The following is a 144,179-nucleotide window of genomic DNA, read 5'->3' as shown; positions in this document are numbered from 1 at the left end:
AGGCAGCCATTCCATTCGCCTGATATCTTCTGTTTCAAGGTACTCCTCCACGACGGCACTTCGGTGGGTCCGTGTGTTACCATCTATCAGGAAGAGGGTGGGACCCACTGCACCCCTGAAAAGGCGGACATACTGGTGCAAAATGACGTCACAGTGCACCTGACCTCTTACAGTTCCTCTGCCAAAGACATGCAGGGATGTACGTGCACCTATCATAATCCCACCCCACACCATCAAACCACGACCTCCATATAGGTCCCTTTCAAGGACATTAAGGCGTCGGTATCTGGTTCCTGGTTCACGCCAGATGAAAACCCGGCGAGAATCACTGTTCAGAATATACCTGGACTCGTCCGTGAACATAACCTGGGACCACTGTTCCAATGACCATTTAGTATGTTCTTGACACCAGGCTTTACGGGCTCTCCTGTGATCAGGGGTCAGTAGAATGCACCTTGCATGTCTCCGGGCGAATAAACCATGTCTGTTCAGTCGTCTGTAGACCGTGTGTCTGGAGACAACTGTTCCACAGGCTGCGGTAAGGTCCCGAGTAAGGCTACCTGCACTACTCCGTGGCCGTCTGCGGGCACTGATGGTGAGGTATCGGTCTTCTTGTGGTGTTGTACACTGTGGACGTCCCGTACTATAGCGCCTGGACACGTTTCCTGTCTGCTGGAATCGTTGCCATGATCTTGAGATCACACTTCGTGGCACACGGAGGGCCCGTGCTACGAGCTGCTGTGTTTGACAAGCCTCCAGTCGCCCTAGTATTCTACCCCTCATAACGTCATCAACACACAGTCACCATTAGCACGTCTGAAAACGTCTGCACACTTACTCGCTGCACCGCACTCTGACATGCACCAACACACCTCTGCATATGTGGACTGCTGCCAGCACCACCGTGCGACGACCGCAGGTCAACTGCACCGCATGGTCATACCCCGAGGTGAATTAAATCAGCAAACCGCCCACAAGAGCGTTGTTTCACCATGTATCAGCATTATCCTTAATTTATGAGCATGAGTGTAGTTTATAACAAATTCCTCGGTCCAATGACTGACACACGTTTCATTCTTGAATATTCCACATGGTACCAGTTACTTCAATGTATAATATAAAAGCTTCGCATGAAATAATGTTTCTCATTCACACCTTCATTCAGTCTCATAACTAAGCACAATTGTAGTAGTAGCAATAAACAATTTCAAAATGAAACAAACAGAACTGCAAATAAAAATGACAGTATTTTGACTGTAGCTCGAACAGTGTCTTTCAGCTAGTGACCTCTACCAAATCGCATAGAAAGTACATCGTCTCGGGCATCTGACACCACCTGTCCTGCCCGTGTCTCACACTGTACGTCTGTTCCCTGCTGTTGCGAACTCAATAGGCAAGATGTAAGGCGCTGCGGTTCGAATGAAATGGTTCAAATGGCTCTGAGCACTATGCGACTTAACTTCTGAGGTCGTCAGTCGCCTAGAACTTAGAACTACTTAAACCTAACTAACCTAAGGACATCACACACGTCCATGCCCGAGGCAGGATTCGAACCTGCGACCGTAGCGGTCGTTCGTCTCCAGACTGCAGCGCCCACAACCGCACGGCCACTTAAGGCGCTGCGGTTCAGACAGTTTCGCATTCTGTTGCATTATACCAATACGATTCTATACGTATTATTTAAGACTGGACACCTAGCTGAACGTCCTGCACGGTTTGTAACTCCCAAGTAGTTCGTCTTTGACGTTGATCGTGTGAACCTTTGTGATCAGTGTGGCGCGTTATTTTTCATTCGGTGTTGATGGTGCGGGTTAATGGTTTGTTTTGAACATTTATAGAATGTCGACGATTTCCATTTTGTGAAGCATGATGCGTATATCCTATAGAAGGTTGATCCCCGCTCCTCAGGGGCACTCATTTTCTGTCGCCCTCCTGATGCAAAATATTAACAGCTAATATTTTTCGTGTCATAACTGTTACCACAACACTTTCAAAGACTGAACTTGCATCTTCGCACTCAAGGTGTAAGGTGTAAGATAGCAAGCTTGTACCGGCTAATGTTACAAAGCCAGCTCACTGTCAGTCAATCACATAGACAGGTGTACCACCTACTTCATTAACCGTCTGTTATATTCCAAACGTAATTGTTCAGTGTGGTTGCACCTACGCTACAACTGTTTACGCGAACCACCCCACTGCTTCAATGTCCATGTAGGACAGGGGAGAGGCTGCTATTTACACGCAATGCTCTGTGCCAGACAGACAAAAACTGTTGCTATCGATGCTTCAATTTAAGTAATAACACATTTATAGCCGCATTCATTACCATCTTGAAATTGTGTTTCGCATTATGAAACGGAATGAGCTTTTTAATAAAGGAAACAAATCTCCGGTACGAGTACGCGATCATTATTAATATGTTATGGACAAAACCGCCTATCGCAGAATAAAATTTCTTTATTTGTTGCGACATTTCGGTTACTACCATCATCTGATACCTGCAGTTGAGATGAAAGCTCCGCAAAGTGTGACATGCGTTTGTTGTACACCATCAAGCTCCAAAAAATATTTTTAAATAGATCACTCACCAAGAAATTTGAACTTGCTCCACTAGGTTCAGCACCAATGTTAAAACCTATACCTAATCGGGGCGTCAACTAAGAACTGGCTCAAAACTTACACAGAGATGTAAGTTCTAGCCGACACGTGCCGACAGTGTGGGCGATGTTGCCTTCAAATTTAAACTTCATTTGATTATTATTCTATTTTCCCCTTCCATTTTTTAAAAAGATGGACATTATTTAAATTTCAAATAAACACAGACAAATTATAAAACACAGATTTAAATTAGTATCGTTGCATATTCATGACATCAACTGTTCGGACGACGATTTTTTAAAAATTATTTTTCAGGTTTTTAATTTTTCAGTTTGATGAAATAAAGCGGAGGATGTCTCCCGCAGTCGGAGACGAAACGTCAGGGGAGAGTTCTAGACATCGACCACGGCCTATCAGCCCGGAAGTTTTAATTAAAGACAACAGTGGCCATGAAAGCCTACATTGTATGATCAAACGCCTGTTACTGTTTATGATGTTTTGATCTTAACTGCAGATAGATGATGATGGCAGTAGCTGAAACATCGTAACAAATAAAAAAAAATTGATGTAGCTATCTAGACAGTTTTATTCACAAAGTAGAAGAGAGATTTCTTTTTCCAGATCGATAACTGTTGAGTTTTTTCCTTCTGGGTATTTGCATCACCTGTGCACTGCGCAAATGATGAACCGGTGTTAAAGGAAGGGAGTGTGACGCGCAACGATATTTTACACCGTGGGCCGTCGACTCCTTGTAATATCAATGTGAAAAACAGCTGAAACTACTTTATTGGGAGCAGACTCTAATATCTGCGCCATATTTATCGGATACTGACGGACTGACATAATTACCATCTCTCAAAAGCAAACGAAATGTGATAGAACCGTTAGTAGACAACAAGCCTTGTGACATTCTGCAACACGACCGTGAAAATGCACGTGGGAGCTTTGTCCCGCCTGTAAAGACAATAAGCTTTTATCTGTGTTACAACCCGACAACGGAGGACAACGACGGTCGACATACAGCTGTTTCGAAGCACCGTCTTACAAATGAGACCACGCAGCAGAAACTCCGAACAAGACCTTGCCAAGGAACAATAGAAATACGCCGCCTGATAAGATGACTCAAGCTTGTTGTTACCACCACCATGATAGCGGTGTCAGGATATACCGTCCTAAGGAAGATAGTCGGCTCAAGAAGTAATTGCTGCAAGCCGACCTCCGTGCCAGTATTGTGGTATGAGCTCACTATGAAATGTGTGTAGTTTCGTCAGATAATTGATTTTCGTAGCAGTTGGTGTCTTACCGCACAGTATGTCATTTTATAAGACGACAGCTCTTCTTTCAACAAGACAGCATTGCCAACGGTGTTTCGGGGAGCATGGTGATGAAATGAAACATTATTTTTCCTTTGGTGTCAACTTACAGTTGTCCACTATTCTCTTCTAGTGAATGATTGGTGAATAGATATACACGGATAACTTGGGTGCAGAACTTGCTGATTAATGATTTCTGTGTTATCTAGGAACCACACTTCACAGAAATGTCTACAGTCTGACTTCACGCAAAGTGAACTCTTTGGGGTTTATCGATAGCCCGTCCACCTTGGTAGCTGCGGGGTCAGCGTGGCTGCATGCCAACCCAAGAGGCTCGGGTTTGATTCCCGGCAGGTTAGGAGACACAAAAACTGGGAATTGTGTTGTACTCATCATCATTTCATCGTCACTGACATACACGTCGCATAAATAGCGTCAGCTATAAAGAGTTACACCTTGCGGAGATCCGCCGCACGAAAAAAGGAGAGATCGATACCCGAGTTCAGCACGTCCCTCTCACTTACATTGGCGACACACGAATCCCTTACGTGAGAGCTATCTCACTATTGCTACATTCTCACAATACGGCAATGAGCCATCTAATGGCTGAGTCGTCGACCGTATGTTAAATCCTTATTGTCCCTTCGTTTACACCGGTAGGCATTTTCTGTTTCATTTAAACTATACAAGCTATGTTAAATACATATACACAGAAATAAGCACAATGGGTATAACGACAGAAACTGCACCACATATAACATAGTTCTTTTATTAACTGCTATTCTATTAGACAATTAATTATGAGTTCTCAATTAACACACTGTTTTCTAAAGTAACATAAATTCTTTTAAAAATAACAATAGACTGGCACATATTATGTTCTGAAAAGAGTGTTCTTTGCCTTTTTTTAGATGGACTCAGAACTTAGGTTGTCATATTGTTTACCTGTTTTTAAGAGAATTAGAATCATAAGACATTTAATAATATCTAAAGGTGTTATAATATTACTATATACTAATTTTACAAAATGTTATGTATGTGGGTTATCAATCCTTATTTGCTTTAGAAATAATTATTCAGGTTCATTAGATGTGTACTGGGTTTGACAGCCAATGGAGATAGTGTACTGCATGCCTTAGTACAACTCGATAGCGGTTGAGAAGCATTATGCATCAAGCTATAGTTGGTTAGTGTATCAACTTTTACTTTTGCAATTATTAATGTTCCAGTATATTACCTAAATAGAGTATCACGTAAAGCTATCATCAGCCTTAAGACTGATTTGAGGACAGCTCCTCTAATTGTAGTCCTACTGGAGTTTGTGTGCCTTTGCCTTCTGACCTTGCAACTGATCTACCCGGGCAGTTGTAGGGGTACTTAAAATTAAACGTTACAACTTCCCGTTTTTCACTTTAGTATATGAGTACCAAGAAACCCAACAGCATTCTCACGTCGGATACACCTGCTCTTATCTAATCAGCGGAGTTAAACAACGTCGGGCCTGGTTGGAACACCGAGTGCAGTTGGCTCAGGGTCACTCAAGTCGCTGAAGTGATGTCCAATTGTAAAATTGGCATCACTCCGTTGCTCCATATGGCATTATTACTGCCTAAAACAAGAATAATCGGATCACTTAGCCCTTTACATAAGAAATTCCTATTTTATGTTTCTTTTCCAATTGTGTGCTTCTATTTATTATATCTCAATTAGAACTCGAAGTGTTTATTCATACAAACTCGAGATTCCCTGCCCAAATGTAGTTAGTAAGCTTCGCTTGCAATTCGCCTCGAGAATTGTCATATTCAACCACGTGACCGCCGTTGTCTTTTACTTATCTCCCATGGTTAGTTACCTGGTCCCTTCAGCTCCTAGGTGTCCTTTTTTTTTTTTTTTTTGAAGTAATTTAATAGACACCCATAGAGTTCAGCTACCATTATAATGAATAAAGTAATGTCATGTGTTGTGGTCCTAAGAAATAGTGATAGTTGCTTCCTTTCTGCTCATTATGGCACCTCTGGCTGTTAGTTTAATGTAAGTCCGCTAGAACCAGATCATGAATAAAATTTAAAAAGAAAATATTGCTCGGCGACAGGAGAAGTGACAGTGGCAATCAATTCAATACACTAATGGTAATCTTCAGGAACGTCAGCCGTGTTTGAAGAGCGATGTATTACAGTTGTAAATACCTAGTAAGACAAATGGTTCAAATGGCTCTGAGCACTATGGGACTCAACATCTGTGGACATAAGTCCCCTAGAACTTAGAACTACTTAAACCTAACTAACCTAAGGACATCACACACATCCATGCCCGAGGCAGGATTCGAACCTGCGACCGTAGCAGTCGCGCGGTTCCTGACTGAGCGCCTAGAACCGCTAGACCACCACGGCCGGCCCTAGTAAGACAGGCTCAAATGGGATTCTAGAGCTGATGCTTGAAATGAGTGCAACGCAACACACTTTCAGGTAAGTAAAGAATGCGCTTGTCGGACCACGAGTACTATGGAGCGTCCGCCGTCATCCACTTCCTTATTTTCATTGGTGTAGCTGCTTCAGAGGTTTGCCACAAACGTTCAGTCACATAAGAAAATTTGGTTAGTAGTACTAATATGTGATCCATGTACATTTGCTATACAACTGTAGAACAATTAAGTTACGGCAGAGGCGCCGCGTGTGGTTTGTACTCAAAATATTTTATATAATATATATTGTATATATGATTTCTACGGCTGTCACCGCCTCTCGCACCCCAATCCCCATCGTTCACGGTCATTCCAGTCTCCTTCATTAAGACCTCTCGCCGCCATTGCTTCGTTGACATCGCCTTTCCAGCACCTCGCGGGTCTACTGCGCTTTCTTCTTCGTTGTGGAGTCCATTGCCGTACACGTTTTGGCCATGTTGTGTCTGGCATACGCTGAAAGTGACCCCACCAGAGTAGGCGCTTCCTTTCTATGTAGTCTAGGATTTTGCTTTCGACATTCATATCCTCTGTGATCCTATCATTTCTAATATGATCAGTTCTGGAATATCCCCAACTCCGTCTCCAGAAATCCATCTCGACAGCCAGCAGGCGATCTTCCTGCCTCTGAGTTAGTTTCCACAACTCTGCACCATATGTTGTGGTAGATGGTATATTTTGCTCTGTGCGTTATGTTTTTGTTCCAGAGAATACCATTTAGTTGTTTTATGGTTCGCTTGCCCTGGCCAATTTTATTGTTTATATCGTCCATACTTCTATCTTTGTACGACAGTGACACTCCCAGGTACTAAAAATTATGACACCTTTAGCAGCATCAGCACCGAGTTGTAAGTCGTTAACAACATTTTCTCCCATTTTCAGGTATTCTGTTTCAGATACGATTATGACAAGACGCCATTTTTCATATTCTTCTTTTAGTTTTCGGAGCATGTAATTTGCATCTTCCTCATCTCCAGCTCCTAACAATTGGTCATCAGCAAAAAATAAAGTGGACAAGATCTCATCGTCTGTAGGGATACCTATTCCTCCGCATTTCCTTTTCCAGGATTTTATTGCCTACTCTAGGTAGATCTTAAAGAGTGTAAGGGCGAGTGTGCATCCCTGGTGTAGTCCCTTTGCCACCTCAAACTCTCGAGATAGTCGATTTCTCACTTTTACCATTGTCATACAACCTTGGTAGAGGAGTTTGACAGCTTTTACATAGGTCGGTGACATGCCATTATCAATTAGACTTGTCCATAGCTTGTTCTGTGGAACTGTGTCATAAGATTTCTGCAGATTACAAACATAAGGTGGGTCGTTAGGCACCTTGCTGTCCTATTTTCCACTAGGTTTTTGAGGGTAAATACTCCATCAGTACAGAAGGGACCAGATCCGAATCCATTTTGTTCTTCAGATTCGGTTATTTCTTCTTCCATTTTCTGTTTTAGGATACGACAATCGACTCTCGCCATGGATGGCATCGCACTAATACGTCGACAGTTTGCACAATTTCTCCTGTTGCCCTTCTTAAATATTGATGTAATTTTTGCCTTTTTCCACTCCTTTGGGGCTTCGTCACCTCTAAGGCGTTTGTCAAATATCACTGCCAATATCTCAAAGCTTTTTCACCGCGCTACTTTAACCAGTTCTATAAAAATTAATCCTTGACCTGGCGACTTTCAGTTTTTCATGGCATTAAAGGCATTTTGGACCTCCTTCTGGGTTTTCGGTGGTATATTATCGTTACTGATTTCAATGTCTGGTGGGTTCTCAGTGAATGCCGCTGTGTTTTCAGTTAGTGGTCCTTGGTAGTGTTGTACCCATTCCTGCACGCTAATGAGGTTTTAAATGTACTTTATTCTGTGTTATCATTTTCTTTCATGACTTCCAGGCTTTATTTGCTCTTGTAGTCCCTATTCTTTTTTCTATCTCTTCACCGGTTTTCTGCCAGGCTTCGTTTTTTTTTGCCTTAATTATTGTTAACTGTGCATCATTCCTCCACTCTCTGTATTCTCGCCAAACATTATCTGATCCTGAGTTCAACCATTTATTATAAACTTTCTTCTTCCCTGTGCTTCATAAGCTGCGTTATGGATGGCTTCTTTAACCATGTCATACATCTTATCTACAGAAGTTTCTTCAATGGCAGCAAGTTTTTCTGCTAGCTTTTGCTGGTACAAGAAACTGGTAGAACTATGGTCAAGGATTTGTAAATTATACTGCATATTATTGGCTTTCTCTGGCCTAGTTTCACTTAAATTTCTGTGTCTTTGATAAACTTGAATAATATCTTAGACATTAGCAAAAAATGGTCCGACCCGCACTCTGCACTTCTCATAGCTCTCACGTCTTGTACTAATAGCTTTGTTGTTTGCTTTATTATGACATAGTCTATAATGGACTTGAGGTTAAGACTTGATTTCGTCTATGTGTATTTGTGGATGTCCTTATGCTCGAACCATCCATCCAGAATTCTTAAGTCATTTTGCATGCAGAATTCTATCAAACTTTCACTATTATTATTTATGGTTTCTTCACCGTGTTGTCCCACTATGTTGTCATTAGTTTCCCATCCTGTTCTGACATTTAGGTATTCTAGTAAAATGACTTCTTTGTGATTCCCTATATTTTCAAGAGATCTTGTCAATTTAGTGTAGAATAAGTCTTTCCTCGCTACATCAGCGTCGTCGTTTGGTGAATAGACCACAATAATCACCAAAGAATGGCCCTTTATTTTCGTCTGTACTTGCAGGATTCTATCACTAACATATTCCCAGCTGGTTAGGTTTTTCTTGAGTTGCTTCTTTATGGTAATGGAAACTCCACTTTGGGATCGTTGTTCCTTTGGTACGACACTATAAATGTATATGTAATCGTTTGTCTCTTCTGTACCACGCCCTTTCACTTTTGTTTCTGTTAGGCTCACTATGTCGACGTCAAGGCGCTTTCTTTCTTCAAAGACTGCACTTGTCTTTACAGAAATTCGTTGTATATTCCATGTTGTAATTCTCACTGTCCTTTTCGTGCTTGTTGTTGTCTTCGTTTTGATCCATTCCGTTCCGAGGCTAAATTGGGAGGTTTTGCATAACCCCCCGAGTTCGTGGGTTTTTTTTTCCCACTAGACGATTGCCTTTCTGGGCTCAGGGACTTTGTCTATTCCTCCCTTCGTTTCCCCTGGGAATGAGGTGCCACTTACGCCAAGTCTGCTGTACCGAAGTATATCTTCTTCGCCTTCCTTGCCGATGTGGTCCTCGCCCATAATCCTGGGCATGGGTAATGCGTTACACCCCGCGATACTGGGTCCCCAGCAGAACTTCGCCACCAGCTCGAAAGCCGGGCCCATTCCTGCGACGTGGACGTTCCTGCTCAGAATTACCCAAGTAGTCCCAAGGGGGCTCTAAGCACCCTGGGCCGGGTTAATGTGCGTGTATGGTTCCACGCACAAAAGCAAAATATTATCTCTTTCGTAAATAATAATTTAGAACATTTTATTTCGACACTAGACTACACTTATCACTTGCGATTAGAGATCTGTAGTCACATTTGTGTACTATGGCAAGCAACCTGCTTGTGTTTTGTACACATAGTGTTACTCTCCACCAAAAAAACACCTACTTAGGGAGGACATTTGGTAGCGTATATTTAGAAAAATGGGAAGTCAACTCCCCCCCCCCCCCCCAACTCCTATATTGGAGCCAGACAGCTACCTTGCATTCTTGTGCAGTAAAGCGATACCTTTTGCAAAGATGTAAATGTTTATGAGATGTTTGGTGATTTGGATTTGCTTGTTATGTGGTATGCCCATGTGCCACTTCATACAGTATCAGCTATAAAATAACTTACCTGCATTATGTGGTTTGTGGCAGTAGCTCGACAGCTGCATTGTATCCTTGTGCGGTAAAGCAATATATACAGCTTAGTTCCAATATATATGTGACGTTCTTGGTGACTGAGATCCAAGATCAGAAATCTGTAATCATACACGTGTGTTATGACACGCAACGTGCATGTCTTTTTCCATGGGTAGTATTGCTCTACACACCAAAACACTTATACCGAGAAGGGAGTTTGTAATGTATATTTGTTAAAGTATCAGACATTAATGTAGTATGTCATTCGCAAGCAACTATTACACTCCACCCGAGCAACTGTACAGAAGACTCAAAGAAACTGAAAAATGCAACCCAGCGGTTACCATTGGAAGATGCCAATACGTGAGGGGGTCACTTTTTATTTATTTATACGTGTCCAGAACAGATTATACATAATATCTACAACTATTACAAAGTATAGGTGCATATTTATATTCCATCTGCTGACCAGAAATCTGCTGCACGGATCGTCCATAGAAACAGGTTATGACAGTTTCCTGCAGTTGAGTAGGTGCTGGTGGTCTTAAGGTTCAGCGCACTCACACAGTTCGTCCCCTGAGGTGTATCCCCATTTCTTCATGTTCACCTTACACCGAGATACTTCAGTTCTCAGTCTACTGAGAATCTCCCATGTCTCGTATGGGAGGTGATGACCTGCAGGAAGTTCTTCTTTGGGGCTGTCCCAATATTTCTCTGATAATGAGCTATTACAGAGTCGTGTCCTACGGTTTGCAGGTGTTGTCTGAATTGGTTGCGTTGTCTGGAGGAAACTTTTTCTCGATTTGAGTCTTGGTGGTTGATATTCTTTTCCAAACAGGGGGTGTCTTTGGTCCATCGTCTGCTTCTTTCTTTCTGTTTCAGCTGCTGCTCCCCTTCGGATGTCTGGACGTGCTACCCCGATGAGGTAGTTGACTTTGTTAACAGGGTTGCCTGCAAGCAGCCGGTTACAATTCGTCCCGTTTCATTTAGGGCAATATTTACCTGTTTGGCTTGGCTGGAGTTCTGCCACACAGGTGCTACATATTCAGCAGCGGAGAAGCACAAAGAAAGGGATGATGTGCGGAGGACATGTGGATGTGCTCCCCAGCTGTTGTGGGACAATTTCTTAATAAAGTTATTCCTAGCTCAGACTCTCATTTTTGTAGCTGTGCAGTGGTCTTTGAAGATGAGGGAACAGTTCAACTTTACTCTGGGGTATTTTGGGGTGTCACAATGGGTTAGCTGTTGACCTCTCTAGGTTATTCTCAGTTTCCTCTGAACCCCTCTATTTCGTAAGTGAAATGCACACACTAGTGTTTTTGATGGGTTTGGCTTCAGGTAGTTGTTAACATAATAGTCAGATAGTGCCTTAAGACCTGTTGTAAGTATTCCTTCAACCTCCACAAAAGTTCTACATTGCGCAGCAAGTGCTATGTCATCTGCGTAAATGAACGACCTTGTGACAGGACTAACTGGCTGGTCAATAGTGTAAATATTATAAAACATTGGGGCTAGCACACTTCCTTGGGGGATACCATTTCTCTGTGTCCTCCATCGCCGCTCTTGTTTTGTAGAGTAAAAAGAAATGTCTGTTTTGTAGCAGACATCTCATCAACTGTGTTAGGTGGAAGTCTTTCGTGGTGGCTTGGTTCTTTAGTTAACTTTTTCCTGCGACTGATGGTGTCGCATGCGGCAGTAAGATCAAAAAAGCGACACCGGTGATCTGACCACGTTCATAATCCATCTTCTATGTATTGTGTCAGGTTCAAGATCTGTCCACAAAACGACCTCCCGGGGCGGAAGCCCCGATTGTTCTCTGATCAGTCTTTGGTCAACTTGGCCCGAGATTCGATTGAGAAACGTAGGAGGTCACTATAATGTACCGATAGCGTTCCTGTAGGTTTTAGAAGAACTAAGACGAGTTTTTTTTTTTCAAGCATAAGAGAAGGACAGTTCTGTAGTGTTAAACGGGGACGTTTGTGGTACATTTAACAATTATCTGTATGACAAATTCTCCAAGTTTTTCTATGCAAGACGTGGTGTGAAGGCATATGTTCTACATGGGAACAATAACGGGTCAGCAAGAGGCCCATAGGAAAAAAATAGGCAGGAAGCACTGGACACCATTTCGAAGAATAATTCCACAGCTATATCTCATTCAGCCAAGGTATTTTCTCTTCGAAAAGAGGAGGAGCGTACAGAGCCTCAGGAAAGTCTCTTGCACTTGGGTTGAGAAGCTGCCCTGAGAATCAACAATCATCAACGGCATGAGGATGCAGAACGCAATGGAAACCATAATGTCTATCCACAGGACATGTGGCCTGCAATTGAAAAAGTGGATGATGATCTCTCCATTGGGAAAAGATACCGGAATAGCACCCACTGGGATCTCCGAGAAGGGCTGCCAAGGGGGGAAGCGACCATAAGAAAAAGATTGAAAAACTACCGGTAACGAAAAGATAACATTCCATGAGTCGGAGAGTGGAATGTCAGAAGCTCGAATGTGGTGGGGATGCCAGAAAATCTGGAAAGGGAAATGCAAAGACTCAGTCTAGATATAGTGGGGGTCAGTGAAGTGAAACGGAAAGAAGACAAGGATTTCTAATCAGGCGAGTACAGGGAAATATCAACAGCAGCAGAAAACGGCAGTAGGAGTTGTTCTGAATGAATGGGAAGGTAGGGCAGTGAATTTGCTACTGTGAACAGTTCAGTGATAGGATTGTTCTCGTCAAAATCGACAGCAACCCAACTTCAAAACAATAGTGCACGTATACACGCCGACGTCGCAAGCTGCAGACAGAGAAAATGTATGAAGATACTGAACGGGTGAAGCAGTTTGTAAAGGAAATCTAATAGTCATGGGGGACTGGAATACACTTGTAGGGCAAGGAGTAGAAGAAAAGGTTACAGGAGATAATGGGTTTGGTATTAGGGATAAGAGAGGAGAAAAACAATTGTAGTTTGTAACACATTTCTACTAGTAATAGCGAATAATCTGTTCAAGAATGGCAAGAGGAGGAGGTGTACTTGGAAAAGACTGGCAGATATGTAAAGATCTTAGTTAGATTATATCATAGTAAGGCAGAGATTCCGAAATCAGATAATGGATTGTAAGGCGTACCCAGGAGCCGATACTGACTCAGATCACAATGTAGTAGTGATGAAGAGTAAGCTGAGATTAAAGAAATCAGTCAAGAAGGATCAATACGCAAAGAAGTGGCATACGGAAGCACTAAGGAATGAGGAAATAGCTTTGAATTTCTCTAAAGCGTTAGACACTACAATAAAGAATAGCTCAGTAGTCAGCCCATTTGAAGGGGAATGGACATCTGTAAAGAGGGCAATCACAGAATTTGAGAGAAAATGTAGGTACAGAGAAGGTAACTGCGAAGAAACGATAGGTAACAGAAGAAATGCCTCAGTTGGTCGGTGAAAGAAGGAAATAACAAAATTTTCAGGGAAATTCGGGAATAAAGTAGTACATATCGCTGAGGAATGAAATAAATAAGAAGTGTGGGAAAGCTAAGGTGGAATGACTACATGAAAAATATGAAGAAATCGAAAAAGAAATGATTGTCGGTAGAATTGACTCAACGTACAGCAAAGTCAAAACAGCATTCGATGAAATTAAAAGCAAGGATGGTAACTTTAAAAGTTCAATGGGAATGGCGATGTTAAATGCGGAGGAGAGAGCAGATAGGTCGAAAGAGTACATTGAAGGCCTTTATGACGGTGAAGATTTGTTTGCTGTAATAGAAAAAGAAACAGGAGTCGATTTAGAAGAGAAAGAGGATCCAGTATTAGAATCAGACAGAAGTGGTAGATAACATTCCGTCAGTATTTCTAAAATATTTGGGGGAAGTGGCAACAAAACGACTGTTCACTTTGGTGTCTAGAATGTATGAGTCTGGTGACGTTCCATCGACTTTCGGAAAAACAACATTCACACAATTCTGAAGACTGCAAGAGCTGACAAGTGGGAGAATTATTGCACGGTCAGTTGAACAGCTCATGCATCCAAGTTTCTGATAAACATAATAGATAGAATAATTGAAAAGAATATTGAGGATGTATTAGATAACATTCAGTTTGGCTTTAGGAAAGATAAAGGCGCTAGACAAGCAGTTCTCACGTTACTGTTTGGAAGCAAGACTAAAGACAAATCAAGACACGCTCGTAGGATTTGTTGACCTGAGAAAAGCTATCAACAATGTCAAATGGTGCAAGATGTTCGAAATTCTGAGGAAAATAGGGGCAAGTTATAGGGAGGGACTGGTAATATACAACATGTACAAGAGCAAAAAGAGAATAATAAGAGTGGAAAACAATGAACGAAAAGGTTAGATTAAAAAGGGTGTAAGACAGGAATGTAGCCTCTTGTCCCTATTGTTCAGTCTATAGATCGAAAAACAATGATGGAAATAAACAAAGCTTCAGGAGTGGAATTAAAATTCGAGGTGAAAGGATATCACAAATACGATTCGCTAATGATATTGCTATCCTGAATGAAAGTGAGGAAGAATTACATGATCTACTGAATGAAATGACCGGTCTAATGAGCAAAGAATATGGACTGAGAGTAAATCGAAGAATGGCGAAAATAATGAGAAGTAGCAGAAATGAGAACAGTGAGAAACTTAACATAAGGATTGTTAATCAATGTAGGGCGGAGCAAGATGACAAAAAGAACAGACTGACACTGGTAAAAAGTGCATTCCTGGCCAAGAGAAATTTTATAGTATTTGACATAGGCCTTAATTTGAGGAAGAAATTTATGAGAATGAACGTTTTGAGCACAGCATTATAGGCTAATGAAAAATGGACTGTGTGAAAACCGGAACAGAAGAGAATCGAAGGATTTGTGTTGTGGTGTTACAGAAGAATGTTGAAAACTAGGTGGACTGATAAGCTAAGGAATGGGAAGATTCTGTGGACAGTCGGAGAGGAAAGGAATATGTCGAAAACACCGGCAGAAAACCGGACAGGACGATCGGACGTCTGTTAAGACGTCAGGAATGACTTCCATGATACTAGAGGGAGCCGTAGAGGGTAGAAAGTGTAGAAGACAGTCCGCAGCTCGTGGTCTTGCGGTAGCGTTCTCGCTTCCCGCGCACGAGGTCCCGGGTTCGATTCCCGGCGGGGTCAGGGATTTTCTCTGCCTCGTGATGACTGGGTGTTGAGTGTTCTTCATCATCATTTCATCATCATTGACTCGCAAGTCGCCGAAGTGGCGTCAACTAAAAAGGACTTGCAATACGGCGGCCGAACTTCCCCTCATGGGGCCTCCCGGCCAACAATGCCATACGATCATTTCATTTCATTTCAGTGTCGAAGACAGACACCGGAACACGTCCAGCAAATAATAGAGGACATAGGTTGCAGGTGCTACTCTGTGATGAAGAGTTTGGTATAGCAGAGGAATTCATGGCGGGCCGGCCTATGTGGCCGACCGGTTCTAGGCGCTTCAGTCTGGAATCGCGTGACCGCTACGGTCGCAGGTTCGAATCCTGCCTCGGGCATGGATGTGTGTGATGTCCTTAGGTTAGTTAGGTCTAAGTAGCTCTAAGTTCTAGGGGACTGATGACATCAGATGTTAAGTCCCATAGTGCTCAGAGCCATAATTCATGGCGGGCCGCATCAAATCAGTCAGAACACTCATGAAAAAAATAAAAAGAACGCATGAAGTAAAATTGGTAGACATAAAAATGGGTATTCTAACGGACCAACTGCTTCTAATATCGCAACAGCTTCGTTTAGTTGACTATTACCTTGAATATCTGCATATAGTGCAAGACTTTTGCGCGATTTTTAATAAAATGAAGATGTGTGACTATCTAACGCCAAACAATGCAAGAAGAATGAAATTCTGAACAACAATAAAATGTGGTTATAAACGATAGACGAACTGGAGTAGACTTTTTAATGTGGATCAGCTCGATTAGTAGTATTAATCTATAGGGTGTTACAAAATGATTCGACAAACTTCTAGGGATTTTAGAGGGTGTGTTTAGGAACAAAATGAGGTAGGAACATGTGTTCGGAAACGTCATCCAACAACACTGCAGGGAGCTACAGCTGTAGGGATCGGCGTGTGCCGCTAGGCCATCGCTTCGACAGCAAATGTGACATTGTATGTTGATGGGCCGTAGGCAGAACGTCTTGCAATAGACCTGTCTTAATCAAAATATCCACGGCTGTACTGCCGGTCTACAGTGTCCAACGGGCACAATATTTCGGCGATCATACATGTCGCCTTCATCAGGTGAACTGCCGGACTGAGCTCCTGTGAACGTGCCGGCACGGAGATCCGTACACTATGGCTGCTCAAGGGGAACTGGGTTCGTTCGCGGCGGCGGCCGATTTAAATACCCTCCGCCCGCGGCGCACTCACTCCGCCGTCCGCGCCCCGCGCCACGGTCGCGCGGTGGAACATATTGCGACGGCGTCTGAGATGACGTCAGTGTGATGGCTCTGTCCGCCGTGGTCGTCACAACTATACATTTGCTCGATTTACTCTTGAGTAACCCAATCGCTGGTTCCCAAGCCTCGCTAAGATTATAGCCACAGTCACGGTTTATGAGGTCGTCATTGGTGCGAATTTCGATGGCCTCTGTAACAACGCTGTCCCAGTATCTCGACGTCTGTACCAGAATCCTCGTGCGTTCATACTCCATAGCGTGATTTTCCGACAAACAATGTTCAGCGACCGCCGACTTGCTCGGATACATCAGTCGAGTGTGCCTCTGGTGTTCACGGCATCGATCCTCGACGGTACGCGTCGTCTGACCAATATACGACTTGCCACATTGACACGGAATCTGGTACACGCCGGCCTTCCTCAAACCGAGGTCATCTTTGGCGCTCCCCACCAGTGCACGAGTTTTATTCGGAGGACAAAACACAGTTCCGACCCGGTGTTTCTTCAAAATGCGGGCGATTTTCCCCGAGAGTGCGCCTGTATATGGGATAAACACAGTGCCTACCTCCTCCCTCGTGATTTCATCCATCTCCACAGGTTGTGCTGTAGTGGTTGGGCGGAGAGCACGTTGAATCTGCCACTCCGAGTACCCATTTTTTCGAAATACAGTCCTCAGATGTTCCAATTCCTGGGGTAGACTCTCTGCGTCAGAGATAGTGCGCGCCCTACGTACTAGAGTTTTAAGTACCCCATTCCTCTGTGAAGGGTGGTGGCAGCTGTCTGCGTGCAAATACAGATCAGTGTGCGTTATCTTCCGATACACCCCATGACCTAGGGTGCCGTCAGACCTTCTCTTGACCAAGACGTCAAGGAAAGGTAGTTTACCCTCCGTTTCAGTCTCCATAGTGAATTTGATGTTGGGGTGTATGGAGTTAAGATGTGTAAGGAAGTCAAGGAGTTTATCCATACCATGTGGCCAGATGTCGAACGTGTCGTCCACGTAACGGAAAAATCAAGTAGGTTTCCATTCGGATGACGACAGGGCTTCCTCCTCGAAGTTCTCCATGTACAAATTCGCTACCACCGGTGAGAGTGGGCTACCCATGGCGACTCCCTCCGTTTGTTCGTAGTATTCTCCATTAAAAAGAAAATACGTGGAAGTCAAGACATGCCTAAAAAGTTCAGTGGTCTTCTCGTCAAACTTCTGACTAATCAATTCTAGTGACTCTCGCAGGGGTACCCTCGTGAACAAGGAAACGACGTCAAAACTCACCATGATATCTGACTCACCCAACGTGAAGCTATCAAGGCGTTTAACAAAATCCACGGAATTACGGATGTGATGAGGCATTTACCCCCATAAGGACTTAATATTCCCGTCAGATATTTGGCCAACAAATATGTAGGTGCCCAGATGTTGCTGACAATGGGGCGTATTGGTACCCCCTCTTTGTGAACCTTTGGGAGTCCATATAGTCTAGGCGGTACCGGACCTTGGGGTAACAATTTCTTAGCGTCACCCTCCGGCAAATCTGCATCCTTGAGAAGCGACCTCGTCTTGTTGTCCACCTTCTTTGTAGGGTCAACGCTGATCGTCCGGTAGGAATCGTCATTTAGCAGGCTCTGCATCTTATCAGTGTAGTCCTTATGGGAGACAACTGTAGCATTGCCTTTGTCAGCCGGTAAGACAACAATTTCAGAGCGCTCCCACAGATCACCACCCTTCACAGAGGAATGGGGTACTTAAAACTCTAGTACGTAGGGCGCGCACTATCTCTGACGCAGAGAGTCTACCCCAGGAATTGGAACATCTGAGGACTGTATTTCGAAAAAATGGGTACTCAGAGTGGCAGTTTCAACGTGCTCTCCGCCCAACCACTACAGCACAACCTGTGGAGATGGATGAAATCACGAGGGAGGAGGTAGGCACTGTGTTTATCCCATATACAGGCGCACTCTCGGGGAAAATCGCCCGCATTTTGAAGAAACACCGGGTCGGAACTGTGTTTTGTCCTCCGAATAAAACTCGTGCACTGGTGGGGAGCGCCAAAGATGACCTCGGTTTGAGGAAGGCCGGCGTGTACCAGATTCCGTGTCAATGTGGCAAGTCGTATATTGGTCAGACGACGCGTACCGTCGAGGATCGATGCCGTGAACACCAGAGGCACACTCGACTGATGTATCCGAGCAAGTCGGCGGCCGCTGAACATTGTTTGTCGGAAAATCACGCTATGGAGTATGAACGCACGAGGATTCTGGTACAGACGTCGAGATACTGGGACAGCGTTGTTACAGAGGCCATCGAAATTCGCACCAATGACGACCTCATAAACCGTGACTGTGGCTATAATCTTAGCGAGGCTTGGGAACCAGCGATTGGGTTAATCAAGAGTAAATCGAGCAAATGTATAGTTGTGGCGACCACGGCGGACAGAGCCATCACACCGACGTCATCTCAGACGCCGTCGCAATATGTTCCACCGCGCGACCGTGGCGCGGGGCGCGGACGGCGGAGTGAGCGCGCCGCGGGCGGAGGGTATTTAAATCGGCCGCCGCTGCGACCGAACCCAGTTCCCTCTGAGCAGCCATAGTGTACGGATCTCCGTGCCGGCACGTTCACAGGAGCTCAGTCCGGCAGTTCACCTGATGATGGCGACATGTATGATCGCCGAAATATTGTGCCCGTTGGACACTACAGACCGGCGGTACACCCGTGGATATTTTGATTATCAGATACGCCGGGAGAAACTCAAGAATCAGACCTGTCTTGTTTGTTAGTCGGTGATCACTGCTGGTTGCTACGATCGTCAGTGGAGAAGATGGCACTCGCTAATTCGTAAACAAGCCTGGCCTCCTATGAACATGGGTGATGCTTTTGGTCACTGTTTTCAACCCGCAGTTTATTTTTATTTGAGAACCCTATAAAATCTCCAGTGTTCTTCGACGTAATGGATATCATAGGCAGCGTCATAATCGCGGGAGCAGGAGCTATCGCCATCTATTCCATTTGAGTTTTTGGCTATCAGTTGCGTTCAATGAGTTATGGCAGAGTTTTCTAGAGCTCTGCGATTGTATTGAATTCAAAGTAAAAGAAATATGAATGCAAAGAAAAGAGTCAGAAACGTCAGAGTATACTGTGGTAAACAACAGGAAACAAGTTCCAAGAGGTGAACTTTACTAATTATTCTGTTATTATAAAAACTGCAAAAAAATTAGAGGTTTTCAGAATGCCTGTGTTCTGCATTGCAGCGTGCCTGACATCTGCTTGACAGATGCAATCGCTCGAAGATATTGGGCATGCTGTGAACATCTTCAAATACTGCATGCATCCTTGCATCTAATTCTTCTGCTGAATTCACCCTCTTCAGATTACCCCATAAGATAAGTCCATCGGAAGTGCATCACTAACAAGGCGAGAGATGTGCCCTTCACGAGTTCCATTTAGTCGTGCTTGAGCACGTCCTTGTGTGTCATTGCAAACTAGAGAGGTATGTGAGCCCACCGTCTTGATTGATCTCGCTTGAGCCATTTGTTACTTGGTATTTGCACCTCCGACATAGTGCTGCTTTGGTAAACTTCTTTAGCTCGCTTACACCATTTAGCTAATCTTGTAGGCTTAGGTGCTTTCGATTCCTCATAAAACTTCTCTCGTCGTTTTCGCTTCTCCTTCTTTATGCATTGCTTGCTTTGGATGGCTGTCTCCTTGAATAATGAAGAAACTGTTAGCAAAGCATTATTAATATTATTATTTCATTGTTGCAAGATATTGTGGCCAGAATCTGACAAGACCCAGCACAGAATTAACGACCACAAGAGGGAATCAACAGTAATTAACTGAGTATGAACAGGAGGAAAACAATAAGGGAATAACAGACAATGGAAGCGGAACAGCTACGTTCAGACTGGTAATATAAGAGCGAAACGTAAATGTAGCTAAATCTGCACCAACGGTGTGTTATGAGAACGATACGAGAATGCAGTGAATACACATCTGAATGCAGAGATGCAGGGCGGATAGATTTATAGCGCAACCGAGCACTAATTGATCGGCATTGTAGGCATGACCTTGCTGTGCTGCGAGGCCACGGCTGCACATATTACGTACATTGGTGCTCCATATGTAGCAGTGCCACCTGGTGGCTGTCATCGGGTTCTACTTGGGATGCATTCTGATACTACCTGCAAAACACACCAGTCCTGCAGGACAAGCTGAGGTGTAAGGCACTTTTCACCCCCCACCCCCCTCCTGTGGGAGCTAGGTGAATCAGTCAAATAAGAAAGTGAGTTAAAGATGGACTGTCATCCAGTTTTGAGGTTTGTTTAAAATTCGCTAGTTAATTGGGATGTTAGTTTAAATTGAAATGCAAAATTATTACCTAATAGGCAGATGGACAAAAACGTGGCCTAATAAAATGTGTTAAAATTAAGTATTGAATATAACTACCATTTACAATGGCACCTTTGCGCTGAAATATGTTTGAGAATGTACGAAGAGTGCAGAATGATCGAAGCCTAAGCCACAAGAAGTAAAATGTGCGGAGGGGCAAAATAAGGATTTGAAAAAGTCTATAAAGGAAGTTAAGTTTTAATGATTTAAAATATGCTTTCATTAGTGCACCATCAATTGGAAGATCAATTAAACTTCACCAGAAATGGACTTAGCTAAGCTCAGTCGACACATAATGGAATTTCGTTTTTTGAGACAGTAAGGCTACCTAATAGGTAGGTTCATGGAGAAAAGAGGGACTTGTTTCTTGTAAGTGACACAGAAATTATGACCTGTTTACAATTAGTTTAACTAAATCGCTGTGATGTTCTGTCACCCTCTCACCACCTTTCCTCCTTTTGAAGTAATTTCTCCTGTGTTCCAGGTAAGTGCATCACGGCGCCTAATGATACCACTAGTGTCGCCACTACTCATGCCACTTCACATCGATCAACAGTAGCCACCGTGTACCGTGTTTCTGCACAAATAAATCTGAGGAGTGGCGTCGGCGCGGCGATGTTGACACAACGATGGCTCTCTATGGCTGGCACCCGCCCAACAGGTAAGGAAGCCGGATAGCAGCATTGCTCGCTGCCTTGTTGGTACCATGGCCGCTCCACGTGTCCGCTATCAGAGGAAAACGCCCTCTGCATGTGCACATACGTTCGACAAACATCAGGGGACTCCTTGTCACCGTGACAAGTGAGCCGGTCTTCGTGGTTCAGGCTGTAGTGTTCGCGCTAGTTCACAAGCCTACAAGCGTCTTTTACTTGTAGCAGTCCCATCGCCTCGAGCGGATCTGGCAGCACACTGCAAGCAGGCACGAGATTCATAATGACTGTATCTACATCTACATACACACTCCGCAAGGTACCGCACAGTACATGGTAGAGAGCACATTGTACCATTATTATCGATTTTTTGCAGTGTTACGTTCGAGTACTTGCGGCGTCGCGGTTCTTTCCGTCCCTTTACGACGGACCTGCACCTACCTTTGAACATTGTCTCAGCAGATGATCAGTAGGAAAGCCGAGTGAAACCTACTGTACCTCGACGTGAACCAGGCTACAATTTAAGTCACTAATCTACGTTTCGGTAGAAAGTTTTCACACAAATGGAAGATTGGAAATTTTGACCTCAATTAATATATTCTGAAACTTAGGTGAGCAAGTATCACTGCCAAGCCCGTGCTAGTCTTAACACAGTCACTCACAATCCCTTTCACTCACGTTAGCAAGTTTATGGTGTTGCATTTCCCGAAAACGTAATATCTACAAAAATATTGACTGTTTTTGATTGAGAATGCTCGGCAAATATTAAGTCTGTCGGTACCTAATGCAGTCACAGTTTTTAGCCACCGACCTGCTCAATGTATGTCTTTTTTCGTCACCAAATTCACTTAAAAATTCCGAAATTTTTACACACACATCGGAATAATTATGCCGTCACTTTCCAACACTTTTGATGTATGAAACACTGCTAGATCTGGCATCTTATCATTTCCATCGGAACTACTACTACACACGTTCGATCTGTTTCATGGCTACGCTTCGACTCTTCTCTAGAATACTCTGTCTTCTCTACCAGCAGAGAAAGGCGAGCGAAGAATACTGCTTTACCATTCGGCAGTTTACTCAACAGCCAATAGCAAAACAACATTCTCCCGCGTCAATCCGCACTTTTCAGCAATAACCAATAGAAAAATAGTAAACCTAACGACTACACTTTTTACCGACGTAATTATCTAATATTCTGAAGTTTTGCTTATGCATAAAGTTATTTGCTATTGTTATTTATACGTGAATTAGCTTTACCTTTACCATAAACTTACTTTGCAAATCTATTCTACAAAAATCCCCTTTGTCCATATCCACACTTCTTCGAAATGTTCCCACACTAAATCCTACTACATAACTCGTTAAACAATTATCTTCATATTGACCATAAACCACACTCACGCATCATTCATACTGCTAAAACACATTTATAACATTTTACATACACAAAAAGACATAATAACACTTTATGAAAATACTAGAACAGTTTACGAAAAACATTACATTACTTTAGTGCACTCTAGTGGGCACAATCGAAACTAAAATCAGTCTCCCTATCCAATGTTGTCCTCCATCGGCTGATACATAAACTACGTGTGCGTCCAGTCTCGCATCACCGTCTGTCACTACCCAGCTCTGAGACACGTCTCCCACTTAGCCGCCTCCAAGGCAGGATCGTTATACGGCGCTACGCCTCATACTGAGCGACAAAAAATTACTATATGTCTCTGTACGTGACCTACATTATTTTCATGATGGTTCACAATCTCAGCAGAATGAAAGCTCTCTAAATTTACCTAACAAAGCTGCACAACAACTCGTCGTCATTTTTTTCGATGTGTTTTCGATTTAGTTCCTTAGCCATTTCTTTATACACTCCTGGAAATTGAAATAAGAACACCGTGAATTCATTGTCCCAGGAAGGGGAAACTTTATTGACACATTCCTGGGGTCAGATACATCACATGATCACACTGACAGAACCACAGGCACATAGACACAGGCAACAGAGCATGCACAATGTCGGCACTAGTACAGTGTATATCCACCTTTCGCAGCAATGCAGGCTGCTATTCTCCCATGGAGACGATCGTAGAGATGCTGGATGTAGTCCTGTGGAACGGCTTGCCATGCCATTTCCACCTGGCGCCTCAGTTGGACCAGCGTTCGTGCTGGACGTGCAGACCGCGTGAGACGACGCTTCATCCAGTCCCAAACATGCTCAATGGGGGACAGATCCGGAGATCTTGCTGGCCAGGGTAGTTGACTTACACCTTCTAGAGCACGTTGGGTGGCACGGGATAAATGCGGACGTGCATTGTCCTGTTGGAACAGCAAGTTCCCTTGCCGGTCTAGGAATGGTAGAACGATGGGTTCGATGACGGTTTGGATGTACCGTGCACTATTCAGTGTCCCCTCGACGATCACCAGTGGTGTACGGCCAGTGTAGGAGATCGCTCCCCATACCATGATGCCGGGTGTTGGCCCTGTGTGCCTCGGTCGTATGCAGTCCTGATTGTGGCGCTCACCTGCACGGAGCCAAACACGCATACGACCATCATTGGCACCAAGGCAGAAGCGACTCTCATCGCTGAAGACGACACGTCTCCATTCGTCCCTCCATTCACGCCTGTCGCGACACCACTGGAGGCGGGCTGCACGATGTTGGGGCGTGAGCGGAAGACGGCCTAACGGTGTGCGGGACCGTAGCCCAGCTTCATGGAGACGGTTGCGAATGGTCCTCGCCGATACCCCAGGAGCAACAGTGTCCCTAATTTGCTGGGAAGTGGCGGTGCGGTCCCCTACGGCACTGCGTAGGATCCTACGGTCTTGGCGTGCATCCGTGCGTCGCTGCGGTCCGGTCCCAGGTCGACGGGCACGTGCACCTTCCGCCGAACACTGGCGACAACATCGATGTATTGTGGAGACCTCACGCCCCACGTGTTGAGCAATTCGGCGGTACGTCCACGCGGCCTCCCGCATGCCCACTATACGCCCTCGCTCAAAGTTCGTCAACTGCACATACGGTTCAAGTCCACGCTGTCGCGACATGCTACCAGTGTTAAAGACTGCGATGGAGCTCCGTATGCCACGGCAAACTGGCTGACACTGACGGCGGCGGTGCACAAATGCTGCGCAGCTAGCGCCATTCGACGGCCAACACCGCGGTTCCTGGTGTGTCCGCTGTGCCGTGCGTGTGATCATTGCTTGTACAGCCCTCTCGCAGTGTACGGAGCAAGTATGGTGGGTCTGACACACCGGTGTCAATGTGTTCTTTTTTCCATTTCCAGGAGTGTACTTTTGCATGGTACATGCCAGCTCGTCAAGGTCTTAGCAGCGCATCTTCGAGTTCGTTCGATATCTATTATCATGCCCACTTAAAATGGATACTGAGCGCTGGAATAGTAGCCTAGAATTGGGCACACTAACGTCTTGAATATCATTTTCTCTACACACTGCCTGTCCCTTCTTCCTGTCAGTGTTTTCTACACATTCGTCTCCTCACCAACCCTGCGAAAAACCTCCTCATTCCTTACATTTTAGATATACCCAGAGCCAAAAGCCACATGGATTTAGGAGATCATGCAGAGGTCACGGAACTCCTGACAGGCCCCCTGAGTTTATCCTCTTCAAAGAAGAACGGAAAGAGAGTAAAATTGTTTGTGAATCCACGCCGTACAGTCACATACGGCGGTGCGATGCTTCTTCATGCACAACACGCGATTTAACAGTATCCCAAGTTGGGCACTCCTGTGTGTTCACTGCACTCTGTAATGTAAAATGTGCGTCGTCACTCCATAAACTACTGTCCGGCCACATGTCATAAACTTTGATTCGTGCCAGAAACTGAAGAGCAAATTCAGAACTTTGCTGCCGATCATGTGGTTTCAGTTGCTGCACACTCTCTATCTTGTACGGGAACCAGTGGAAAACAGACCGGAAAATTTTCCATACTGTCGATCATGGGCTAGACAGTTCTCATGACACTGCACAGGCAGTAGCACTACCTCGGGCACATGCTGCATCGGTAGTTACAGCAACAGCAACCTCTTGAATGACTGCCACACCAAGATCACCCGTGTTTTCCCATTTCATTATCATTTTCTGTAGAACATTTAATGACATCGGGCATTCCAGTCAGCATTGTAACTGCTGCCGTTCGCATAAATCAGTTTCATTAAGAGAGAAGGGTATCTCTTCTCGATACTCATACTGTTCACGCACATTATGGCTTGTCAAATGACAACGTGGATACTCTACCGTCATACAGACAACGTATTGTGCCAGATTTGCATTTTGTTGCCTAAACTGCAACTGTTTTTTTCCGATATAAATTGGTTCAGCATTAACGCATTAGCATACATACCAAGTTTCGCTGCCATACGATAATTACAGCCCACGTTCCTCAGTGAATAGTTGCACTTCAGTTATAACCACTCAGTACATGCCAAATCAGAACTGCACCGACAAACTTTCCGGCATTGTTCAGGGATACCTTCCGAGTATTTAGGTAAAATGGACCAAAGGTCTACATCTACATCTGCATCCGCACTCCGCAAGCCACCTGACGGTGTGTGGCGGAGGGTACCTTGAGTACCCCTATCGGTTCTCCCTTCTATTCCAGTCTCGTATTGTTGGTGGAAAGAAAGATTGTCAGTATGCCTCTGTGTGGGCTCTAATCTCTCTGATTTTATCCTCATGGTCTCTTCGCGAGATATAGGTAGGAACGAGCTTGCCTCCTCGGTGAAGGTATGTTCTCGAAACTTCAACAAAAGCCTGTACCGAACTACTGAGCGTCTCTCCTGCAGAGTCTTCCACTTTCGCGATTACTAAATGATCCTGTAACGAAGCGCGCTGCTCTCCGTTCGATCTTCTCTATCTCTTCTATCAACCCTATCTGGTACGGATCCCACACTGGTGAGCAATATTCAAGCAGTGGGCGAACAAGTGTACTGTAACCTACTTCCTTTGTTTTCGGATTGTATTTCCTTAGGATTCTTCCAATAAATCTCAGTCTGGCATCTGATTTACCGACGATCAACTTTATATGATCATTCCATTTTAAATTACTCGTAATGCCTACTCCCAGATAATTTATGGAATTAACTGCTTCCAGTTGCTGACCTGCTATATTGTAGGTAAATGATAAAGGATCTTTCTTTCTATGTATTCGCAGCATATTACACTTGTCTACATTGAGATTCAATTAACATTCCCTGCACCATGCATCAATTCGTTGGAGATCCTCCTGCATTTCAATACAATTTTCCATTGTTACAACCTCTCGATATACCACAGCATCATCGGCAAAAAGCCTCAGTGAACTTCCGATGTCATCAACAAGATCATTTATGTATATTGTGAATAGCAACGGTCCTACGACACTCCCCTGCGGCACACCTGAAATCACACTTACTTCGGAAGACTTCTCTCCATTGAGAATGACATGCTGCGTTCTGTTATCTAGGAACTCTTCAAACCAATCACTCAATTGGTCTGATACTCCACATACTCTTATTTTGTTCATTAAACGACTGTGCGGAACTATCAAACGCCTTGCGGAAGTCAAGAAACACGCCATCTACCTGGGAACCCTTGTCTATGGCCCTCTGAGGCTCGTGGACGAATAGCGCGAGATGGGTTTCACACGATCGTCTTTTTCGAAACCCATGCTGTTTCCTACAGTGTAGATTTCTAGTCTCCAGAAAAGTCATTATATTCGAACATAATACGTGTTCCAAAATTCTACAACTGATCGACGTTAGAGATATAGGTCTATAGTTCTGCACATCTGTTCGACGTCCCTTCTTGAAAACGGGGATGACCTGTACCCTTTTCCAATCCTTTGGAACGCTACGCTCTTCTAGAGACCTACGGTACACGGCTGCAAGAAGGGGGGCAAGTTCCTTCGCGTACTCTGTGTAAAATCGAACTGGTATCCCATCAGGTCCAGCGGCCTTTCCTCTTTTGAACGATTTTAATAGTTGTTCTATCCCTCTGCCATCTATTTCGATATCTACCATTTTGTCATCTGTGCGACAATCTAGAGAAGGAACTATAGTGCAGTCTTCCTCTGTGAAACAGCTTTGGAAAATACATTTAGTATTTCGGCCTTTAGTCTGTCATCCTCTGTTTCAGTACCATTTTGGTGACAGAGTGTCTGAACATATTGTTTTGATCCACCTACCGCTTTGACATAAGACCAAAATTTTTTAGGATTTTCTGCCAAGTTAGTACATAGAACTACACCGGCGGATTGTTACAGAGTTATTGCATTTTGTTCGGTGTCTTACTCAATTAGCTTTGTATTCAGCCACAGGACGTGATTGGGGAATGGAGTACTGGGTTTTGTGACTGAAAGTTGGTTGGGGTTAAACAGTCTTGATTTACTGAGTTTATTAATTTTTAAACACACTCTTTCGAGTCTTCGAAATCCGACCAAAATGTCGTCCATTCATCGCTTTGAGACGCTACCTCGCTCCAGACTTCAAAATTTGCCCCAGCAGGGTGGCATTGGGGGAGGGGGGGGGGAGGAGGGTGTAAGACAAGTGGACTCACAAGCTTGATTGTTCTGAAAAAATATCTGAATAACTAATGTGATCTATTAAACATTTTTATTTCCTCCTACTCCAATTGACAAGACATCCGGTTTCCTACTTTCGTATTTATAATGGACGATCGATAAAGTTTTCTTTTCATGGCGTTGCTGCAACTTGTATGCAACGTAGCGCGACTTCGATGCGGTTATACAAAGGGAATTAGTATGGGATTCATATCTTACCGCCGTGGGTCCGGTAAATGAGGAAACGTTAACTATGCTACGTTTTTATCAAATGCATCAAAACAGGACCAATGTGCTGCTATTCTTTTCTTGGCTGCCGAAGGACAAACGCCGGTGGACATCCATCGGCGAATGAATAATGTGTATGGTGTATCATGTCTGTCGAACAATACCCCTGTGAAATGGTGCGTCAAGGAGCGCAGCTGCTTCATTTAAACGCACTTCCATATATCGCAAATGTTATAACGCACAGGTTACGCCAGTTGAAGTGGAAGTGGTTACTATATTTTACGATGAACAAATCACGTCCATAGCCGAGATAGTTATTTACGTTACGTTATCACATTGTACCTGGTTAGTAAAATGGTTCAAATGGCCCTGAGCACTATGGGACTTAAGAGCTGAGGTTATCAATACCCTAGAACTTAGAACTACTTAAACCTAACTAACCTAAGGACATCACGCACATCCATGCCCGAGGCAGGATTCGAACCTGCGACCGTAGCGGTCTCGCGGTTCCAGACTGACGCGCCTAGCACCGCACGGCCACACCGGCCGGCACCTGGTTAGTAGCAATGGTTGCTATGAACTAACAAACACACTAGCTGCCGCTCACTAAGCTACACCAAGCAATTTTTTAACCAAGAGCACTCGTCTGAAGTTCAATAATTTTAATGACAACAGCGTCACTTGCAGCTAAGGCAGTTGCATCGGTTATAGTACATCACTGGTACTTATCAGGAAATTACTCACTTAAGACCTCGGTGAAGATCAGTTTGGATTCCGTAGAAAAATTGGAGCACGTAAGGCAATACTGACCTTACGACTTATCTAAGAAGAAAGATTAAGGAAAGGCAAACCTACGTTTCTAGCATTTGTAGACTTAGAGAAAGCTTTTGACAATGTTGACTGGAACACTCTCTTTCAAATTCTAAAGGTGGCAGGGGTAAAATACAGGGAGCGAAAGGTTATTTATAATTTGTACAGAAACCATATGGCAGTTATAAGAGTCGAGGGGCATGAAAGGGAAGCAGTGCTTGGGAAGGGAGTGAGACAGGGCTGTAGCCTCTCCCCGATGTTATTCAATCTGTATATTGAGCAAGGAGTAAAGGAAACAAAAGAAAAATTCGGAGTAGGTATTAAAATCCATGGAGAAGAAGTAAGAACTTTGAGGTTCGCCAATGACATTGTAATTCTGTCAGACACAGCAAAGGATTTGGAGGAGCAGTTGAACAGAATGTACAGTGTCTTGAAAGGAGATATAAGATGAACATCATCAAAAGCAAAACGAGCATAATGGAATGTAGTCGAATTAAGTCGGATGACGCTGAGGGAATTAGATTAGGAAATGAGACACTTCAAGTAGTAAAAGAGTTTTGCTATTTGGGGAGCAAAATAACTAATGATGGTCGAAGTAGAGAAGATATAAAATGTAGACTGGCAACGGCAAGGAAAGCGTTTCTGAAGAAGAGAAATTTGTTAACATCGAGTATAGATTTAAGTGTCAGGAAGTCGTTTCTGTAAGTATTTGTATGGAGTGTAGCCATGTATGGAAGTGAAACATGGACGATAAATAGTTTGGACAAGAAGAGAATGGAAGAATTCGAAATGTGGTGCTACAGAAGAATGCTGAAGATTAGATGGGTAGATCACATATCTAATTAGGAGGTACTGAATAGAATTGGGGAGAAGAGGAGTTTGTGGCACAACTTGACAAGAAGAAGGGACCGGTTGGTAGGACATGTTCTGAGGCACCAAGGGATCACAAATTTAGCATTGGAGGGCACCGTGGAGGGTAAAAATCGTAGAGGGAGACCAAGAGATGAATACACTAAGCAGATTCAGAAGGATGTAGGTTGCAGTAAGTACTGGGAGATGAAGAAACTTGCACAGGATAGAGTAGCATGGAGAGCTGCATCAAACCAGTCTCAGGACTGAAGACCACACAACAACAACAACAAGCTAAACGGCACTAGCCGCAGCGTAATCTAATTTTTTAATTTACGCCATGGACTTAATCGTTTTATAACTAAACAGGTAAGTACTAGCCTGATCAACACATTTACGGGAAAACACAAGCATACGGCAATCGCCTCGCCTTGTTAGTTGTCAGCGCACTAATGTTGATCTATCACTCCTAGAATTAGCACAGATGTCGCTGAAGGATTTTGCTGTTAATTGCTAAGGTAAACCGCTGTGCAAAGCAGACAACCTCGATAAAGCACGTTGTCCTTTACAGCCAGTAGAGAGTAATCAACCCAAGCCAGATACTGGTCAACACAAACAACATAAATTAGGCCGCAGACGTGCGTGCAGTGAAAATCCATTTGTGAAACACAGTCATTTAGGAAAAAAAAGCAATACGATTAAGAAAATTTCATAAAAGACGCCCAGAAAAATTAAGAAAAATTCATAAGCACGGTCAAACTCCATGCTCACTCGGACAGGGTCTTCGCGAAACACATGTCCTCCGACAATCCAAATATGGACACATCCGACCGAGAGACAGTTCAAACCACAGAGATGCAATCACTCTTAATTACGACAAGCACATTCAACCTTATCTTCTGAAGGTTGCACGTAGTATATAAGTGACACTTACTGGTCATTTCCTCCAGAATGAAGTGCAGAACTCGTTTCCGCTTCAATTAATTCACTCTGTTAATCATGCAGTTACCGATAGAGAAAACCAGTACAGGATTTCACTCAAATTGCACAGACACAAAGATATTAACAGATAATTGATCGTCTCACAGCCGAGAGAAACGACTCAAAAACACTTCAAGGGAAATACTAAGTAGGATGTAACCTCGCCCTTATGCACACGTCGGCGCCATGGGAATCTCTCATATCAGCTTCTACCTGCACGAATTGACGCCTCAGTGATGTAAACACGAAAAAGACGTATCACAGCATAATACTGCTAGCGCGTTACGTTTCACTCCGTGTCCCGAGAGCAAAGACACAACCTCCGGCCGATTACAAGTCTTAGGTCGCGAGCTGCCAGGCAAAGCCACGTGGAGAGCGCCGCACGCCGTACGCGGCAAGATTTTAAAATACATGAAAGCCAGGATCATATGGCTGCGTATCTGTACTGCACTGAAAACGCAGCACAAACCTGCAGATGTCGGCGGTACGCGCTGTGCGACTTGTTTCCATTCACACACAGAACCTACTACTGTAAAAGCAATGCTCTGCTTATCTCGTTGCCCTAAAGTTTGCTTTCAGTACTGCTCGATTTTATCTAGAATTTTTTTGTCCGGTAGTGTTAAGCGCACATCAACAGTGGCACGCAGCAGTACTGTGGACAGGTTTGTTGATGAAGACTGTACCCTGGCCTCTCCCTACTTTACCTGTTCCAGTTGCGAATGGTGATTAAGATGAACGATTGTGGTAAACCTCCGTGTGAGTTCGAACCCCCCCCCAGTTTTACACAAAAAAAAAAAAAAAAAAAAAAAAATCAAATGGGTGTGAAATCCATGGGACTTAACTGCTAAGGTCATCAAGGGAAATACTAAGTAGGATGTAACCTCGCCCTTATGCACACGTCGGCGCCATGGGAATCTCTCATATCAGCTTCTACCTGCACGAATTGACGCCTCAGTGATGTAAACACGAAAAAGACGTATCACAGCATAATACTGCTAGCGCGTTACGTTTCACTCCGTGTCCCGAGAGCAAAGACACAACCTCCGGCCGATTACAAGTCTTAGGTCGCGAGCTGCCAGGCAAAGCCACGTGGAGAGCGCCGCACGCCGTACGCGGCAAGATTTTAAAATACATGAAAGCCAGGATCATATGGCTGCGTATCTGTACTGCACTGAAAACGCAACACAAACCTGCAGATGTCGGCGGTACGCGCTGTGCGACTTGTTTCCATTCACATACAGAACCTACTACTGTAAAAGCAATGCTCTGCTTATCTCGTTGCCCTAAAGTTTGCTTTCAGTACTGCTCGATTTTATCTAGAATTTTTTTGTCCGGTAGTGTTAAGCGCACATCAACAGTGGCACGCAGCAGTACTGTGGACAGGTTTGTTGATGAAGACTGTACCCTGGCCTCTCCCTACTTTACCTGTTCCAGTTGCGAATGGTGATTAGGATGAACGATTGTGGTAAACCTCCGTGTGAGTTCGAACCCCCCAGTTAAAAAAAAAAAAAAAAAGTCCAAATGGGTGTGAAATCCATGGGACTTAACTGCTAAGGTCATCAGTCCCTAAGCTTACACACTACTTAACCTGAATTATCCTAAGGACGAACACACACACCCATGCCCGAGGGAGGACTCGAACCTCCGCCGGGACCAGCCGCACAGTCCATGACTGCAGCGCCTTACACCGCTCGGCTAATCTCGCGTGGCCCAGTTTTACCTTCAGGGTCTTTTCTCATGCTGTACATCTGAGAAAGTAATATATCCTGCCACATTAGTTGAATGAGCACTTCCGTGACGCTTTCACTCTCTTAAATGAAACCTCTGACGAAACGCACTACTCTTCTTCGGGCCGTCCCATTTCCCTTATAAAACACCAATGGAACGGGTCCCAGACTGACGAGCAGTATATAAGGATCGGTCTAGCAGGTTTCTGTAAGGTACGCCATTCTTGGATTGCACTTCCTGAATTTTCTTCCAATGAACCTCTGTCTTGCATCTACCATTTCAGCAATTTAATTTTATAAGTCGTTCCATTTTAATCTTCAGAACTGAACTATTTCAAACTATGAAACGCAGTTTTGCTTCAGAATATGTACTGATATACTGGATATATACTGGAATAAAATATCTAGACAAGTTTTCAAGTTTTTTCACCTTTAATCATTAAAAAAATTATGTACATTATTGTGCACGAAATGCAGCAAAGGTTACCAGAAACAAAGTAATGTTGAATACAAAATACTTTTCTTTCATGGAAATGAGAGAAAAATACATGAATAACTAGAAGTCTAACAATAATACAATTAAAATGCTTAGTGTTTACTTGACTTTATGGAAATCAAAAAAATAATTGTGATCCTTTTTTATATATATCTGTATAAAATCTTTCTGTATAAAATCTTTCTGTTAGAGTTTTTGTATTTGCACCTTTTTCCTTTTTCATTTCCATTCAGGTGTGGTGTATGATTTGTTGCATCAGGTCTTACTTCATTAATAGGCTTACATTCATTAATACTCTTCTCATCGAATCGTAAATTGCTGTCGTGACAGGGTCTTCCTCTCTTTCTTGGCCCTCCTTCTCCCACTTTTGTAAGTCCTTCACCAATTTTATGCAAAACTGCATCAGGTCTAGTATATTTTTCTTTCTATCACTCTGCACTAATACTGCACGGAGGATAATGGGTGAACTGGGGAAAATGTGTCGTTTATATTGCTCTTGTTGCAGAGTATGTAAGTTAGTGTATTCACCCATTTTATCACATTCTTTTACATATCTTTTGAAATATAAAAGAAGGCGTGATAGCTCAGCATTATCATCCATCATTCCACTTTCTTTGAAAGTTCCTGGCCTGATAAACACACCTTTCTTCCGTTTAAGTTTGTTCTTAGTAGTGACTGAATCGTCATTTTCTCCAATCACATGAAAATCTTCTCTAATCACACGATGATCTATCTTTTCTAATCACACGATGATCTTCTTCAATAACATGATAATCTTCTCCAATCACCTGCTGGTCAGAGCTGCAATTTCAGTGACTTGAGGGTCAACGTCTTCGGATATACCTGCCACATCATCAGCTCCAATTTTGTCAACACCCACTTGTTTGTAGTTTGGTGAACTGGGATCCACTTGCAGCAAATTTTATTATGCTTCTGCATCACTCAGTTCTATGTCGGAGCCAAAACCAGAATCTTTTAGTTGAAGCACAGTCTGTACGTCCTCTTCCTTATGTAGCTCTAAAATGTCTGTGTAGATGTTGATAGATTTCAGTTCTCTATGATAAATAGTGTCGTAAATACTTGCCTTACAAATTGATAATCTACTGTAATTACACAGATTATTATGAACTTACATCAGCCTGGACGTTACAGATAAAGGTATAGCATAAAACTATCTCCAAATAGTCCGAATCGTCCAGAAACTTAACATAACGTCAAAATTCTTTCAGTGCTAAACAAAAAATGAGATATCTTTAATTTTCTGCTACACCATTAGTGCACTGTGTTTAATTAGTATATGCCATCCGTCAATTATTTCAACGTTGAATTTAACGTATGAAGAGAAAACACGACTAGATAATTCATAGAATCGTCCTAGGAGTAATAAGACATCTATGTCTCGGTCTAATTCTTTGCCGTCATGCTAGTGCAGAGTTGCAGCTAGTTCTTCTGCGTGATCATGGCTGACACTTGAAGGGTCCACAACCGATTCACAATAGTAAAAGGAAGTAGCACACATACTTTCAGTGCTTTAGGAACGTGTTAATCGCATGTAAAGATAATTGAATGTGGTAGTGCATAATTATGCACATGGGTTCTGAAGGGCTTAAATCATTCTGTACGTATAATTACAGATATTTAATGAATGTGACTCCTTTCGCTGGCTGTTCATCAATCGGGTAATTATACAATAACGGGTCTTTCCACCTATTTAACACGATACGTTCCATTTGTTTATATTAAGCGTCAGCCGCCAATCCCGAGCACCAAGCTTCGACCTCTGCAGGTCTCTCTATATTCTGCTGCAATTTTCTAGGGTCATGACATATCGGTATAGAACAGCCTCGTGGGTTGACAGCTGTACGAAACTTCTGACGTTATCAGCTCTCTTATTGTTTTTCAAACTGATATACTGTGAACAGTGACGGAGCTATAACGTTCCCCTGGGATGCGACCAATGTTATATCGAATACATGAGGATTAAAAAGTGGCACTAATCTTCAGGAAGAAACTGTCGGAATCCGGTCGACCATCGCAACCTGTTATGGTTTGAGTAGTTGTAGGCTTGATGCTAAAGTCTCCTATACCGCCGACTTTGTCAACTTCTGTCATCAGGAAATTGCAGTCGTTGTCAACACTCGTGGAGCCGTTACGTACTACTAGCATGAACGTGTCTAACGTATTGTTCCATCTTCAGTGATAATCATACCTATTAAGTAAGGCAATCCACCTTAATTTGACCCTCCTTGTAACTCTGTTCTTTTACATTAACATAGTAACTTTTTAAAGTAAAGGGAACACCGTGAATGTTAAATTTCACTTAGATCCTCTAAGTTATGACAACACATACAGTAGATCATTTCAGCACAGTTCTTCCTTAAAGCTTGGCCTTGATTTTCACTTTGCCATGGCACTGAACTGTTAAATTAAGAAGAGCCTCCAGTAAGTTTCCAGACTCATATATTTCTGCAAGTCGCTTTGTTTGTCCCACTATGTGACTCTGCTGCTTCCATGAACCTGCTGCACATTCTCATGGAATACTGATTCACTACTAGTAGAAGCCAAGACAATTCCTTTCTACAATTTGATGATACCAACCCATTGGTGTTGCACATTTGGTAACGGAATTGCAAGTTTCCATCTGACGGCGATAGCATCATGCGAAATCTGGCGGACCCAATGGTGCGCGCCCACTGAACATCGGCTACAGTAGCTCGGTACCATGAGAGCCCTCTGCCGTCACAATTGACGATGGCGGGTGGGAACCACTCGCGAACTTGTACTTGGAGTCTCATCGCTATGACACCAGCGTTCGCACTTAGCTCAGTGGGCCTCAGCCAAGTTGATATTAAGACAGCAGGCCTCTGTTTCTTGCACAATTATTGGTAATGAGTCTTCATACATTTGGAGAAATACAAACTATGTGAATCTTTTGTTTACCGTGTTAACTTGTTCGTTGCCAGCCGCTGCGGTCGAGCGTTATAGGCGCTTCACTCCGGAAGCACGCGGCTGCTACGGTCGCAGGTTCGAATCCTGCCTCGGGCATGGATGTGTGTGATGTCCCTAGGTTAGTTAGGTTTCAGTAGTTCTAAGTCTAGGGGACTGATGACCTCAGATGATAAGTCCTATAGTGCTTAGAGCCATTTGAACTAAACTTGTTTGTTAATCATTTCTACTCCTGTTCAGCTTTCCTACGATGACAGTTTCCACACAGCTCTGCAGCCCACCTCTCGTTACCACTGTGTGCGAAGTTGTACACAACAGATAAGCGCCAATTTGCTCACAGCTAGCTTTTAAGCAGACCGTCAGCGGCTGTGCGCTTACCATGATGTATTGGGGCAAGTTGAAACCATATACCGCACCATCGTGCCCAGAAGTTGAGGCCACCCGAGGTGGTTTCTGAATGATGAAACTATTTTTTGTGGTGACGATGATGATGGTGGTGGTGGCAAATTGCTCATACTGATTATGATATAACCTTCACTGTTACTACTTCCTGGCGAGGTAAGAACATTGTATTTCTTTAAATCAAGAAAGAATGAAATTTGTCATCACTGACTGACTGACGTAACTAGAGTTGACATGGCCTCCTGTGTCAAGTAACGCATACGAAATCGGCGTGACGTCATGCTGCCAGATTTCGTGTCACTCCCTGTGACGTGTCCTCGGAGTCTTTCGCGATGCCATACATGAATAAAACGTTCTCGGTTTTCAAGCCGCGTCAATTCGAATTAAATCCTCGAGCTTTCGATGACCATCTCCGCCATCGTCGTCAAGACTTCACTGACTGCCGGGGCTGCTACGGTTCCTCGCTTATGTAGGCATGATGACATCATCAGCACCCAATTAGGTAGACCCAATGTGGCGCGCGCGCGTAAGTCGACCCGGGAAGCTGGCAGAGCTGTTGCCCGTGGCAGCACCGGTGACGTCAGGTGGCGCCAGGGGCAGGCGCCACGTTTGAAACTGCCGCTCCCGCATCGCGCATCTGTCTTAGCTTTCTGTCGATGTCCAGCGCCCGCCCCCATCCCTTATGAGTATGTACCCCTGGTCTCTGTTGAAATTGTTGTTGTTTAATCGAATCTCGGCCGCTTCCTTTATAACGGAGTCCCGATATGTAGATGAATGAGCCGACACTTTTGTATTTTCGAACTGTATTTTATGTCCGTTTTCTAGGCAATGCTCCTCTATGGCCGACTTGTCAAGCTCCCTTTGTTTTATATGGCGCTTGTGCTCAGTATAACGCTCCGAAACCGTGCGAATTGTTTGTCCGATATAGATGCTGACACATTCACAGGGTACACCACACACGCCGGACACTCGAAGAGCAATGTCATCTTTAAAAGAGCGCAACATATCTTGTATCTTGTGGGCGGACCGGAACACTGGTCTTAGTCCATGTTTCTGCAGCAGACGTCCTAACTTGCCGCTAGTTGCTCCACAGTATGGCAGGAATGCAGTCCGTCTGGCCTCTTCTACTGATTCACGACGTGTCTTTTGTCGGCGGCCCGTGAAAGCGTTTGCGATGTCTCTTTTGCTGTATCCATTTTCCCCGAAAACACGTTTTAAGTTCTGCGGTTCAGACTTGAGGTGGTCGTTGTCAGAGATAATCTTCGCACTAAGAACCAACGTGTTCAGGAATGCTTTCTTGTGTACAGGGTGGTGGAAACTATTGGCGTTCAAGTACCGATCAGTGTGTGTTGGTTTCCGGTACACTGAATGACCAAGCTGGCCTCCTGCCTTCTGCTCAGCCAAAACATCCAAGAATGGTAGCTTGCCGTGGCTCTCGACAGTAAATTTAATGTTGGGATGGACACCGTTCATGTGATCGAGGATTTTATTCGAATTGACGCATCTTGAAACACCGAGAACGTTTTATTCACTCCCTGTGATGTAGGAACGCTAGGAGCGCTACCAGACCCATTAGAACGGAAATAACTGGTCAACTCTCTGTAGTCTCTCAATTGTTTTGCTGAAGATGGTAATAACTGATTATCATGTGGTTCAATGGCTCTGAGCACTATGGGACTTAACTTCTGAGGTCATAAGTCTATCATGTGGTACTGGTAATGTTTTATGGGGTTCATTGTTAGAGATAAGTAACTGATAGAGAGTAGGGATGTACTATGTGAACAGATATAATCAGTTAATGGATAAAGACTGCAGACGGTTTCTGTGGTGTTGTCCGAAGAACGAGGTCCCATGGCAAAGTTGCTATTTCAAGACGGAGCCACAAGTAAGGACAGTAGCCGCCTGACATAGCAGCGAAAGAGAAACGTCGGAGTAGATACTCTATCCGGAGGTTCTACTGCTCTAGAACATTATCGACGAATCGATATATCGATAATTCTCCCAAAAGATATCGATATATCACAGCGATGTTTTCTCCCCGATAGTTAGATATATCCATATCGAGTGGGAATATCGAGTGCCGATGTTTTTACTTTATATTATATTTCTTTCGCAATTTTCGGGAAATATATGAAATTTTTCCTTTGAAATTGTGATAGAACATAATTTTACTTTCACTAAGTGAAGGAGTCTTACTACTTCTTGAGCTCCCATCATGTCCAGTCTCTCTCTCTCTCTCTCTCTCTCTCTCTCTCTCGGACTGTGTGCAACAAGTATAGGTTGGACAAAGAAGTAGTCCGATTGCACTGGGGGGTGGCGATGTGAATGGAATAACAAGATATCCGATGTGGAGAAATAGCACACCATCTCCGTTAAAAATGTTTTTAACGCAACTAGTGTGCTATTTCTTCATGTCGGCATCCTTCAAAATCAGCTGCTGAAAAAGATGACCATAATATAAAGGACAAAACTGGTTTCTGCGGTGAGCGGAGAAATGTGAGGGGATAAGCCGACGTAATGAGCGCTCGGCGCTACCAACAGAAACTACGACGTTTAGCTTCTTCACGCACTTTTCACACCAACTGCTAGGTCGCTGACTTTAGCAGAAATGAGAAAACAGGAAAGTCGTCATGAAGTGTTCCACACAAATTCGATATGAGACGAAACCTAACGACGGACGCGTCGGACATCTTTTACTGAGCCACTCACATGCAGTTACCATTGTTAGCAAAGTGGTTATCGCCTAGCGTGAACGAGAATTGTTTTCCTTTCAGTTCTTTCTCTGAGGAGGATAGGCAGCCAGCTAGCTTGTTGATGTACAGAATATCTCAAGATAAATCAGTACTTAAATATACAGATCCAAAACCCGCAGCATATTTACAAGGTACAGTCAATATTTTTATAGAATGACATGTCGATAATTTTTCATCGATACGCTTACGATGACAGTACCATCTTACTTCAGAGCCAACAGGCGAATTGTATTGTAAGAACTGTATAGAAGTTTATACTCAATTTTACTCTGGAATGAGACTATTATTCTGTATTGTGTCATGTGATATGTCATCGAATACAGTTGCAATAACAAACGTATGTGACAATCCCGTGGACATGGATTGTTTCCAAGTTATGGTTCAAATGGTTCAAATAGCTCTGAGCACTATGGAACTTAACATCTATGGACATCAGTCCCCTAGAACTTAGTACTACTTAAACCTAACTAACCTAAGGACAGCACACAACACACAACCATCACGAGGCAGAGAAAATCCCTGAACCCGCCGGGAATCGAACCCGGGAACCCGGGCGTGGGAAGCGAGAACGCTACCGCACGACCACGAGATGCGGGCTTTCCAAGTTATGTATTCTATCTTGTTCAAGTTTTAATACAGTACGTGATTGTGGGTGCACCTTCATGCAAAAACTTTCGTTTATGTGATTTCCCAAAATACTTTTAGCAAAATACCACTATCTTCAGTAGGTTGTTTATTCTAAAACATGAGAGCTACTTTCGTTACGTTATATTACGAGAAAACGTTATTATAATTATGTTATACTCAATTTACGGATGTCCATCATAATGCTTCAGCTGATGATATATATGAGAAAAAGTACCACAACAGCTGTATCTAGAGGATGTATTTATTCTATCACACGACTAGTTTCGGCTACCCATTACCTCCATCCTCAAGCCCCATCACAGCCTTGACGTATTTACTGTGGGATCCTTGTTACTAACACTCGTGGGCAAGTAACAATGATCCCGCAGTAAACGTGCCAAGGAAAACAAATTCTGTTTTGACACTGGTGGGGCTTGAGGATGGCGCTGAAATTGCTCGTGTGATAGAATAACGACATTCTCAATACACAACTGTAGCTATACTTTTTCTCATATATATGTTACACTAATTGGTTCCTGATACGTGTGCGAATAATCTGATGTTATCTTGTTACCGTATAGACATTTCAATTCGCTTAAAGCCTTCATGGAAAAATCTTGGGTGTTATCTTGGTTAATAATAAACCGCTTCACCTGTATTTAGTCCTTTATTTTTAGGTCCGAACCGGTTTCATGGCTCTAAGTCACATCTTCAGGTGAACATATAACTGAAACATTAGAGCTAAAAAACTCGGTACTTTGTACCCATCATTCGATGTCCGTTAGAACAAAACACCAATAAAAGTCGGTATGCCATGAAGTAAAACAGCCGGATTCCTAGTCAAGATAGTGGATGAATTCACTTCTACGATCTAAAAGCAATCGCGAGCACAAGACGCAGCCGCATGCTGTGTCTTCCTGGGAAAATATTTAGTGTTGCCAATGGAACCATGACGGTTCCCAGGCGTGCATCTCTTCACCCGAAGGAAATCAGACGGCCACGAATGTCCTTCTTCATGCCTCCAAACATATGGAAATGGCATGGGGAGAAATCGGTATTGTATGGAGTCTTTGCATCGAAACTTCTGCAGCGTAGTCCAAACATCCTGGGCAACATGTAGCCCACTCACATGTCTGTGTGAGGGTGAGGTGAGATGCGGGGAGGGGGGCATTTCTGTGCTGCGTCATGTATCAGTTCCCTTTAAGCAGTAAAGAATGTGGTTGCTGCAGAGTGGTCGTTTTTGCCTTCCTCTCTGCTGCTATAGATTTTTGTATTTAATATTTTCGCTCTAACATTACTTGACGGTGGAAGCCAATGGTTCCCAACCCTTCTTAAGCCATTATCACTGAGTGCAATCAGACATTAGCTAGTATCCTCGTCCTCCTTTCATGGCCCCCTCTCTCGCCACCCTTCCGCGCCGTCTGTGCCCCTTCCCGTCCTCCGTATCATAACAAACTTTAGCACCTAGCTAAATTATAGAATGAAAGATATTTCTTAGAACACTTTTATTTATAAAATGATGGAAGATGTGAAAGATGAATGATATTTAATGTGTGTGTGTGTGTGTGTGTGTGTGTGTGTGTGTGTGTGTGTGTGCGTGCGTGCGTGCGTGCGTGTTAGAAAGAATGATGAAGCAACCAGCTGTGCATCGCAAGTGCTAGCCACAACTGCCTTCTCAGATAAGAAAGCTAACTATTCACAATGAGGCTACACACTTGTTGCAAAACTTCACCTGCATTACTCTTCTTCACTGCCGCACTTGCTTGACCTGCACACTGAACCCCTCTTTCAAATCAAACAATTTCAAATGCGAGTACTATACTTACTATTCGTAAACTACATCATTGATGCGTCCTGTACTACTGAATTTGAAAGATTTCAGGCTGTTAATGCTTTGTGTGTAACCACTCTAAGAATAATAATAATAATAATAATAATAATAACACTGTGTACAGCTCTGCTAACCATCATGTAGCTCCTGGTGTATCGAGGTGTCAGTTAATTCATTTATCTGTTTCGAAGCGACAGTGAAGCAATTTGTGGACTACTGCAGGTAATATCTATAACTGGGAGGAACATTTTTTTGAAATATTTAGCAGTTGTTACGTACATGTCTTACTTTTATCGTGAGCTATGTACGGGATAAAGGACGACATACGTGTGTGGTGGGTGTCCTATGTCAGGAATCTGTAACCTCCACCGCATTAATGCTATTATCTGAGAAAAAGTAATTATTTATAACGTATATAATCAATATTACAGTCCTACAAAGTTGTGATAATGACCTTTTCAAAATAATTTGGATCCGTGGACTGAAACAGAATTGAATTGTTTAGTTTTTATCCTTCAGAAAATTTCAAAAAATGTTCAAATGTGTGTGACATCTTATGGGACTTAACTGCTCAGGTCATCAGTCCCTAAGCTTATACCCTACTTAACGTAAATTGTCCTTAGGACAAACACACACACCCATGCCCGAGGAAGGACTCCAACCTCCGCCGGGACTAGCCGCACTGTCCATGACTGCAGCGCCTTAGACCGCTCTTTTTTTTTCTTCTTCTTCTTCATTTTCTTCGTAGTTGATTGTTGTATTTGGTCGTTGCGGACGTCACATGACATCCGTCAAAGGTCGTTTGTTGATCTTTCCACTCAGCTTTTTAATTACAGAGGCCAACCAGCTCTCTTACCGAACACGCTCAGCTACCGCGCCGGCTGTAGCTGCTCGGCTAATCCCGCGCGGCCAGAAAATTTCATTTTACCCCTAAGGGGTAATTACCCCCCAAGTTGGGAAACACTGGTCTAAACCATTGCTGTGTTTCAGAACGTGTGCATGATATTCGAAATTTATACGGTGGTGGTTTTCATTTATTTAGTGTTGAGCGAATGTGGGATGTGTGCTGTCACTCTTTAGACCTTCTGTGTTTTCTCTGTAGTTTTGGTCGCACTCGCATCGTGATTAATTTGAGGCCGTTTCTGCAGCGTGTTACAATTTTCCCGTACGCGAGTACCTGCGGCCGAGGCTCGTACGCCCTGGTTGCCTTTTAGTTAATTGCGCGCTGATTTACTCGAGGCTACGCGCGAGTCAGTCGGGATGAAACACTGCGCGGGCAGAGATACGGCACCAGACGTGGTCAGCCGGAAGGCGGTCCCGCGGACCGTGCCGCTAGCCTTGTGTGTTTACGGAGAGGGGCCGCCCTATTAAAATTAGTTACGGGCGCGCGGCTGCAGATAGCGGCCGCTGTCGTCTCCGGCGTGAAATTGGAATGCCTTATCTGCTCGCCGTGGTGTCGGCCCGCGGGCGTGACCGATGCTACCGCGCAGTGCTTCCCTACTGCGACGCCGCTTCTTGCAGGTAGGCGGGCGCTCTATTGTTCTCCCCGTGAGAGCGTTGCTACAACTGGCGCGTTACCGTCGTTGTCTGAGGAAGGCGTACTAACTGTCTGCGGGGCATTTGTCTGACCCCTCCATACTTCAGCGCACATCTCTTCTTACCACACTGCTGGAAACCATTGGCGGCTCTGCGTCGAAACTAGCGCTTTTTGTAGAAGTGAACGTCTTGATTCGTTGTTCTTGTCGTCGTAGTATTGATTAGGTGTAGTTGGCACGTAAGTAAACGCAGAGGAACTGAAAAAGAGTTCACCAAACACACTGACTAAAATGAAAGGTATTACACCGTGAAACAAGAGTCCGAAATTTTTCAACGTTTATGGGCAGGTTCATTGCGCAGTGGGTGTTAACGATTCAGCTTTCAATCTACTCGTACCTCTTGTCCATCAACAACATCAGAATAAAGTCTGATTCCAGGGTCGTAACTACAGGGATGCACGCCTCTGCGCAAGTACCTCTGCTAGGTTTTTGTGTCCAATTTTAAGAATTCTTCGCATTATTTTATTTTTTATAAGAGGGTCACTCCAAAAGAAATGCACACTATTTTTTTAAAATCCATCTTTTATTCTACATGTTTCAAAGTTTTACAGTGTGTAGATACATCCTTTAGGAACAATATTTTTTCATTTCTTCACATAATTTCCATCCCTCTCAACTGTCTTACGCCATCTTGGAACTAGCGCCTGTATACCCGCACGGTAAAATTCTGGACCAAGCTGTCGGATCCACTGTTTGGCAGCGTGCACAAGGGAGTCATCATCTTCAAACCTTGTTTCACGAAGAGAGCCTTTCAGTTTCCCAAAGAGATGATAGTCACATGGAGCCACGTCAGGACTGTAAGGCGGGTGTTTCAGTGTTGTCCATCCGAGTTTTGTGATCGCTTCCATGGTTTTTTGACTGACATGTGGCCGTGCGTTGTCGTGCAACAGCAAAAGATACTGCTTTTGACGATCGGGACAAGTCGGGACGGGGATAGGAATGCACTGCAAACTATGTAAACATCTCCTATGAGGCGAGACGAGGCGAAGCGAGGCGAAGAAGCTCACATCGCTAGCAGTTGAGCCCTTCCAGCACAACACTGACACACCCCGCACAGGCCATGCCCCGGTCGGGCGTGCGCCAGCCCTCCGCTGGACACCAGGGACAAGATGCGTCTTCCGCTAGTGTCGAAGGCTGCACGTGCCCAGCGAATTACAGGAGGTGCAACCTTGAAGTTTCTTCAGTGTCGTCACATATGCATCAGAATTTATGGTGGTTCCACGTGGCATGATGTCCACAAGCAAGAGTCCTTCGGAATCGAAAAACATTGTAGCCATAACTTTTCCAGCAGAAGGTATGGTTTTCATTTTTTTTTTCTTGGGTGAATTTGCATGATGTCACTCCATTGATTGAGGAGGCTTGTTTCATCGCGTGTCACAGTTCTTCCAAGAAATTCATCTCCACCATTGTCGTACTGTTCCAAAAGTTCGCTGCATCCCGTTTTTCTTGTTACTTTGTGAGCCACTGTCAACATCCTGGGAACCCACCTGGCAGAAACCTTTTTTAACGCGAACACTTTCAGTATTCTGCAAACACTTCCTTCCCCTATCCCAACGAAGCGTGACAATTCGTTCACTGTGATGCATCTGTCAGCAGTCACCAACTCGTTAACTCTCTGCACAATGTCTGGAGTGTGTGCAGTACGAGGCCTTCCGCCGCAAGGACAATCCTCAATATTTCCGTGCCCGCTTTCATCACGTAACCTGCTTGCCCACCGACTAACTGTACTGCAATCGACAGCAGTATCTCCATACACCTTTTTCAACCTGTTATGTTTCCCACCGTCTCGTTTTCACAACACAGGAATTCTATGACAGCACGTTGCTTCTGACGAACGTCAAGTGTAGCAGCCATCTTGAACACATGCTGTGACGGCGCCACTCACGGGAACAGTTTGAACTAAGTTTGAAAACTAGCGGAAAGGATGTATCTAGACACTGTAAGACTTTCACAGACGCAGAATGAAAACTGTATTTTTACAAAAACAGTGTGCATTTCTTTTGGAGTGACCCTTGTACAACTAAGGGGGGAGTTGCTAGCGTAATAAGGCAGCTCCCCCCTCTCCCTTCTATCTCTAAATCTCTACCTTCCCTTCGCTTTCTCTGTTACCTCCTTGTGTCTGTCCTCTTCCACCACTGTCTCTCTGCCTGTGTCACCCTTCTCCAAAGTATCACTGTCCATAACCTCTTCCCCTCTCTCTCTGTCCATCTCCTCCTCTCTCCTTCCTCTGTCAACTTTATCATTCCCCCTTCCTCACTATCCATCTCAGCCCCCTCTCTCTGGCCCGCACGTGCAGCCTCTGAAAGGCACTCCAATACTAACCACACAGTACGCCTCCTCTGCCCCCTCCTCCAGAAATTAATCTATCCATCTTCGCCTCACAAATGGTCTCTGTCTATCTCGTTCTCCACCTCTCTCTTTCTCTCTCTCTCTCTCAGCCTATGTGTCAGCAATAGAAAACTCTTTTATGACCGTATCTCAGCTCCTATGGGAGCTGGGAGGTTCTTGACACAACAGTGCCAATTCTCATTTAAAAAGTAGCATGTGTACCAAATTTGACACTTGTGGTGTGCATACTGTAAGACCTTCGGTACACACACCATCAGATTATTTGACTCGTCGCTCTAACGAAGTAGGCGAGTGTCAGCAATATGTCTCGTGGTCTTATCGTTGTGTGTTTATCTTTTGCCGTTAGGTCAGACGATAGAAATGCCACTTGCACGCTTAGAGTAGCAGATTGACGGTGACCAACTTTAAACAGAACTTGATTAATTTTCACACATATTTATTAAAATAATAACAAGCACAAAAATAACTTGGTTCTGGATGCTATTTACAATTGACAATCTGAAGTTCCTTTGGGTCTTGGTACGTTAATCTTATTCTCACATCTCTGAAACTTCACAAAGTGTCTATACATTTCTCTTCATGGCTATGTACAGGAATATGGTAATCTTATTAGGCGCAGACTGAAACTTGACTATAGACTAATGCAGACTGACTGATTGGATGTCTGTACACTCGTTATAATACCTCGCCCATTCAGGTATCACTGCGCGAGTGTGATCCGCGAGGAGAAAAGGTTCTATGTTAGCAGCAGTCTCATTGGCTGCGTTACATATTAATACGCGGATCGGCGGAAGCAGAATTTGGTCCGTCTCTAAGACAGCGCCATCTCGTAGTGCGGAGACGGGCGAGCGCAGCGCCTGCGCTGTTGTGCTTAGCGGGGCGCGCTCTAGTGGGAAAGTCGTGCTGACTACGCGGAACTATGTACACAACAGACTGAAATCACTCCTGAGGTTTATGAGGAGCAAAGATGTGAATGAGATGAAATACACATATTTGATATGCAAACACTAAATGCTAAATACTTATTTTTATTTGGGATTTGAAATTCTTTTTTCAAAGGTATTTTCTATTTTATTTGAAATACTTGCAATATAGCTATTTTCTATTTATAAACGGCAAAATGCTTCCCTTGAATTTATTATAGAACAGTTTTGCCGTTTTTACTCATTTAATGAGTCATTTGATGTGACTGTCAGAGCTACATCTTTGTACAAAAATTCTGCATCTACAGAAGACTTTAAAAGCAGCTTTATCTTCTACTGTCGATAGTCCTAAACCAAACATCATCTGCCCCATTAGCTGATGACGGCACGGTAGCTCAGCTGCTCTCTGACAAAAAAAAAAAAAAAAAAATGAGTAAATGAATCAACGATGAACCTGAAAGGGTTTCAAGCGACGTCCGTTCGGACCAAATGCAACGAACAAAATGGGAAAAAAATGTGTTCAGCGCCTCTGAGTACAATGCACCAGGCCCGGTTTCGATTCCTGGCCGGGTCACAGATTTTCTCTTCAAGGGAACTAGACATTTTGTTCTTATCATCATCCTTTCGTCATCATCGACATGCAAGTCGCCCAATGTGGTGTCAGCTGGAAAGACTCGCAACTCGGCGGATGAATTACCCCAGGTGGAGACTCTTGGCCATTAATGCCATAAGATCATTTTTTTTTTCAACTGAACATCAAATTGTTAAACATCATAATATAATTATTTCTAGAGAACTAACCTAAAGTAGAATTCCACCATTGTCGATCTTCGTTTGGTAACGTGTAAAATTGTACTGAAAATTATTAATTTACAATGGCTGGAATACCCAGCATTGCTTAGAAGTCTACTTTTTATGGATCTCATAATGTACCCTAAGAGTTTCTGAAGGCGTATATTTCAGCGTTCTCGGGTATTGTCTGTCTACAGTTCGTACACAACAAGAAATCGCCTTGGCCCCTAGTTCTTTTCTTCCCACGTCGGCACAATTCAGAATATTTCGTGCCGACTGCTTCCGTTTTCAACTTCATCTCCTGCTGAACGAACGTTTTCCTTTGGTGGAGTGATACCGAGGCCACACAGGTGGAACATGAGAGATGAAATATTCGAGCCATTATTAGTGTCGAAATGAGTGAAATAAAGTCTGTAAGATGTTCACTATCTAGAGGTATTTTATTTGAATAAAGATATTTTCGTTTTGTGTTCTAATACTTTTATTTAAAATTGTTTTTTATTTACATTTTAAATAGAAAAAATAATCAAGTATTTTCATTTCGGCTTTAAATACTATTAATAAACTATTTTGCAGCTCTAACATGAGGAGATGCTGGATCTCATACCCACAAACACACACCCGCTTTTGTATGTATAAGGACAGTTTAGGTTTAAAAAGAAAACAGTCTTTTAATTTTTAATGTTTTATGAAGCAAAATTTAATCGTCACAATATTTTCTCTAGTATGTAAAAACCTGAATCAGCTACTTGTTTGTACATCAATATACATATCAAATACTGCTCATAGCTGTTGTGGTATTTGATCAAAAATTTCGTTGATGGAGCTCACCACAATTGTTTACTCTTCATCTCTGCATAGCTTCTCCAACCTACGTCCCTTGAACCTCATTAACGAAACTATGATCATATGGTGTATCAAACAAAATTCAGGACTGGGTTGTGAATTTCTTGGTAGGGAGTACGCATCGTGTTATCATAAATGGTTAGTCATCAACAGACGTACAAGTGAGAGGCACCCACATGCCTTGCTCATACTGTGGCATCAAGCAGTCAGGCCTGCAAGATGAGTGGTCTGCCAAGCGAGTGGATTCATTCTTATTTATCGAGTAACATGAACTCTCGTACTCACAATTTAGTTACAAATCAACCTCCTGTAGAATAATACGCAACGGAAACACGCATCTGACTATCAGTGATTTACAGAACTCTGACTGTTCACTACGCACTGGCAATACCACATTTTCTTTCTTATTTTATTTAACGGCTTTTGTCAACACGTGGCCACCGCACTGAATATGAATGGCGCACACATTATAAATTCGGGACATTATGACAGCATAGAATTCGAAGGTAAAGTCCACCAATCTTTTTCTTTTCACTATCTTATTTATTCCGATAAATTCTCTAACCTAAACACACAAATTCTATAACCTACAACAATAACACATGAGAAATTCCGCCCAGTGGGCATGGCTTTACATTGGTGAATCTCTATATTATGGTCTCGTAATTTATTTAACGCTACAGTGCACTTTCTGGATAGGATGGTGGATCTTTTATTATTTCTCACACTTCGACTCTCACAATCATCATCACGAAACTTTCCTCCAGACCGAGCGGTACAGAAGGAACAAGCATAACCCATTAATCTTTTGAAACTACCTCGCTACTCTCCCATGCAAACCACACATACCCAAATTACATGACATACACCACACTACAATGTGAAATACTACACAGGGAATAGTCACAACATTATCGCTTTCAACTTTCCCACTTCAATTAATATTTATCCCAGTTTCACACGACACTGCCCCACTTTGTAATTCTACTTTCCTACTATGAACTCTGGAGATATATCCACGTCTTCCTGTGCAATGCAAGCCAAGTGGCGTTGCTGGATAGACGGCCGACTCACCTTGATTCTTCTCTCTCAGAGTTTAAATCTAGCGTCACACGGAATTATATCACGCAAGGTAATATTAAGAACATATTCATCACACACGCGAGTCCTCAACTGATACCATGGACGAGTACTTCTCTTTATCTTTTGTGTCATACACAGATTGAGACTCACACAGTACTCACCACGTGGAAGTACTCGTCTCTAATTTCAAGTCCTGCACACGCCATTTCTTAAATATTTCAGCTTATGGTACACATGCTATTTCTTAAATATTTCAACTTATTGTACACACGCTAGTAATTCAGCTTAACTTAAGCACACGGAAGTATTTCAACTTATTGCTACACGTAGTTTCATTGTGACCGTTGGTCACTTCCGAAGATTACTACAATCCCATTAATATTACCTGCCTGGCATTTAATTTTCCCCCCACAAAAGTTCCTGAAATAGAGAAATTATTATTTCAAACTACTCTTAAATATTCCACATGCATACCATGTCTCCACTCTTTCGTCATTACGGAGCACAACTAAAACAGGTCTTAACAGCACAAGATCCAGCGGCAGAGTGCTGAAACATGGCCGTTCTCTTAGGTTCTCTCACACCTCTGTCGAAGTGGGGGGAGCACCTTCTTACCGTATTGGTCAGCCACATTTCAGGCGCTCAAAGCTCTGGTAAATTTCATCTCTTTGGTCCCACCAAAGGTGGCCAAAGGATCGTCTCAAAGATGATCATATATTCACATTCACTATCTGCGGTTAGCAGACGACCATACATTCATTCATTTCACAGATCTCACCAAACTGGATGTAGGGATTTACTTTGTGGGAGTGCACATGTGATCAATTAAATAAATAAATTGTCATTCTTTCCCACACTGGTATCCGGCTTCGCTGTATTAATTGAAATTGAGTTATTTTACAAAAAAATGTGTTGTTCTGACAAAAATAATGAAGTATGTTGTACCTATTTTCAATGTCGGGCGGTACTGTACCCTTTCACAAGTAACGTGAAACCTATCCTATAAAAGAATTTTGTGTTATGACCGTTAATGTTCTCGTTACATAGGGGGCGATCAAAAGTTTCAGTTTGAGGGGTCTGTGGAGCGTATGTGCTACATAGCGTGACTCCGATGGGAGTGTATAAGCACCGACGTGTAGCAAGGGTTTAAAGTGGCATTCGTGTGTGCACGTGAACTTTGGCGACGTTATTGCCACGTGCTTCTAAGAGGGACCAAAGTACTGTTATTATTTTCTAGGCTGCCGAAGGTCGAACACTGGTATTAACAACAGCATAGCTGCCAAAAGCCACCGTAGTTGAATGCTAGCTCAGAGAGTGCTGTTCGTTCGTGACAACATACGTCCCCATACCGCAAATGTCGTAACGCAGAAGTTACGCCAAATTGGTGATACACACTCGAGTACTCTCTCTGTAATCCTGATCCCTCCCCATGTCATTATCATACCTTCGGTCCCTTAACAGGGTCTATGGTTCTTGTCGGACGAGGACTTGCAGCAGGCTGTGACGGACTTCTTCAAGCAGCGGGACACGGTGGTTCACCAAACCCTTATCTTCAACGTGGTGCGTCGGCGAGATGATTGCCTCAATACTGATGGTGATTTCGCCTATTTTCGTACCGATTCTGGACTGTACGGCCTTCGAAAGTAAACTTTTTTTTTAATGCCCCTTACACTATTCGGAAACTTTGCCTTGAGTACTGATAGCAGAATGGCTTTCGGAAACATTTCGTTGAGTTTATGAGTCTGTCGAATACAGTAAAGATCAAATGGCATCGTAGTATTCCAGTATTTCATTTGTAATAGGACTGAGATTATTCTGTTTGTCACTTCCTTAAGCATTGTTTACTGCATGCGCTGAAGCCGGCGGCAAGACGAGAAGAAACCAATCGGAACAACGGAGGCTGCGAGGGATCAAGACGAGAGGCAATCACATTGCCTCCAGTTGTGGTAAGGAATGTGAGCACAGACATTAATTTCTAAAATCCACCGTGTACGTTAATGCTGACACATCTTTTTAGTTGGAAGTATTGCATTCAGGAGGACACCGCGTAGCGTGTGAGGGTAACATTAAGGCGCTCCGAAAAGGCTCAAAATCATGAAAAGTTCAATTTTTACTTTTTTGCGTTTTCTGAATCTGCAGACTATTACCTTTTAATAGATATATAATTTATTCAATTCCGAAGACTACAACTATTTTTAAATTTTTTTTGAAATGTGTTCTACATGGGCGTGACCCACTGTGGCGCTGTTAAACTGCTGTCAAATGGTGTTATTATTAACGTCCGTGTTCATCAGGTACATTTTAGTGATGTGAGATAAAGTATGTGTTGTGGCTAACCTGTGATGGTTCAATATATATCGCTGGTGTGATTGTCGATTGTTTCATGTTTATTTACTCTGTGGTTATCTCGAAAATATTCGTAATTAATTCTGTTTCTTGAGTCTCTGTTTTGTTGAAGTATAATAATGAGTAAAAGTAAAGTTATTAGAAATCCTCTGAAGGCTTTTAAGACAAGGAGAAATGTTGGAAAGCCAAAGGTATGTGTTATTACTGTAAACAATAAAGACGATGAAAATCCCCAACATAGCTTGTGTCCCAAAGAAGAAGACAGTTGGTGTAAATATAACAAAGGATTGCTAACTGGTGAAGTGTACACTCGTAAGCATAGTCTGCCTCATGCAATAACGGAGGTGATAAAACCTATTTTCAGAGACTTAGCAGCACCTGAACTGTTGAAAAAGTGTATTCACGGAAAAACTCAAAACCCCAATGAAAGTGTAAATAGTGTTATACGGTCGAGAATCCCCAAGACTGTATTTGTTGGAATAGAAACACTTCACTTTGGTGTGTATGATGCTGTTGCGACTTTCAATGATGGCAACATTGTAAGGTGCAAGGTATTTAGAAATATGGGAATGAAGATAGGTTCTAACATGGTACGAGCGATGCTTGCTTTAGACAAGGAACGCCTTCGGGCTGCAGACAGGGCTGTAAAGAGTCTAGAAATACAAGCAAGAGTAAACAGGAGGAGGAACAAGAGGAAGCTGGAGGAGGAGTTTGCAGAGGATGAAGATAATCCATCCTATGGACCTGGAATGCACTAAAAAGTTAATCCAATCTTTGTCGCTCGATTCCCAAAACTTTTATTTTCTCGTACTAATTACATGTCTTCTAAGGATCTTCCAAACATATTTGTTTCAAACTTTCAGTAAATGTTACACAGTACCTTCTGCATAATTTAACACAGTCTTTTTCCAAAAAACTGTATATTTTTGAATATATAAATAAAAAATTGCAAAAAAATGATGTGAATTTTCATTACAATTGAAAAAAATCATCATTAATAACTGAACTAAAATTTTGTAAAATCCCTGTGTTAAGTTGTAGCCCATATTCCAATAAATAATCTGTAAAAAGTTCAACTTCCTACCTCAAATACTTTGTGAGGAAAGATGTAATTTATAAGCGTTATTTTAACATTGCAAGTATAGGGCGTTCCGGAGCCCCTTAAACAGCAGGTAACAGTAATAGGATGCAATACACCCATAATCGTTACACACTGTTATTTGCTCCTGTCTGCTGTTCCATTTGCAAATGGTGTGTGGGGAAAACGACGAGACTATAACTGAACTCCACTTTCTCTGTTTTCCCGTCGCGCTTATTTCGCGTGATAAACATGGGAGGACGTAATAGATTGTCTGATTCTCCTTCGAAAGCGGTTTTCCCTCGTTGCGGTTCCAGCCTGCTGCCGTAGGAGCAAAGTGTTACTTCCTCTCTCTGTAATCCGCTTAAGTGGTCGTATCAATTAATGGGATACCTGGGGACGTTACGCTTCGGTGGGTAGCTGCCTCTGATTTGAGATTCTGCCGCTCGGCGGTGCTCTCATCTACGTATGGTCAGTGGTACAATAGTCACTAGGTACACTCCGTCCCGTACGTAGAGTAACTTAAACTAATGACATTTGTCCCTCTGGGATGGTAGGACTGTTTCTCGTTAACTAATCTAGGTCTATTCTTGAAATAAATCTATGCCAGGTTAAATTTCGTATAAGTGAAGCCTTACCAAATAAAAGTATGGGTCAAATAAGTCGATTTACACGTCCAACAAATTTTGAAACACTCTGCATGGGTAGTAAATCCAGTTTTATCATTTGTAAACAAGCTCTCTCAATTTCAAAGCTCCTAAACTGACTACCACACTGCTGGTCACTGCTAATGTCTCTTCAGCAACTTTAACAGTATTACGCACATGGACTAAGGGGTCTAGTTCTCTGCGTAGCGCAAAGTTGTTGATATCAAGAAAGTATACTTTTTGTTGTGTTGCTATATGTCGCAGAATAACGTAACTCAAATATCAACTTGATATGGGAACGGCTGTATATAAGCAGTGTCTCACGTTCAACTGTCTCCGTTCCGCTTAAATGTATAGACTGAAATATAATGTTGTCATAAAGTTGGCTGTTTTGGACTGTTGATCGGAAACATATACGCATTAGACGTTGATGCCTGCTTGTGAGCCTGTTCCTTTATCGTCAACAGCCGCAAAACGGCAGCTGATTTCTGATCGGGTGTACTCTTGAACATAATTCAAGTGAAGGCCACAGTTTAGTGTATGAGACACAAAAGTGGACAAATTAGAAATGAACCAGATAATATTTCACGCCCTTTCACCCAGCTTACATCATCTGAACTGGGAGCAGATGACGTACATTTGGTTGCCTTTCATAAGGTGCATGAAATATTTTCTGTTCCAGTTTTACACTGTTTACAATCTTGGACAGGAATAATCACAGACCATGGTGGACCGCATGAAACGCAGTAGATACATAATAGGGATAGGGTGGTATATTTATAACAAAAATGGTACAGTGTTCACCACATGTGAAAGCAGGATAAAATACGTAAATAACGTCCGTGTTTGACACAGGTCAGACTCCGAACATAAAGATCGATATCGGACAATTAGTAAGGAATACTTTCTCCTTGGGCACTTATGGACATTTGGGACCTGTTATCCATGCTGCCTCCAAATTGTAGAGGAGTCCTTGGGAGATATCGTCCCACTCCTCTCTCAAGGTGGTTTTCAGTTCCTGCACGGTTCAGGGAGGGTGTGTTCTAAGAGAAACACGTCTTTCAATACCATCCCGAGCACGTCATATAGAATTTAGGTCCAGAGTATGACCTAGGCCGATCCATACGTTCGGTACCTTCACTTTCCAATGTGTCCAATACCTCAGCGACCCTGTGTCGCCGGGTATTGTCATTCATGACCAAAAATTCTGTACCTACCGCACCCCTGAACAGAGGGGCATGATCCAGAGTGATGTCCCTGCAGTACCACTGTACTTTGTGCGTAATACTTTCCCACACCATAACGCCTAGGCCTTACCTATGACACCCATCAGCGTTCCGTGGCGTGTGTCTCGGCATTAACTGGTGAAAAGAATCACTTACCACAGTGAAGTGGGATTCGTCGCAGAACATCACCCTGCAACACTGTTGCTGACGTCATCTAACATGCTCCCCGTACCAGCGACCTCTTTTTCGGTGATGGCGTGCTTTAAGTGAGGCGCATTTAACAAGCTTCTGAGAATGCAAACCAGCCTGATTTAATTGCCACAAAGTGGTTCTAGCAGAGATATGTGTATCGACGGTCGTTGCAACATCCGCAGCGATCTACTTAGGAGTGAGATGTCTGCTTCTTCTCGCCACTAGGACTACTCCTGCGATGTCATGGTCCACCGGCATGTTTTGTATAACATTTTGACCTTCAGAAGTATTTTTAATCGCGCTGTGACTCTTTTGAACTCATCCATTACCGTGACCACAATAATGACATTTTGACTGCTTCGAGCCGTCCAACTGCTCGGTCTCGTAGTCATTTTCTCATACCACAAAGAATGTCGCATTAATCAGTTTCACAACAAATTTCGTCAAACACCGAACTGCACAAACTGCTCAATGAACACAGTGCGTTCGTTCACAGGCTTCGCTGCAGCTAACACGTCCCGCCATCTACATTTCCTTTTACTATCGTTAGTCGTGTGCTTCACACCAATTGGCAGTTGTTCCGTAGAAACTGGCAGTTGCTTCTTAGCAAGTGGCACTTGTCTTTTAATATATGTCAAGCAGTGTATTTTTCCCAACTTGTAGAGGGCGCCACGTTGTTCAGAAGAAGAGGTACTATACACTTTAAACAAAACTTTTAAGTATGAGACAGATTTGTTCAAGATGGAAGCCACTATTCTTGAATTTAAAAGTGAATTTCTTGTATTCCCCTTGTGGCATCCGTTACAGACAAATTGAACCATGTTGGCCGAAGGCACAATATTACACTGAAAACTTGGATATGAAACACAACTCCACTGGCAAACGGAACAGAAGGTGGCTCGTAATAATCGTTCCTAGACTGACATTGAACTCCTGGTTTCGACAACTCCTCTCTACAATTGAAGGTCTAACATCACCAAACTGCTACTGTGCATATATGACGCCAACCACTTATACCTTGGCTTCTCTAGGTGCAGAAAGGAATTATGTTGATTTTTACGCTGCTGACTAAAATGAAATAAAAGTACCCTCAATGTCTTGACCCTCTTAGTGTTGTTAACAGTGTACGTAAACATTTGTAAAACACTCGAGGATTTCTTGTTAAAAGTTGCAGTAAAACGTGACTTATGAGTCCCTGGCCGGCCGTTGTGGCCGAGCGGGTCTAGCCACTTCAGTCCGGAAGCGCGCTGCTGCTACGGTCGCAGGTTCAAATCCTGCCTCGGGCATGGGAGTGTGTGTTTGTGCTTAGGATAATTTAGGTTAAGTAGTGTGTAAGCTTAGGGACTGATGACCTTAGCAGTTAAGTCCCATAAGATTTCACACACATTTGAACATTTGAACATTACGACAACCTGCTTGATTGCATACTGGTTCATCCATAGGTACGTCATAGATTCTGCATGGAATAGGTTAGACACGTCGTTGCTAGGTTTCCGGAGGTACGTGGCACCAGACGTCTAAGCAAAGGTCACGCAGTTTCCAAAAATTACCGACGATGATGGACTGTGGGCGCGGAACTGACGCCAGAAAGCATTCCAGATGCGTTCCGTTGCATTTAGATTAGGGAAATTTGGTACCCAAGACATCAGTTTCACTCTAATGCTCCTAAACCAATAGTAACACTATTCTGTCGTTTTGGCACGCACAGATATCACGTTGGAAGCTGCCATCGTCATCGGGGAGCCCATCAGCCATGAAGGGATGCATTTGGTCCTCAATAGACCACAGATGTCACGATGCCTTCGTTTACTACCAAAGATCCCACGAAGGGCAAGTGAAAGTCCTCCAAAGCATAGTACTGCAGCTATTCTCTTAGGTGGCACTATATCCAGACATGACCATCCGGCAAAGCAACACATTTCTTTGAACCACGGACCAATTTCGACGATCGTGTGTCCACTGAAATCGTAATTGACGATGTCAACGAAGAGACACCCGAGGGTCGTCTGCTGGAGAGCCCTATGTTCGGAGAGAGCGAGGTGGCGCTGTTGTTAGCACACTGGACTCGCATTCGAGAGGACGACGGTTCAAACCTTTGTCCGACCATCCTGCTTTAGGTTTTCCATGATTTCCCTAAATCGATTCAGGCAAATGCCGGTGTGGTTCCTTTGAAAGGCACGACCTACTTTCTTCCCCATTCTTCCCTAATTTGAAGGACCGATGACCTCACTGTTTGCTTCCCTCACCCATATCAACCAACCAACCAACCAAACAACCAACCCCAAGTTCGGGGTCCTAAGCACAAGTATCTGGACCAGCGTTGTACTCTGACTTCAGATCTGTCCCAAATTGCCGCCTGTCCTGTAAGTAGGCTGTTTAGGTTTGTATGATGGTAACGCCACGTAGCGTTCTAAAAAAAAAATAAAAAAAACAAAAAAAATAAAAATAAAAATAAAAAACAAAAAGAAAAGAAGAAGAAAAAACAATATGAAACGTCCCCTTAGAAAAATTATGAATGACCGTGCTGGTAAACTTCTACGTTATTTGATACAAAGACAGCTGAGTAAAACTCATCGTACTCAAACAGTTTTCTCTTTACTTATTCTGATCATCACTAAACTGACACACAATATTCGTTTAGCGCAACGCAATCTGACTTACAAAAATCCCTACAAAAAATGGCCCTGACAAACGATAACCTAAAGCTTTCATGAATCACTTACCTCACAAAAATCTTCGTTTCTCGAACTATTGCAATACAGCGAGCGCCAATACTGCCACTTAAATAAGAGATTCAAACTACTGAAGGCACTAACTACGGATAGGCATAGTTAGCAAATGAAAGATTTTGATAGAGAACGAACAATGTTTTTACCTTAATAGTGTTCAAAAGTCATCATATATATCTATCAATTCATGACATCCATGTTTACGAATTTCATTTTTCTGGAGGACACACGTCCAGATCGTCCGCTTATAGTAACCTCTCAAAACTCTCGCATCTCTCTGTCCACATCCACCACTGCTCGCGGCTCACCTCCAACTGCGCAACGCTACGCGCTTTTCCCATCCAACTGCCCAACACTCCAATAGCGAATATTCCGACAATGAGTTCAATCAGCCACAGACTCCACACATCACAGTCAGTGATTTTCATACAGAGCGCTACGTGGCGTTACCCACATAAAAACCTAAACAGCGTACTTACATATATGTAAGTAATGCAATCATTAGGGGAGAGATTTGTGCACACGTTTACAGTGTGCGTAGGAACTAATGATATTTCTTGGTCGGTGTTCCAGTCTAGGGACTGATTTAACAACTCACATTAATGAATGCGCACAAGAAACCGCCATAAACAGTTTCCGGCATTGTTTACTGTATCTGTTGTTGTGGGACATGAATTGGTGTTTTGTGCAACATTTGTAAATATTAAGAGCTGTGCACATTCAAGTGCTGTAAATCATATAATCTGACCCGCCAGAAAATTATGGCCACCGACCTACTGTTGATATAAACACGTCCAGACGATAGCAGCTTCACGTAGCGAGGAATGACTGCTAGTCACACACACGCACTTCGCACGGAGTACCAGTGAGCGTGCTGTCCGTGTGTAGAATGAAGAAGGCGCGTAAACTACCTGAGTCTGGTTGTGGTGGACCAGAGGCTCGATACGAACATTTCGGAAACTACACGAGGAGTGCTGTTGGTGAGTATCATTAACACGTGGCGTAACATACGTGAAACCAAGTCCAGACGTCGTGGGCTTGCGGCCACAACTCATTATACACTACTGGCCATTAAAATTGCTACACTACGAAGATGACGTGCTACAGAAGCGAAATTTAACCGACAGGAAGAAGATGCTGTGATATGCAAATGATCAGCTTCTCAGAGCATTCAAACAAGGTAGGCGCCGGTGGCGACACCTACAACGTGCTGACATGAGGAAAGTTTCCAACCGATTTCTCATACACAGACAGCAGTTGACCGGCGTTGCCTGGTGAAACGTTGTTGTGATGCCTCGTGTAAGGAGGAGAAATGCGTACCATCACGTTTCCGACTTTGATAAAGGTCGGATTGTAGCCTGTCGCGATTGCGGTTTATCGTATCGCGACATTGCTGCTCGCGTTGGTCGAGATCCAATGAGTGTTAGCAGAATAAGAAATCAGTGGGTTCAGGAGGGTAATACGGAACGCCGTGCTGCATCCCAACGGCCTCGTATCACTAGCAGTCGAGATGACAGGCATCTTGTCTGAATGGCTGTAACGGATCGTGCAACGACGTATCGATCCCTGATTTAACAGATGGTGACGTTCGCAAGACAACAACCATCTGCACGAACAGTTCGACGACGTTTGCAGCAGCATGGACTATCAGCTCGGAGACCATGACTGCGGTTTCCCTTGACGTTGCATCACAGACAGGAGCGCCTGCGATGGTGTATTCAACGACGAACCTTGGTGCACGAATGGCAAAACGTCATTTTTTCGGATGAATCGAGGTTCTGTTTACAGCATCATAATGGTCCATCCGTGTTTGGCGACATCGCGGTGAACGCACATTGGAAGCGTGTATTCGTCATCGCCATACTGGCGTATCACCCGGCGTGATGGTACGGGGTGCCATTGGTTACACGTCTCGGTCACCACTTGTTCGCATTGACGGCACTTTGAACAGTGGACGTTACATTTCAGATGTGTTTCGACCCGTGGCTCTACCCTTCATTCGATTCCTGCGTAACCATACATTTCAGCTGGATAATGCACGACCGCATGTTGCAGGTCCTGTACGGGCCTCTCTGGATACAGAAAATGTTCGACTGCTGCCCTGGGCAGCACATTCTCTCTCACCAATTGAAAACGTCTGGTCAACGGTGGCCGAGCAACTGGCTCGTCACAATACGCCAGTCACTATTCTTGATGAACTGTGGTATCGTGTTGAAGCTGCATGGGCATCTGTACCTGTACACGCCATCCAAGCTCTGTTTGACTCAATGCCCAGGCGTATCAATGCCGTTATTACGCCCAGAGGTGGTTGTTCTGGGTACTGATTTCTCAGGATCTATGCACCCAAATTGTGTGAAAATGTAATCTGATGTAAGTTCTAGTATAATATATTTGTCCAATGAATACCCGTTTATCATCTGCATTTCTTCTTGGTGTAGCAATTTTAATGGCCAGTAGTGTATATGCCGGGCGTCGTAGGCTGGGCAGACGGTTAAAACAGGACAGGCGGCGAACCGTGCTGCAACTAACATCAGACTTTAATGCTGGACAGAGTACGAGTGTGTCTGAACACACAGTGAACCCAATACTCCTAACGATCGGCCTCCACAGCCAACGATCCATGCATGTGTCAATGTTAATACCACGACATCGGCACAGTATCTTCTTGATCAAGCTGATGGGAGGGCGCGAATTCGTATTCTTCCAGAGGAACAACTCCTCGAAACCTGTACTGCGGGACGGATGCAAGCTGGCGGCTGCTCCATTATGCTCTGGGGAACATTAAAGTGGGCATCCATGGGTCCAGTGCAGTTCGTACAAGGCACCATGACGGCCAAAGGCTATTGTACACTAGTTGCAGGTCACGTGTACCATGATGATCATGTTTCCCGACGGCAGTGGCATTTTTCATCAAGTTAATGCGCCACCTCACAAGTCCAGGATTGCCACGTAGTGGTTCAAGGAACACAGTGGCGAGTTCCAATTGATGTGCTTGCTCCTGAGTTCGCCAGATCTGAGCCCGATCGAACACATTTGGTATGTGAGTGAACGGGGCGTCAGAGCTCATCGCCTCCCTCCCCGCAATTTATGGTAATTAAGAGACGTATCTGTAGATCGATTGTATGTGCAGATGTGGTGCCAACTCCCCACAGCAACCTGCTATGGCCTCATTGCTACCATGCCACGACGTGTCACCGCTGTTATCCGTGCCAAAGATGGACATATCACTATTAGGTAGGTGGTCTTAAGTGTACATGTGTGCCCCCTATTGATTATGCAGATATCGGGCTCATAATAAAGTTTTTCCCATGGTCGGCGCAGGACGTCTCTATCAATCTGTTCAAAAGCACTATTGATGCGAGATCACAGTTTTGGCAGACCTGTTGGTAGAGGAGGCGTAAACAATTAATCTTTCACGTTAACCCACACACAAAAATCTCGTGGAGCTAGGTCCGGAGAGCATGAAGCCTGTGACATGAATTTATGATCATCAATCGAGTCCGCAGCTCGTGCTCTTGTGGCGAGCGTTGCTACTTATGGATCACGGGGTCCCGGGTTCGATTCCCAACCGGGTTGGGGATTTTCTGTGCCCGGCGACTGGATGTTTGTGTTGTCCTCATCATTCCATCATTCGTGAAAGTGGCTAGATTGGACTGTGTGCAGATTGGGAATTTATACGGGCGCTGATGACCGCGCAGTTGAGCGTCCCACAAACCAAACATCATCATCGAACCACGATCGGTGCATCTGTTTCTCAGCTTCCTGTCAAATAATTCATGAACGTCATGTTGGAAGTGGGGTGCAGCATCATCCTGTTGGTAGACCAAGTCCACACTGTAGATATCTAGTTGTGACATGAACCAATTTTCGACTATGTCCACATACACATGTCTTGTAATTGCCTTTTCGTGGAAGAAAAAGGGACCGGTTGATTTCCTCTTCCAGAGGCACATTAAAGATTTAAGCATCGCATACTATCGCCGAACTGAATTTACGATTATTGGATCTCTGCTGAGCGTCGATCTGAAGTGTCGTTGCACTGCTACAGCATACTGATGTGCTGGACACCTTTCAAGCACAACATATGTTTTCTCGGCGCCTCTCGCCATATTGCCCAACTACTCACTCCTGCACTCTCTTGGCAGAAATCTTAAGTGTGGCTACAATAGTGGAACACTTTTTGAATTTTTCTATGTGAGTGTTGACTTTTGTGACAGCATGTCAATTGATGTATCTACAGTAAATTCATGAAATCGCTTCAATTATATATAATATCCTTGTATTTCTTATGTGGAATATATTGTTATTTCTTCAATTAGTTAATTCAATAAGTTAATTCTGTATATTTCTAAAACTAGTTACCTAACGTGTCAACAATTAAGCCATTCTTCGTAACTCGTGAATCATCTTGCATCTCAACACAAAAGAAGTTCTACTACCATGGAACACACTGTATTTGCAAATGAACTGAGTTTCTTTGATGTCTTAACAATTTTCCTTATTTTGAGAATCTAAATTTGTGTTAGTTGCCAATGGATCCTATTTCAAAACATTTCAACGTGTAACTGGTACCGATAATACTTCTTTTTAATCTGATTTCACGTACTGATTATTGGTGTGTAGTAGCGTAATAATGTAATATGTAGACCGTTAAATACAGTACTTAAATTTGAATATTAAATCTGAATTTTTCATGTTTGGAAAAACTTACTTTTGTGGATTAAGAAAGGACTGCAGAACAAGGAATGTTGTTGTTGTTGTTGTTGTTGCTGTTGTGGTCTTCAGTCCTGAGATTGGTTTGATGCAGCTCTCCATGCTACCCTGTCGTATGCAAGCTTCTTCATCTCCCAGTACTTACTGCAACCTACATCCTTCTGAATCTGCTTAGTGTATTCATCTCTTGGTCTCCCTCTACGATTTTTACCCTCCACACTGCCCTCCAATGCTAAATTTGTGATCCCTTGATGCCTCAGAACATGTACTACCAACCGGTCCCTTCTTCTTGTCAAGTTGTGCCACAAACTCCTCTTCTCCCCAATCATATTCAGTACCTCCTCATTAGTTGCGTGATCTACCCATCTAATCTTCAGCATTCTTCTGTACCACCACATTTCGAAAGCTTCTATTCTCTTCTTGTCCAAACTATTTATCGTCCATGTTGCACTTCCATACATGGCTACACTCCATATAAATACTTTCAGAAAAGACTTCCTGACACTTAAATCTATACTCGATGTTAACAAATTTTTCTTCTTCAGAAACGCTTTCCTTGCCGTTGCCAGTCTACATTTTATATCCTCTCTACTTCGACCATCATCAGTTATTTTACTCCCTAAATAGCAAAACTCCTTTACTACTTTAAGTGTCTCATTTCCTAATCTAATCCGCTCAGCATCACCCGATTTAATCTGACTACATTCCATTATCCTCGTTTTGCTATTGTTGATGTTCATCTTATATCCTCCTTTCAAGACACTGTCCATTCCGTTCAACTGCTCTTCCAAGTCCTTTGCTGTCTCTGACAGAATTACAATGTCATCGGCGAACCTCAAAGTTTTTACTTCTTCTCCATGAATTTTAATACCTACTCCGAATTTTTCTTTTGTTTCCTTTACTGCTTGCTCAATATTCAGATTGAATGTTATCATTTCAAAATGGAATAAGAAAATATATTGAACTTCTGTTAGTTCTGGAAAGTGTTCGAAGGACCTCTTTCCTAGTTAAACTTGAATATTGATTTTATGTATTTTCCCGATACACTTAAAATGACTACGAAAACTGTAAAGTAGGGAAGAATATAAAATAATAAGATATCACATTAGTCCAAGCTACATGAATCAGAATGGTGGATTATTGTCTTTCAGAAAAAATATTTGGTCTGTTGAAACTAAAATACTGGAATGTTCGACATAACTGGTATGAAATATGGGACAGACGGGTGAGACACACCAGGATTGAAGATTAAGGAAGAAACGAAGCAGTATTTTGTAGACGGAAGATTGTAAGAGATGGTGATATGATAAACTTGTGTAGAATTCATGTTGGCAAGGTTTCCACATAGCCGGCCGCGGTGGCCGAGCGGTTCTAGGCGCTACAGTCAGGAAACCGCGCGACTGCTACGGTCGCAGGTTCGAATCCTGCCTCGGGCATGGATGTGTGTGATGCCCTTAGATTTAAGTAGTTCTAAGTTCTAGGGGACTGATGACCTCAGATGTTAAGTCACATAGTGCTCAGAGCCATTTGAACCATGTTGAGCTTCCACATAGTTACAAACGTGTAAATAATATTTCAGCTGTCACTGGTATCGGGGAATAAATTATTATTCGACGGATGTTAAGTAAAATTATTTCTCAGAGGGTCAAAATGACGCCACAGTCAGATTAACTGTATTTCCTAAAACAAACATAACCTGGTTGTTATCTCTTGTTCTGCGGCCTTTGCTTATCGGAAGGTAGGGTCATTGTCCGATGCTATCAAGCGCTGGTCAGTTCTTCTGATCGCTTTAGTCTGTGTCACATGTTTTTCGTGGAAAAGCGAGGATCTACTACATATATCAGTACTTCGACAGACGGCAGGCATTAAACATGTATGACGACCAGGGACGGCGAGGACTCGACGATACGCACACCTTTCCTAGAAACACAGGAAACGGGTCCTTCGGTTGCCTGTTTGACAGTTAATTCTCTTTTTGTGGTCTGTCATCTGCTTTGCTTTGAGTACTGCACCACAGACACCGTTTTATATAATACGTGCTTGAAAACGGCACCAGTGAAGAAAATATATTCTGAGTGATGTGGCGAAACACGTCTTAGTCAATTTTTTTCCGGCGTTCTTCTTTTGGATTCGTTTCCCCTCAATTCTATGGAACACATATCGAAAGACTGGATCGTCTTCGTGACAGATATGTCATAGGTAATGCACCCTTGTGACTCTTTTGTTCTCAGCATCAAACGGGGGAAAATTATCGGGAACATTGTGATGTTGGCGGCAGGGCTGTTCTCCTTTGGTATGGCGGGATAGTAGCCCTAGTATTACATAAGTGTTCCGTTTAAAGAAAAATCTCAGTTTGTTGACGGAAAACGTGTGGTATAACAATGAGTGTTGTTGTTTGAGCGTGCTGTTAATTTTTAATGTCCAGTGTTATCTCTGACCAATTGGTTTGTTGTTATAGCATATTTTTATGCAATACTATTTGAAAACAAAAATGACAATTATTTCAAATAATATATATCTCCTTCGAAACGTAAATTCAAAATTAAGCCAAAATTTCTTAAAGTAATTTAAATTTTAGTGAGAGTATTGCTGCTGGTTATCATTTTATAACATTAGATATCATGAATGAAAATTAAATGCTCATGACAGATTTGGCATCAAGCCTGTCGTACTATATACACTGCTGGCCACCGTAAATGCAACACCCTGAAGGAAGCATCCGAATCAAGTGAAATTTACACCATAGGTTTGCAGCGATGAGATATGCAACTGATTAGAATTTCAGCGCAGACGCACATCACGCGCGCCTGTGGCGCCACCTCATAGCGCCATTTAAGGCTTGGCGATTTCGACGAGTGTACGTTCGGCACGTGTGTTTACCTTGTGGTTGTTTCACAAGACGATCAGTTATGCCTCGTAGACAACAGCGAACATCGTTTGATCAAGTATCCGAGTTCGACAGAGGAAGGATAGTGGCTTACCGAGATTGTGGATTATCATACAGAGAAATCGCTAGTCGTGTTGGACGAAACCAAACAACTGTAATGCGGATATGTGACCGTTGGATGCAGGAGGGTACGACGGACCGACGTGGTCGATCGCATTCACCTCGGTGCACCACTGCACGTGCTGATAGGCAAATTGTGCGCATGGCAGTGACGGATCGCTCAGTGACATCCCGAACCATAGCACAGCACATTGCGTCTGTAACGCATCATCCAGTGTCTGCGCGTATCATTCGACGCCGTTTACAGCAGAGTGGTCTGTCCGCAAGACGTCCATTGCTTCGTCTACCATTGACGCAGAACCACAGACGTCTCCGTCGCCAATGGTGTGATGACAGACGGATGTGGACGGCAGAATGGAATGACGTCGTCTTTACTGACGAGGCACGCTTCTGTCTGCAGCACCACGATGGTCGGATTCGAGTGTGAAGACACCGTGGAGAGAGGATGCTGGACAGCTGCATTATGCACCGCCACACTGGTCTTGCACCGGGTATTATGGTATGGGGCGGTATTGGATATTACTCTCGCACGCCTCTAGTACGCATTGCCGGTACTTTAAATAGCCGGCGCTACATATCCGAGGTGCTGGAGCCAGTCGTCCTTCCTTACCTTCAGGGCTCGGGCACAGCCATATTTCAACAGGATAATGCGCGACCACACGTGGCACGCATTGTCCAAAGGTTCTTCGTCAATAACCAGATTGAATTGCTTCCCTGGCCGGCTCGCTCTCCGGATCTTTCGCCGATAGAAAACATGTGGTCCATGGTTGCTCAACGAGTGACCAAGATTACATCCCCAGCTGCCACACCAGATGATCTTTGGCAACGTGTGGAAGCTGCTTGGGCTGCTGTACCCCAGGAACACATCCAACGTGTCTTTGACTCAATGCCGAGACGTGTGGCAGCGGTGATCTCCAACAATGGCGGCTACTCTGGCTACTGATTCTGGCAGGAACCACATGTCACAGACGTCTGTAAACGTAATCAAATAATTACACTCAGGAATTTGCTTCAAATGGTTCAAATGGCTCTGAGCACTATGGGACTCAACTGCTGAGGCCATTAGTCCCCTAGAACTTAGAACTAGTTAAACCTAACTAACCTAAGGACATCACAAACATCCATGCCCGAGGCAGGATTCGAACCTGCGACCGTAGCGGTCTTGCAGTTCCAGACTGCAGCGCCTTTAACCGCACGGCCACTTCGGCCGGCGTAAACGTAATCATTTTATACTTGGTCAACATGTTATCTACAAAATAAATTTTGTTGTGCTACCTCTTGTCTTTCTTGGTGTTGCATTTACGGTGGCCAGCAGTGTATATATGTCGTCGACACATAAGCTGAGAACGATGATTATTACATTTACATGGTGACCCAAAAATCCGTTAACGTTTGAAAAGTAATACGTCATGGAGTAACGTATGTAGACACGTAATAATTGACGCATAAGCTTGAAATGACATGGGATTTTATTGAAACAAAAAAGTGCAAAAAATGACCAGTACATCCAAAAAATGGCCCTCCATATGATGCAAAAGCAACAATTAGTCCAACAGTTGATTGTTAGCGAGGACGATGTTCTTTATTATAAATGTTCAACGTATCGGCTGTCATTAATCAACAATACCTGTAGTCGAGGGACATGTTGTGAACAGCACTGTACAGTAGGCATGGTGAGAAACTTCCGTCGGATGTTGTCTTTTAGCATCCCTGTTGAGGTCGGACGATAGTGCTAGAGTTGCGACCTCAGGTAAACTCTCAGCCAATAATCACACTCAGGGGACTTGGGAGACAAAGCACGAGACACGTGGAGACTCAGCACAGGATTCTCATCAAACGATGTGCGCAAGAGATCTTTCAAGCGTGTATCATTGCGTGGAGCGGCTGCATAAAGATCGTACCTTCCAGCAAGTGGTTACCAACCAGACTAGGGACGATCTGACTTCCTCTCTCACTACACAGCTCATTTTACGTGCGACTCTCGTGCGGCGTCACTGACAATTTGCTGCACAGAGGCATCTCTTGGCCAGTTTCCACTCGTTCTTGGTTTCAATGAAACCCCATTTCATTAGAGGCATGTGTGTCAATTTTTTACCTCTGCCTACATTATTCCATGAGTCAGTGAATTTTCAGATGTTAACGGACTTATAGGTCACCTTGTATATAGTCGTCTTTGGTAACACGACCTCTTGCCAGCAGATGACTACTGAAATTAGTCAGTGGATGCGACGGTTGGTACTAATCGGGCAAGCAGCTCCTGAGTTGCCCACCGAGGAAAAATTCCTAGAAGTATCAGGAATCGAACCCGGGTCCTCTATGTGGCAGTGCGACGCATGACCACTCATCAACATTAATTTATCACATGTAACGCTACACTTAGTGCTTTTCCATACATCGTAGAAGCCGCCAAGTGTTCAGTGGTACAGCACAAAACATCTCTATCACTACATGGAGCATTGGTAACCATGCAACACGGCTATAATCGACATAAGTGATAAAGCAGTAGCAATCCTTCCTTTCTTCGGTGCTACACCAAATACACTGCTGAATAAAAAGTTAGTCCACTAACAAAGACGACGTCGATTTTGATTCGATGGCCGGCCGCTGTGACCGAGCGGTTCTAGGCGCTTCAGTCTGGAACCGCGCGACCGCTACGGTCGCAGGTTCTAATCCTGCCTGTGACATGGATGTGTGTGATGTCCTTAGGTTAGTTAGGTTTAAGTAGTTCCTTTCTAGCGGACTGATGACCTCAGATGTTAAGTCCCATAGTGCTCAGAGCCATTTGAACCATTTTACAGAGCTGTGTGGCAACTGTCATCGTAGGAAATCTGAGGAGGAGTAGAAATGATTAACCAAGAAGTTAAATTCAAATGGCTCTAAAGGTCATCAGTCCCCTAGAACTACTTAAACCTAACTGACCTACATCATGGTAAGCGCACAGCCGCTGGCGTTGTGATTAAAAGCTAGCTGTGAGCAAATTACCGAGAATCTGTTGTGTACAACTTCATACAAAGTGGTAATGAGAGGTGGGCTACAGAGCTGTGCCGGCCGCGGTGGCCGAGCGGTTCTAGGCGTTTCAGTCAGGAACTGCGCGACTGCTAGGGTCGCAGGTTCGAATCCTGCGTCGGGCATGTACGTGTGTGATGTCCTTAGGTTAGTTTTATTTAAGTTATATTTAAGTTCTAGGGACTGATGACCTCAGATGTTAAGTCCCATAGTACTCAGAGCCATTTGATTCGATGGCGACATATGCCACCTTGGGGATGTACTGATAATGATTTCAACGTCATCCTGCCATCTGGGAGGCAGCAGATATACTGATAGTGGTTTCAACGCCATCATGCAAAAGATGGCGTTGTAGAGTAGCTTCCGGAGAGCCGTCTGTGTCCAGGCCTTAATAGGGAACGCTAGCAGCTAGAAGGCTCAGTATGGTTCAAACGTCTGAAGCAAGCAGACAGCTACGCCACAGAGACACACTCGTGCTTCCTCTAGCCAAATGAGCGAGTTTCACTCGTGGCCATCCGAGTGGCGGGATGGTCTTTTCGGAGAGGTGGCACACTACTTGGACGTGCTGAGTCAGTTCGTTGCTGGTATCAATGGTCACGCGAACATTTTCTCACCTGTAGTCGAGGCTCTGGACGTCCACACAGCACAGATGCCCACCTGGAACGTCTTACAGTGAGGGCAGTAGTGGCAGATCGAACAGCTATCACATAATGGACAAGAGGGCTTGTGAGCCCAGACGGGTCAACACGCATTTTTGCGAACCATTTATTAGCAGTGGGACTATTGGCACGCCCATCTCTAGCACGACTTCCATTAGCGCCACAGATTAGACATGCACTGCACAACTGGTACCATCAAAGGATAACGTGGAAGATGGAACAGCGCACCGTGGTCTTCAGTGATGAAAGCAGATTCTGAAACTTCCTGGCAGATTAAAACTTTGTGTCGGACCGAGACTCGAACTCGTGACCTTTGCCTTTCGCGGGCAAGTGCTCTACCAACTGAGCTACCGAAGCAGGACTCACGCCCCGTCCTCACTGCTTTACTTCTGCCAGTACCTCGTCTCCTACCTTCCAAACTTTAAAGAAGCTCTCCTGCGAACCTTGCACAACTAGCACTCCTGAAAGAAAGGATATTGCGGAGACATGGCTTAGCCACAGCCTGTGGTATGTTTCCAGAATGAGATTTTCAGTCTGCAGCGGAGTGTGCGCGGATATTAAACTTCCTGGCAGATTAAAACTGTGTGCCAGACCGAGACTCGAACTTGGGACCTTTGCCTTTTGCGGGCAAGTGCTGTACCAACTGAGCTACCCAAGCACTACTCACGCCACGTCCTCACTGTGGCTAAGCCATGTCTCCGCAATATTCTTTGTTTCAGGAGTGCTTGTTCTGCAAGGCTCTGAGCACTATGGGACTTAACTTCTGAGGTCATCAGTCTCCTAGAACTTAGAACTACTTAAACCTAACTAACCTAAGGACATCACACACATCCATGCCGAAGGCAGGATTCGAACCTGCGACCGCAGCGGTGGAGCGGTTCCAGACTGTAGCGCCTAGAACCGCTCGGCCACTCCGGCCGGCTAGTTCTGCAAGGTTGCAGAGAGCTTCTGTAAAGTTTGGAAGGTAGGAGGCGAGGTACTGGCGGAAGTAGAGCAGTGAGGACGGGGCGTGGGTCCTGCTTGGGTAGCTCAGTTGGTAGAGCACTTGCCCGCGGAAGGCAAAGGTCCCGAGTTCGAGTCTCGGTCCGGCACACAGTTCTAATCTGCCAGGAAGTTTCATATCAGCGCACACTCCGCTGAAGAATGAAAATCTCGTTGTGGAAAGCAGATTGTGGCTGCACGCAAGTGACGGTCGTTCGCGAAAGCAATGTAGACGTGGTGAGCGCCATCTCGTAGACTGCATTCGTGTAACATGCACTGGCTCCACCCCAGGCCTTGTTACAACTGCAGTTCATCTTTGCTGTATCTGTATGGGACGCTAAGCAGCGCTCCGTACTGCATAATGTTAGCAGAGCCGTCGTGTTGTAGTTGTACCTACAGAAAGATGGTGTGTTGATCCTACAGGATAATAAGCGCCCACACACTGTCTGTGAAACTCAATACCCCTTGCAAGACGAGTAGAAACTTCACTGGAGAGCGCGGTCTCCGGTCTTGTCACCAGTCGAGCACGTGTGGGGTATGATGGGACGAGAAGTGACTCCTGCGACACGTCAACCAACAGCTCTAACAGGACTACTTGAACAGTTCGAGCAGGCGTAGATTATTCGCCGTCTTTACGATCGACTGGCAACCAGAGTTAGTTCCTGCACTGCTGGCCGTGGAGGCTGCAACGCGTACTAATATGGGTGTTTCTGGTACCTCAGAACCGCTTGTGCTATTGATCTGTAAATGTAATTATTTCAAGTGCTCCATATGCACTGTTGTAACAATAAATCGTGAGTGAGATGGAAACCTCTAAAAGGGTGCCCTAATGTTTTTCCCTGCGGCGAAAAATAGCAGATTCCTGGGCAGATAATGTGTTCAGATGTTTTCAACTATACAAGGAAATTAAGGAGATCCCGCGCTCACGAAAGGACACCCTTGATCTCACTGGTTTGTAATGTATAAAGTTATTTGTAAAGGGGATAGCAGTTAGACTGATGACTGGAAGCCTACGACTTCAAAACTGTGCACAGTGCACCGACGCCGTAGAAAATATAGCGATCTTGACAACTATACTATTGCCAAACAGTTCAAATGGTTCAAATGGCTCTGCGCACTATGCGACTTAACATCTGACGTCATCAGTCCCCTAGAACGTAGAACTACTTAAACCTAACTAACCTAAGGACATCACACACATCCATGCCCGAGGCAGGAATCGAATCTGCGACCGCAGCGGTCTCGCGGTTCCAGACTGAAGCGCCTAGAACCGCTCGGCCACTCCGGCCGGCGCCAAACAGATCCTCACAAACAAACATACTGTGATGTTTGACGAAACGAAAATCTTATTAAGTGCATCCAGGTACTGGGGAGTTCAGAATATGCAATAAAAACTTTAACTGCGACAACGGCTATACACTTTGTGGTGCAAGGGAAATGTGTACTGAAAGGCTGCAGAAAAAGAAGCTGAATTATCTACCATCTAATGGAATCAGCATCGATACTAACGTTCCTCTATCTAAGAGATTGATATATTCCCTGATATCATGTGGGAGTTCCATGAGTTAGTGACGCCTCCATAACGTAACTCCTTCAAATACATAGGAAAATACCACACGTCCTGTTAGTACGTCACTTAAATCCCGACGGCGCCAATAGAGTAGTCGTTGACAGTTTGAGTATACAAATAAATGTGGCGCTGCAAGAAAACCACGAAACATTTATCCAAGAATGTCGCACCGAAAAACTACTTTCTCGTCCTCTTGTTTTTCCTAATAAGCCCTGCTTTCGGAATTTGAGCGATCATAATTGATAAATACAACTGAGTTCTTCTGCAGACTCTTGCGCATCTATACAATATGTTTTTAGACACGACAAAGACACCATAAAGCTTCCGGTCTAACTAGGATGTAAATTAATCTCCCATGTTAGATTGTACTCTCATTTTCCAAGCGTGGTGGCGCAGAGATTAAGCTGCTAGACTCGCCTGCGGGAGAAGTCTGGTTCAAATTCTTGTCTGGACATCCACATTTACTTTTTCCATAGTCTCCCGAACCGATTAAGCCGAATATCAGGATGGTCCATGTCAAAAGAAAGTGGCTGATTTCTTTCCTCATCCTTGTTGTAATCATCTGGTGCGCCCTGATTGGACACGTCATCTTCGAAGCGAAATTAACCCCAAATTTTATTATATGTGCAGTATTGTAGTTAGTATGCCAAAAGGAATTCTACTATCCACGTACATTACTGTTTTATCCATAACTATTTTCTCCGTTGTTCACTGTTTTCGTCATTATAAATTCCAGGTAATCGTGTCAGTCAAACCTAGAGAATACTGAACATCACATACAAGCTTAAACAAACCCAGCAAAAACAATCCTATGAATAAGAGACAGTCTGGAATTACACATGAAATTCGCAATTGATATCCCTGCGAGTAAACGGTTTGTCTACTCTAACCGAAGAAGATGCACACCTAGAGAGTGAATGGACATAGAAAATTTGGGTACTTCGTGCAAATACAACTAATGTAAATTCTTAGTGTACCTGGCAAAGTGAAATTCAAAGCTACTGAATTCTCTAGATATTGGACAAACAGAGAAGAAAGCTGACGAAGGGTCTGTAGCGTCTACAAGCAGTGCATCAGATATTTCAAAATACGGTTTGGTTATAATTTACACAAATTCTGCTCAGGTGAACAGTAAATACGGCTTTCACCAGAGGGAGATATACTTTGCTTGAGATTCCATGACTGTGCTTAAACTGACACACAATCAGTGCCGTTTGTTGCATTGTAAAATGTTAATTACATGCGGAGATATTTGTTGACGCTTGAGTACCACTCCTCCGCTGTTCGATCGTGTGTATCGGAGAGCACCGTATTACGTAGGGATCCAAAGGGAACGGTGATGGACCTTAGGTACAGAAGAGACTGGAACAGCATATTACGTCCACACGCTAACACCTTTTTATTGGTCTTTTTCACTGACGCACATGTACATTACCATGAGGGGTGAGGTACACGTACACACGTGGTTTCCGTTTTCAATTACGGAGTGGAATAGAGTGTGTCCCGACATGTCAGGCCAATAGATGTTCAATGTGGTGGCCATTATTTGCTGCACACAATTGCAATCTCTGGCGTAATGAATGTCGTACACGCCGCAGTACATCTGGTGTAATGTCGCCGCAGGCTTCCACAATACGTTGTTTCATATCCTCTGGGGTTGTAGGCACATCACGGTACACATTCTCCTTGAACGTACCCCACAGAAAGAAGTCCAGAGGTGTAAGATCAGGAGAACGGGCTGGCCAATTTATGCGTCCTCCACGTCCTATGAAACGCCCGTCGAACGTGTACCCCACCCCTAATGGTAATGTACATGTGCGTCAGTGAAAAAGACCAATAAAAAGGTGTTAGCATGTGGACGTAATGTGCTGTTCCAGTCTCTTCTGTACCTAAGGTCCATCACCGTTCCCTTTGGATCCCTACGTAATTCGGTGCTCTCCGATACACACGATCGAACAGCGGAGGAGTGGTACTCAAGCGTCAACAAATATCTCCGGATGTAATTAACATTTTACAATGCAACAAACGGCACTGATTACGTATTTGTTTATATGTTCAGATGTGCTAACAAAACTAACGGGGTTCCATTTAAAAAAAACGTAGGTTTGTGTTAAAAAAACATACTTCCGTGCATTTTTGTATGGTTTGTATTAACCAATTACACTAGCCCCTCTCCTCACGTTCGGTCTGTGGAATCGATTCGTCAGTATTTGATGTGGTTTACGAAATATATACAGCGGTAATGTTAGGTGACTCACCCTGTATATATATTGCGTAGCAGTACATGAGAATTTTCATTTGGAAAGTACTCTATCATATTCTAGGCTAAAAATAGAGTTGTTTAAATTTTTTTCGAAGTTTTTACTAAATATTGAAATCATCACTAACTAGCAGTGCTGTAAGACGGAGAGATGACACTGATGTGCCTATTTTCGAGATGGTCCCTGTACTGCCGTCGTATCCATAATGGGCGTACCACTGAGGCTATGACGTCAGTAGGCGTAGCCGCTGTGACCCTACTGTGTAGGCCTCCATCTGACTAACGAACATGTCTCTCAAGTTAGAGTATTGTGTAGGTCCTGTACCGTGAGATGGAGCAAAACCGCCACCACGTTGGGCAACATGTTGCCATAGCGATGGGACAACGGACTGGTTTTAACGTGACTGTTAAATTTTATGAAACATGTTACAATACTAGTTCTGTTCTTGCCTGATGTGCAGCAATACCAGATTTTATGAGAATAAGTAACGTTAGATATCCCAATAAAACATAACAGAAGCAACTCATTACATATGTATGCGTGGTGTCTGATCTTTAGGACATGTCCGAAAGAACAGACACAATTTTGATCCAGTAGCTGTTATGAATCAAGACCAAATAAATTAATGACATTAGCTGACACTGGGCATGAATTTAAATCAATGGATGGGCAAGGTTGAAAATTTGTGCCAGACTGGGAGTCTGCTGCTTTCTAGGCAGATGTGCTGACCACTGCGCCAGCTTTTCTTCTCTCTCGCTCTCTCTCTCTCTCTCTCTCTCTCTCTCTCCCTCCCTCCCTCCCTCCTCTCACTTTTCTCTTCTTTTTTTTTCGCCATCCGGACACAGTTGTCATCACAACTGCATAGACCTAACCCCTCTCGTCAGACAAAAATTCTCAGTTTATCCCTACACAACTAACATAGTGACCCACGCACCATTACCCTCATTAATCGCGGAAATTCGCCTTTTCCGTAAGAGTTAGAGCGTGATTGGTCAGCCTCCCCTTAATTGTGTCTGTTCTTCTGGTCATGTCCAAAAGAGCAGACACCACATACACAAAGTGTTCGAAAATTCCCGTTCTTTCTTCTAGGACTTGTAGAGAAGAGTGAGTAAATAACATTTTGAATACGAACCCATGTCTGGAAACGTACCGTTTCAGTTCTGCGATGGTTTTAATTCAGATGTGTAACGTGTCCACATCTGCTGAGGGAAAGAGAAAGGTCTCAGAGTTGCTTGTCCTGGACGGGAACATGCTTCGTAGACACAATGTCTGTAACAACGTTGGCGGTCGTCACATCGAACCGCTGTTGTAATGCATCAGTACTGTTCTTTACGCACAGAATTCTCGATTCTCTTCTTATTTTGCAACAATGTAAACACGCAGTGTTTAAGTGTTAGTACAAACAAACGGACTTAAGTAATAAATGGATGTTTCGTTATTGTTTCCTTTAGAATTGTTACCTAATAATCCAACCCCTCAAGCAGAAGTGGATGGGGCAGCCATCTAAACTGAACCGTCGTAGAACGGAAACAGTTACTCTCTACAAGTCCTAAAAGTCTGTAACGGGAATATCCGAACACCCTGTATATAATGAAAGTGAGGACGCCCAGTTGATCACTTTCGTGCGAAAGCACACTACGTTCTTACTCTTACGGGAATCGGCGAAATCCCCCGAGTAATGAGGATAATGGAGAAGGGGCACCGCATCAGTAGTGTGCAGCATAAGTTGAGAATTCGGGTCTGACGGGAGGTGCGCTGGGCTAGTCCGTGCAGTGACGATGACCATTGTGTCCTGACGGTGCTCAAAATGGTTCAAATGGCTTAACTTCTGAGGTCATCAGTCCCCTAGAACTTAGGACTACTTAAACCTAACTAACCTAAGGACATCGCATACATTCATGCCCGAAGTAGGATTCGAACCTGCGACCGTAGCGGTCGCGTGGTTCCAGACTGTAGCGCCTAGAACCGCTCGCCCACCCCGGCCGGCCCGGACGGTGTAGTGGTCAGGTGCAGTGGGCACTGCATCTGACTGTTAAACAGGAGAGCCGAGTTCGAACCATGGTCCGTCACATATTTTCAACTATTCTCATTGATTTAAACCAATGCCCACTGGCTCAAGTAAAAAATCGTGCAGTGATGCGGACGCCAGCCGGCTAACGCTTCTTGGTGGGACCTCCCTTTCGCCTACAATCTGGTAGAGGAAGGGCGTGTCTTAAGTGCTCCACGAGAGCTGTTGCGTACAGCCGACGCTCTGTAAAATTTCAAAGGAAACGCAGTAGCACAGATGGATGTGTATCTAGGATTACACTCATGTTCATAAATTAAGGATAATGCTGATACATGGTGAAACAACGCTCTGGTAGGCGGTTTGCGGGTTTAAATCACCTCGGAGTATGACCATGCGGTGCATTTGACCTGCGGTCGTCGCACGATGGCGCTGGCAGCAGTCCACATACGCACAGGTGTGTTGGTGCATGTCAGAGTACGGTGCAGCGAGTAAGTGTGCAGACGTTTTCAGACGTTCTAATGGTGACTGTATGTTGAAAATGGCTCAAAGAACACATATTGATGACGTTATGAGGGGTAGAATACTAGGGCGACTGTACGCTGGTCAAACACAGCAGGTCGTAGCACGGGCCCTCTGTGTGCCACAAAGTGTGATCTCAAGATTATGGCAACGATTCCAGCATATAGGAAACGTGTCCAGGCGCTACAGTACGGGATGTCCACAGTGTACAACACCACAAGAAGACCGATGTCTCACCGTCACTGCCCGCAGATGGCCATGGAGTACAGTAGGTAGCTTTGCTTGGGACCTTACCGCAGCCACTGGAACAGTTGTCTCCAGACACACAGTCTACAGAAGACTGAGAAGACATGGTTTATTCGCCCGGAGACATGCAAAGTGCATTCCACTGACCCCTGGTCACAGGAGAGCCCGTAAAGCCTGGTGTGAAGATCACACTACATGGTCATTGGAACAGTGGTCCCAGGTTATGTTCACTGACGAGTCCAGGTATAGTATGGGCAGTCATTCTCGCCGGGTTTTCATCTGGCGTGAACCAGGAACCAGATACCAACCCCGTAATGTCCTTGAAAGGGACCTGTATGGAGGTCGTGGTTTGATGGTGTGGGGTGGGATTATTATTGGTGCACGTACACCGCTGCATGTCTTTGACAGAGGAACTGTAACAAGTCAGGTGTATCAGGACGTCATTTTGCACCAGTATGTACACCTTTTCAGGGTTGTAGTGGGTCCCACCTTCCTCCTGATGGATGATAACGCGCGGCTCCACCGAGCTGCCATCGTGGAGGAGTACCTTGAAACAGAAGATATCAGGCGAATGGAGTGGCCTGCGTGTTCTCCAGAGACCTAAACCCCATCGAACACGTCTGGGATGCTCTCAGTCGACGTATCGCTGCACGTCCTCAAACCCCTACGGCACTTCAGGAGCTCCGACAGGCACTGGTGCAATAATGGGAGGCTATACCCCAGCAGCTGCTCGATCAACTGATCCAGAGTATGCCAACCCGTTGTGCGGCCTGTGTACGTGTGTATGGTGATCATATCCCATATTGATGTCGGGGTACATGCGCAGGAAACAGTGGCGTTTTGTAACACGTGTGTTTCGGGACGGTTTTCTGAACTTATTACCATTACCGTGGACTTACAAATCTGTGTCGTGTGTGTTCCCTATGTGCCTATGCTAGTAGCGCAAGTTTTGTGTGGTGTCACGTTGTGTGGCACCACATTCTGCAATTATCCCTAATTTATGAGCATGAGTGTAGATGTGTAGACAGTCTGATGTTTATTTATTTTATTAATTCTAAAATGTTTTTGTAAGAACGTTGTAACAAATTTATTTAAACTAAATGTCTGCGACTGTGGACCGTGTCTCATGGCATGAAACCGTCATCGTAACTTGTAAGATCCTCCAGGTGATTATATATGGTCACGGAAGTTGATTCACTTGTCTGATGTAGACATGAAGAGCTTTCTTATCATCTTAGTAGGTACTGAAGTCTAGTTGCGTCCTTATTATACAATAGTCAATTTATTTTTGTCATAGTCCAGAGATACCACACTTAACTTGCAGCTGTACTTTAGTTCAGTCGTATTGTAACAAACTGGCGCTAAGGTAGTGAACGAACTGTTACAGCGAAAGCCAATACTAAACCAACCACCAAAATTCACGTAATTCTACACGTTGCATGACTCGCAATAGAGACTGCCCCCTACTGAGGCGGGATGGAAGAGGATGCTAAGCCAGCGAGTGACACTCTGCCACAGACTTGACAATGTGAACACGAATTTCGTTACAAATTATTGTTAAGACTGCTTTTTGTTTATTTTAGTTGCCGTCTCTGTCATTCTGTAAAAAGCATTCAAACAGATTTTTATGTTTCGCAGCGAAAAAAAGGTAATGTGGACTAAATGAAAGTATTCTTTGTTCTCAAGCTTAGCGGTGTCAATATGTATATTATTACACACTATACAGCATTATTTTATGTCGAGATTAAAGTAATAAACAAGACACAAGCATTTGCTTTCTGAACTAGAGAGAGAAAATTATAGCTACTGTATCGTTTTAGTTATATTACAATTTGTTTAAATTTCTGTACGCTTCACAATACGAACTTAAATTTTTCGCTGGCGGTAAGTGTTAAGTGCAAGTAAGATGAATGTTCTGTTGTCCTGATCCAGATCATTCAGAAACCGTGATGCTTGAGACACAGCTGCGTCCATCTTCAGACCGTCGTTGTAACCCACAGAGCGAGAGGTAGCCATAGTGTCAGAGCATTCCTGTCTAGTTGGTGTGGACCTGGTACACCAAGTTGAACAGTTGGTACGTTCCCTTCAGCAGCTGTAGAGAGATAAAAGAACACACCGTTGTTGATTATAACTTAAGAGGAAGATGAACATTTGTGACAAGTCACAAAAGCTGATACGCTTCACGCTCGCGCCTGACAAACCGACTCGAAGCTTCCCCTTCAGTACTAGCTCTTCCCATGACATTGTTGCATACGTTACAATTATTGATACTGTAGGAAAACTAAGGAAAACGAAATTTAGGTAAAGATTACGTGTTTCTGCATAATATCTAATAGAGTGTACCCAAATCCGTTTCCTGTATATTGTTTACTGAGTCCTCCCGACTGCGTATCCCACGTCGGTAACGCTAGCCTGACTGCTGGGGCTCGACTCGGAGATAGGCAACTGTTGGTGGGCAACTGTTAGTTGGAACATTTCTTGAGTATTGTTTGTCTGCTTGGGACCCTTGTCAAGGGGAATTTTAACGAAAAAGATGGACGAGATACTAAGAAGAGCTGCACTGACGTTCATGGTTTGTTCAGTCAACTTGAGAATGCTGCAGAAATCTTCAAAAATACTGCAAATTCAAGAAACACATTTCAAAATAAGTGCACAAATTTACTACGGCTGCCAAAATACGCTTCACGTAATGACTTCTACACTGAAATTGGAGGTGACGTCGCTCATCTTACCAGTCCACGTAATTTTCAACACTACATCTCATAAGCTTAGATTCTCTTTCATTAAGGTCTGCGTGTGATACTCCTTGCTTCACTGCATGTATTATTTAGCTACCAAAATAGCAAAATTCTTCAACTTCGTCTAATACTTGATCATCAGTTTTCATGTTAAGTTCATCATTAACCTCACTTCGAACACTCTTGGTTACTCTGGTTTCCTTTGGTTACGCTCTACGCATTCTCACTACTCATTAGATGTTGATCCAATTCACCAGATCCTGTAATTCGTCTTCACTTTAACTTAGGACAGCAATCTCATAGCAAATCTTAGCACTGACTAGTGAATTACAGTCCCACTCTTGAACCTTTCTTCAATTTTCGTTATTCCTTCTTCGATGCATAGATTTAACATTTGGAGCGAAAGACAAAACCTTACACCTTTCTTATTACGAGTATTCTCTTTCTTGTCTTCCATGTTTATGTTTCCTACTGGTATTTTATAGTACCCGTCTTTTCCTATGGTTAACTCGTTCTTTTCTTATAATTTCGAACATCATGTGACATTTTATGTTGTCGTTTTTCTAGGCTGCCGAATCCTATAAACGTGTCTTCCTTCCTTTATTAACCGCAACATCAGAAATGGGACTCTGGTGGCTTTACCTTCCCAAAAGCCAAAATAATCGTCATGTAACAAATCATCAGTGTACATATTATCCTTGTCAGCAACTTGGATGCATCAGCCCTTCAGCTGATTGTGCGAAAGTTCTCGCATTTGTATGCCAGTGATATCTCCATTACTGCGCGGATGTTATTTTTTCAGAAGACTTAAGGTATGTCTCCAGTCTCGTACATTCAACACACCACTTTGGTCGCCACTTACTCCAGTGAGCTTAGAAGTTCCAGCTTATTGCGTCGTCGAAAGCTCCGTTAAACTGTAATGCTGGATTCCCTATGTCATACACATCGATTACTTTTCTTTTTCTGTAACATCATAAGACAAGTCATCCTCATGGTAGAGGCCTTCAATGTACTCCTTACAGCCTTCCTATCCCTCTCTCGTGTTCTTAGCAATGCAATTTGCATTGCACTCTTAATGACGAAGCGCTTCTTTTCTTCACTAAAGGTTGGCAGGACATTTCTGCATTTCGAATTTGTCCATCCGTCGGCCATTTCTTTTCGAAATCTGCTTCCATTTCCTGCAGGGATTTGGTCTTTGCTGGGCTGCACTTTCTATTCCTTTCATTTCAAAATGACTTTTTATTCCCATACTCCCGGAATTCCGTTAAAATATTAGTACTTCTATCTTTCGTCGATCATTTGACTAAAGGTTTCTTGATTGCTACTTTCCACGTACCAATGTCTTTGTATCCATCTTAGGTGATTGTCCTTTTTAGAGATGTCCATTTCTCTTCAGCTGGTTAGCACTCTGAATTAGTCACTGAGTACTCCTTACAATCCATTGTTCGTCTGGCCAGAAATTTTTATCACAAGCTGCGACATAATCGCAGATAAAAACTGTGTTCCGTGAAGTTTAGAATTTCTTTTTGTTCTAGTCTACGATCGCAAATATATTTTTGTCCTCAGAGTACCGATTTCGGTCAGTGGTGACCATCTTCAGATCTGTATAGAATGTATCTTAATATAATAAACCCAGGATAGCATAATCAAGAAATACAGCACCTAGGCGTCTTTGAGTACGATTAACAATATGGAAAGAACTATGCCACAGTGCCGGAAGAAGCATCTTGTTGGGTAGACGTATTGTTAGCCACATTCGACAATGCCTAGATGGATGCATTTCTTGATGAGGCCATTTTGGCTTTATTATATTAAGACATGTTGTGAACAATTATAAAGATGGTCACCATTGATCGAAATAGATTATGAGAGTTTTGGAGGACATCTGTTTTTTGCGATCATATACTGCAGTAAAAGAAACGAATTATAAAACTTCTTCTTTCCATTGCACTTCACTGATACTACTCCCCCCCCCTCCCACCCCCCGTTACCATATCAAGACTGAGTTTTTGCACTGAACTCTGAAGATTTTCTAGCTTCCCTGCCACGTCCAAAGATCTGAAATTACTCACTCTGAATCGGTGGATATTCAATCTAGTTCTGACTGTACCTCCCCCCCCCCCCCCCCCCCTGTAGCCCCGTTCCGATTATCTGAATGGGGGACTAATTCCTAATCTTTTGCCAGTGGACAGATCATCTTAACATTCTTTCAGTTAGTGGCCGTATGTCTTATGGATATACCTTCTGCATCTTTAATGCAAAGGTTTCCATTTCCTTCTGCAGCATCGCTCCGTTAATCATTGCAGATTCTTCCGCCTTTTGAGGACAGCTTCCCACATCAAAAGAAAGAGGTTGCCCTGAAACTCAGTCCACCCTTCCGCCCATTTTGACAAACCGGACGAGGTGACCCATTATGCCGGAAGTCTTCGTCTGCCATTACAGTTACGTTTTCTTTAGAATTTAAGCAGAAGTGTCACTCGAACTGGGGAACGACGCCGTTTTTATTACTAGTCAAAGACTTTAGTCCTAGACCGCGCTGAAATGTGTAGACTAAATATTTGAGGACTTTGGTAAAGAGACTGGTACTGGAGAGGAAGTCATGGCGGCGCAGACAAGTCAGAAAACTTGTGGGCAAAAATCTGTCACTTGAAAGGACCATGTAAGGCAATGCAAAACCATGTCCACTCTCTTTCGAGGTGGATAATGGGCTGATAGGCTCCACGAAGGTGGTAAACTGGCACCTCTGGTCGAGCTTTTATGGAATATGAATATTCTTTGTGTATTTGTAGTGGAGGACTCGTCCGATGACGTGATGGGAGAGGAGACAGGAGTCGATAGGGGGCAGGCACGGGATCCATTGTTAGAACCATAATTAAAAAGAGCTTTGGAAGACTTAATATCGAATAAGTCAGAAGGGATGGATAACATTCCATTGGAATTTTTAAAATCATTGTGGGAAGCGGCAACAAAACGATGATTCACGTTAGTATGTAGAAAGAGTGATTTTGGCGAGATACTATCTTTCTTCCGGAGAAATGTGATCCACACAATTTACATGTTTGCAAGAGCCGACAACTCAGAGAATTATCGCAAAATCAGCTTAACAAGTTATGCATCCAAGTTGCTGACAATAATAATATAAAGAAGAATGGAAAATAAAAGTGAGTATCTGGTAGATGACGATCAGTTTAGCTTTAGGAAAGGTACAGCAGAGAAGCATTGCGTTGATAATGGAAGCAAGACTGAAGAAAAATCAAGTCACGTTCATAGGATTTGTCGACGTGGAAAAAGCGTTCGACAAGATGTTCGAAATCACGAGAAAAATAGGGTAAGCTATAGGGAAAGAGAGATAATATACAATATCTGCAAGAACCAAGAGGAAACAGTAAGAGTGAAAGACCAAAATGTAAGTGCACTGACTAAAAAGGGTGTGAGATAGGAATGTAGTCTTTCGCCCATACTGTTCAATCCATACATCGAAGAAGCAATGACGGAAATAAAAAGGTTCAAGAGCGGGATTAAAATTAAAGGTGAAAGGATATCAGTGTTGAGATTCGCTGATGACATTACTGCGCTCAGTGAAAGTGAAGAAGAATTATAGGATGTGCTGAATGGAATGAACAGCCTAATGAGTACAAAATATGGATTGAGAGTAAATCGAAGAAGGAAGAAAGTAATTAGAAGTAGCGGAAATGAGAGCAGCGAGACACTTGATATCAGAATTGGGGGTTACGAAATTGATGCAGTTAAAGAATTCTGATACCTTGGTAGCAACATAGCTCGAATGGAGCTAGGAGGACATAAAAGACAGATCAGCACTGGCAAAAAGGGCATTCCTGGCCAAGAGAAGGCTACTGGTATCAAAGATAGACATTAATTTCAGGAAGAAATTTCTGAGAATGTACGTTTCGAGCACAGAACTGTATTGCAGAATAGCATGGAATTTCGGAAAATGGGGACAGAAAAGAATCGAAGCAATTCAGATTTGGTGCTACAGAAGAATGTTGAAAATTAAGTGGACTGTTAAGATAAGGAATGAGCAGGTTTCCGCAGAATGGGCGGGGAAAGGAATATATGGAAAACACCTACAAGAAGAAGGGACAAGATGAGAGAACATACGTTATGTCAGGGAAAGTCTTCCAAGGTGCTAGAGGTAGCTGTATAGGGTAAAAACTGTAAAGGAAGCCAAAGAGTGCGATACATCCAACAAATAATTCAGGACTTAGGGATATTGCTCCACGAATGAACCTACACGATATAGTAGAGTAAAAGAGGACAAATGGAAAGTAAGTATATGAGCTCTTAGTGTTTTGGAAATAACCAGCACTTCAGCGAATGGCAGAGTTCCAAAGTCACTGATTAAATCTGTCGTGATCTATGCAGAGAATAGTATCTGTATGTCCATCTTTTTAGAGATAGTTGCGGGACTCAGCTGTTCGGTATAGGATGTCAGGTTAAACACCTTTCAGCCGTCTGATTACCAAACTGTTATTTTATTTGGCTACCAGTTTCGGCGATTTACTTCGCCATATTCAGGCCCCTGGCTGACTTGTAGGAAGATTCCAACCTCGGTTCCGGTCAAAGTAGGGGCGGCATTGAAATACTGGTATCTGTAGATTTCTGCTTGATGCAGCGGTCACTTCAACCATCATCTGGCGACTCATAAATCTACAGATACCAGTATTTGAATGCTGGCCCCTATTTTGAACGGATCTGAGGTTTTTATCTTCCTACATGTCGGCCAGGTGGCCTGAAGATGGCGTGGAAATTAGACCACTGAAAGAAGTTTGATTTGACATCCTGTACAGTGAATAGTTTGCTACTGTGTGTTAGTGAAAGATAGTGACTGACCTCCTGGAAGGTGGCCCTGGAGAGCTCGATGAGCTTGCCCACTCTGATGCAGAGGGGTTGCTCGGCGCGCGTCATCAACACCCGGAGGGACCTCTTGAAACGCTGGTCGGCGTCTGGCCAGCGGCAACTGTAAGCGGAGTCGGCCAGCCGGTCGCTCTGCAACATGGCAGACACACCGCTATACGCTGTGGAGCCAGCAGCTAGGTGGTATGTTGCTTCTGAACGACAAATAATATTAATCGAGGAGTCTACAGTTCACAATCCAACATCACACACAAACAGTAACAAGGAATACATCACTTCATCCCACAAACGCCTTCCGGAAAGAGAGTGGCGGTACGTAATGTGACATAAAGGGTCCATAAGTAGGCTTACCGATATTCGGTCTCCTCGCACACCTGTGTCGGAAGAAACAGGAATACATCCTGAGGAAGGCTTCTTGCAATATTCGCCGAAACGTCGGAATTTTATAGTTGACAATGCGGTTCCAAACCCAGAAGAATTTTTGTTGACTGTGACAACGGCCGCGGAAGCCTACGTTTACAGGAAACAGGAAAGTGGTAGTATTTTGTTGTTGTTGTGGTCTTCAGTCCTGAGACTGGTTTGATGCAGCTCTCCATGCTACTCTATCCTGTGCAAGCTACTTCATCTCCCAGTAACTACTGCAACCTACATCCTTCTGAATCAGTGTATTCATCTCTTGGTCTCCCTCTACGATTTTTTACCCTCCATGCGAGCCCTCCAATACTAAATTGGTGATCCCTTGATGTCTCAGAACATGTCCTACCAACCGATCCCTTCTTCTAGTCAAGTTGTGCCACAAACTTCTCTCCTCCCCAATCCTATTCAATACCTCCTCATTAGTTGGGTGATCTACCCATCTAATCTTCAGCATAATTGAGCGTTTGGTATCACTGGCCGGGAGGCCCCTTACGGGGCAGGTCCGGCCGCCTTGGTGCAGGTCTTATTACATTCGACGCCACACTAGGCGACCTGTGCGACGGATAGGGATGTGTGTATGTGTATAGACTGAAGCGGCGAGTGGAAATTTGTACCAAGGGCGGGAAGCAAACACGGGTCCCTTGCTTACGAGGCAGGTGCGTTAGCTTCTAAGCTACCTTCGCACAGCGGTTACCACAACTACACGGATTATTCTGGCATGGATCCCTCCTCGATCCAAATTCTCACTGTCGACCCAGTCTAATTTAAATTCCCCCTTAGGCAGGAACAGAACTGTCGAAGCTCTCCATGTTCTGGACTGGCACCTCAGCATCAAATGTAAATGAGGGGTCCAGCCTGAAATCCATTTGGAGGTGCTTATACATATGAAATGATACAATTTCAGATACCTTACTGGCCTCATACAGATATAATTTTATGTATGTACACTGAAGCTGCGAGTGAAAATTAGATATCAGACAAAAATACGGAAACACCACAAACACATTACCATGTCTAATACGGTGCTGACGTTCAAAATAGCTTGCAGTCGTCTCGGAATGAAAAAACGCATCCTGAAAAGTATTCAAGGAACTCTCATACCATTATTTCCGCAAAATAGTGGCAAGCTCAGGTAACAACGATGCAGGTGTATAGCGCTCACCAACCCTTCTCCCCGAAGTGTACCAAATGTTCAAAGGTATTTGAAATCTTATGGGACTTAACTGCTAAGGTCATCAGACCCTAAGCTAACACACTACTTAACCTAAATTATCCTAAGGACAAACACACGCACCCATGCCCGAGGGAGGACTCGAACTTCCGCCGGGATCAGCCGCACAGTCCATGGCTGCAGCGCCTAGGACCGCTCGGCTAATCCCGCGCGGCGAAGTGTACCACAAAGGGTGAATAAATAATATTGATATATGATTATTGTGGTGGCCAGGGGAGATGCAACAGTTCATCCAGTGCTCACAAAAGCAGTTCTGGACAATGCGAGATGCGTGAGCAAGTGCCCAGTCGTCTTGGAACACTGCATCTTTCGGGAGCAAACATTGTACTATGGGATGATCCTGATCAGAAGAAAATGGTTACATAATTTTTGGCAGTGATACAGGGTGAGAACAAAGTCTTGCCTTGATTATAAACATTTATAACAGAATAACCGTTTGACATAATAAGTTACATTTGATCCCGTTACATAGGTTAGTGTTACTAGTTGTTGTTACCAATAGATGGCGCTAGTGATCCCAAACACCGACGCGCTCTGTTAGGTCACGTTAGTTGCTGGCGAAATGCCGTCGAATCAGGAGAAAACGCAATGTGTGCTTTGGTTTCACGAAACGCAATCGCCCATCAGTGTTCAGCGTAAATTTTGGGCTTCTTATGGACGCAGCCCTCCTGACGTTAAATCAGTAAAGTGATGGTATGCAAAGTTTAATGAAATGGGCAGCGTTGAAGATCGTCCTCGAAGTGGCAGGCGTCGTGTGCGTGATGTAACTGTTGATCGCGTTCGGCAGTCGTTTCTACGGAGTCCGTCTAAATCAGGGCTTAACAACTGGCCGGTTTTGAGCGCGAGTACTCGCGTCTGCTCAGGCACGTGCTCGCGAGCAGGGGCAAGGTCGCGGAGTAGTGAGGGAGGGGAGGGAGGGGAAATGCGCGCGCACGTTTGAATAGGGCCGCAGCGTGCCTATTGAATTCGCGCCGACTGTGTAACGTTTAAAGTACTACGATCAGCTCTAACAGTCACTTCGCTGGTTAAGAATCATGTCAAGTTGCCGTTGTGTAACCCCAACCATGCTTTCGCAGTTCAACCCCCATTGGGAGGAATTGTATCTGTTTACAGAAAATGATGGTGTTGCAAAATGTTTAGAATGTCACAAAACGCTGAATTCTTTTAGGAAATTTAATTTGCAGCGACATTATATGTCATACCACGCGAAAGACTACGGAAGTGGAAAATGTGGTGGACCAGATCGTGCACAGGATGTTATTAAAAGGAAGCTGTCCGAAGAAGATCTGTACGACGAAGAAAAATCAACTGAGGCAGCTCTCAGAGTGAGTTACAAAATTGCTTTGCTTTTAGCAAAATCCCTGCGCCCCTTCACTGATGGCGATTTAATAAAAGAATGTTTGGTAGTTGCAGCGGAACATTTGTGTCCATCTCAAGTTGAACAATTTCGGATTGTGCCATTATCTAACATGACCATTATGCGTCGCATACAGGACATGGCAGACGACGTCCAGAACCAGCTTGCAAATATCTGTAAAGATTTTATGGCGTATTCTCTAGCTCTGGACGAAAGTGTTGATATCACTGGAACAGCGCAGCTTGCCATATTTATTAGAGGTGTTAATAGAGATCTTCAGGTGAGGGAGGAGCTCCTCGATGTAGTAGCCATGAAGAACACTACAACCGGAGGTGATATTTTAAGTAGTGTTGAAGAAAGTGTTGAAAATATAGAGTTGAGGTGGAATTCTTCAGTTTCAGTGTCTACAGACGGTGCACCAGCGATGACAGGGAAAAAATCAGGTTTCGTTGCGCTGTTGAAGGAGAAAATGAAAAAAAACTGACCGTGCCGAATGAAGTAAGGGGCGTTCACTGTGTGATCCACCAGGAAAACTTACGTGCAAAGAGTATCACTCTAAAAAATGTGATGAGTGTTGTTGGTCGTACAACCAATTATATAAGGAAGCATGGGCTACAACACAGGCAATTTAAAAGCTTTCTTGAGGATGTAGAAAGCCAGTATTGTAGCCTGCCTTATTACAGCGAGGTCCGCTGGCTTAGTTGTGGCGAATTATTAAATCGATTTTTTTGCCTATTAGATAAATATGTTCATGGAAATAAATAACATGTGTGTTCCTGAATTGAAAGAGCCTTCATGGAAATGTGATCTCACGTTCTTAGCAGATTTAACTAGCCATCTGAATGCTTTGAACATTTCACTACAAGGTAAAGATCTGCTAATTACTCATTTCATAGATCGAATACGGGCTTTGGGTGAGTCAGCTGGAAACAGGATATCTAGCTCATGTTCCTAAATTATCATCAATGGAAGATGTTCACAAAGACTGTGAACGTTATTCGCATAGTTTAGTTGCCCTTAAGGAAGAATTTGATCAACGCTTTCAAGATCTGACAGCACTAGACAGTGATTTTGATCTGTTCTCCTCTCCATATTCAGCGAATATTGAAGTGATTCGTCCTGAGCTGCAACTAGAAATTATTGACCTGCAGTGTGACAGAGAATACAGAGAGAAATTTCAGAACAAGAAAAACATTTTGTAATACTACAGACACTTCCCTCAGGATAGATTTTCTCGTTTGCACAAACTGGCGGCTACAATAATATCAATGTTCGGTTCCACGTATGTTAGTGAACAACTGTTCTCTGCAATGAAATGTAACAAGACGCGCCTGAGAAACGCATTGTCTGATCGAAATTTAAACTGCACGCTGCACCTACAATGTACAAGAACAATTACTCCAAACATAGACGCAATTGTAAAAGGCAAAAAGTACAAGATAAGCGAGAATCCCACACTTCAGTGACACCTTTTATTGTGTAACAGTTCACAAATTAATACGAATGTAGAGGCATACACTAAGCTAATAAAATTATGTGGCACGTGTACATTCTCCTTTATTTGTTTCATTAGTCGCAGTAATAATTCGTGAGTGATATCCCTGCAGGTGGTCGCGGATTTACATTGACTGGCGGCAGCTGTTGTGTGCCCCACGTGACTCTCCCCACTCTCCGCTCTGGTCCGGTAGTGGGGGTAGCGTGCTCGCGCTGCTCCGTGCTCGCGCCTTGCTGCTCACAGCTTGCTCCGCGAGCACGTATGTTGTGAAGCCCTGGTCTAAATCAACTCGTTAAGCGTCACGTGAACTTCAAATACCGCAAGCAAGTGTGGTGAAGATTCTTCAAGAAAGGCTTAGGTTGCATGCTTACAAAGTGCAAATCGTGCAGGCCTTGCAACCGAATGATTTGCTGACACGTGCTGAATTTGCAACTGAGAAACTCAACAGGACTGATGGCGCTAACGATTTACTTAAATCGCATATGCTTTACCGATTAATCCACCTTTCATGTCAGTGGAATGGTAAATAGGCATAATGTCTGTATACGGGGTTCAGAGTCTCCACATGCTACTGTACGGTTACAGCAAGACAGCTGAAAAGTACATGGTTGGTGCGGCCTCATGCATAACAAGGTTTTTGGACCGTTTTTCATCGCGGAAAAATCCACTACCGCTAACATTTTTTTAGACGTTTTGCAACAGTTCATTGCCCCAGAGTTAGAAGAATGCTTTTCCAGCAAAATGGAGCACCCCCCCCCTCGCCCCACTGGGATCGGTAGATTATTGGAAGGAACGGTCCAACACCCTGGCCATCCCGCTCTCCAGACATTACGCACCTTGACTTTTTTTCTGGGGCCCTATCAAGGACCGAGTCTTCGTGACACCAGTTGCTGACGTCGACGAATTGAAGGCTAGGATACAAACTGGTGTGGTTACTGTGACAGAACACATGTTACGAAACACCTGGCGGGAAGTGGAATACTACCTCGACATTCTCCGAGCTACCAGGGGAGCACAATTTGAGGTTTACTAACGTAAGTGGTCTTAAAAAACTAGTAACACTAACCTATGTAACGGCATCAAATGTCAAATGGTTATTCTGTAATAAATTGTTATAATCAGGGCAAGACTTTGTGCTCACCCTGAATGTCATTGTAGGGTAACTATAGGGCCATGGAATAACACGATATGGCTGTCCAAAACATTACCGAACCCCCGCCAGGTTTCACTCTTGGAATGTAAACTTGGAGGGAAGCTGCATACAGCGTGCAACAAGATTCATCCGACCAAATGACCGTCTTGCATTGCTCCATAGTCCAGCTTCTATGACTTCGATACCACGTTTTCCTGTCATGGGCGTATGCATTTATAATAAGTGGTTTTGGGATTCCAGCTCCCCATATTATGGAAGTCAGCTCTGGTTGTTTTAATGCTGACACGTTTCGCGAGATCTGCAGTGACATTTTCAGTCGTCGTCTTCTTATTTTTCTTGACAATCCTCTTCAGTGAACGTCCATGACGATCTCTGAACACACGCTTTTGTCCGCGTTTTGACTTAGTGGATGATTATTTTCCGATTTCCCTGTTCGCAATACAAATCTTCGATACGGTGTCTCGTGGGACACCAGATACTTCAGCTACCATGATTAAGGACGCCCTCAGCTCCAACATACTGCACTTACAGCTACACAGAACACTCTTCTCGTCACGACTGCCACCTACAACGTATTGACAACATTCACAGCGCAACCTGCAGGCTTGGCTAATATTTGCATTTATTTTCATGCATTGATTTCTAGTGATGTTTCCACATTTTTATCCAACCCCGGTATTTGTCATTGTAAAATTTCCTCATTGTTCTAATTCCATATAAATTATGATAATTATTGGTTGACATAAGCTGCAGAGAGTGCGGTGGTGCGCTCTCTGTGGAGAAGATGAGCGCCTACACCTGCGTAATAATAGGTATGTGGAATGGAAATAACTCTGTTAAAATCAAAACACTTTTTATTTCTGTTAACAGCACAACGTGCAGCAATAAGCAGCAGTTGTGTAGTTCATTTTAGAGTGTTTGATGGACAATGAATCAATACAGACGACTGGTTTATTTTCAAGGCCTGTGAGGGATCCACTTGTATGTGGAGGCAGATTTTGTAATATAATTCTTGAAAAATGACCTGAAACGATTGTCATATGTAGAAGAGATTGTATTTTTGACACCAGTGAACCAAAGATGTTGCCTGAGTGGCAGAATCGATTGTAAATATGGGGCACGCGGAGCGGGGTAGCAGTTGCCGTTGCAATCTGTTATAGGTAGGATGTAAGACTTACAGCTAGTGGCTAGCTGTGAGAATTAAGTGTTGGTCTATGGACGCACCATAACACAGTTTTTATAAAGCGATGAATGATACTGTAACTCAAAGGTAAAGCAACTAGAACAAATATGTAAGGTAATGATGCAGCAACTCAATATGGCTTTCGCTAATTTTTACAGTGCTGACTCTTGAAAGTAGGAACCAAGTGTTTCCCATCCGATTTAATGTATAGATTGGTTAGATATACCCAATTTGTAACATTTTGTGTGTTTTGTAATCCTGATAGAGAGGAGTTAAGTTTTTGAATCTATTTTGTCAAACGATGTCAGACTTTTTGTCATGTACCAATCCAAGTGTTTTTAATTACGACAGTAAGTGAGAATTGTAGAACAGATGAGAAGTTCACTGATTTTGAAGGTAATGTAAAATGATTCATATCAGATTTTGTGAAGAAGAAACTTTATTTTGAATACAACTTTCAAACTGAAGCATTTGGTCTTAGGACATCCCCTTATCAGTACCTCATACTCTTCCATGTCGTGTTTGTTTGAGCCCAATGAATGTTTTGTTTAAAGAAATCATTTTTCAATCAGAGTCTGAAAAATATTGATGTGCCAGTATTAGAAAAGTGATAATGTTTGTAACAGCTTCAATGCGGGCAGCATTGCACGGCACTGAGTCAGTATCCAGTATTTTCACTGAACATTTGGAAGGTTATTCATTTATCAACCACTATATACTGATATTATTTGTATGAAGATATTTTACGGCCGCCATTGCACTTCGCTGTGCGAAGATCGAATATTTTCTATGGCTACTGTGGAGAGAACAGAATACTAAGATTACATCCGTTGCGACTCTAGAGCTAAGGAAAATTTATTTCATTGTTTATTTGCATAGGGAATTTTATCAGTTTGTTGCACAGGGCCATAGAACTCGGTGCTCAAGAGACTGGGTACATTTCAGAGGAATTGATTTCATTACGAAAAATGCGTATTAGTTTTGCAGATTAAGTCATTTGCTCAGCAAAACATCACACAGTAAATTTACATGACACTAACATTACGCATTTTAAATTCATTAGCAAACAAACAAACAAAAACACAAGTCTTTTCTAAAGAACGATACAGGCTGTTATTCATGTTGTACTTAAATCTAAAGTATTTGTTCTGATGTCCTCTTGAAGCTGCGTTACTAAGCGGTTGTTTAGCTAAATCAAATCAAATGGCTCTGAGCACTACGGGACTTAACTTCTGAGGTCATCATTCCCCTAGAACTTAGAACTACTTAAACCTAACTAACGTAAGGACATCACACACATCCATACCCGAGGCAGGATTCGAACCTGCGACCGTAGCGGTCGCGCGCTTCCAGACTGTGGCGCCTAGAACTGCTCGGCCACTCCGGCCGGCGTTGGTTAGCTCCGATTAAACTTAGATAGTATGTTAGTTGATATTAGAAGACGCGTGTCAAGACACATCCTGTTTAACTTCTTACTTCTTTTTGAATGCAAAAAGCGACACTAGAAATAGTTACTTACAAGAGCTCACCTGGTCAATAATCGCCTGTCCAGTAAGGCAGTACAAACCACTCTGACACATGAAGACTGGAGCAGCGAGGAACATTTTGATTTTAGTAGAGATACTGGCGTCCGTCTCCAGCATCTGTGAGACACATGTTTACTCTAAGACTGTATCTCAAACACAGAGAAACTAAATACGTAGCAAATGTAGCAAAAGTTTTAGCACCGATGAAACCCAACAGTGATATTTCCTATGTACGAATGACATTTGAAAGTTTGCTTGTCCGATGTGCAGGTTGAATAGTAGAGAGAGACAGCATCCCTGCCTTGCACCCTTTATAACTCGTTACGTTTTGTGTTGGTTTTTCGTACTCTTTCTTACCTCTTGGGACTTGTGCGTATCGTATATCATCAGTTTTCACCGACAGATGAGAGCCTCCGAATAAGTAAAGACAGACACAACTGAAGTCACTTACATTGTAGACTCGTACTTGCTAATTTGTTTATCGTGTCACAAGCACACAACATGTAAAACAAACATACGCAACTTAGCTAAGAACAAAATATGTACATTACAGACCTTCAGACCAAAACCTGGCGGCCTCAAGTGCACTGATCATAGCTTTTGCTAAGGCGACACTGCAAGACGTGGCTTACGGTCTGCTGAAACTTACATTCACTGATCACTGACTCCAACACTGAGACACCATTCCTGGTCATGGTTTCCTCCTTGTGGCCCCAGAACGGAGTCGGACGAATGACATTCAGGTACTCCATGAGACAACCCTTCTTCAGATATCATGCATGTTTCCACATACTGTATTCTATCGCGCCGTCTCATTTCCTGTTGTGGTGCTATGAGGAGTGTCTCAGTTAAGGAAACACCTTCTCGAGTTCAGTCATGTACGTGTTTTCTAATAGGTAAACAGAGGACGAGTCTCTGACGCTGTTGTTTTGCTCCTATTTTTTTCTGGCTTATACTTCTCGTTGAATGTCAAGGAGGTGCGATTCCAGCGAGTCAGTATAGGCTCTCCAGAGGAGCTCGCCATGGAAAGTCCGGAATGAGACGGAACGTCTCATTGATATCCGTGTCTTCTGATTTGGTGTGGTGGAATCTCGTACACTGAGTTCGTATTTGCCTGTAGAACAACACGAAACTACCACGGAAATCCTACAGTTTCTGGTTGTATTCCCCTATTTGTTCCGGGAAATTTGTGCACAACATTATTTCTGGCAGTCAGTTTCAGCTTGATGTGTTGAAAAGGCTAGATTCGGTCAAGCAGAGCTCATAGCTATTCTTAAGTTGCACGAAATTGAAACTCTTCTTTCTTTGCCTCCCTTTCCCTCATATGAAAAGCACAAGTTTGTATTTTTAGCGCTCCTTTCACGGCAGGCAAACAGGGTTCCTGGAGCAGTCGTCAGTTTTATAGCTACAGAAGAATCGGCTTTGTAGTCGGTGATGGTAGTTAGGGAGAGAGGCGTCGACTGGCTGAGCACTAATTGCCGTACTGAGTATCATGCAGACACAGTTGAGACCGTATGTACTGCTGAAGTTAATGCGAACTAAAGTTGACTTGTACACAAGTGCGATCCAATTACTAAAGTAATAAGCGATGAGCAATAGAAGATTACAGGCAATCAACACAATACAAGCACTCAAATATCGTACTTACAACTACTAGTGAGAAGATGTGCGAACATAAGGTGAGAATGTTTATAGAAAGAACGGCAAATATTCCCATGCTTACTGCCTTTTCTAACTCGCTCACACACCTGCAAAGAAAAATGAAGAAATGATTATCACACTGCATAAATGGCAATCGAAGCTCAAAACAATTGACAACTCTCACAGCATCAAGAAGGGTCTGTCTAAATTTGCCATCTTCCTTGTAGATTCCCCCTCCCTTTCATGTGTAATAACTCTTTTGAAATATTCTCTTTGTTTGTATGTACTTATCTTAAAGAAAAATCATTGTCAACTATCATGTAAACAGAAAATTTCTACAGCGAAAACAAAAATCATACATGTAACATATAACAAAATAATATTCGCAACATGGAAATAAACTAAAACTCCTTTTAAATATTCACCATTGAAGGCTTCAGCAACTTTCAGCTCATTCTTGTTAATTATAGCGTATTTTAGATTTGTGGGAAGTTTTCAACAATTGCTATTCGGCCTATTTCCTAAATGAAGTTCTTTGATGAGGTTCATGAGATTCTTATAGAGTACCGTGCCTATAACAAATCCCCATATATCTGGTTTTCAACTGAGAATAGGTGGTATTAATCCCGTTATCAAAGGTGTTAGAAAGAACTCTTTTTACTAGCTTATTCTGTTTGTACATGTAACATATATCGGTGTCCCTTCCGCTTAGTTGTTAATTTTTACCATTGTTACTCATAAGATGAAAACGTTGTCTCTTCTAAAGGCACAGTTTAATGTCGAAGTTGACAACTTGCTTAACTTGCATGTTCAGGAATTTATTCATATGCTTCGCCTGGAACTGTTCATGACCGTGGTTTAAACCAGATTGAAATATACATTTCTTTTGCGCTTTAAGAGACCAAATAATAAAAGACGGCTTAAACGTTCCCAGCAAATTGCAGATATTCAGATTCACTTCCAACAAAAATGGTAAAGTAAGTACTTAAACTCTGTCAAAAATGCTCCTTTTGAAACAGTGTGATTGGAGATTTTTGTTTTATAGTACAAATTCAAATAAACAGAATTCACGGTAAGTTACCATATAGTAACGAATTACCGTTTTGAAAAGGGGAATGAGTTCAGATTGATGAACGAAGGAATGAATTCTGCGCAATATTTGACAGAATGTCAGTTTCGAGAATAGTTAATATACACTCCTGGAAATGGAAAAAAGAACACATTGACACCGGTGTGTCAGACCCACCATACTTGCTCCGGACACTGCAAGAGGGCTGTACAAGCAATGATCACACGCACGGCACAGCGGACACACCAGGAACCGCGGTGTTGGCCGTCGAATGGCGCTAGCTGCGCAGCATTTGTGCACCGCCGCCGTCAGTGTCAGCCAGTTTGCCGTGGCATACGGAGCTCCATCGCAGTCTTTGACACTGGTAGCATGCCGCGACAGCGTGGACGTGAACCGTATGTGCAGTTGACGGACTTTGAGCGAGGGCGTATAGTGGGCATGCGGGAGGCCGGGTGGACGTACCGCCGCATTGCTCAACACGTGGGGCGTGAGGTCTCCACAGTACATCGATGTTGTCGCCAGTGGTCGGCGGAAGGTGCACGTGCCCGTCGACCTGGTACCGGACCGCAGCGACGCACGGATGCACGCCAAGACCGTAGGATCCTACGCAGTGCCGTAGGGGACCGCACCGCCACTTCCCAGCAAATTAGGGACACTGTTGCTCCTGGGGTATCGGCGAGGACCATTCGCAACCGTCTCCATGAAGCTGGGCTACGGTCCCGCACACCGTTAGGCCGTCTTCCGCTCACGCCCCAGCATCGTGCAGCCCGCCTCCAGTGGTGTCGCGACAGGCGTGCATGGAGGGACGAATGGAGACGTGTCGTCTTCAGCGATGAGAGTCGCTTCTGCCTTGGTGCCAGTGATGGTCATATGCGTGTTTGGCGCCGTGCAGGTGAGCGCCACAATCAGGACTGCATACGACCGAGGCACACAGGGCCAACACCCGGCATCATGGTGTGGGGAGCGATCTCCTACACTGGCCGTACACAACTGGTGATCGTCGAGGGGATACTGAATAGTGCACGGTACATCCAAACCGTCATCGAACCCATCGTTCTACCATTCCTAGACCGGCAAGGGAACTTTCTGTTCCAACAGGACAATGCACGTCCGCATTTATCCCGTGCCACCCAACGTGCTCTAGAAGGTGTAAGTCAACTACCCTGGCCAGCAAGATCTCCGGATCTGTCCCCCATTGAGCATGTTTGGGACTGGATGAAGCGTCGTCTCACGCGGTCTGCACGTCCAGCACGAACGCTGGTCCAACTGAGGCGCCAGGTGGAAATGGCATGGCAAGCCGTTCCACAGGACTACATCCAGCATCTCTACGATCGTCTCCATGGGAGAATAGCAGCCTGCATTGCTGCGAAAGGTGGATATACACTGTACTAGTGCCGACATTGTGCATGCTCTGTTGCCTGTGTCTATGTGCCTGTGGTTCTGTCAGTGTGATCATGTGATGTATCTGACCCCAGGAATGTGTCAATAAAGTTTCCCCTTCCTGGGACAATGAATTCACGGTGTTCTTATTTCAGTTTCCAGGAGTGTAGCTACGTATCGTGATTCATAAGTTTAGTATCTCTGTTGGTGGTGTTTCAAATGTACTCACGTTTTTACAGAGTTAGAAAGGTTCATTATCATTTGACTTTCACGTCAATACTATTGTAGGAAAAAACTTGTGAGTATTGCCACTGACGCCTAAACTAACGTGGTGTTACTGCCTACGGTGGAAAATGCGTAGATCAGCAGTTTTATCTGTTAGTAAAGAAAGAAGTTCTCTCTAAAGAGACATTTTACAAGTAATAAATTCTGAATTAACAATAGTTTTTGACAAACGATAAGGCGTATTGTGTAAATCATGTCCTGATGTATACTTACACGACAATGAGTTGATGGTGCTGGATGCTCTTTACTAACAGCCTATACATTTCGTCATCACCACTTTTTCCTTGTTTGGAGTATCTTGAAGTGAAGTCAGATATAGAAGTACTGGCCAAGCCAGCTTCAGTTCTGGTAGAATTTGGGAGGATTATCGACTCGTCGCTAGATGCAGTATCTTGGGCCGTTCTAGCGAACGTGGATGCAGTGGTCATCGACTGTGGACTAGTTACATGGGTAGTTGCCTTTCCCATACTCTGAATGTTGCTGTTGAGGACGTGTATCTCGGCCGTGACGCTTATGATGAGGGTGACGAAGACGACGTCGATGAAGAGAGAGAACTGCACGCCGCTTACTATCATGGAGGACTCCAGCGTCCAGAGGAACCCGTAATTGGATGGATCGCTCTGGTTGAAAGGCAGCCACACGGGCAGCGGCAGCTGGGGCTCTTGATCTGCGCTGCTCAGTGCATGGCTGATCAGCGGGTCCAGGCACCAGAATGTCAAGTGCATCTCCGCCGGTACCTGCACACATCACAACCTCGAATCAGATAACCCTGAAGAGGAATCATGGCAGTAGTGGCAGTTGGTGACCTGCTACAGGCTGACAAGTCCCTGGCACTTCGACCAGTCCAGGCTCCATCTCCTTCGTCAACTGAACACAGCACAACCTGAAATCATGCACCTGGCCCTGGCTGAACGTCATCCACTGTTGTAGGGGCAGCTGCCAGCCGTGCTCTACCCTGCCTTTCTCTCTTCAGCAAGCACAGATACTCTTTTGTCACCGTAGTCATCTACATATTGCTCAGCTTCAGATCACAGGGATAGCTCTGGTTGATGGATAGCCAAATCATCAATGGAAGTTGGCGGATGGGCGCTCAGAGCCTCACTAATCAATGAATCTAAGCAGCAGGGGGACAAGTGCATCACTGCCTTGATCTACCCGTAGCCCAATATCGAATCACAGTAGCCAGCATTCACTAACTACACTGATGCGCCAGAGCATCCTGGCCACTACCCAGGGCAAGATTAAGTGGCGCCTGCTGGCTGTGAGGATAGCATATAACCAGAGCACAGACAGAAGGAGAGTCATTCCAGTGACGATGCTGGTCTAAAATGGGTAAATACACCGAATTATGTGACTCTGACAAAGGTCACATTGTGAAGGCCCTGTGGATGGGAAAGAGCTACTCGGGAACGCCAGAGATGGTCGGCTTTACTCATGCTACTACCATTAAGATGTATGACAAGTGCTTGAAGGACCCCGAAACCACGGGCAGGCGACAAGGTGTTGGAGGCATTATTGCTGAACATGGACATCGGATGCCCGGACACTTCCTACGGCAGGATATAACGTTGATTTCAAATCTGAGAAACCACCTGTAAGAATGCCTGTTTGGTCCTGTAGATAATGAGCAGCTCAGATGGTGGAGTATGGTTCAAATGGCTCTTAGCACAATGGGAGTTAACTTCTGAGGTCATCAGTCCCCTAGAACTTAGAACTACTTAACCCTAACTAACCTAAGGACATCACACACATCCATGCCCGAGGCAGGATTCAAACCTGCGTCCGTAGCGGTCGCGCGGTTCCAGACTGAAGTGCCTAGAACCGCTCGCCCACTCCGGCCGGCTGGTGGAGTATGGATTGCCATATTGAAATAATGAGATTTTATTAATATTTGACCTTTATACCGTGATAATTGGAATGAAACCGAAGCCGGCTAGTTACGGTACAGGACATACGTAACAGCTGTTTGGACTTGTCCTTCAAAAAATGTTAGAGGAGAGGTGGCGACGGCGTACAATGCCATTGCAGGACAAGTGTTTTGGAGCAGGTTATTCATATCATATTGTTGAATATGGGGATCCACAGTATATGACCCCTTATTTTTTCCATGTTCTCTATAGTGGCAGTTACGATTTCAGTAAGCTCCCGATCGTTGAGAGTGGATTATGGCTCAGTGTAAACGAGTTGCCTCGTTGGAAGGTCATGTCCGGATAAAGTGTCACCCAGGCGAGCGGCTGCAATATTGTGGTGTAGGGGACATTCACTTGGGCTTCTATAGGACCTGCGGGAACCGAAGGAAGTAAGACACCTGTGGATTGTGTGAACACTATTGCGAACCATCTGCATTCCTTCACGCATACCTCTCTCGACTGGCGAGGGCATCTTCCAGCAGGATATCTCTCCATGTTAGAAGGCCAGAATCGTGCTACAGTGGTTTTAGAGCACGAAAGTGAACTCATCTTGCTGTCTTACTCATTGCTATGAACTGCAACACAGCCAATACTGTGCTCATAAGGAATCTAGCACTAATTTGTGGGCATTGCGTGACTTTTGCGTAGACATCCGATGTCACATACCTCCAGAAACCTATAAATGACTTGTCGAGGCTACGCATCGCAGAACCAAAAAAAAAAAATGGTTCAAATGGCTCTGAGCACTATGGGACTTAACTTCTCAGGTCATCAGTCCCCTAGAACTTAGAACTACTTAAACCTAACTAACCTAAGGACATGACACACATCCATGCCCGAGGCAGGATTCGAACCTGCGACCGTAGCGGTCGCGTGGTTCCAGACTGTAGCGCCTAGAACCGCTCGGCCACCCCGGCCGGCATCGCAGAACCGCTTACGCAGTGTGTTCCAGGTGGTCGAAGTGTTTTGGCACATCATTTTTTTCCATTTTTCTTGGGTCATCTGTCTTCTGATTGGTTTGATGCGACCCGCCACAAATTCGTCTCCTGTGCCAACCTCTTCATCTCAGACAAGCACTTGCAAACTACATCCTCTATTATTTGCTGGATGTATTCCAATATTTGTCTTCCGGTACAGTTTTTGCCCTCTACAGCTCTCTCTAGTACCATGGAAATCATTCTCTGAAATCTTAACAGATGTCCTATCATCCTGTCCCTTCTCCTTGTCACTGTTTTCCACGTATCCTTTTCCTCTCCGATTCTGCGCAGAACTTCCTCATTCCTTACGTTATCAGTCTATCTAATTTTCAATAATCGTCTGTAACACAACGTATCAAATGATTCGATTCCCTTCTGTTCCGGTTTTCCCACAGTCCATGTATCACTACCATACAATGCTATACTCCAGACGTACTTCCTCATAAATTTTCTCCTTAAAGTAAGGCATATGTTTGATACTAGTAGACTTCTCTTGGCCTGGGATACCCTTTGTGTCAGTGATAGTCTGCTTCTGATGTCCTCCTTACTCCGTCCGTCACTGGTTATTTTACTGCCAAAGTAGCAGAACCTAGAAGAATTCCTTAAAACCTGATGTTAGGTTCTTTACTGTTCCCATTGCTGCTACTTCTCATTATTTTTGTCTTTCTTCGGTTTACTCTCAATCCGTATTCTCTACTCATTAGATTGTTCATTCCATTCAGCATATCATGTAATTCTTCAGTTTCACTCAGGACAGCAATGTCATCAGCGAATCTTATCATTGATATCCTTTCACCTTGATTTTCAATTTCACTTCCAAACCTTTTTTATTATTTCCATCATTGGCTCTTCGATGAACAGATTGAACAATAGGACGAAAGACTACATCCCTATCTTACACCCTTTTTAACCCGAGCACTTCGTTCTTGGTCGTCCACGCTTATTATTCCCTCTCGGCTCTTGTGCATATCGTATACTATCTGTCTCTACCTATAGCTTAGCCCTATTTTTCTCAGAATTTAGAACATCTTGCACTATTTTAAATTGTCGGACGCTTTTTCCAGGTCGACAAATTCTATGAACATGTCTTGATTTTTCTTTAGTCTTGCTTCCATTATCAACCGCAACGTTAGAATGGTCTCTCTCGTGCTTTTACCTTTTCTAAAGCCAGACGTATCGCCATCTAGTACATTATATACCGTGTAATTCATTACACGTGCCGGCCGAAGTGGCCGTGCGGTTAAAGGCGCTGCAGTCTGGAACCGCAAGACCGCTACGGTCGCAGGTTCGAATCCTGCCTCGGGCATGGATGTTTGTGATGTCCTTAGGTTAGTTAGGTTTAACTAGTTCTAAGTTCTAGGGGACTAATGACCTCAGCAGTTGAGTCCCATAGTGCTCAGAGCCATTTGAACCATTTCATTACACGTCTGGTGACTTTCCCATGCGTACTGAACTGTACTGTTGAACCTGTGGTTTGGAGTTAGCGTCTTCTACTAGTCATCAAGATTGGAAGAAGCTGCCAAGTTCATCAACTGTGGCAAAACCTTGAAACACAGATGGTGTACTTGGCTGCTTCTTGGTATCACTCCACAATGGTTTCGAAGGTAGAAATCATGCCATCTTGACGTGCAGTTTTGAGAAGAGGTTACAGCTCAGATGGGACCGTGGTTTTAAACTTTATTATGGCCACAGATTGTGTGGAATTGATAGTAAATAAATTCATAATTGGAGTGGTACCAAGAGTAATGAATGTATGAAATTTTCTCGGTGTTCCGGCCGGAGACTTCCGAAGATATGCACTCTTAGTGCCGTATGTAGTCTCTTACCTGCTAACTGACTTGGACTGGCCTATTGTAGGTGGAGCAGTGGCACCTGGAGTGGAATTTGAAATCGAAAAAGAGGGACAATGAAGGAAGTACAGTATCCCCCACGCTCCTATGCTTCTGGGCTGCAATTATGGGCTGGCCGGGAGAACGGAGGCTGCTCTCAGCACTTTGGAAATCACGCTTTTTCATTTTGTTTCTTCGTCAACGATCCGTTTATTCTTTCAGGCTCCGAGTTCTCCTGAGATTATAGCTACTGTCTCCGTAAAACTGAATAGTGCTCAACGAACATGGGACACGATCTTCATGTCTACAAAGGTAGTCTTAGTCCATTTGTAAGGCTATGTTCCGATATTGCTACTTTTTTGTCTGAGCTTGATATGATGTTCAGAACAAGAGGATGAGCCCCACAGCGCAGAAACCAACCCATAAGTTATCCCGTGCACACAAAGCAACAACAAGGCCCATTTAAAGTGGCCCATATTGTTCCCGCCGGCAATCAGCCAAATGGAGTCTAGTATTGTCGGCTCCTACTGTGTCGCCACTACCGCTGCGCATAGCATGCCTGTCAGTTCTTCAGAAGGCGCTCTCTCCTGACGTGAGCGTTTCGTCTATACCAAAGAAAAACGTAATTCCGGCTTCAGTTACATTTGAGACCTGATTTATTACGTTCTTAGAGACACTACAGTGACGTGTACCATATATGAATTACATAGCTTTTTACGCATTTTTATAGGTGGTAGTTGCTTTAAACGTCTGTATTCCCGTTTCGCTTCTTTATTGGCTGCTTTTTAAAATGTTACCCGTTCGTCAGTTAGATTCGATATCTCGTGCGCTATGCAGGGATTTACACTGGACTTCGTCATTTTTCCTGTTTGGTAGTCTTCTGCTTTCAGGTTCTTCAGGTCCACCTCCTTAATTTCCTACCTTTCTGCAGTTTCTTCAACTTCCTCTGCAACTACTAACAAATGAATTATGATCAGCGTCCACACCTGCTTCCAGAAATAGTCGTATTACACAGTTTAAGATCTCCTTTGGAAATCTCTATCTTACCTCTATGTAACCTTTTTGAAATATTCCTACCTCCAGGTCTCATCCACGTATACAATATTCTTTCATGATTATTAAACCAAGTATTAGCTGTGACTAAATCACCCTCTGTGCAAAATTCTACCACCCTGCCTCTTCTTTCACTCTTTTGCCCTAGTCCGTGGTCTTCTGCTACTGTTACTTGGCTTCCTTTTCCTCCTGTCGATTTCCAGTCCCCAATAACCCTTGAAATTTCGATCAAAAATTTTCAGATGTGTGTGAATTCCTAAGGGACCAAATTACTGAGGTCATCGGACCCTAGGCTTACACACTACTTAAACTATGCTAAAGACAACACACACATCCATGCCCGGAGGACGACTCGAACCTCCGGCGGGAGGGTCCGCGCAATCCGTGATATGGCGCCTTAAACCACGCGGTAATTTTCGTCTCCCTTAATAATATATTTTATCTCAACAGACATTTTTGAATCTTTTCACCAAGAGCAGAGCAAGGTAGCATGTCAACGAGTACTGCTGTCGTGGGTACTGGCTACGTGTCTCTCTAGGATACTAGAATGCGCTTTCCTATTTTCTGACCTAGTATTATTAGGCGCAGTCCTGCATTACCCCTGTTTGGGTATTTATGGCGTTGTACTCACATGACCAGAAGTTCTGTTCTCCCCACTATGGGACTTCACCAAGTCCTACTATATACAACTTCAACCTATGCATTAACCTTTTTAAATTCTCTAGCTTACCAACCCGATTACAGGATGTAACATTCCCCTATCCAACCAGTAATATGCACGTTTCGTTTTTCCTGATGACGGCATCCATTCCCCTCCTGGAGATCCTAACTGCGGTGTTTCTTACCACCGGAATATTTTACCAAAAAGAATGCCATTATCTTTTATATACAAAGCAGAACTGCATGCTCTCGGGAAAAGTAATGACTGTAGTTTCCCTTTGCATTCGCAGTGACAGCATAGCAATGGAATTTTTGCCAAAATTACCTAAAACCGCTTTTTCTCGACGTTTATCCATAGAAAATTGGACGCGACACCCAACTTCGTAAAGATCCCTTGCCTGGCGACCTATTTTCGTAATCAACGAGATGAACAGTTTTTAACAAGTTTGAAGCGCTTTCCTGGAATGGGAAATTTTACCCATTCAATGCAAAATTAAAATAACTATGGCCCTAATTACAATTAATAACATTTTCTTTAGTGCTTAGGTGTCTATACCATATAATTTCGGATTTTTTACGTAGGGGACTGAGATTTTAAAGCGATTTTCCATCACTGAAAGCAGAGCACTGCGTTAGCTTCCTACAGCCAGTACATGTCGCGACAATGTCACAACTTAGATCCTGAAACTTCAGATTCCACTAATTTAAATCATCTGAAGAATTGCATATTTGTCATCACTTGTACAAATTTATTACTTTCTAGCCGCCCGCACTGGCTTCGCATGTGTAGCACTAAGTATCAATCACCAGACGACTGAAGAGCCATATAATGCATTGCGCTCTCTATCAGAGTTACATCGCAGCTCGTTTTCGGAAGGAGTTTCCAAAGCGTGAGTTAAAGCCTGATGTTCTCGGCTGCAGCAAGACTCACCTCTCACGATCTTCACTGGATTCCTAAGATGGCACATTCATAAGTCTTTCAGTCGTTCTTGTGAGTTCAGAAAGACTCGATTGTTTTAAACGTATTCTCATTCGTAAAGAAACGAAATCAAAGTGTAATTAGCAAGCACTCAAATCACAAAACAAACTCAATAAACTTGTTTTACCTAACCAAGAAGTCAAATGCAAATAAAACCTATTAAAAGAAGGAAATCAATTTCGTTAAGATTTTATTAAATGTGTGTGAATTCCTAAGGAACCAAACTGCTGACGTCATCGGTCCCTAGACTACACACTACTTAAACAACTTAAACTAACTTATGCTAAGAACAACAGACACACACCCATTCCCAAGGGAGGACTCTAACCTCCGGCGGGAGGGGCCACGCAAAGATTTTAATACATAAAACGAAATCAGTAAATATATATATCCTAGACAAGTAAATTTAATGATAGTTTTTATTCGTAAAAATAAAACTGCAGCTTCCTAATTCTGCCACTGACGTAAGCTTCCGAAAATATTTCAGTCGTTGAAATAGAAAAGAAAAAAATAGAATGAAACGGCGCCATCTATTGGTTCTTTTGTGTACTGTGAAACTAGCACCTTAGTCTATTGCTTCTTTGGTATACTACACCATGATGACCGTGCCACTGAGTTATACATCCGAACTACGAACCTGAGCAGACTCCTAAAACTTTAACTTCAAGTCTCTTCTTTTCTGTAATCTGATTTGATGAAATGAAGCCTATATGATTCGACAAGCTACGCTCAAGTTACCTGTGAAAAGCTCATGGGGATTCATCTAGTACTTAGGGAGAGTCCGTGTGTTACCACCTTAATGATGTTTCTGTTAAATCATAACGAAATCAGTGTTGTGCTGGTCTCGAAAACAATACCTGTTACAACCTGATGATTTCGATTTCTCTAGAGGGAAGTTGAACTGCATATCCATCTAATGTAGAGTTTTCTTTCTGTGAAGATGATCGCTACGACCGAATCCGGTAGAAAATAAACAATAAATTTGATCAACTGATGGCAAACAAGTCATTATATGAATGCGTGGTGTCCATTCTTTTGAGCATGACCCATAGAACAGACACCACACCAAGCGGAACCTACAGGGTGTTTCAAAAATGACCGGTAAATTTGAAACGGCAATACAAACTAAACGAGCAGCGATAGAAATACACCGTTTGTTGCAGTATGCTTGGGACAACAGTACATTTTCAGGCAGACAAATTTTCGAAATTACAGTAGTTACAATTGTCAACAACAGATGGCGCTGCGGTCTGGGAAACTGTATAGTACGATAATTTCCACATATCCACCATGCGTAGCAATAATATGGCGTAGTCTCTGAATGAAATTACCCGAAACCTTTGACAACGTGTCTGGCGGAATGGCTTCACATGCAGATGAGATGTACTGCTTCAGCTGTTCAATTGTTTCTGGATTCTGGCGGTACACCTGGTCTTTCAAGTGTCCCCACAGAAAGAAGTCACAGGGGTTCATGTCTGGCGAATAGGGAGGCCAATCCACGCCGCCTCCTGTATGTTTCGGATAGCCCAAAGCAATCACACGATCATCGAAATATTCATGCAGGAAATTAAAGACGTCGGCCGTGCGATGTGGCCGGGCACCATCTTGCATAAACCACGAGGTGTTCGCAGTGTCGTCTAAGGCAGTTTGTACCGCCACAAATTCACGAAGAATGTCCAGATAGCGTGATGCAGTAATCGTTTCGGATCTGAAAAATGGGCCAATGATTCCTTTGGAAGAAATGGCGGCCCAGACCAGTACTTTTTGAGGATGCAGGGACGATGGGACTGCAACATGGGGCTTTTCGGTTCCCCATATGCGCCAGTTCTGTTTATTGACGAAGCCGTCCAGGTAAAAATAAGCTTCGTCAGTAAACCAAATGCTGCCCACATGCGTATCGCCGTCATCAATCCTGTGCACTATATCGTTAGCGAATGTCTCTCGTGCAGCAATGGTAGCGGCGCTGAGGGGTTGCTGCGTTTGAATTTTGTATGGATAGAGGTGTAAACTCTGGCGCATGAGACGATACGTGGACGTTGGCGTCATTTGGACCGCAGCTGCAACACGGCGAACGGAAACCCGAGGCCGCTGTTGGATCACCTGCTGCACTAGCTGCGCGCTGCCCTCTGTGGTTGCCGTACGCGGTCGCCCTACCTTTCCAGCACGTTCATCCGTCACGTTCCCAGTCCGTTGAAATTTTTCAAACAGATCCTTTATTGTATCGCGCTTTTCGGTCCTTTGGTTACATTAAACCTCCGTTGAAAACTTCGTCGTGTTGCAACAACACTGTGTTCTAGGCGGTGGAATTCCAACACCAGAAAAATCCTCTGTTCTAAGGAATAAACCATGTTGTCCACAGCACACTTGCACGTTGTGAACAGCACACGCTTACAGCAGAAAGACGACGTACAGAATGGCGCACCCACAGACTGCGTTGTCTTCTATATCTTTCACATCATTTGCAGCGCCATCTGTTGTTGAAAATTGTAACTACTGTAATTTCGCAAGTTTGTCCGCCTGAAAATGTACTGTTGTCCCAAGCATATTGCAACAAACGGTGTATTTCTATCGCTGCTCGTTTAGTTTTTATTGCCGTTTCAAATATACCGGTCATTTTTGAAACACCCTGTATATATAACGTAAATTGAAGTTGTAGGGGGAAAAGGAAAGGAACTAACGTTATCAGCAGCTCTCCGTCTTCAGACCACAAGTGGCCATCGGGACCATCCGACCGCCGTGTCATCCTCAGCTGTGGATGCGTATAGGAGGGGCGTGTGGTCAGCGCACCGCTCTCCCGGACGTTATGATGGTTTTCTGTGACCAGAGCTGTTACTGTTCGGTCGAGTAGCTCCTCAATTGGCATCACGAGGGTGAGTGCACCCCGAAAAATGGCAGCAGCACATGGCGGCCAGGATGGTCACCCATCCAAGTACCAGCCACGCCCGATACCGTTTAACTTCGGTGATCTGACGGGAACCGGCGTATCCGTTGCGGCAAGGCCGTTGCCGACGATATCAGCATCTACATATACATCTACATGGATACTCTGCAATTCAATTTTAAGTGCCTGGCAGAGGGTTCATCGAACCGCCTTCACAATTCTCTATTATTCCAATCTCGTATAGCGCGCAAAGAATGAACACCTATATCATTCCGTACGAGCTCTGATTTCCCTTATTTTATCGTGGTGATCGTTCCGTACTATGTAGGTCGGTGTCAACACAATATTTTCGCATGAGGAGAAAGTTGGTGATTGGAAATTCGTAAGAAGATTCCGTCGTAACGAAAAACGCCTTTCTTTCAATGATTTCCAGCCCAATTCTGTATCATTTCTGTGACCTCTCTCCCATATTTCCCGATAACACAAAACGTACTGCCCTTCTTTGAACTTTTTCGATGTACTCCGTCAGTCCTATCTAGTAAGGATCCCACACCGCGCAGCAGTATTCTAAAAGAGGACGGACAAGTGTTGTCTAGGCAGTCTCCTTAGTACGTCTGTTACATTTTCTAAGTGTCCTACCAATAAATCGCAGCCTTTGGTTAGCCTTCCCCACAAAATTTTCTATGTGTTCTTTCCAATTGAAGTTGTTCGTAATTGTAATACCTAAGTATTTAGTTAAATTTACTGCTTTTAGATTAGACTGATTTATCGTGTAACCGAAGTTGAACGAGTTCCTTTTAGTACTCAAGTGGATGACCCCACACTTTTCGTTATTTAGGGTCAACTGCCACTTTTCGCACCGTTCAGATATTTTTTGTTTTGATCTTCTGATGACTTTATTAGTCGATAAACGACATCGTCATCTGCAAACAACCAAAGACGGCTGCTCAGATTGTCTCCCAAATCGTTTACATAGATAAGGAACAGCAAAGGGCCTATAACACTACCTTTGGGGAACGCCTGAAATCACTTCTGTTTTACTCGATAACTTTCCGTCAGTTACTACGACCTGTGACCTCTCTGACAGGAAATGGCAAATCCAGTCACATAACTGAGACGATATTCCATAAGCACGCAATTTTTCTAAGAGCCACTTGTGTGGTACAGTGTCGAAAGCCTTCCGGAAATCCAGGAATACGGAATCGATCTGAAATCCCTTGTCAATAGCACTGAACACTTCATGTGATTAAAGAGACAGTTGTGTCTCACAGGAACGATGTTTTCTAAACCCATGTTGACTCTATGTCAATAGACCGTTTCCTTCGAGGTATTCATAATGTTCGAACACAATATATGTTCTAAAATCCTGCTGCATATCGACGTTAAAGATATCAGCGACGAGTGAAAATGTGTGCCGGACCGGATCTAGAACCTGGGATCTCCTGCTTACAAGGCAGTTGAGTAAAACACTACACCGCCCGGGCACAGGGTTTATCGCAAAGGCGCGGACTATCTCTGAACGCCTCCCGGTCGACCCACATTCCCACCCAGCCCCACCTATCCACAGACCCTATGGCTTCCACGCTCACTAATTCTTGATTCCCGTTCGAGGTCGACCGTAAAAGTGCATCCGCAGTGAAGGCTGTAAATTCATTTTCCATCGAGGCGAATCAATTATACGAATGAATCGTGCCTGTTCTTTCGAACACTTCTTCCCTTTCCTTCCCTTTCTCCCCTTCCCTCCCCTCTCTACCCTCAGTTTACATAGTACATATCACACCTGCGTATTTCGCTTGGTATCTATTCTCTCGGACATGTCCGACAGAACAGACATCATGCTTTCATATATTTGATTCGCCTTCATGAGCAATAAACCGACAACCACCTTCAGTGTGGACGCACACTTATATTCGACGTCCGGTGGGAACCTGAAATAGCGAGCATGGAGGACGTGGACGGGAATGCGGATAGGTGGCGCAAAGTAGGGGAGCATACCGAGATAGTCCGTGCATTTGCGATAAACACTGTGTTTGGGAAGCAAAGTGGTTGACGCAGTTGCCTGTTGAGCATGAGATCCTGGGTTCGGTCTGGCATACATGTTCACTCGTCGTCGCTGATTTCGCGTAAAGTCCCAACGCAGCTGATATCATCAGTTCCTTTCCTTTCCTTTCTCCTCCCTCCCTTTCAGTTTACAGAATAAAATACGCAATTCTTGAAATTTCCGACGTCTGTTTAGAGTCGCCTCATTAAACTGTTAGTTTTAAATCAGGCTGTTGCGCCTGAGAGTGGCAAGCAAGGTGAGGTGAGGGGAGAGTGCTGACCAGCCAGATGAAGCCGAAGACAGCGGCCTGGCGGGCGTAGCGTCGGCGGGTGCCCTCCTCTTCCCGGAAGCTCCTCCGGATGTCCACCAGTCTGGCCACGAGGCGGCGCAGGCGCCACCGCTGCCGCACCACCGACAGCGCCTGTCGGCACACACCGCTGCTGAGGGGCACTCACAGTCCAAGTCACACCTGCGCACAGTTACTACCATCTATGTACCTTCCATTAAATCGCACCACTTCCAAGCACGAGGGGCATTTAATAAGTAATACAACACTTATTTCTTCTGAATGGCTCAAATGGCTCTGAGCACTGTGGGAATTAACATCTGAGGTCATTAGTCCGCTAGAACTTAGGACTACTTAAACCTAACATCACACACATCCATGCCCAAGGCAGGATTCGAACCTGCGACCGTAGCAGCAGCGTAGTTCCGGACTGAAGCGCCAAGAACCGCTCGGCCACACCGGCCGGCTTCCTTCCGAAAACGGGTTGGTTTTATTCAGGATTTCAATACACCACGTTCTTACTCATTCCTCTGCCTACAAAAATCTATTTCTCAAAATAATCTACGTTCGATGCGACGGCCTTATTCCACCTTACTGGCAAGGCTTCTATGTCCGAATGGTATAACACTCTGCTGGTCGACGACGCAGCCAACGCCTTGATGCATCAGTAACCTACCCATTGTTCTAACCGCGACCGGGACGGTCGCGGGGTGGGCGTCAAAGCGCGGCGGCACCAAACGGAGAGCGGCCCGCGAACAAACAAACGAACGGAAAGGACGGACACGAAACAACGTCGGACAATCGAGAGAGACCTTACGACGATAACACGTAAGAAGCAACAGGGTTGAAACGTCCCCTTAGAAAAATTTACACATGACTGTGCTTAAACTGACACACAATATTTTTAGCGCAACGCAATCTGACTTTCAATAATCCCTACAAAAGAATGGCCCTGACTAACATTAACCTATACCTTTCACAAATCACTTACCTCAAAAAAATCTTCGTTACTCGAACTACACAAATACAGCGAGCGCCACTACTGCCAGCTAAATAAAAGATTCAAACTACGGAAGGCACTAACTACTGATAGGCATAGTTAGCAAATGAAAGATTTTAATAGAGAACAAACAATGTATTTACCTTAACAGTCATAATATATATAGCAGTTCATGACATCCAGTCTTACAAATTTCAAAACTCCGCCATTTCTCTCCCCACATCCACCACTGCTGGCGGCCCACCTCCAACTGCACAACGGTACTCGCTGTTAACAGCCAACTGCCTAACGCTGCAATGGCAGACAACAATGTAAACTAGCCACAGACTGCACACAGCACAGCCAGTGATTTTCATACATAGCGCTACGTGGCATTACCAATAAGAAAACAGAAACAGCCTACTTACAGGGTGACAGAGACAACCAGACGATCCAAGACGTCCACTAGTAATGAAAACAAAGAAAGGTAATCACGCAGTCTGTTGTCGAGGCGATATGTCAAGACGCACGCAACGATTAGACTGGCCGGCTGAGCTTTTTTTGTCTTTTATTGTTATTTTGACACCTTATACAAAGATAGGTCAGCAGCGGCAATACTACGCCGCTCATCGGTCACCGATAAGACATTGATTACAAATTGAGATATCGAAAAACGAAACGACACGGTGGATAGACAACAGTAGACACACAAGTTTAAACATAGATGAAGCCATTCACAAGTGCAGCGTCCAAAGAAAAACGTTCAGCACTCGGGCACTAACAGAGACGACAGAAACGGCACACGTGAACGAAGGAGCACAAATGACGAACCACTGAAGCACTAACACGATGGCACACACAAAAACACTGGCGACGATCTCCGGCGCGCGAAAGTTTACTTGACGTGTACGAGTCCGGGGACCTGCCAAAAGGAGAAAAACGGGGGGGGGGGGGGAGGGGGGGGGCGAAGAGGGGAGGGTGTAGATGCCAGTGGCAGAGGAAATGGGATGGGGAGGAAAGAAGGTAAAACCGGCTGAGCGAGGGGCTGGCGCTTAAATACTTGATCGGGGCGCCGCTGTTCGCCTCCGGGATCACGTGCTCCACTGTGGCGCCCTCACACTAAGTGTGGGCCAGGAGGCGCGCGCCGCCACAGCTTACGGCGCGATGGTGCAAAGACTACTAGGTGTCTTCGACGTCCACGTTGTCTGGTGCGGATTCCGTGCCGCGCGGTACCAGACCCATCATCGGCGCACTGCTTCCCGTGGAGCACGTCCTTCATCGTGCCAAACAGAAGTAAGTTGAGGTGCGAGATCCGGGCTGTAGAGTGGATGAGAAAGAACAGTGCAATGAAGCTTTGTGAGCTCCTCGTGTGTGTGCAGACTTGTACGAAGCCTTGCGTTCAGTAGAGGAACGAGGAGTTTGTGATCCGTCGATCACCTTCAATGAGACTTACGTCCCAACATTGTTGGAGTCGCAGCTGTATGCGGCCGGTCGACACGCGGGACATCAGACAGCTCACCGTGCTTTTACAAGTACCTACGAATGCCTGCGATGCCCTGGTTTTCCGACACAAGAAACTCAATGAGGGCTCCCTGCGTGGAATGCACCTCCGTACAGATGTAATTCTGAAGTATATGTATAGCGCCCCACTTATCGGAACTTCAAGCACATTTCGCTATATACCACAACAAATTTCACAGTTTTTCAACCATATCTGGCCGAGAAAAAAAGGGTTAGCATTACTTATTGAAAACGCCTCGTAAAGCACCTTCCTGTACCAGAAGAAGACCACTGTGAAAAGCAAAAGCAATTTACTACCTGGTTTCATACAAAAACCATAAAATTTAATCGCCTTACATAAATTCACTCTCGTAACAAACACACCTTCACAGTTATCCAGTGTTTATACCTTACCGATGCAGAGAATATTAAAGACCAAGTTAGTAAGTTCGAATTTCCGGAAATGTTCACTAGCGAAGATACGTGCCGTTCCTCCTTTCAATTGCCAAATGTATCAGAACTAACAATCGATTAAAATACTGAAGAAAACTAAACATGGTAGTCTCTTCTGGAGGCTGAAGAAGAAGAATACATGTAATAAGCCATATGTGTATTTCGTTTAATTGAAGTTTCTCCATGCATTCCACAATTACATCTTCCTTCACCGTCCCACCCACCCCCATCTACGCTCTCCCATACGTGTAAGCCTCGCTCCCCCCCCCCCCCCCCCCCCCCAAGTTCCTAACATTTTGTTTTCCATAAGGAAAGTCTTATACTAATCATATATAGCTGATGTTCCTGAGACATATTGACTCTCAACTGTATCTACGATAATTGATTGGATTGTTTGGGGGAGGAGTCAGACAGCGAGGTCATTGGTCTCATCGGATTAGGGAAGGACGGGGAAGGAAGCCGGCCGTGCCATTTCAATGGGACCAACCCGGCATTTGCCTGGAGCGATTTAGGGAAATCACAGTAAACCTAAATCAGGATGGCCGGACGCGGGATTGAACCGTCGTCCTCCCGAATGCGAGTCCAGTGTGCTAGCCACTGCGCCACCTCGCTCGGTATATCTACGGTAATGATGTAGGCTGAAGCAATGAATCAAAATTTGTACCAGCACTAGGATTCGAACCCAGGTGTCCTGCTTAGTAAGTAGAAGCAATAACTGCTATGCCACAATGGCAGTGCAGTTTCTATTCTTGCACAGATTGCCATAGTACGTCTCCCTACTCAATAAAAATTCCAAGCCAACTGCTGTTCCCTTTCCAAACTCGCATAGGTAATTCAAGGCCTTTCCATTATTAAAACAGCACCTTAGCAATGAGTGAAATGCGGTTAATCCTGCCAATACCTTAGGTATAAATGGTGTAGTAATTATTATATGATTAATACGTCACCTACACCTAAGGTACAAGCAGGATTAACCCCATTTTGATCTATGATAAGGTGCTGTTCCAATATTGGAGAGCCTTATCAATACTGATGCGCGTTTAGAGGAGGAATATCAATGGGCTGAAGTGTGAATTGGAATTTATACCGCAGAGGGACTGTACTGGGGTAATCTGTGCAGCTGTGGTAGCCAAAGTGTGGCGCAGCAGTTAGGGCATCTGCCTAGTAAGCAACAGACCCGGGCTCGAATCCCACGGTTGTTTAAGTTTAGATTCATTGCATTAGCCTACATCATTATCGTAGGACAGTCATATGTTTAACAAAATTGCTTTACATTCCTCCCGCCTCTTTCATTGTCACCCCTACTACACACTTTTACTAGAGATGTCTTTTTACTTGTTTTCTACAAGTATATCGAAAGACATAGCTACACTTACAAGAATGTAATTTATCTTTCCCCCAAACGCAACACTATCACCCTTCGCTACCACACGAGTTATGTATTATTTTCACCACCACGTGAGAGGTGAATTACTGTTCTCGAGATATTAAACAATATTCAGCACTTCACAATAAGCGAGAGTTTGCATTCTTCTCGTTTTCGCGTCTATTCATAATCCTAGCGGTAAGTGACTACCTCTGATCTCGTTCATGACACTCGATTTTTTACTACGTTTGTTGTCAATTATAAATATTCTCGTGTGACGACTAAAAGGCGTACAATTTCTCCTACAAGTATACGCTACTAAATTTAAAAACAAGACTCCAGAAGGGAATAACGAAATTTATCAACTGGGGAAATTTCTTCAAATGTTGAAAATAATAACATTACTGAACTTGCAAAGAAAACAACAAAGGACAACGATTCAAATTTCACATCTACAAAAGTAATCACATGAGTATTTTAGCGAAGAGTGGAAGGGATGACTGAGAGTAGATTAGGAGAACACTGGAGCCTCAACTGTCCGTTTTGAAACTAAATTTGAAAGACATTAATCGTTTCATTTCTGTTTTCCTCATTTTCTGAATTTCATGCCCATGCAGGCCAGTGTTTCAAACACAGTTTACTTATAATCTTTTACTGAATTGGTTTACATTTATGGGTGCTTGAAGCTGTTTCATTTTATAGAACTCTCTTTCGACTCTTTCATTCCTCGCTACTGTCTCTCTCTTATATGTAGCCTCTTTCTCTGTTCCACTTTCAAGACAGCAAAAGTCGCCTACCTCTTGTACAGTCTCTTGTACACGTTCAGGATTCAGCCCTATAGCATCTCCATGTTATAGCTATCATAAAACACAACTTCCATTTCATTACCAACTGGAGTCAGTTCTTATTCACTGTCTGCGACCTCTGCTATAGCTTTAGCAAATTATATAACTCGGATTTTCTGTCCATCTCTGTCTCAGTTGCTAATAATGTTAAATTAATGATATTTAAGTTATGCCTAAGCGCATTTATAATTAGCAGCATTGTTCTGCTTTAAAGTGAGAATATTTGTGTAGTTCAAGAGACTGAGGGTACTTTAGTAAATAAAAATTAAACTTATTCAGTTGCACATTGACAGCTAAGTAGTCATTAATGTAATCTTATTATTCAGATAATACCATTGACTGTCAATAACCGGAAACATCTAAAATCATAAAGTATATAGCTATCATTGTCGTTTAATATTACAAAACCCAATAAAAATAGTCGTTCATTGGAAGACCTCAGAGAAAGTGTCATTGATCCGAGACGGACACAGCGAACCAAGTTCTCCTTAGTTCAAACGTTAAATTTTACTTATTAATGTGGGGAAATTCTTAAACGCAACTAACAGAGAAGATATTCGAAGAAGATGTGTACGTTACTTCATGTGCTGATTTAGCCAACGCTAAACAGTTATGAAATAAGTCGCAAATCTGATCACTAAATATTGCTGCCTTGCACTCGTATCACATGGTAATGAGCCAGAAAGACGCGATGTTACAGAAAACAGTGCCGGAGCTATAGCTTTGACTTTCATAATTGATGTCCTCATACACTTACAGATAAGTCTCAGTTTTAAAATATAATTTATGCGCTGTCCGCTGCAAGGACTGCTCAAAAGAGTTATCAACAGGAAGAAAGATACGTTGCGTTTAAACGTAGTCACTAGTTTACCAAAGGATTTATGGTTTCTCAGCGTGAATCCACGTGTTAAAAACTCACGCAAATCGCTAATGAGTGGCCTCCTGTAGATATACACTCAGCCGAAAGGTTGTCAAAACCAGTTAAAACTACTGTTCAATGTCCTGTCCTAGAACATAGCGACTTCCTTGATTAAACTTATTCCAAAGTATAGCTTCGGTGTCTGATTAAGTACTACGAAATTCTCCTGTCAGACTTGAATAATAAGATATTCCGACTTTACGCATCAGTCCCGACTGTTAAACAAAGATCTTGCGAAATTCATTCATGACTTATGAAAGACAGTGGCCGAAACTAGGTAGTTGAAAACCCTTATTTTTGAAAAGTGACGAAAACCGGGTAGCTGAAAGCGTCACATGTCCCCGTTATGTGCGAATGTGAATAGCATCTGGCGGAGGTTACAATTGTTCTGTGTATTGATTCATATATAATAAATGCTTTTCAATGAATTTTCATAAAATAGTATTTAAGTTATAAAGGTGGTTCAAGTACTGGGTAACACTTTATAGCAGTTTTGTATTATTTTATTTATTTCAGGGATTTAAATCCCATGAAGACAAAATCCTTTTATGAAATCTTTATTTGGACTGATTACTAGTTTCAGCTAACAATCTGGCCGCCTTCTGATGACAAAACATTCTTGATTAGTGCTGATGCCATTACAGATTCAAAAAATTGATCTGAGCACTATGGGACTCAACTGCTGTGGTCATAAGTCCCCTAGAACTTAGAACTACTTAAACCTAACTAACCTAAGGACATCACACACATCCATGCCCGAGGCAGGATTCGAACCTGCGACCGTAGTGGTCGTGCGGTTCCAGACTGTAGCGCCTTTAACCGCTCGGCCACTCCGGCCGGCATTACAGATTCACATATTGTTAAAATCTTTATTAAGATGGCAACATCCACACAAATTACTAACAGCTATTCATCGTTCGTGGCCAGTGTAACTGAATGATGGTCATAATACATAGGTGTTACGCCATAAAACTTAGTAACTGACGCAATCAGCATTTACATCAGTGACATCTGTTAGGAAATCTGTTACTCTTCCCTCAAACGATGAAATGTTGTTTTTAATTCTGTATGGATGTTATCATTTTGAAAAAGATTTTAACGATGTATGAAGCCGTAATGCCACCAACATCTAATTAAGAATGTTTTATGATCTGAAAATGGCCAGATTCTTAGCCGAAACAAGTAATCAATCTCAATCAAGATGATTTCATGTGCGATGTTGACTTCGTGAGTTTTCAGTAAATAAGTTTAGAAAAGATCTCGGACATCCTGGATGACAATGTCAACAAACTTCAGTTTTCTAGTGGCTAACGTAGTGTGTCAGGCAATAGGGAATAAGTGAATATTTATCAATTTATGAATGTGAAGAATGTTTGGAGTAGTACAAGTAAGCTTAAGTATCGAAACCCGATGACAAGTATAGTAGACACAGTGTGGGCTTTTGGTGTCACAATACTGTTTTAGTTCTGAATGCCTGTTTGATTGTCGTCATCTCTCAAACATCACTGCCTTTCTTACTTGGCATATTGTTTAAGCCACAAGTCTTTGGTAATGTTATAGAACAATTATACAGTAGGATAGTTTAGACGTGGAAGTAACATTGTGACATTTAATTTGAGGGTGACAGTCGTGTTTTAAGGGACAAGTGTACCTTATTCTGCACGTTACACCAGTAGTATCAATAAAAAGAGTCACATCTGTTTTTTTAGCTCTTACAGAACAATGATGCAGACAGTGTAATGGAAACATTTTTGTGACACTTAATACGAGGGTCCATTGTGTCCTGCACCAGGTGGTTTAAAAATATCAGGCTTTAGTCTAGTTCGGGTGCCAAACTGGAGAAAAAGAGAAGTAGAAGTCCTAGTCTGTGCGGGTATATACTGCTGGCCTGCTTCGTTTTTAATGGATGACAAAATAATGGACTACATACGTAATGTACGCTGCAGCGCTAAGTGTATTTACCTTTGGTCAGAAACACCACAAAATGGTTCAAATGGCTCTGAGCACTATGGGACTCAACTGCTGAGGTCATTAGTCCCCTAGAACTTAGAACTAGTTAAACCTAACTAACCTAAGGACATCACAAACATCCATGCCCGAGGCAGGATTCGAACCTGCGACCGTAGCGGTCTTGCGGTTCCAGACTGCAGCGCCTTTAACCGCACGGCCACTTCGGCCGGCGAAACACCACAGATATGCTACTAACATAATACTAAAAATCACTGATCCATTGTAAATAAGAATTCCTGACCAATGTTAAGCTGAATGATTTGGTGCGTCAAATAATTACAGTGAATAATACTAAAGATAACTTAATGTCTGAGACGAAACAGCAATCAAACTATTGCCAGTGTACACATACCAAAGTAAGTAAAGTTGATTTCATCGCCGGGGACGATAGTGACTCTTGGATCTAGAAAAAGTCATTAATTCCCTCCTCATACCTCAAAAAATCGTTTTCTATCAGGGTACTGTATGTTCCAAAAAAGATGGTTTGCCAGTGGGACATTTGAGGTGTCTGATGAACGAATACTCACACTCCGATTTCCATCTATTCGCATATTTGAAATTTAAGTCCAGTGAGGAGACGTCGAACGTTTTGCAGACTTTCTAGGTTTGCATTAGGGTATGGAATAGACTCGCGGAGAAGAAATAAACAGCGTCGTGATATCTTTATTAGAAAAATAACATTCGGTACATTTAATATGAAATCGTAAGGAGACGGCTCCAGCTTAGTAGGTACAATGTTATTAAAGAGGTTGAATTCTATGACTTATTAGCTACAAGAGTGAATTTCTTTACACTTAACGGGATTACTTACGACTGTTTAATGTGTTAACATTTTCTTCTATTCTAACCCAACTCCAGGCTGCTGTAGTTCAAACATCATAGGGAATTGTAATATATGTCAACAACGTTGAGATACGGGATTTGTGCTGAGCAGCACTTGACGACAAGAAACAGCATATCTCAATTCTTTTTTTCTTTTGCACTTTTCAGTCTCCTCTGCAAGGAGTAGGACGGGCCGTTTTACACGTGGGCTATTTTATAGTTGGTGCTCTTTTTAGTTGATTAGTTGCTAGAAAGGGTTCAGAATTGAGAATAAATGCGCCATTCCAATGTTACCTTTGGTCGCACTGGACACTAGTACGTTTGCGTGAGTCCGTGCAAACGGCAGTTACTTTTGTGACCGAGACAGCCTTTGTTGTCATCGAGAGCTCGGATTTTCATAGAGATTTAAGTCGATAGTTTATGCAACACAGCTGCCGCTAAATATTTAGTGTTTATAATACATCAGTCTTAACGAATACGACTGATATTAGTGACTGGAAATCATCACTTAACATACACGTTGAAGTACGAACTGCTACTGAGTCTGAAGTACTTAATAGATTAAGACACTCGTACAGTTGTTACTCAGACACGATACTGACAACTTATACGCGCCACGTCGAGTAACATCGTACTAGTGTTATTCAAAGTACTAGTAGTGCTGAGGGCGCAAATCTGGTACACTGTGCGTGTCAGTGTCGCATCTCATTGTGGTGTTAATTAATAATTTAGAAGATCACATGTTAGGGAGGGGGAGGGGGGGATTTTACGACCCATGTTTGAAATATTACATACTCGCGTACAGGATGCGGTCCCCAACAAATGTAGTTTTCACTAAGAAGTTTTCGTCGATCGTGCAACAGCTTCCTACACTCAAAGCAAAAGCCACATACTTGTGTATTTTTCGTGAATACCCATGCTGCCGAAGGCAGCGGATTTCATACCATTCGATATGTACCGAGTGAGCTACGGGAATCGAACTGTTTCAGGATGGCTATATTTTAGATCAGCTACTATATTTCTGTCAGTGGTGAAAGGGAGGCGATGCATACGTCATTCATTTCGTGTCTGCCCCACTTTGCCTTTATACAAATGAAAGTTTCTTTGTTAAAAATCAACGTACCACTGTTCTCAGTAATTACAGTTACAGCCAACCGGTTGCATAAGTTTAATGTACAAACCTTGACCTGATTTCGATATCACTAAGGGTACCTTCCTCAGAAGGAAGTAACATAAGTTGCGATACTACTGTTCTCCTCGAAACTGTCTCCGGTAGGTCATCCCGTAGAACGGAATTGGTTATGGTAGCAACTTACTGAGGAATATTGGTACCTTTTGTGAAAACTGCAACCCGCCACCTCACCCCCCCTCACCCACCTCCTCCGTGCCGGTAAATTACTTGCCGTATGTCGTGTTGCGTGATGATTACAGCGACATATGTAAAGGTTTACGCGTGAGGAAGTTATTAATGTCGTTGAACTAATGGGCGTAACGTGAAAAGTAATTTTCTTTTGAGGTAAACAATTCAGGGTCAGAAGATTCCCCAGGTCGTATTTACTTATTTATGGTATATTTAGCCTGATTATAGTATGGCCATGAACAACACGAACTAAAAAATCACAAAAGAATATCAGTTTCAATATATGCTTTACGTTCAATGATGTACATCTGAAAAATCGTTACGAACACAATTATAATTATCAACAAAATAATAATAGTGAATGACGATAATAATTTACATTAATAATAATAATAATAATAATAATAATAATAAGTTGGTTCAGGACAGAACTAAAGAAGCCTCGGACAAGCGCCGTCATGGTCGGGGACGACGTTTGAACCCTATGCCCGCCCACAATCGTAACGACACTGCTAGCCAACTGGAAACTGATTTAAATCCAAATAGAGGTGTTTTGCAGGATATGCTTCCTGCAACCACCCTAGAAGGAAAACAAAGACAGAGGATGAGATGGTCAGATGAAGTTAATCGACACCTCATGTCCTGTTATTACCAAGCAACAGACCTAGGAACCAACACAACTGGATACAGATCACAAGTATACACAACATTTATTACCAGATACCCAGAATTAAAATTTTTAACAGAACAACGACTAGCTGATCAGATCCGTGTAATAATCAAAAATAACAGGATACCCCAGTCAGAATTAGTAAACATCAAACAACAAGTACAACAAATACTGGAACAAAATAATGTGCAATCAGAAGAAGAAGAAAATACAGTAATGGACTCAAACATCCCAGAGCAAACAAACAAAGAACAACACGCATCAATTAAACAATCAGAGGAAAACGAAATCTTAAGACAGCCACCAGAACAAGTACAAATAGAACACGAAGTGACACACATGTTAGATATAGAAGAAAAATTTCAGTTGACATATATAGAATACAAAGACACAAATACAGACATAAGACCATTCTTGCATTGACCGCCAAATAACCCACAAGTCGAAACAACAATAAAAACTATCAACACAATCCTACACAACAAAATAAATGAAAACACAGCTATGGAAGAGTTACAACTACTGGTTTATATAGGAGCACTCACTACACTAAATATACACACTAGGCAGAAATCAGAACCAACCAACACACAGAAGAAACCCACAAAACCAGCATGGCAACACAGGCTACAGATCAGAATAGAAAAACTGAGAAAAGACATCGGACAGCTAACACAATTTATAAGAAATGAAATGTCAGAAAAAAACGAAAAAGGTTTGATAAAATCTCACAACAAGAAGCGATAGAGCAATTAGATGAAAAGAAGCAGAAATTACAAGCATTGGCCAAACGACTTAGAAGATACAAAAAAAGTGAAAATAGAAGGAAACAAAACCAAACATTCAACACAAACCAAAAGAAATTTTACCAGACAATAGATAACACACACATTAAAATAGACAATCCACCAAACATAACAGAAATGGAACACTTCTGGAGCAACATATGGTCAAACCCGGTACAACATAACATTCATGCACGGTGGATGCAAGCAGAAACAGGCACATACAAGTTGATACCACAAATGCCTGTAGTAAAAATTTTGCAACATGAAGTCACCCGAGCAATTAATTCTACTCACAATTGGAAAGCCCCTGGAAAAGATAAAATAGCAAATTTCTGGCTATAGAAGTTAACCTCAACACATTCACATCTAACTAAATTATTTAACAGTTACATTGCAGACCCATACACATTCCCTGATTCACTTACACATGGAATAACTTATCTGAAACCTAAAGATCAAGCAGACACAGCAAACCCAGCTAAATATCGTCCCATAACATGCCTACCAACAATATACAAAATATTAACTTCAGTCATTACACAGAAATTATTGACACATACAACACAGAACAAAATTATAAACGAAGAACAAAAACGCTGTTGCAAAGGAGCACGAGGATGTAAAGAGCAACTGATAATAGATGCAGAGGTGACATATCAAGCTAAAACTAAACAAAGGTCGCTACACTACGCACACATTGATTACCAAAAAGCTTTTGATAGTGTACCCCACTCATGGTTACTACAAATATTGGAAATATACGAAGTAGATCCTAAATTGATACAGTTCCTAAACATAGTAATGAAAAATTGGAAAACCACAGTTAATATCCAAACAAATTCAAATAATATCACATCACAGCCAATACAGATTAAACGTGGAATATACCAAGGAGACTCATTAAGTCCTTTCTGGTTCTGCCTTGCTCTGAACCCACTATCCAACATGCTAAATAATACAAATTATGGATACAACATTACTGGAACATACCCATACAAAATCACACATTTGCTGTACATGGATGATCTAAAACTACTGGCAGCAACAAATCAACAACTCAACCAATTACTAAAGATAACAGAAGTATTCAGCAATGATATAAATATGGCTTTTGGAACAGACAAATGTAAGAAAAATAGCATAGTCAAGGGAAAACACACTAAACAAGAAGTTTACGTATTGGATAACCACAGCGACTGCATAGAAGCAATGGAAAAAACAGTTGCCTATAAATATCTAGGATACAGACAAAAAATTTGAATAGATAATGCAAATATTGAAGAAGAACTAAAAGAAAAATATAGACAAAGACTAACAAAAATACTGAAAACAAAATTGACAGCAAGAAACAAGACAAAAGCTATAAATACTTACGCTATACCAGTATTGACCTACTCATTTGGAGTAGTGAAATGGAGAAACACAGACCTAGAAGCACTCAATACACTTACACGATCACAATGCCACAAATATAGAATACATCACATACATTCAGCAACAGAAAGATTCACATTAAGCAGAAAGGAAGAAGGAAGGGGATTTATCGACATAAAAAACCTACATTATGGACAGGTAGACAATTTAAGAAAATTCTTTCTAGAACGCTCAGAAACTAGCAAAATACACAAAGCAACCACTCATTTAAATACATCGGCTACACCATTGCAATTTCATAACCACTTCTACAACCCTTTAGATCACATAACATCCACAGATACGAAGAAAATAAATTGGAAAAAGAAAACAGTACATGGCAAGCACCCGTGTCATCTAACACAGCCACACATCGATCAAGACGCATCCAACACATGGCTCAGAAAAGGCAATATATACAGTGAGACGGAAGGATTCATGATTGCAATACAGGATCAAACAAAAAACACCAGATATTACAGCAAGCATATTATTAAAGATCCCAATACCACAACAGATAAATGCAGACTCTGCAAACAACAAATAGAAACAGTAGATCACATAACAAGCGGATGTACAATACTAGCAAATACAGAATACCCCAGAAGACATGACAATGTAGCAAAAATAATACATCAACAGCTTGCCTTACAACATAAACTTATAAAACAACACGTTCCCACATACAAGTATGCACCACAAAATGTACTGGAGAATGATGAATACAAATTATACTGGAACAGAACCATTATAACAGATAAAACAACACCACATAACAAACCTGACATCATACTCACCAATAAAAAGAAGAAATTAACACAACTAATCGAATTATCCATACCAAATACAACAAATATACAAAAGAAAACAGGAGAAAAATTTGAAAAATACATCCAACTGGCTGAGGAAGTCAAGGACATGTGGCATCGGGATAAAGTTGACATTATACCAATTATACTATCAACTACAGGAGTCTTACCACACAATATCCACCAGTACATCAATGCAATACAGCTACACCCAAACTTATGTATACAACTATAGAAATCTGTAATTATTGATACATGTTCAATTACCCGAAAGTTCCTAAATGCAATATAAGACATACCGTACAGTTAAAAGGAAGTGACGCCTGATCAAAGTCCGCGTCACTTTCCATTTTTAACCAGACTTAACGTCTGAGAAAGTAAAGAAATAATGATAACAGTATAGGGCATTAAGGACAACAATAATATTGATTAGTTCAACACATCTGAACCCGTATTTAGTAACATGAGAAACAGAAGAGATAATGAAATAGGAGAAGATAGAAATGACAGTGGTAATAGCTGTTGAGAAAGAACACAAATTTGCAGTAGAGGCTCTGTGGATAAGGGAGAGGGAAATGTGATGGGGACATGGAAGAGGTTGACAAGAATGTGCCACAGGCAAAAACATAAAAGAGATAGATATTGCAATAGAAGGTAGTAACAGTCAAATCTGAAAGGAATTCAATTTTTCTCGTCTTTTGCGCAAGATCTTCGAACGACGGGTTGTTGATACAGAATGCGATTTGGTAATATGGCTATCATGTAAGGGAAATTATTTTGTTGCTAAAAATTATTTCTGATGTGCTGCTGAAGATAAGAAGTGCAATGATTGAGAAATATCTGTGCTTATCGTCGCGTAGAAATGACAGTTTTTCTTAGGTAGGTGAGGGAAGGTAGGAGTGATATGGCCGAAACAGTGAATGTGCCGCACACAAGCATTCATCGTAAGTTGCAGCCAGCGTGAGCTCTCGTAAGGCAAGTCGCTGAAGGTGTTACTTACAGCTTGGAATTTTCTTTGGAAATTTGTGGTAAGGTCTTACGGGACCAAACCGCTGAGGTCATCGGTACCTAAGCCTACACACTACTTAATCTAAATTGAACTAACTTACGCTATGGACAAAACACACACCCAAGCCCGAGGGAGGACTCGAACCTCCGACAGGGGGACCGTGACAAGACGCCTCAGTCCGTGCGGCTACCACGGGCGGTTGACTTACAGCTATTGACAAGAATTTTGCGATACATGTCACACATCTGAGCAGGCAAGTATTACGCACCTAGGACATTTCCGAACGTGTCTTACGCCTGTATTCATTATCATAGATCTTTGTTAAAGTTGACATGTCAAATATGTATCTCAAAGAAATTTGACGCCGCGCCGAGTGGCCGCGTGGTTTGAGGCGCCATGTCACGGCTTGCGAGGTCCCGCCCACCGGAGGTTCGAGTCCTTCCTCGGTCTTGGGTGCGTGTGATGTTCTTAGCACAAGTTAGTTTAAGTTAGTTTAATTAGTGTGGGAGCCTAGGGACCGATGAACTCAGCAGTTTGGTCCCTTAGGAATTCACACATACTAAGAAATTTGGTAGTGTAGTGAGGAACTTGTCAAAGCTCGCCTTTCGTCGAAGAAATATGATCAAGTTTAGAGCCTCATACTAGAATTGATCATAAAAGTCGTTCCTCTTTTTTTCACTGCAGTGTGAAATATAACCGCTTAGACCACTGGCATCGCTATAGCTTTTCGACTTCTGTAGTGTGTTTGTAAACATGGTTGCAAAGTTGGTATGTTCCTTCGATTCTATATAATAATCTTGCCTAGAATTGGGTGCGGGGCTAGCAAGCAGCACAATGCGTGCTATTAGTCATGTGCTGATGGGCATGTGTGATATAATACAGACTTCTTCAAATCCACATCAGCAGCCATCCACCTGTACATCTGTAAACAACCAGACACATTTTCAGCAAGCCGCAATAGAGGACGTCACGCTATAAAATAAAAAAAAATTAAAATTCTTAGCTCTCCGTTCTACTTTATCTATTTTTGAACTCTGGAAGCCCCAAGTATAAAAGTTCTTTATCTGTTATTGGAACACTAATTGTGGCGTCGATAGTTACTATGCCACAACGTGGATGCACGTTCTCGTTAAGTTGGCACTATGAGAAAAGACTAACTACGCTGACCACATCGCCCTCTGGCCGACGCTGTGGAGCCCAGCGAGTGCCGTCTTGATTTCTGGCCCCATTTCATCAAGAGCAGACGGCCTGGAAGTATCGCTTCTACTACCGAGTGGGCTAGCTTGCTATTGCGACTTTGATCCGACTTGAACTACGGCCTCACACCTAGGTGCTCATCCTAGCCAAAGTTATGTAAGCCTTTGTTATTTACTTGTGTTTTCTGACTCTAGTAAAAAAGTGTTAGTTACATGCAGTACCGAAGTGCTTCACCTCTCCTGCCCCTACTTGCTTCCTTCACTCTCGGCCTATATTACAGAAGCAGTTCACAGGAGCAGACTCACGCGCCGCCTATCCAGGCGGGATACAAAACTAATTCTATTAATTACGTTATTCAAAAATAAAAATAGTTTTAATGCTCATATAGCCCTTATTTATCTTTATACGTATCTGGAATTGTTTTGGTTAATGTGCACTGTGGTATTCGAGTGATATACTGTAAGCTAGAGTAGTTCTCTCCTGTAGCAAGAAATCGCAGTGTTATGGTAAGATCGCCCTCTGCACATATAGCATTTCTCAAATGAGTATTCCTCTTTGTAATATGAGCAGCCACTTTACTGAGCAAACACTGAAATGCCCTCTCTTCCATTCGTAAGTAATTTATTTAAGATTTGACCGGGTCCACTGCTGCTCTCGTAACAAATTTCGCTGAATGCTCGACGTACAACCCACGGCTTCATCCAAGTACGCTTCCTTTATTCCCGCCGCTTCTCTCCAAATGCACACAAAATGCAATTGTGGTACAAGCAAGTACATCGCTTAGTAACAAGTTGTTGTTGTCCGCCATCTTGAACTTTTGTGAAAAACATGAAAACATGATGACAGCGTAATACGCCTTTTTAGCACGAGGTCAAAAATCATTGTCGAAGAAATTTGACGAATACTTGATCGTATTTCTTCGTCAAAGAAATATGATAGCGTAATACTGGCCTTAGTGACAACACGATTAACGTAGAAGTAAATATCCTCGGAGTAGGGAAGCAACTAAAAACACTTAATAAAAGCAAGTCTTCTGATCCAGACTGTATACCGATTAGGTTCCTTTCCGAGTATGCTGACGCATTAGCTCCATACTTAACAATCATATACAACTGTTCACTCGACGAAAGATCCATACCCAAAGACGGGAAAGTTGCACAGGTCACACCAATATTCAAGAAAGGTAGTAGGAGTAATCCACTAACTTACAGGCCAATATCGTTGACGTGGGTATGCAGCAGGATTATAAAACATATATTGTGTTCGAACATTATGAATTACCTCGAAGGAAACTGTCTATTGACACACAGTCAACATGGGTTTAGAAAACATCGTTCTTGTGAAACACAGCTAGCTCTTTATTCACATGAAGTGTTGAGTGCTATTGGCAAGGGATTTCAGATCGATTCCGTATTCCTTGATTTCCAGAAGGCTTTTGACACTGTAGCACACAAGCGGCTCGTAGTTAAATTGCGTGCTTATTGAATATCGTATCAGTTATGTGTCATAGAGGTCACAGTTCGTAGTAACTGACGGAAAGTCAACGACTAAAACAGAAGCGATTTCAGGCGTTCCCTAAGGTAGTGTTATAGGCCCTTTGTTGTTCCTTATCTATATTAACGATTTGGGGGAAAATCTGAGCAGCCGTGTTCGGTTGTTTGCAGATGACGCTGTCGTTTATCGACTAATAAAGTCATCAGAAGATCAAAACAAACTGCAAAACGATTTAGAAAAAAAATATCTAAATGGTGCGAAAAGTGGTAGTTAACCCTAAATAACGAAAAGTGTGAGGTCATCCACACGTGTGCTAAAAGGAAATCGTTGAACTTCGGTTACACGATAAATCAGTCTAAAAGCCGTAAATTCAACTATATACCTGGGTATTACAATTACGAACAACTTAAATTGGAAAGAACACATAGAAAATGTTGCAGGGACGGCTAACCAAAGACTGCGTTTTATTGGCAGGACACTTAGACAATGTAACAGACCTACTAAGGAGACTGCCCACACTACACTCGTCCGTCCTCTTTTAGAATACTGCTGCACGGTGTGGGATTCTTACTAGATAGGACTGACAGAGTACATCGAAAAAGTTCAAAGAAGGGCAGTACGTTTTGTATTATCGGGAAATATGGGAGAGAGTGTCACAGAAATGATACAGGATTTGGGCTGGAAATCATTAAAAGAAAGGCGTTTCTCGTTACGACGGAATCTTCTCAGGAAATTCCCATTCACCAACTTTCTCCTCCGAATGCGAAAACATTTTGTTGACATCGACCTACATAGGGGGGAACGATCACCACGATAAAATAAAGGAAACCAGAGCTCGTACGGAAAGATATAGGTGTTCATTCTTTCCGCGCGCAATACGAGATTGGAATAATAGAGAATTGTGAAGGTGGTTCGATGAACCCTCTGCCAGGCACTCAAATGTGATTTGCAGAGTATCCATGTAGATGTAGATGTAGAGGTAGATGTAGATGAACACGTACCTTGATCAGATTGATTATGGAGACGGAGAAGAGGAAGGCGGTTATGGAGGCCCTCTCTGTTTCCTCCGACCTGTCGGTGAAGAGCTCTACGCCGGTGGTGGCGACCAGTAGGATGTTAGCGACGATGTTGACCGCTGCTCCGGCGAACCTGCCGCACTCGGCCAGCCGGGCGGTGATCGAACTCCGGTCCCCGCTGGCGAGCCCCAGCAGCCCGCCCGCCGTGCCCAGCACCTGGCGTTCCTCCTCAGACCGCCGCACCATCTCTCCTCACCTGTGCTCCTGCAGCAGAACGTATGTACGAGGGTGAGTCAAATGAAAACCTTAAATTTGTAATAACAAATCGAAATTTCGCGCCGTTATCCTGTAAGTGGGTAAGCGTGATACAAACACCGTGCAAAATAGCCTGTAGGTGGCAGCATAGTGCAGATGCACACACTACGTCGCAGTATCTTTATAAAGATGTCCGTTCCACTTGCGACTTGCACCAAGGAAGAACAGCGTTCTGTTATTCGGTTTTTGCGTATTGAAGGTGTGAAACCTATTGAAATTCATCGACGAATGAAGGTTCAATACGGTGATGAATGTTTGTCACAGCAGCAAGTCTACGAATGGAGTAGGAAGTTCGCAAATGGTGTGACTTCAGTGGAAGATGCTCCTCATCCAGTTCAGGCACAACGAGTTGTGACTCCGCCGAACATTGGAGCAGTTGAAGCCGTAGTGAAGGAAAACCGCCGAGTGTCACTGAATGACATTGCAGCATGTTTACAGATTAGTCACGGGTCAGCACACCACACTGTGCATGATGTGCTCCAGTTTCACAAAGTGTCTGCAAGATGGGTGCCACGGCAGCTGACGCCTGAAATGAGAGAACGACGTGTTGATGCTTGTGAAGAACTTCTTCGGTGCGTTGAACGAGAAGGTGATGGCTTCCTTGCAAGAATCGTTACTGGGGACAAAACCTGGCTTCACTTCCTCCAACCGGAGACGAAGAGAGCGAGCAAGGAATGGCGCCATTCCTCCCTCATCACCAAAACCAAAGAAGTTTCGAACGGAACCACCAGCAGAGAAGGTTATGCTGACTCTCCTTTGGGACAAAAAGGCGTCATTTTGGAGCATTACATGCCTAGAGGGACCACTGTCACCAGTGCATCATACACAGATCTCCTAAAAAATCATCTGCGGCCTGCAATCAAATCAGAGCGACGTGGATTGCTGTCAGCATGTGTCCTTTTGCAACATGACAATGCAAGGCCCCACACTGCCCGTACAACAGTTGCAACAATCACAGACCTTCATTTTGAGTGTCTTCCTCATGTACCATACTCACCAGACCATGCCCCAAATAATTTCCATATATTTGGACCGCTCAAAGACGCAGTGGGAGGAAAGGAGTTCCGTTCTGATGAAGAGGTACGCCACGCGGTGCATGAGTGGTTGCGCGGACTACCAAAAGAATTTTTTTCTAAAGGAATTTATGCACTTTGTAAGCGCTGGAGGACTTGCAATGACCGTGGGGGAGATTATGTTGAAAAGTGATACAGCTTTGAACCACTTCTGCACAATAAATAATATTTTAAAAAATATTTAAGGTTTTCATTTGACTCACCCTCGTACAACAGTTTGTGTGCTCACGGTTTGATGCGAACATCCTGTATCGCGGTACCGCGCCGTGTATTCGAGCGACCCAGTGCTAAGCAGTGTACGCGGTTACTTCAAAAATGGTTCAAATGTCTCTGAGCACTAAGGGACTTAACATCTGAGGTCATCAGTCCCCTAGAACTTAGAACTACTTAAACCTAACTAACCTAAGGACATCACACATCCATGCCCGAGGCAAGATTCGAACATGCGACCGTAGCGGTCGCGCGGTTCCAGACTGAAGCGCCTAGAACCGCTCGGCCACAACGGCCAGCGTACGCTGTTACTTTGCTATGAAGGACCATTTTAACAAAATCCAACAAACGCCAAGTTTTTCAGAACGTACCTTATTTAGGATTCTGATGCTGTAATATGAGCCCCACATAATGGCTAAGTGTCAGGAAGTCGTTTCTGAAAGTATTTGTATGGAGTGTAGCCATGTATGGAAGTGAAACATGGACGATAACTAGTTTGGACAAGAAGAGAATAGAAGCTTTCGAAATGTGGTGCTACAGAAGAATGCTGAAGATAAGGTGGGTAGACCACGTAACTAATGAGCAGGTATTGAATAGGATTGGGGAGAAGAGAAGTTTGTGGCACAACTTGACTAAAAGAAGGGATCGGTTGGTAGGACATGTTTTGAGGCATCAAGGGATCACAAATTTAGCATTGGAGGGCAGCTTGGAGGGTAAAAATCGTAGAGGGAGACCAAGAGATGAATACACTAAGCAGATTCAGAAGGATGTAGGTTGCAGTAGGTACTGGGAGATGAAGAAGCTTGCACAGGATAGAGTAGCACGGAGAGCTGCATCAAACCAGTCTCAGGACTGAAGACCACAACAACAACAACATAATGGCTAACAGAAAATACGACAAAACAATATTTTCTGTTGCAAAAGTCGTCTGAATATAGCAATCCTTCTTTTCTACTGTATGATTAACATTTTGAACATAAAATTTAAACACATTAATTGAGTTCGCAATTGCGAATAAAGACTATCATTAGCTGTAGAATGGAACGACGACAGTGAAAATTTGTGCCGGACCGGGACTCAGCCCCGAATTTCCAGCTTATCGCGCACGGTCGCCTTACCATTTGGCTATCCGTGCACGACTCCCGGTCAGATAAAAACCTACATATGCCTCTACGACTTGTATTCATACATCAGTTATGTAAATTCCCGCACACGTGAGACGCTGCACTTGAAATTCGCTTACCCGGTATCGGCAGATAAATACGATATTCCAGTGCCTGTGTTATTCTGATTACGATGTGAAGTTCTTTTGGACATGCATGTATTCTGATTACGACGCAAAGGTATTTCGCATCGTAATCAGAATAACACAGGCATTGCAGTACCGTATGAAATTTAAAAGTTAAATTCAGCAACCTTTGCACTCACATGTGTTTACTGTTGGGCAATCTTACAGCATCTTACAACATAATCTATCTGTTTGCTAAGCGACTGTTAGACAACAATGGGTACTTCTCTTTCGTGCTTAGCCACTGTTTCACTATAAGATTAGTAGCTGCTGTAGAACGACCTGGTTGCAGCACCATATTAAGATGTTGGAAGATTCAGAATCCAGGACGCGAAAAAAGGAAGAAAAAGCAGAAGTGGTCAACCTCAATAGCGTAAGAGAAAATATTAGCCTCAGATTATTTTCTTGCTCTTGTGGTTCCCGAAACAAAAACTCCACAATAATGGCAATGCTTACCACTTCCACTGAAAGCTCAAAGGTGTATAAGGGGATTTAGCATTATCTCCCAATTGGTGGACGTAACTGTTTGCTCAAACGTGTAATGAAAGCCAAATTGCCATTTAAGATATCTGAGCCAAGAATACTACATTATGCAAGGATACCTAATACAATGGCACAGTGTCTTTTCAAAATACTTACTTTGCTTAACTGATAGACGTTGAGATGCTGTAATGTCTGAGTACCTCAACTTCCATCATTGAATCATGTAAGCAGAAGTAAAACTAATGAGGTGAAGAATTTATGTCTTGTTTTGAAAACGATTCAGAGAAAGTGTAGGTTCTGTTTATAAGTTCTACAAGGGATGTTAATCATACTAAAGACAAAATTCTGCATTAGGAAGTATCTTTACGATAAGGAAAACTGTGATTCCGTATCGTTTTTGATTTCACACGATATGAAAACTTTGTCTTAATATTTGTACTGTTGTTTGAGTTGTCGTTTAAATGCATCACAGTTAGTTTCATAATAGATTTAAGATGTGAGAAATAGATTTCGCTACTGTGTAAATTTTTGTTCATGTGCCAACTTACAAGAAAAATATAAATTTACTAAAACATTGTTAAATAATATTATCCACAAAATGTAATACACTTGGTGTTTATAAATGAATGTCGGGGTTAAAAAAATGGTTCAAATGGCTCTGAGCACTATGGAACTTAACATCTGAGGACAACAGTCCCATAGAACTTAGAACTACTTAAACCTAACTAACCTAAGGACATCACACACATCCATGCCCGAGGCAGGATTCGAACCTGCGACCGTAGCGGTCGCACGGTTCCAGACTGTAGCCCTTAGAACCACTCGGCCACCCCGGCCGGTGAATATCGGGGTTTTAACGCTTTGTAATATTTATTATATTAAACTTACTATTATAAATGATAGGTCAAATGAAAGAGCAACTCAAACAGTTTTACTAAGAACCTTATAAATGTTCAATGTGAGCACGATTTGTCATACGGCATACACCAAGTCTATAGCCGAGTTCTTCCCAAACGTTGATAAGTGTGTCTTCAGTGATTGTACCAACAGCTGCTTCAATCCGGTTTCTTAATTCAGGGAGGTCTGCTGGCAGCGAAGGCACGTACACACGATCCTTGATGAAGCCCCAAAGGAATAAGTCGCATGGCGTCAGGTCGGGTGAACGTGAAGGCCATGCAAAGCAAGCTCTGTCATTGGGCCCCTTGCAGCCTTGGGTACAGTGAAGTTCAACCAATCGCGTACTTCGCTATACCAGTGAGGTGGCGCTCCATCTTGCTGGAAAATCAAGTTCTCCGGCTCTTCTTTTTCTAACTGAGGGAAGAGCGATTGATCTAGTGTACCAAGGTAAGAAGTAACAGTTACAATAGGTTCACCAAAAAAGAAAGGCCCATAAACTTTCCTCAGGGGTTCGGCACAAAGAACAGTCACTTGGAACTTTTATAAGGTTCTTGGTAAAACTGTCTGAGTTGCTCTTTCAATTGACATATCATTTATAAGTTTAATGTAATAAATATTACAACGCGTTAAAACCCCGATATTCATTTATAAACACTCTGTACTTAAGATCCCATTGAATTTAAATTCTTGGAATGTGTATTTGTAACACTTAGCTTAATAGACTGAAGAACAAACTAGCATGAAAAAGTGCATGTGTTGACTTTTGTAAAAATTTACAATTTGTAACTATGTTTCTTAATAAATTGGTGACGATCTTCATGTATTCATTCATTAATCGCTGTCTGCATGGATGACCAGTTATTGCATTTTTTTTAGGTTTTTTGAATTAACAGTATTGAATACAACTAAAAAATACGGCGTTAGTTGAGTTTCCTTAAAAAGGTCCACAATTGTCGCCGCAGCGCTTGAGCGGATGTACCGGCAGCTATGAAATACTTATTATCCGATTTTAAGAAAATTACTTGATGAAAAAATTTGATTCTTTCACATCCTACAGCCTGATATCTTCTCTCGATGACCGACTGCATTTTCTCACATTAATAGTCACACCTACTGTGCTACATCAAATTAAATAAATAACTACGTGAAATTTTAAGAAATAATTCAAATGCCAAAATCGCTTAAATACTGTTTACTGGATAACCGGTTTCCACACACTAAAGGTGCATTCATCGGATCTGAATGTAGCTTAACATTTATATACCATTTGGATATACCGATACATGAGGCAGACCAGCTGATATAAAATCATTGTCACAAAAAATAAAAAACAACTGCTCTCATGGTCATTCTTTTCCATCAGACATGTAAAACCGAAGTCACAAGATAAAACTATTTGGTACATGACCGCTGGTTTGGTCCAATAGAAATCGTCGACCTTTTTTTAAGGTACCGGAGACGAGGACTATATGGTGGATACTCGAGAGTCTCCCGCTACAGAAGTCATGACTTCTGCGTTACTACATTTGCGGTATGGGAATGTGCGGTATCACGGAGCAGGAGTACCACAACAGTGGCTTTCGACAGACATACTGTCCCATACACATTCTTCATTCTCCCGCGGATGTGTATCGCTGTTCGTCTTTCAGGAGTCAAGAAGAAACTAACAGTACGTTAGTCCTGATTGGAGGCATTTGGTAACAACATCGCCATAGTGGACGTTCCCATATTTACCACACGCACTTCTGAAAGACACAAATGCTACAAAAATCCCTTGCGCACATATTGGAGTTTAGAGAGGTGTCTCTGCTAAGAGTCGTCAGACACACTTACTATAGTTTTTCAGCAGATACTTGCTACTTCGTTCTTGTACTGTGTAGCTTGAGTGATTCCATATAACTAACGCTTATCACGGTTCCCAAGCGACGTCTAGCGTCGCTACAAACAAAACGAGTTTTAAAGCAGAATTTTACTTGCCCATTCGTTAGAGAGGTCCCAGGTCAGTTTGTAAGTAGCGCTCTGTGTGAAAATCACTGGCTATGCTGTGTGCAGTCTGTGGCTGGTTTGCATTGTTGTTGGCTATTGTAGTGTTGGGCAGCTGGATGTTAACAGCGCGTAGCGTTGCGCAGTTGGAGGTGAGCCGCCAGCAGTGGTGGTATGTGGGGAAGTGAGATGGCGGATTTTTGAGAGCGGATGATCTGGACGTGTAGCCATCAGAAACAGGAAATTTGTAAGACTGGATGTAATGAACTGCTATATATATTATGACTTTTGAACACTATTAAGGTAAATACATTGTTTGTTCTCTATCAAAATCTTTCATTTGCTAACTATGCCTATCGGTAGTGCCTTCACTAGTTTGAATCTTTATTTAGCTGGCAGTTGTGGCGCTCGCTGTATTGCAGTAGCTTGAGCAACGAAGATTTTTGTGAGGTAAGTGATTTGTGAAAGGTATAGTTTAATGTTAGTCAGCGCCATTCTTTTGTAGAGATTATTAAGAGTCAGATTGCGTTGCGCTAAAAATATTGTGTGTCAGTTTAGTGATGATCAGAATAAGTAAAGTGAGAAATGTCTGAGTACGTTCAGTTCTGCTCAGCTGTTTGAAAAGAAAATAATGTAAGATGTTTATCAGCACAGTCATTCGTTAATTTTTCTAAGGGGACGTTGCAAGTCTAGTGAGATATTTGTTTTATAGATCTCTCTTAACTGGGACAGCAAAACAAGAATAATGTCTAGAGGTCTAGCAGCGACTCGGTAGCGCTGAATGCTACGCGGGAGCAGTTAGCCAGGGCCAGGACAGTGCTGATAAAGCAAATATCGCACGAGACTAATATGGAACTGCTCTATGGAATGGGGTATGTAAAATTCCGGTTTTCTAAAAGAAAAAATTTTTCTTGAGGGGAAACAAAGCGACGTTGTCCGTCGACGCAGAGCGTCACATGAGATGTGAGGATCATATACAGGGTGACAATTATTGAACTATATGAAAAGAATAGTAAATTAGTTAAAAACTACGGCACAGACTTTATTTAACATGCAAATATCACTACAGGTATGACATGCTCGATATACATGCCACGCTTGGCGATGATGTGGCACGGACGAAAAGCGAATTCTGCATGACCCGCTGAAGTGTCGGAACATCGACGCAGTCGATGACCTCCTGAATGGTTGTTTTTAGCTCAGCAATGGTTTTGTTTGATCTACACGCTGTCTTTAATACAGCCCCGAAAAAGGAGTCTCATCTGTTCCGATCCGGCCAATCGAAGCCCATGCCAGTGGCGTCTGGGTACCTCATAGCCAGAATGTGCTCCCCAAGGTGCTCCTCCAGGACATCAAACACTCTCCTGCTTCGATATGACCGAACTGTGTTGCATGAACCACATCTTGTCGAAATCAGGGTCACTCTGGATAATGGGGCTGAAATCATCTTTCAAAACATTTACGTAACATTCGGTAGTCACCGTGCCATCAAGTAATATCGCACAGATTATTCCGTGACACCATACAGTCATCCGTTGAGGGTGAAGAGACTTCTGGATCGCAAAATGCGGATTGCTAGTCCCCCAAATGTGCCAATATTGCTTATTGACGAACTCACCCAAATGAAAGTGGGCTCCGTCACTAACCAAACCTACTAATTCCCATCGTGCTCCGTAGCCAACCGTGCAGCTTGAATGTCCTAACGCAAATCGTTCAGAAGTTATGACGATTTTATTTCAATAATTGTCATCCTGCATGTTTGGGCTGACTCCAGCAACGTAATTCACATATGAAACACCAGAGAAAAAGTCTGACAACACTTTCTTGAGTACGGGTTGAGTGTCTGGGATGCGTATCACGACGGATCGAAGGAAGGCATCGAAGTAGTTCAGAGGCGGGCTGCTAGATTTGTTACCGGTAGGTTCGGAAAACGTGTAGATGTTACAGAGATGTTTCGGGAACTCAAATGGGAATCCCTGGAAGGAAGGCGACCTTCTTTTCGAGAAACACTATTGAGGAAATTTAGAGAACCGTCATTTGAAGCTGACTGCCAAACGCTTCTACTGCTGCCAACATGGTTGCGTGTAAGGACCACGAAGATATGATACGAGAAATTAGGGCTCATACAGAGGCACACAGACGGTCGTTTCTCCTTCGCTCTGTTTGCGAGTGCAACAGGAAAGGAAATGACAAGTAGTGGTACAAGGTACCCTCCGCCACTCACCGTACGGTGACTTTCGGAGTATGGTATATGTTGATGTAAAAGGTAGGAGACCACCTTCTGTACCTTCACCGGAGTCGTTCTAACTTGCTTATACGCTGCAGCAACGAACTCAAACAGAAGCTTTTTGATCGCTCGTAATACTAAACGGTTAAACTGGTTACCTGGCCACCAAGTTCCAATGACAGGTTGCCTATCTAACGCCCGCGGTAGCAAAATTTTGTTTTTCAATATAATTATTAATCGAATTATAAAAATTATCATCCTTTAATAAGACACTCATTAAGAGAACAGATATAATCTTACATTAAAGGTTAACACAATAAGTCAAGTAATCAAGTTAGAAAATGCATATGCTTTGAGGCAGTGTCAATCCTGGCATCCAAATTACCCACATTACATTCATTCACTTTCATTGCTCATGCAGTGAAAAATCAGCAGCAGGTTCAAATGGTTCAAATGGCTCTGAGCACTATGGGACTCAACTGCTGAGGTCATTAGTCCCCTAGAACTTAGAACTAGTTAAACCTAACTAACCTAAGGACATCACAAACATCCATGCCCGAGGCAGGATTCGAACCTGCGACCGTAGCGGTCTTGCGGTTCCAGACTGCAGCGCCTTTAACCGCACGGCCACTTCGGCCGGCAATCAGCAGCAGTCACGTCATTTTAATTACTTCTTAACTACCAGCTCTATTTGCAACACAATATGCAGACAGTACGTACATAAATCACCGAGCGTAACTGTAAGATTATATCATTGTTTAACTCACGACAGTACCACTGGCTCTGAGCACTATGGGACCTAACATCTGTGGTCATCAGTCCCCTAGAACTTAGAACTACTTAAACCTAACTAACTTAAGGACATCACACACATCCATGCCCGAGACAGGATTCGAACCTGCGACCGTTGCAGTCGCGCGGTTCCGGACTGAGCGCCTAGAACCGCTTGACCACCGCGGCCTGCACGACGGTACAAAAATCTGCGCTCATCTTATCCATGTTTCATACGTGGTAGCCAGACAGTTTAAAGAATGAAGGAGTTATTGGTGGTTAAGAATATGGGAATGATATTTCAGCTCTCACTACTACTGGAAAAGAATACTGGTATACGACGGATATTAAGAGAACTGTACTTGTTGATATAGTTGGTCAGCTGCCCCAGATTGCCAGTGCTGACGCCACTGCCACACTTTAGTTGCTAAAACCAGTGCTTCCCAACCTTTCTGAGACCATTACCCCCAAGTGCAGTCAATATTGGCTAGTATCAAACCCCTTGCCCACACCATCAACACCAATAACGGCTAAATAAACTGTAGAATGACTTCTTGGAACACTTTTATTTTTAAAATTATGAAAGGTGAATGATATTTAGTTTGTGTGTGTGTGTGTGTGTGTGTGTGTGTGTGTGTGGAAAGGGGGGATGGGTGTTCGAATTAATGATGAAGGAATTTACGGTGCATCGCAAGTTCTACCAACAACTCCTTCTCAGGTAAGAAAGTCAACTGTCCACAGTGAGGGTAGACACTTGTTTCTTGTAACATTACTCCTCTTCATTGCAGCACTTGCTTGACCTGCACACTGCTACCCCATTTAAAATCAAGTTAAAATTGTTCGTATTTCACTTGATTGGTGCACTTCTTACTTCTGAACTGGCAGAAATTGGAAGACTCCAGGCCGTTAATGCCTTGTGTCTGACCATAGCCACAATAATAATAATAATAATAATAATAATACTGTGTGCCGGACTATAGTAGCCCTTATGTAGTTACTGCTGTGTCGTGCTGTCAGTTAATTCAGTTATCTGTTTCAAAGCAAGCAATGAAACGATTTCTGGACTACTGCAGGTACTATATACGACTTGGGGGAGACACTGTGTTGACATATTTACCACCTGGTACGTTTATGTCTCTTTTATCATCAGAGATGTACGGGCAAAGCACACCATATATGTGTAGTGGGTCGGCTGTGTGGGGAACCTGTAACCTTCACCGATGTAATGCTGCTAATTGAGAAAATGTTGTTATTGATAACTTACGTAATCAGTTTTACAATCTTACAAAACTGTGATAATAGTAACGACCTTTCGAAAATAATTTAGTTCCGTGACTGAAACAGAATAGTTTTATTTAGTTTTTACCCTTCACAAATTTTACCCCCAGGTTGTGAACCACTGGCTAAGACAAACATTACCTGGTTGCTACCTCTTGTTCAGCGGCCCTTACCCGTGCGCTGCTCGGTAGGTACTGTCCTCGTCTGAGACTCTCAAGACGGGGGCGACTTGTCTTCTGTTCGCTTCACTCTGCGTAACATTTTATACGTGGGAAAACGAAAATCTGCTACATGTATCAGTACTTACGCGGCATACGGCATGCATTAAATGCAGATGAGAACCACCGACGACGAGGCCGCAGTCAAATGGAGACCTTCGCTACTGTGTATTTCAGTTATTAATTTTCTAGAAAAACTGAAAAATGGGACATTGCGGTGCATGTTTGACCGGTAATTATCGTTCAGAGGCCTGTTATCTGCTTTGCTTTCAGAAGTGTACCACAGGCACCGCAATATGTAACGCGTGCTTGAAACAGTGAAGAAACACATATATTCTGAGTGATGTGGCGAAACACTTCTTCTTCCGATTCTCTTTTTCCGGATTCTTTTCATTTCTATTGTGTGGTATACATACCTAAAGACTGGTCACTCTCTCCCTGTAAGTGTGCAATTGTAACTGTTGCTTATGATTTTTTGATTCTTGGTATGACACAGAGGGTAGCTAATGAGAATACTGTGATGTTAACAGCAAGGCTGTTCTCCTTTTTATGGCAGGAAACTAGTCCTCGTATTACGTAACTGTTCGCTCTCAAGAAAAATCTCAGTTTAACCAACGGGGATCGTTTGATATAGCAATCATGTCGTGGCCACAGTTGTTGCAGCACATTAGCATTACTACACTGCAACGTGCCTTACTGTTTTCGACAAACCATTGAATTGCTTCTTTAGTAATTTTAAATACAATATTGTGGAAATGGCTTAGTTACAAAAACAAAAACGACTGTTATTTCTAATATTATTTATTTGTTCAAAATGTAATTTCATATTTAATCCAGAATTTCTTAAAGTTCCACAAAAGTGGACTTCTTCGTGGCGCTTTCAGCGCCTTTGTAACATATCCTTATACAGATATGAACCGTGATATTTAATTTCCACCTATGTGAAATTTTATTATCTTTATCCTTTAATTTTGATGGCAATAAAATTTGCATGTGCATTAAGATAATGAGAGTAAGGGATATTAATTGTCACAAAGCCCCTCCCCCCTCCCTCAGCTGCTGAGGACACCATTTTGACAGAAAGTCTAAGACACGGGAAATAGACCAAGAGAAGGGCTGACATTGCGTTTGTGTATGACAGAGTTATAAGACTGTTACAAATTTTCGGTTTTATGAGTTTTGCTTTATCTGTTCATAAAAATTGTCATAGTGTTTGTCTTTTGAGCGAGATTTATTTCTCTAATTTTTTAAAAATCCAAATAATTGTAGGCAGCCTCAGTGAAACAATAAGAATGAAAAGAAACTATATTAAGAGATGTAATGAAAGAAAATTTTTACATATTTATTTACTCATCTGTTCAATGGAAACGTGTGGCAAAAAAGGGTCGCACAGTGTACTCTAGGCAATGGAGTTACCTTAAACTGTTAGACACCTACTTACAAGTTGAGTGCTATGAGAAGAAACGAACTCAAGACACATTTAATAGAATATTCACACTTCGTCTTTTTTACTAAACCATTCACAAATGATACTCATTTTCAGTATTACAAAAACTGGTCTGCACATCTACTTCATTTATATCAACTTGTCGTCAGTTAGTCAGCTCTTCAAATTACCAGAAGTAGTAAAAGTTTCCAGGAAATCTATAAACATATTTTTTTCAACTGCAGAGAGAATGGGTTTGTGGCCAGCTCAGGTGTAATGCATACACTTGTAGCCTCCATTGCTAAAGGCGTCACTGTGCAAGTACACATGCAACAGCGATGTAAGATGTTGAATGTTCGTCCGAGTTAAAATATTTAAAAATAGAAAGCTACAGCGCGCTGTTGTCACAAAGTAACACTAACGTCACAAAACCGCCCACCTTTACAGTAATTTATGTTTCCATGAGACAACTGAAACTCATTCCTAATTTCGCAGGTTTACTTAATATTCTCGTGACGGATTCGGCATACAGTCTGCTGTCGTATTTATTTTTTGTCGACACTTAAGAGTGAGAACCATGTTTCAGTAGCCTTGGGTAGCACGGGCAACTGACGATAAACACACTGTTCACGGTCTCTCCCACATTCGTATTGACTGTTCATATCAGTTAGTGGAAGCGGAGGTTAGTACCTATTCTGTTTTTCTATAATTTTATAGTGCATCTCAATCTTTAATGAAAACTGCGCTCTTCAAACAAGCACTGTATTTCCAAGACAGTCAAAGTTTCTTCTCCAGCACAACTGCTGCTCTAGTGAGAGTGGGAAGGATTCCAGGTAAGAATTGACACTTCTGGAAGGGAAGAAATGGGCTGAAGGCGGAGCGAAGTACACTATGTGCCAAAAATATCCGGACACCTGGCTGAAAATGACTTTCAAGCTCGTGGCGTCCTCCTTCGGTAATGCTGGAATTCAGTATGGTGTTGGCCCAGCCTTAGCCTCGATGACAGCTTCCACTCTCGCAGACATAAGTTAAATCACGTGCTGGAAGATTTCTTAGGGAACGGCAGCCCAGTCTTCACAGAGTGCTGTACTGAGGAGAGGTATCGATGTTGGTCGGTCAGGCCTGGCACCAAGTCGGCGTTCCAAAACATCCCAAAGGTGTTCTATAGGATTCAGTCAGGACTCTGTGCAGGCCAGTCCATTACAGGGATGTTATTGTCATGCAACCACTCCACCACAGGCCGTGCATAATGAAGAGGTGCTCGATAGTGTTGAAAGATACAATCGCCATCCCCGTATTGCTCTTCAACAATGGGGGGCAAGAAGGCTCTTAAAGCGTCATTTAAGGTATGTGCTGCGATAGTGCCACGCAAAAAACAAGGGGTGCAAGCCCCTTCCATGAAAAACACGACCACACCATAACACCACCGCCTCCGAGTTTTACTATCGGCACTACACACGCTGGCAGATGACGTTCACCGGGCATTCGCCATACCCACACCGTGCCATCGGATCGCCACGTTGTGTACCGTGATTCGTCACTCCACACAACGTTTTTCCACTGTTCAATCGTCCGATGTTTACGCTTCTTACACAAAGCGAGGCGTCGGTTGGCATCTACCGGCGTGACATCTGGCTTATGAGCACCCGCTCGACCATGAAATACACTCCTGAAAATGGAAAAAAGAACACATTGACACCGGTGTGTCAGACCCACCATACTTGCTCCGGACACTGCGAGAGGGCTGTACAAGCAATGATCACACGCACGGCACAGCGGACACACCCGGAACCGCGGTGTTGGCCGACGAATGGCGCTAGCTGCGCAGCATTTGTGCACCGCCGCCGTCAGTGTCAGCCAGTTTGCCGTGGCATACGGAGCTCCATCGCAGTCTTTAACACTGGTTGCATGCCGCGACAGCGTGGACGTGAACCGTATGTGCAGTTGACGGACTTTGAGCGAGGGCGTATAGTGGGCATGCGGGAGGCCGGGTGGACGTACCGCCGAATTGCTCAACACGTGGGGCGTGAGGTCTCCACAATACATCGATGTTGTCGCCAGTGGTCGGCGGAAGGTGCACGTGCCCGTCGACCTGGGACCGGACCGCAGCGACGCACGGATGCACGCCAAGACCGTAGGATCCTACGCAGTGCCGTAGGGGACCGCACCGCCACTTCCCAGCAAATTAGGGACACTGTTGCTCCTGGGGTATCGGCGAGGACCATTCGCAACCGTCTCCATGAAGCTGGGCTACGGTCCCGCACACCGTTAGGCCGTCTTCCGCTCACGCCCCAACATCGTGCAGCCCGCCTCCAGTGGTGTCGCGACAGGCGTGAATGGAGGGACGAATGGAGACGTGTCGTCTTCAGCGATGAGAGTCGCTTCTGCCTTGGTGCCAATGATGGTCGTATGCGTGTTTGGCGCCGTGCAGGTGAGCGCCACAATCAGGACTGCATACGACCGAGGCACACAGGGCCAACACCCGGCATCATGGTGTGGGGAGCGATCTCCTACACTGGCCGTACACCACTGGTGATCGTCGAGGGGACACTGAATAGTGCACGGTACATCCAAACCGTCATCGAACCCATCGTTCTACCATTCCTAGACCGGCAAGGGAACTTGCTGTTCCAACAGGACAATGCACGTCCGCATGTATCCCGTGCCACCCAACGTGCTCTAGAAGGTGTAAGTCAACTACCCTGGCCAGCAAGATCTCCGGATCTGTCCCCCATTGAGCATGTTTGGGACTGGATGAAGCGGCGTCTCACGCGGTCTGCACGTCCAGCACGAACGCTGGTCCAACTGAGGCGCCAGGTGGAAATGGCATGGCAAGCCGTTCCACAGGACTACATCCAGCATCTCTACGATCGTCTCCATGGGAGAATAGCAGCCTGCATTGCTGCGAAAGGTGGATATACACTGTACTAGTGCCGACATTGTGCATGCTCTGTTGCCTGTGTCTATGTGCCTGTGGTTCTGTCAGTGTGATCATGTGATGTATCTGACCCCAGGAATGTGTCAATAAAGTTTCCCCTTCCTGGGACAATGAATTCACGGTGTTCTTATTTCAATTTCCAGGAGTGTACAAGTTTTCTCACCTCCCGCCTAACTGTCATAGTACTTGCAGTGGATCCTGATACAGTTTGGAATTCCTGTGTGATGGTCTGGATAGGTGTCTTCCTATTACACATTACGACCCTCTTCAACTATTGGCTGTCTCTGCTAGTCAACAGACGAGGACGGCCTGTACACTTTTGTGCTATACGTATCCCTTCACGTTTCCACTTCATTATCACATCGGAAACAGTGGACCTAGGAATGTTTAGGAGTGTAGAAATCTCGCGTAGAGACGTATGATACAAGTGACACCTGATCACCTGACCACGCCCGAAGTCCGTGAGTTCCGCGGAGCGCCCCATTCTACTGTCTCACGATGTCTAATGACTACTGAGGTCGCTGATCTGGAGTACCCAGCAGTAGAGTGGCAGCACAATGCACCTAATATGAAAAACGTTTGTTTTTGGAGGTGTCCGGATACTTTTGATCACATAGTGTATTTATTAGCGTGAAGCAGGGATTGGCAGCAGAACCTCAGCTACAGCTATTCGGCATCAAAATTAATTCTCTTAAACTTGTAATGATATCGAATTATAGGGCAACAGAAAATATAAGCAGTTCGAAAAACATCCCCAGTCACACATCGAGGTCGTCTCTAAGAT

General features: G+C 43.4%; 1 protein-coding gene, 2 non-coding genes and 1 pseudogene across 3 annotated transcripts; 1 reads left to right on the top strand and 3 right to left on the bottom strand.

Moving 5' to 3' along the window:
• Positions 1–69,921: 69,921 nt before the first annotated feature.
• On the bottom strand, positions 69,922–70,005 carry Trnas-gga (transfer RNA serine (anticodon GGA)). Its single transcript is given in 2 exon segments — positions 69,922–69,956; positions 69,966–70,005. It is a non-coding gene; the product is annotated as a tRNA-Ser (tRNA).
• Positions 70,006–70,104: 99 nt separating this feature from the next.
• Positions 70,105–70,179, top strand: Trnap-cgg (transfer RNA proline (anticodon CGG)). Its single transcript has one exon. It is a non-coding gene; the product is annotated as a tRNA-Pro (tRNA).
• Positions 70,180–78,634: 8,455 nt separating this feature from the next.
• Positions 78,635–128,534, bottom strand: LOC126195726 (odorant receptor coreceptor-like). The gene is made up of 7 exons (XM_049934354.1): positions 128,274–128,534; positions 109,633–109,773; positions 97,236–97,759; positions 94,296–94,395; positions 92,651–92,764; positions 84,262–84,417; positions 78,635–78,764 (listed from the first exon to the last, which is right to left on the bottom strand). Exons 1-7 carry the CDS (start codon positions 128,532–128,534, stop codon positions 78,708–78,710), a joined length of 1,353 nt encoding a protein of 450 aa, XP_049790311.1. The 3' UTR covers positions 78,635–78,707.
• Positions 107,320–107,437, bottom strand: LOC126196754 (5S ribosomal RNA; annotated as a pseudogene).
• Positions 128,535–144,179: the final 15,645 nt, after the last annotated feature.

Source organism: Schistocerca nitens, chromosome 7, assembly GCF_023898315.1.
Source record: "Schistocerca nitens isolate TAMUIC-IGC-003100 chromosome 7, iqSchNite1.1, whole genome shotgun sequence".
In the NCBI taxonomy this organism is placed as follows: domain Eukaryota; kingdom Metazoa; phylum Arthropoda; class Insecta; order Orthoptera; family Acrididae; genus Schistocerca; species Schistocerca nitens.
This window is presented reverse-complemented; position numbering and strand designations above follow the sequence as displayed.

Bases quoted from the DNA above. Each gene is read 5' to 3' on its own strand.
- LOC126195726 (XM_049934354.1), bottom strand. From the start codon at position 128,534: ATGGTGCGGCGGTCTGAGGAGGAACGCCAGGTGCTGGGCACGGCGGGC. The intron at 109,774-128,273 runs GTACGTGTTCAT...GTGTGCCGACAG, and splicing joins CCATAATCAATCTGATCAAG to GCGCTGTCGGTGGTGCGGCA. The intron at 97,760-109,632 runs GTCAGCACTCTC...TGATGTGTGCAG, and splicing joins TCTTCGGCTTCATCTGGCTG to GTACCGGCGGAGATGCACTT.